General features: G+C 43.8%; 3 protein-coding genes across 15 annotated transcripts; all 3 read right to left on the minus strand.

Moving 5' to 3' along the window:
* Positions 1–735: 735 nt before the first annotated feature.
* tmem184ba (transmembrane protein 184ba) lies at positions 736–10,285 on the minus strand. 4 transcript variants are annotated; one of them, XM_031835315.1, is made up of 9 exons: positions 9,884–10,285; positions 6,229–6,444; positions 4,224–4,389; positions 3,191–3,281; positions 2,853–3,020; positions 2,492–2,661; positions 2,125–2,319; positions 1,707–1,733; positions 736–1,416 (listed from the first exon to the last, which is right to left on the minus strand). In XM_031835315.1, the coding sequence occupies exons 2-9, from the start codon at positions 6,442–6,444 to the stop codon at positions 1,187–1,189; spliced, it is 1,263 nt and encodes a 420-aa protein (XP_031691175.1). In that variant the 5' UTR covers positions 9,884–10,285; the 3' UTR covers positions 736–1,186. The 4 variants fall into 4 exon arrangements, with proteins under 4 accessions (XP_031691175.1, XP_031691173.1, XP_031691176.1 ...); XM_031835313.1 differs by having other exon boundaries at positions 6,229–6,480; XM_031835316.1 differs by lacking the exon at positions 1,707–1,733 and having other exon boundaries at positions 9,884–10,283.
* A 241-nt stretch (positions 10,286–10,526) lies between these two features.
* On the minus strand, positions 10,527–27,207 carry LOC109900002 (casein kinase I). Of its 7 annotated transcripts, XR_004211566.1 has the most exons (14): positions 26,785–27,206; positions 25,491–25,697; positions 25,090–25,190; positions 24,745–24,855; positions 20,263–20,411; positions 19,221–19,449; positions 17,551–17,721; positions 16,470–16,618; positions 14,218–14,404; positions 13,422–13,561; positions 13,177–13,240; positions 11,902–12,265; positions 11,646–11,714; positions 10,527–11,484 (listed from the first exon to the last, which is right to left on the minus strand). XR_004211566.1 is itself a non-coding variant. In XM_031835320.1 (12 exons), exons 3-11 carry the CDS (start codon positions 25,163–25,165, stop codon positions 13,208–13,210), a joined length of 1,245 nt encoding a protein of 414 aa, XP_031691180.1. In that variant the 5' UTR covers positions 25,166–25,190; positions 25,491–25,697; positions 26,785–27,207; the 3' UTR covers positions 10,527–11,714; positions 13,177–13,207. The 7 variants fall into 7 exon arrangements, 4 of the variants coding, with proteins under 4 accessions (XP_031691180.1, XP_031691178.1, XP_031691177.1 ...); XR_004211567.1 differs by lacking the exon at positions 11,902–12,265 and having other exon boundaries at positions 26,785–27,207; XR_004211565.1 differs by having other exon boundaries at positions 11,646–12,265.
* Positions 27,208–27,563: 356 nt separating this feature from the next.
* On the minus strand, positions 27,564–84,344 carry LOC109899998 (trinucleotide repeat-containing gene 6B protein-like). Of its 4 annotated transcripts, none has more exons than XM_020495700.2 (22): positions 84,047–84,344; positions 80,334–80,421; positions 79,079–79,100; positions 72,986–73,354; positions 69,765–72,764; positions 58,881–59,039; positions 53,428–53,624; positions 53,179–53,253; positions 48,929–49,138; positions 48,497–48,604; positions 45,884–46,012; positions 45,298–45,468; positions 43,932–44,060; positions 42,591–42,771; positions 42,093–42,254; positions 41,563–41,724; positions 41,201–41,344; positions 40,629–40,721; positions 39,294–39,503; positions 38,849–38,919; positions 38,554–38,693; positions 27,564–29,614 (listed from the first exon to the last, which is right to left on the minus strand). In XM_020495700.2, the coding sequence occupies exons 2-22, from the start codon at positions 80,388–80,390 to the stop codon at positions 29,101–29,103; spliced, it is 6,303 nt and encodes a 2,100-aa protein (XP_020351289.2). In that variant the 5' UTR covers positions 80,391–80,421; positions 84,047–84,344; the 3' UTR covers positions 27,564–29,100. The 4 variants fall into 4 exon arrangements, with proteins under 4 accessions (XP_020351289.2, XP_020351291.2, XP_020351290.2 ...); XM_020495702.2 differs by having other exon boundaries at positions 27,801–29,614; positions 53,428–53,621; XM_020495701.2 differs by having other exon boundaries at positions 27,801–29,614; positions 48,497–48,601.
* Between the last annotated feature and the right edge of the window lie 30,864 nt (positions 84,345–115,208).

Raw genomic sequence — 115,208 nt, forward strand, 5'->3', positions numbered from 1 at the left:
TAAACTCAAATCTAAACTATGGATAACACAATATATTTTCTCTGTAAGCACTGAACATTCACTTCTGTGTAATGAAAACATGTATACCACACTAAAAGTGAGTCTAAAACTGACCCACACTTCATTACAAAGCTGAATATTTTATTGTATCGAGTTACACTTTGTCTGAAATTGTGCAGTGTTTGTCTAATTGGAATTGTAAGTATATAAAAATGTCCTACATTATAACCATGTAGCATGACATCTAACTTTACTTCTTAACTTCTTCCGTTGTCTGATCACACCGATCGGTTTCACTAAGGTGTTTCCCCTACATGATTTTAACCTACATTAGAGGCCAGCAGAGGTCTGGTGACAGAGTGAGCCTCGCTGGATGAAGGCCTAATCCTCACCATACAAATAATGCCCCATTTACAACAGTATAATCCAGACTACCACACTGCTCGTCTGCCCTCATCCTGCTGGTCTGCATGCTACAGCCACTAAACACTGGAGCAGTCCTCTTCATCTGGAATCCGATCAAGTGCTGTCAAACCAACCATTATCCCTCCCTTCCCTTACATCCCCTTTCCATCCCCCTCTCTCATCTGTCCCTGTCCCATACTCCAGTCCACACAGCTGGTTCTACCCTAAACCACTCCCCCACACCATCCCTTTAAAATCAACTTAAAAAATTGTCACCATGGGGAATGGTCTTAAAACTGAAATTTTTAAACCAAAACGACAAATAAAATGCCATCCATAGCCAAAGTACTTTAATATAAATATAGTATGGGCCATCATCGTCATTGGATGTTAGCTAGCTAGCAGACACATTTTGTAACGATAAAATCACTTTTATTCAAACCATAAATGTCTCTCTAATAAGTGAAGTATAATTCTCTCAGAAAATCCCTATAAGTCCTATATAAGCAACCATTGAAGTTTTTCTAGACAATGGTTTCAACCATTACATCATGTTCCCAATAAGCGTATATTCTACCAAGAGAAGAGTTCCTGTAAAGTCCTGAATTGTGTGTAGTAGAGGATATTGAAGTGATATGGTCCTGTATCCCTGTATTGAGGTCGATGCCAACCCCAAACAACACACTTTAAATCCCCTACCAATACTCCATAAGACCAGGAGGTAGTACCTCACCCCAACAGTCAGTAAAGAGGTGATTGGCTGGGGCTGGTGTGTGTTAACTTAGAACTCGTCATCCGAGCTGAGCAGCAGGGTCTTCTCGTTGTCGCGGGTGCTGATGGTGCTGATGGTGCGGGACACAGGCGGGGCAGAGTGACCCTGTTCCAGGGTGGACTGCTGGGTGTACTGCTGGTAGGCCGGGGAGAAGTTATGGATAGCATCCTGGACCATGTCTCCAGGGTTCATCGTCTCCTTCAGGCTGCTGGAGATGCTCTTCATGGGGGCACAGCGACCTGAGAATAGGGGGGTGGAGGAAAGGACAACAGGTAAGAGATAAAATATCAAAAAGGTCAAGTAGGAGTTGTATAGTAATTGTGAATAATGTAAAACCTAAACACAGTGAGAAATCACTGCTGGAAGCTTGCTGCAGTGAATGTAAAAACAGCAACAAGGACAACCACTGATTTGACAGAAAGCAACTTTTCATAGAAAGTAAGACAAAGGGAACACAACATTGAACATAGGATTGTAAAGAAGTAGAAAGAAGCGTAAAGCTGGGTAAGAGACTCAGTGGCAGACCTACCAGACTCTCCATACATAGGAACTGGGCCTTGATTACGCAGCATGGGGAAAGATAAATAAATTATATGGGAGGAAGAATAAGAAAGACAAAATGACCCAGAGTATAGGAAGAGGAGGGATGACCAATAAACCAAGATAGGAGTTTATAAAAAGAACGAAGGAAAGGAGGTATTCGAAAAACAAAGATGAATGAAAGATGATAAAGGAAAATAAAGGAGTATGTAGAGGATGAGGACACATTTGGAAACGTATGTTGACAAGGGAACAGAGAGAAAAGAGAGTGTGAGTCAGTGACAAGAGAAGACCTGACATCATGTTATAGAGAGAAGATATTACAGTACCACAGCCCAATGACCTAGACCAATGTCAAGTAGGTCGACGCCACAGTAAATAATACAACTAAAACTCAGTCTCCTTACCCTGAGAGTCCAGCCTCTTGTCCATATAGATCCTGTATGTGAATGCATGACGCAGGGCCAGGGAGGCAAAGAACATCTCGATGCAGACGATGAAGTTCTGGTAACCGGCGGCAACCGTTCCCTCTCCCACTGACACCTCGGGTGAGTTGATTTTGGGGATGGCCCCACACTTCTCTAGGATGGCCAGCAACATGCCTGATGGAAAATAAACAGAGATTAATTAACAAATATTGATAATATTGACTTGGGTATGAATATGATATCAATGACCTCATTCATAATCAATTGCCAACAGCGCTTCAATTACCTAAAAATGTCAATCTGTATTTAGATGCTTGGTGTGTATGTGTGTGTGTGTGTGTCTCACCCTGCCAGAAGGAGAGGAAGATGACAGATTTGACCATGAAGAACTTGAGCAGGGGGCTGTATGGGCTGAGCAGGTCCCGGGTGGAGAAATAGAAGAGGAAGAGGGCGTAGAGAGACAGGCTGACTGAAATGTTGTAGACGATGGACACATACAGGTACCCACTGTTCACACTGGGGGGGACAGACAGGGACATGACAGTTGATTAGATTTGAGTGTAAACCAGCATTAGGACGAACCTGTATCACTGGATTGACATCTATCCACACAGAAGCACAGTGTATTTTGGGTAATTGAAAGTCTTATTATAAAGAATTGGTATGAGATATTCTACGATTGTTTAAGAAGAAGCACAGTATCGTACTTGAAGTCTCCGTCGCGGTACTTTCCAAAGGCCTGTAGGATGACTGTGACCATGGCCATGAGGGGTTTGACCACACAGAACTGTAGCGTGGCCTGCTTACAGAACCGCAGGAACCCAATGGAGTAACTCCTCCCCAAGAGACAGCACGTACCGTAAATACAACTGGACCTGGGGACGCAGGAAAACACATTGTTAAATACAGCATCAGGTAATGAGATGTTCAACATACACACACAAATAGACTACACAAAACTACACACACACACACTGACTATACACACATACACACACAGACAGATTACACACACACACACACACGAGTGGAAGAAAAGACTCACTGAATAGGTTTTCCTCTGATCTCAGCCATGATGACGCTCTCTCCTCCCAGGTACTCATAACACAGGCTGAGGAAGTTATAGATGACAAACGCTGCACAGGAGAGACACACACATCGTCAAAAAGGGACCACTTAAGAAGTCAACAACACAAACATTTAAACTACTCAGACATGTTTAACATCATAATTGCCCTCCTAATATGGGCATGGAAAAAAATCTCAAACCCAGTACTCTTCCATTCCTCCAAGAGACAAGATAAGACCATGACTGTCATATCAAAGGAAATGGACACACACACAATCTATTCTCACCTTTGACTGAACAAATTAAAGACCACCTACAGGATGTATCCAGTGGCCTGTCTATGACCTTCTCTGTCTGTAGTGCATCAATGTGACAGATAGAGGAAAGGCCCAGCCCTGATCCCTCACTGCATATGACCAACACACTATACACCATTGTACTATCTATTAACCCCTGAAGGGGGATTCAAGTGTGTGTAACAGACAGTATGGGAGGGTGTGAGTCCGAGTGTGTGTTGGGTGTGTAACAGACAGTATGGGAGGGTGAGTGTCCGAGTGTGTGTTGGGTGTGTAACAGACAGTATGGGAGGGTGTGTGTCCGAGTGTGTAACAGACAGTATGGGAGGGTGAGTGTCAGAGTGTGTGTTGGTGAGTTAATTTCCTCCCTCACTGACTAGGAGTATTGCATAAGCCAGACCAGATAAACAGCTGACTCTCTGATAAGGGTGCAGGTTGTCTTCTTTCTCTGTGTGTGTGTGTCCCAGCAAGTTTGGGTGAGACCTCATTAGGGCTGCCCTGTAGGGTGAACAGGGTTGCTATGCAACAGGTTTTCCTACACAGCAATCTGGGCAGGCCTCAGAACAACAAGAGATAGCGCTGAGGCAGAGCAGCATTTAGCCATCTGTCCATGGGGCTGCACCATGACCTCCACACACTGGGTGAGGAAGTATCACAATACAGCTGATCTCCATGGTGAAGCCATTCAGTTCTGTTCTACGCTAGTCTCTTACCCTCATAGCAGTCCCTGACGGTGTCAAAGTAGACATAGTACTCCTCATTAGTGAAGAAGAGGAGGCTGAGCCAGGAGTCAAAGGCATAGATGGGCACAATGAAGAGGATCCGCACGATGTGTCTCTGCTCATTAGGAGAACTGTAGTACCGCAGGTGCATGTAGATCTGAGAGAGAGAGAGAGAGATATGGAGGGAGAGAGGGAGGGAGGGAGGGAGGGAGGGAGGGAGGGAGGGAGGGAGGGAGGGAGGGAGGGAGGGAGGGAGGGAGGGAGGGAGGGAGGGAGGGAGGGAGGGAGGGAGGGAGGGAAGGAAGGAGGGAGGGAAGGAAGGAAGGAAGGAGAGATGGAGGGAGAGCGAGACAGACAGACAGATGGAGGGAGAGACAGGGGGAGAGAGGGAGGGAAGGAGAGAAAGAGAGGGAGGGAGGTGGTGAGAAAGGGGGGAGGGAGGGAGAAAGATAGAGAGAGAGGGAGGGAGGGAGGTGGTGAGAAAGGGGGGAGGGAGGGAGAAAGAGAGAGAGAGAGAGAGAGAGAGAGGAAGGGAAGGAGAGAGACAGAGATGGAGGGAGGGGGGGGAGAGAGAGACAGAGAGAGATGGAGGGAGGGAAGGAGAGGGAGACAGAGAGAGAGATGGAAAGAGGGAGGGAGAGAAAGACACGGTTTGAGTGTGTCAAGCAAAGCAGCGTTGCAGTTCTTCAGTGCGCCTGGCACCTACTACCATACCCTGTTCAAAGGCACTTAAATCTGTTTTGCCCATTCACCCTCAGAACGGCACACATACACAATCCATGTTTCAATTGTCTCAAGGCTTACAAATCCTTCTTTAACCTGTCTCCTCCCCTTCATCTCACTGATTGAAGTGGATTTAACTAGTGACATCAATAAAGGATCATAGTTTTCACCTGGTCAGTCTGTCATGGTGTTCCTAATGTTGATACTCACTATTGCTCTGGACAGAAGCTTCTGCTAAATTAATTAAATGTACATTCAGTGTATATAGAGAGAGGAGGGTGGGGATAGAAATAGAGGGAGAGAGTAAGAAACAAAACTTGTAAGAAGCCAGCAGACTCTCATTCCCGACAGAAGGACAGGTAGCCTTTGACGCGGTGGGTGTGTGCAGTATGTGTTGACTTGTTCAGTTAAACAAACAGAGATTGTGTGTTGTTGCTAGGCAACCTGTGCTCTCTGAGCACTGCGCAGATGCATCTATTCCTCCAGCATCACCCCAGGTGGAACCTGTAGTTACATAACCCTCCCTTCCTCCACTGTATGACCTACAGGGACAGACAACACCTAGACACCCGAGTCGGCCACAGCCAAATGTCGACAGAAACACCAAATGGTGTTTATTTTTAGTGGATTGAGTGTTTTGTTTAGAGATGTGGGGAAGTCAAGTCAAATACAATTTTATTGGTCACATGCAGATGTTATTACGGGTGTAGCGAAATGCTTGTGTTTCTAGCGCCAACAATGCAGTAATATCTAACAAGTAATATCTAACAATACACACAAATCTAAAGTAAAGGAATTAAAAATATATAAATATTTGGACGAGCAATGATGGAGTGGCATAGACTAAAATACATTAGAATATAATACAGTATATACACATGAGATGAGGAATGCAAAATATGTAAACATTATTAAAGTGACTAGTGTTCAATTCCTTAAAGTGGCCAGTGATTTCTAGTCTATGTCTATAGGCAGCAGCCTCTAAGGTTCTAGTGATGGTTATTTAACAGTCTGATGGCCTTGAGATAGAAGCTGTTTTTCAGTCTCTCGGGCCCAGCTTTGGCACTGGCTCTCGTGGTTGTTGTCCTTGATGATCTTTATGGCCTTCCTGTGACATCGGGGGCTGTAGGTGTTCTGGAGGGCAAGTAGTTTGCCCCCCCCAGTGATGGGTCGGCAGACCACACCACCCTCTGGAGAGCCCTGCGGTTGCGGGCGGTGCAGTTGCCGTACCAGGCGGTGATACAGTGTGTGTCTGTCTGTGTGCGTGTATTACCTGGTGGCAGGTGAAGAGTAGGGCGGTCCAGACGAAGAAGCCTGACACAGCCTGGGCAGCGGGGGTCATCAGGAAGGTGGGCTGTTCTGAGGTCAGCTGGGGGGCCTCTGGGAACCAGGAGATGTTTGGGCTCGGGGGGGGCATGGTGGGACGGGGACCAGGGGGTAGTCCTAGCCGATCAGACAGGGGCATGTCACGCCTCCATAGACGACTCATCTGGATACCAGCGAACAGAGAGAACACGTCCTTTGTCTACATTAATGATAACCAGTGATAACCATCAATAATCAACCAGTTATCGGTACTGTAATTTACGTTGATGAGAGCATCTGATGAAGGAAGAAAGACACAATGAGTCAGGTGTGTTGTACTGTTTACCGAAGAGTCAGAGAAAGAGAGAGAGATGGAGAGAGACCACTGTCAAACCAGTGTTTCACCCTACTACTAAACTGTATAGACAGGGCTTTTCCCTCCTGTCTAAAATAATTTGGTTTCTATTGACAGTTTTGGGTTAAACAGGCTGATCTGAAAGCATGTACTGTATCATTCAACTTTTCTGTTAACTACAGTATTTTCCTATGGAAGACCAACTACAAGGAAAATACAAAAATTGCATTTTGTCATCATGAATTCCCATTTCAAACATAGTTTAGCATCAGATGTTTGTATTGCCAGGATCTGCAAGGCGATAACTACTAAACAGTTGGTGCTGTCATTGGCATAATCATAGAAAAATAAGAAATACAGTCCACTTCGGCGATGTCATCTACAAAATGGCTTCCAACACTCTACTCAGCAAACTGGATGCAGTCTATCACAGTGCCATCCGTTTTGTCACTAAAGCACCTTATACCACCCACCACTGCGACTTGTATGCTCTAGTCGGCTGGCCCTCGCTACATATTCGTCGCCAGACCCACTGGCTCCAGGTCATCTACAAGTCCATGCTAGGTAAAGCTCCGCCTTATCTCAGCTCACTGGTCACGATGGCAACACCCATCCGTAGCACGCGCTCCAGCAGGTGTATCTCACTGATCATCCCTAAAGCCAACACCTCATTTGGCCGCCTTTCGTTCCAGTACTCTGCTCCAGCCTGTGACTGGAACGAATTGCAAAAATCGGTGAAGTTGGAAACTTTTATCTCCCTCACCAACTTCAAACATCAGCTATCTGAGCAGCTAACCGATCGCTGCAGCTGTACATAGTCTATTGGTAAATAGCCCACCCTTTTCACCTACCTCATCCCCATACTGTTTTTATTTATTTACTTTTCTGCTCTTTTGCACACCAATATCTCTACCTGTACATGACCATCTGATCATTCATCACTCCAGTGTTAATCTGCAAAATTGTAATTATCTGCCTACCTCCTCATGCCTTTTGCACACATTGTATATAGACCCCCCCTTTGTTTCTACTGTGTTATTGACTTGTTAATTGTTTACTCCATGTGTAACTCTTTGTTGTCTGCTCACACTGCTATGCTTTATCTTGGCCAGGTCGCAGTTGCAAATGAGAACTTGTTCTCAACTAGCCTACCTGGTTAAATAAAGGTTTAATAAAAAAAATAAAAAATAACTTCAAAAGGCCACACAATAACACGTGAGACTAAAAATAGCCTGCTATGACTCATAATGCATTTCCCAAGCACAACAAAGACCTTGAGACCACAACAGTGGACAGCACATAGAGGACGTGTCTAAACTGACCTATCAGGGCTTGGCTGCCAAACCGCATAGCAACCATAAGTCACATTAACAGCAGCATAGCATGAGTCATGACAAACTGTGCCAGTATATTGTTTCCACACACACAGGCATGCAAACACACAGCTGTGTGTGTGTGTGTGTGTGTGATAGAGAGAGATATATATATAGGGGTCATTTGTATTGGTTTGCAGAGAATCAGCAGATCAGCATGCAGAAAAGGGCTGGAGTGAATGCATCAGTGGCAGACAGAGGGACACACAGCTGGGAAGTGAAGTTCTGCTGAGGCAAAGGGACATTGTGTCTCATTTGAAAGGAAAAAGGGCAGTCAGTGGAATGATGTGGCTGCCTGACAGACTGAGGAACACATGAAGCAACAGATGGAAGTGTGTGAGTGCGGTAATAATATTAGGTAATGATATGGGTCACAGCCAGCTAGTGGCTGAGAAAAGAGGAAGAAAATGGAATTCTGCAGGTAGGGAATAGATGACGCTTGGCAGCAACAAGAAAAAAAAAAGTTTCAATGGCATAAAGTCAATTGTTTTGTGTGTGGGGGGGCGGTGGTGCTGATTAGAATTAGTTTGCATGCACTACAGATGGCTAATACAGGACGAGTAAAGGTCCAGTGTCCAGTGTACTGGTCCAGTGTATTGTTCAAAATTTGGGGGTCACTTAGAAATGTCCTTGTTTTTGAAAGAAAAGCTAATTTTTTTGTCCATTAAAATAACATCAAATTTATCAGAAATACAGTGTAGACATTGTTAATGTTGTAAATGACTATTGTAGCTGGAAGCGGCTGATTTTTTAAATGGATTATCTACATAGGAGTAAGGAGGCCCATTATCAGCAACCATCACTCCTGTTTTCCAAAGGCACGTTGTGTTAGCTAATCCAAGTTTATAATTTTAAAAGGCTAATTGATCATTAGAAAACACTTTTGCAATTATGTTAGCACAGCTGAAAACTGTTGTCCTGATTAAAGAAGCAATACAACTGTCCCTCTTAAGACTAGTTGAGTATCTGGAGCATCAGAATTTGTGGGTTAGATTACAGGCTCAAAATGGCCAGAAACAAAGAACTTTCTTCCGAAACTCATCTGTCTATTCTTGTTCTGAGAAATGAAGGCTATTCTATGCGAGAACTTGCCAAGAAACCGAAGATCTCGTACAACACTGTGTACTACTCCCTTCACAGAACAGCGCAAACTGGCTGGCTCTAACCAGAATAGAAAGAGGAGTGGGAGGCCCCGGTGCACAACTGAGCAAGAGGACAAATACATTTGTGTCTAGTTTGAGAAATAGACGCCTCACAAGTCCTCAACTGGCAGCTTCATTAGATATTATCTGCAAAACACCAGTCTCAACGGGTGGCAGTGTAGCCTAGTGGTTAGAGCATTGGACTAGTAACCAAAAGGTTGCAAGTTCAAATCCCCGAGCTGAAAAGGTACAAAATCTGTTGTTCTGCCCTTGAACAGGCAGTTAACCCACTGTTCCTAGGCAGTCATTGAAAATAAGAATGTGTTCTTAACTGACTTGCCTAGTAAAATAAAGGTCAAATGTTTGTTTTTTTAAACAGTGAAGAGACGATGCTGGCCTTCTAGGCAGAGTTCCTCTGTCCGGTGTCTGTGTTCTTTCGCCCATCTTAATCTTTTATTTTTATTGGCCAGTCTGAGAAATGTATTTTTCTTTGCAACTCTGCCTAGAAGGCCAGCATCCTGGAGTCAACTCTTCACTGTTGAGTTGAATCTGGTGTTTTGCAGGGACTTTTCAGGTGGTGCCTTAAGACCGCTGCGCCACTCGGGAGGTCTATTCATGCCAAGAGGCTAAACAACTGGCAGAGAAACATTGTTTTCAGTAGAGAAACATAGTGGTAGCCACTAATGCAGTAAAACAATACATTACTTTAATCAATTTTATTTCCCTTCAAATGGGCAAGTAAAATCACTTTACCTATAATCGATAGTTGAATATAGAGCAAACCTCGGCCGGCGCAGTTTTAGTGCCAGAAAGAAGATAGAAATTGATTTAACTACACAAAGATGCCATCGTTACTCCGACATCCATGTTCATTTTCCAGTCCTGTTCAACTAGAAATCTTTCCGTTCTGATCCAAGAGTTAAATCCGTTTTTTAAAAATCTGTTTTTAAGGCTTGCATCTAATTTGAGTGTGTCTTGGTATTTTCTTCATTCTGTTATGAACAATACAGGTAACATATCAGTTTTGTCCTGCTCTGTAAAAGCCGTCATTCCTGTCTCCTACCTAGGCGTTTGCCACACAGACGGCATCCACTAGGATTAGCCACAGTAGATCAACTCCGTTCGGTTTTGTCCATTACGTAGCGTAGGTACTATAGAATGAGATGTAGCCTCCTGTTTACACCAATCACATCCAATGAACAGCTATGGCCAGGAAGTGGATTGGTCGTGATTTGTGACAACGTGCATGCGATAGGCTATATCTATTTGGAGTCGAATCACATTTACGGCCAGATCTGATCCTAGGGCTGTTAAATTTTACATTAGTTCTTAAATAATAATGAAGAAAGATCAAAATGACTTCAAAATAATTACCTAAAAACACAAACAGACAGTATTATAAGTTGTGCATATCTTTATTGACTCAAAATATAACCCCCCCTCCATTAATATAAACGGTATGAACTATAGTTTAGGCCTATCCCATGAACTGTGTCCGCAAGTGTTGATTCGTGTATTATAGCACGTGATTTACATCGTTATATCTATGTATTTATGCACTATATGTGGTGATGCTGTGCTGTTAAGTTTGAGATGCAACAAGACAACTTTACGAAAAGGGACACAAAATAATAATAATTCTACATAATATTGTTGTAATAAAGACTAAGCATGGTAAAGAACCCACACAACCACATTCCATCTTTATTATGATCTGCCCTGGCCCATGCAGGCATAGGCCTACCTTTCATCTGACTCCCTCCCTCCACCCAACCAAACCCTCCAGCAGGTCAATAAATCTCTATTACTACATTGGCATCTTAAAACAACCTAGCACATTCTGGCTTTACACAAAAACATATTTACAGAGATTAAAAAAACATGTAAATAACAGCAATTGAGCTTAACTTTGAAATCCAACCTCTTCATTTCTCCCATGCTCCTTCTCACATCTTCAGAGTAATACGGCTTGTTGACTTATTATCATAATAACCAAGACCAATACTCAACAATATTCTTGCAAAGCCTCCACCTCTTAATGATAAGGTCCTGTATTACATTGTCCACCATCATTTGAAGGGATATTATTAGCTCTCTGCTGTTGACTAATGTAAATAGAATACCTTGAGCACATACACACACAGCAAAGAGGAGTGAAACCTCAATGTAAATGTGTCAATAATGTTAATAGGAAGTGTTGTAGAACCAAAATGTCCTTGTTTAACACTTGGTTAAAATCTACTCAGAATTATTCCTAAACAGCGAAGACGTTAAGAGAAAATGGGTGACAGTCCATCTCTCTAAGTCTCCTACAATCCCCTTCCTCCTCTGACTTGCGGTCGGTCCTTGGCTTGCTGAAACCAAGAGTACGAAAAACAAACAGTAAGACAATAAGACATTGACACATACAGACTATATGCAACCCCACCTCTATAAGCAACTCTGATTCAAACACTTTCACTATTCACCCCCCCCCCCCCATTCCTGAACAATGTTGTTCCACATCTCTTCCTACCTCTCTCTGCATATCTTCCATTTCCCCCAAATTCCTCTTGACAGATCTTCTTGCCGACTACTTGACCCTCTGTAATATTCCCAGATATTATTATAAACACACACCTTAGCTCGAAATGTAGCTGTCATAAATTGGACATTCAACGTGAGACAAACGGTTTCGACTGTGTGTTTTTAACCAACACATTTGCCCATACAACACCACCTCAGCAATGAAAACAGCTAGAATAATCAGAATTTGTCCATTTTGTACTGACATCTTTTTTTGGGCATTGAGCTTCTGACAGACGTGTATGGTCCCACGGATCACATAGCCAGCATAATGAGAGTGAACCAGGACTCATTCACCAGCCGAGGCGAAGGTCTCACAAGCCTGGGAAGCAAGGCTAGGCCAAGAGTGTCTTTCACTTCTCAATCCTTCATCTTTTCATATTTTCTCCCAGTTAACTATAGTCATATTGGACAGGCGTTCCCGTCTCACATCCATTGCAACTTCCTCTCCTTTTATTCTCCTCTGTCTTCATTCTTTAATCCGTCTTCATTGTCGTTGACCCACCCATGTTTTTTAATCCAACCATTTCAAAAGTAATTGAGTAGGTATTTGATACCCTGCTACCATGGCTGCAAAAAGATAATATATTTACTGTTTTTACACACATTTGCAAAAGATTTCATTCAATTAAGCATAAGCATACTTAGGGGCAAATCCAAACTTGAGAGCTGTGTATGTGACTCACTAACATGAGTAGTGGGGCTGTCTGGAAAAGACGGTAGACTAGAGCATGGCGCTTGCAATGCCACGTGTTGTGGGTTCGATTCCTGCTGGGACCACCCAGACATAAAGTGTATGCATGCATGACTAAGTTGCTTTGTATAAAAGCATCTGCTCAATGGCATATATTATTATAATACTGTATAAAATAATTAGAAATATAAATACATAATACTGTATAAAATAATTAGAAATATAAATACATAATACTGTATAAAATAATTATATATATATATATTATACTGTATATTGCGATTATATACATTATTATTACACACACAGATAGACGGGTTGGCTAACAACGTCACGAATATGATGAGCGCATTGACGGGGCCGGAAGCCGTGCTTTGTTGTGATTCTGAACAGTCAGATGGCAGCTTCTTGTCATTGTTGCTAGCTATGTGGCAAATAATAGGGGACTTGTTTCAGATTGTTTTGAGGTGTTTTGACTGAATTGATATCTATGCTGATATCGTTAAAATTTGCTAGCTAGCTAACCAACAACCGTAACAATGTATTTGAGAGACAACAAGTGCTCATTATGCAAATGTGTTTGTTTTCAATAAACGTTGGAGATTAAATATAGTTGACATGTCTCCAATCTAAGCCAACCCTGCCTGTTTTGCCCCATATTTGCGCTCAAGTCGGTTTTGTTGCTAAACAACCAACCCGTCTATATTCTATTATATTCAATTATGCATTGATGTTACAGGTTACAGTTGGTCCATAGTTGACTGAGTGTTGTCTGGAGGGTCCTTACCTGCCAGTGTCCAGAGGGCCTGAGGAGCAGCTCACTTCCCCAGGTGTTCAAATGGCACGCTGACCTGACGAAGAGGAGAGGGGGTTAACAGACAGCATAGGGTTAGTATAAGGTGCAGTGCATTCAACAGACATACTATACATTCACATACACAGGCAGACAAACTTCAATCACTTTTAGCAAGGGAAGCAGTGGGGTTCAGGGGAGCAGAGCGAGAGAGAGCTATACAATGGTAGGTAGCTGACCTGTGATGTGGGGATGCGTGATTGGCCCATCTGTGCGGTGAGATCAGAGGAGGAGATGTTAGCGGGGGCGCCGCGGTGGAGCCTCATGGCCACCTTCCTCTCTCGCTCCGCACGGGACACAGCCTGCGGGGACCGGTTCCCTACACACAAACACACATTTGGTAAAATGGAATCTAGTGCTGGGCTGGAACAAAAGCTTGCACATCGTGGACTTTCCTCATAGTTTCCTCAGCTGAGTCCAAACACAACAGATTGTTTAAGAGACCAATGGGGAACTAGAGGGCTACAAACTGGAGTCATGAATTCAGTAAGTGGTTTAGTTTACACACCCTCCCCTCCCTCGTGTTTACACAGTCATTTCATGTCTACTTTATGAAGTAAAAAACCTTCCACACCTGTAGTATTCCTAAGTAATTGCGGCATAGACGTGTAGTAGACTCAGTAGTAGAAAAAGAGAAGGTCCAGACTCTTAGAATTAAAGTACAAATGAAAATAATGTTTTAGTCCAAATGGAATAACATTTTTCTTTGTAATTTCACCTTCATTCTAAGAATGCAGACCTTTTTCTACTACTGTCTGCCTCATGACTCACCTGACTGGGACTCCTCTGGAGGAAGGGTTACTGTCTGCCTCATGACTCACCTGACTGTGGGACTCCTCTGGAGGAAGGGTTACTGTCTGCCTCATGAATCACCTGACTGGGACTCCTCTGGAGGAAGGGTTACTGTCTGCCTCATGACTCACCTGACTGTGGGACTCCTCTGGAGGAAGGGTTACTATCTGCCTCATGACTCACCTGACTGTGGGACTCCTCTGGAGGCAGGGTTAGAAGCTGCTGCATTGGGGCCATTGCGGATCCTGTCTACTCCCCCAGGGGGGTTGCCGCCCGGGGGTAGGGCACGGGGTGCCCTAGGTCCTCCCCCGATCCTCTCATCCGCCTCTCTCCTCTCCCGCTCCCCATCCTCGGCTGTCCTGCTGGCCCCCTGAAGCAGAAAGATGAACATGCAAGTTAGGAAAGGTGGCAGGGATTCAAAATGAATCATGTTTATAATAAACTGTGTTAATGTAATATAGAACTCATGTGTAATTGCATTTAAAATGAGTGGAAATTGAATGAAAAATAAGGACAAAATAGATACAGTGCCTTGCGAAAGTATTCGGCCCCCTTGAACTTTGCGACCTTTTGCCACATTTCAGGCTTCAAACATAAAGATATAAAACTGTATTTTTTTGTGAAGAATCAACAACAAGTGGGACACAATCATGAAGTGGAACGACATTTATTGGATATTTCAAACTTTTTTAACAAATCAAAAACTGAAAAATTGGGCGTGCAAAATTATTCAGCCCCTTTACTTTCAGTGCAGCAAACTCTCTCCAGAAGTTCAGTGAGGATCTCTGAATGATCCAATGTTGACCTAAATGACTAATGATGATAAATACAATCCACCTGTGTGTAATCATGTCTCCGTATAAATGCACCTGCACTGTGATAGTCTCAGAGGTCCGTTAAAAGCGCAGAGAGCATCATGAAGAACAAGGAACACACCAGGCAGGTCCGAGATACTGTTGTGAAGAAGTTTAAAGCCGGATTTGGATACAAAAAGATTTCCCAAGCTTTAAACATCCCAAGGAGCACTGTGCAAGCGATAATATTGAAATGGAAGGAGTATCAGACCACTGCAAATCTACCAAGACCTGGCCGTCCCTCTAAACTTTCAGCTCATACAAGGAGAAGACTGATCAGAGATGCAGCCAAGAGGCCCATGATCACTCTGGATGAACTGCAGAGATCTACAGCTGAGGTGGGAGACTCTGTCCATAGGACAACAATCAGTCGTATATTGCACAAATCTGGCCTTTATGGAAGAGTGGCAAGAAGAAAGCCATTTCTTAAAGATATCCATAAAAAGTGTCGTTTAAAGTTTGCCACAAGCCACCTGGGAGACACACCAAACATGTGGAAGAAGGTGCTCTGGTCAGATGAAACCAAAATTAAACTTTTGGCAACAATGGAAAACGTTATGTTTGGCGTAAAAGCAACACAGCTCATCACCCTGAACACACTATCCCCACTGTCAAACATGGTGGTGGCAGCATCATGGTTTGGGCCTGCTTTTCTTCAGCAGGGACATGGAAGATGGTTAAAATTGATGGGAAGATGGATGGAGCCAAATACAGGACCATTCTGGAAGAAAACCTGATGGAGTCTGCAAAAGACCTGAGACTGGGATGGAGATTTGTCTTCCAACAAGACAATGATCCAAAACATAAAGCAAAATCTACAATGGAATGGTTCAAAAATAAACATATCCAGGTGTTAGAATGGCCTAGTCAAAGTCCAGACCTGAATCCAATCGAGAATCTGTGGAAAGAACTGAAAACTGCTGTTCACAAATGCTCTCCATCCAACCTCACTGAGCTCGAGCTGTTTTGCAAGGAGGAATGGGAAAACATTTCAGTCTCTCGATGTGCAAAACTGATAGAGACATAACCCCAAGCAACTTACAGCTGTAATCGCAGCAAAAGGTGGCGCTACAAAGTATTAACTTAAGGGGGATGAATAATTTTGCACGCCCAATTTTTCCGTTTTTGATTTGTTAAAAAAGTTTGAAATATCCAATAAATGTCGTTCCACTTAATGATTGTGTCCCACTTGTTGTTGATTCTTCACAAAAAATACAGTTTTATATCTTTATGTTTGAAGCCTGAAATGTGGCAAAAGGTCGCAAAGTTCAAGGGGGCCGAATACTTTCGCAAGGCACTGTAAATGGTTAATAGACATGCAATAATTGTTCATAGGATGCAGTCAGTTCTACACTGAAATAGGTGCCGGTACTTATTTTGGGTGCTGGAACTGTTTATATTTAGGTGCAGGAGCTCCACAATACTTTTATTTAATATTCTAGAAGAGGAACAGGAGCTCCACAATACTTTTATTTAATATTCTAGAAGAGGAACAGGAGCTCAAGCAGTAGAACATTTGAGGTGCCGGTACTCCACTCCAGTGAGCTCCTGCCCAAGTCACGCACTGGATACAGTACTCACAAACTTAAGCATGTTCCAGTCAAAGACGTAGTCGTAGGAGAAGCCCTGTCTGTGGAACAAGTTTCTGAACAGTTGTCTCAAGTATGAGTAGTCTGGCTTGTCATCGAACCGCAGAGAGCGACAGAAGTTCAGGTAGGTGGAGAACTCAGCTGTGGATAGAGTGGGCCACAGAGGGTCACCAAAGACTTGGGTCAAATACACATTAGCTGTGTTCAAATACCCATACTAACATACTGTATACTACATACTATTAGTTAATTTTAGTATACTGTAAACGACCGGTATGTTTTCAGTTGAGTGTAATAGCGCTTCGCCTGTCTACCGGAAGTTGATGCTGTTGCGATGCAACCTCTTGCTAGCTTGTTAGCATAACAAATGACTAGCTAGACATCAGGTGTGTTTGTAAATTCAATCTGGAGTGCCAGAGTGCGCTCTTTTTTGAAAACTTTTACTGACACCGGCCACATTCAACGGTGTTGAGCGTTAGGATATTCATCAGTTATTCTGCATTCAGCCTCTGGCAGTCAGACGAGAGTGCTCTGAAATCGGAGTAGATAGCTAGGCTTAGTTAGCTAAGCTATCTAGTCAATAAACATTGGGTAGTTATATAGCATAAAGTAAATATACTGGCAAGTTCGATGTACTAGTAGCCAACTACAGTAGGTAGCTAACATACCTGGTACATACTGCTGTAATGATATGCTATGTAGTTCGTTAGGATAGCGTAGCTAACAAATTGTTAGTCAACATAACATGTAATGTAACTTATTTGAAAATTCATTACATTGCTCAAAATGTTTCTAATTAGTTAAATCAACGAAGTTGTATCTGCTCTCGTCGCACGTCGGCTAAATATTTTCTGTCATTATTTTCAAATCTGAAATCTTTTTGAAGCCATACTATGACCGATATGTGTACTATATACTCAATTTACGTCACAAACATGGGAATTCAAACACAGCTATTGATTTAGCTTAGCAAAAGACTCCTTGAAGTGAGTTAACTAACACACTTATAGTTAGTGTTAAAAACCAAGGATAAAGAAACCCTATGTGTCAGAGATGAGACTTCAGCTACTCACAGGGGTATCCCTTGCAGAGCACCTCGATAGGGGTGGACATCTTTTTCTCACTGATGCGTTCGTACTTCTGTCTCTTGGTGGCGGCCTTGAGGCCCTGCCAGGGCAGAGAGCCCAGGTTGAAGTACATCAGGACATAACCAAGAGACTCCAGGTCATCACGACGAGACTGTTCTGCAGAGGGAGAGAGGAGACACTATACTGATCTTATTTCAAACAAAACCATATGAATGCCTGTAGAGGAGAATAGAAGAGAGAGGAGCGGCCAGGAGGACGGGAGAGTAGAATAGAGGAGTGGAGAGGACGGGAGAATAGAGGAGTGGAGAATAGAATAGAGGACGGGAGAATAGAGGGGAGAATAGAGGACGGGAGAATAGAGGAGGGGAGAATAGAGGAGGGGAGAATAGAGGAGGGGAGAATAGAGGACGGGAGAATAGAAAACGCGAGAATAGAGGACGGGAGAATAGAGGAGTGGAGAGGACGGGAGAATAGAGGACGGGAGAATAGAGGAGTGGAGAGGACGGGAGAATAGAGGAGTGGAGAGGACGGGAGAATAGAGGAGTGGAGAGGACGGGAGAATAGAGGAGTGGAGAGGACGGGAGAATAGAGGAGTGGAGAGGACGGGAGAATAGAGGAGTGGAGAGGACGGGAGAATAGAGGAGAGGACGGGAGAATAGAGGAGAGGACGGGAGAATAGAGGAGTGGAGAGGACGGGAGAATAGAGGAGTGGAGAGGACGGGAGAATAGAGGAGAGTAGAGGACGGGAGAATAGAGGAGAGTAGAGGACGGGAGAATAGAGGAGAGTAGAGGACGGGAGAATAGAGGAGAGTAGAGGACGGGAGAATAGAGGAGAGTAGAGGACGGGAGAATAGAGGAGAGGAGAGGACGGGAGAATAGAGGAGAGGAGAGGACGGGAGAATAGAGGAGAGGAGAGGACGGGAGAATAGAGGAGTGGAGAATAGAGGAGAGGACGGGAGAATAGAGGAGAGGAGAATAGAGGAGAGGACGGGAGAATAGAGGAGAGGAGAGGACGGGAGAATAGAGGAGAGGACGGGAGAATAGAGGAGAGGAGAGGACGGGAGAATAGAGGAGTGGAGAATAGAGGAGAGGACGGGAGAATAGAGGAGAGGAGAATAGAGGAGAGGACGGGAGAATAGAGGAGAGGAGAGGACGGGAGAATAGAGGAGAGGACGGGAGAATAGAGGAGAGGAGAGGACGGGAGAATAGAGGAGAGGACAGGAGAATAGAGGAGAGGAGAGGACAGGAGAATAGAATAGAGGACGGGAGAATAGAGGAGTGGAGAGGACGGGAGAATAGAGGAGAGGACGGGAGAAAAAGGACAGCAGAAGAGGAGTGGACAGGAGAATAGAGGAGTGGAGAGGACGGGAGAATAGAAGAGAGGACAGGAGAATAGAAGAGAAAGGATAATAGAGGAGACAGGAGAGGACAGGAGAATCGAGGAGGAAGAGGAGAGGACGTGAGAATAGAGGATAAAGGAAAAGAGAAAAGAAGAGGGGAGTGAGGGAGGAAGGAGGAAGAGAGAGGAGAGAGAAGGGGCAATACTGGTGAGAGTCCTACTACAGTAGTTCTGAGAATCCAGCCATGACTACACACAGCCTATGAAGGGCCAAACACACAAGCACAAACACACAATATTGCAAGTAGTACTGAACCTATCCCCAGGTGTGTGTTGATGGATGCGTAGCGCGCGGTGCCGGTCAGGTTCTTGTTCTCGCGGTAGGGGATGTGCTGATGTGTGCGGGCGTCGCGGTACTTCTTGGCCAGGCCAAAGTCGATGATGTATACCAGGTTGCCCTTCTTGCCCAGGCCCATCAGGAAGTTGTCAGGCTTCACATCTCTGTGGATGAAGTTCTTAGAGTGGATGTACTCAATCCGGCTGATCTGGAGAAGAGAGGAGGGGAGAAAGTGGGGAAGGGTAGGAGAGAGGGAATGTTGACTATCATCAGTTCCAGTTCTTGATTAAATCCACTAACGTTATACACCGAGTGTCTTTCCATGACAGACTGACCAGGTGAATCCAGGTGAACGCTATGATCCCTTATTGATGTCACCTGTTAAATCCACTTCAAATCAGTGTAGATGAAGGGGAGGAGTCAGGTTAGAGAAGGATTTTAAGCCTTCTTTTAAGATTTAGGTGTTTTTGAACGGGGTATGGTAGTAGGTACCAGGTGCACCGGTTTGAGAGGGTCAAGAACGGCAATGTTGCTGGGTTTTTGATGCTAAACAGTTTCCCGTGTGTATCAAGAAGGGTCAACCACCCAAAATACATCCAGCCAACTTGCCACAACCGTTGGAAGACATTGCATCAACATGTAGAGGCTGTTCTGAGGGCAAAAGGGGATGCAACTTAATATTAGGAATGTGTACCTAATGTGTTGTACACTCAGTGTATATAATCAAGGGCTATCCTTTGAAAATGCCATCACAATAAATCTTACAGATTAACCTATAAACCATATGATATGATAAAAAGGTGGAGGAGATGGAGGAGGAAAATGCCTTTCCTGAACTAACACTCACACTTGGCTTTTCCCCTCTAACCTTGTTGATAACTACTTAATTGAGAAATAATGTACTTACTGTGACTGCGATGTGGTTGTCCCACCTGGCTATCTGTAAGTGGCTCTGGATAAGAGCGTCTGCTAAATGACTAAAATGTAAATGTGATGATGAGGAAGGGGAGTTGTGCTGTACCATTTGGTCAGCCAGCAGCAGGACAGTCTTGAGGCTGAACTTGCGGGAGCAGAAGTTGAACAGGTCCTCCAGACTGGGGCCTAGCAGCTCCATCACCATCACGTTGTAATCTCCCTCTGCTCCACACCACTTTATGGACGGGATGCCCACTGTAGGGAAAGGAAGGAGAGAGTGATTTCTAAGGATGCCCACTGTAGGGAAAGGAAGGAGAGAGTGATTTATAAGGATGCCCACTGTAGGGAATGAAGGTGAGAGAGTGATTTACAGTGCATTCGGGAAGTATTCAGACCCCTTGACTTTTTCCACATTGTTACGTTACAGCCTTATTCTAAAATTAATTTAATTGTTTACCCCCCTCAAACTACACACAATACCACATAATGGCAATTTTTAAACATTTTTAAAGGGAAATAGTGCATACAGTTGAAGTCGTTGAAATTCATTAAAAATCCTACAATGTGATTTTCTGGATTTTTTTCCCCTCATTTTGTCTGTCATAGTTGAAGTGTACCTATGATGAAAATTACAGGCCTCATCTTTTTAAGTGGGAGAACTTGCACAATTGGTGGCTGACTAAATACTTTTTTGCCCCACTGTATTTGACCCCTCTGCAAAACATGACTTAGTACTTGGTGGCAAAACCCTTGTTGGCAATCACAGAGGTCAGACGCTTGTTGTAGTTGGCCACCAGGTTTGCACACATCTCAGGAGGGATTTTGTCCCACTCCTCTTTGCAGATCTTCTCCAAGTGATTAAGGTTCCGAGGCTGATGATTGGCAACTTGTACCTTCAGCTGCCTCCACAGATTTTCTATGGGATTAAGGTCTGGAGACTGGCTAGGCCACTCCAGGACCTTAATGTGCTTCTTCTTGAGCCACTCCTTTGTTGCCTTGGCCGTGTGTTTTGGATCATTGTCACGACGTTGGCCTGGGGGGTAGGTTTATGACAGTCATAAATACCTCTTCCCCCCTTTTTCCGCTCTCTACCCTACTGAGGTTACATTCGCAAAACCCTTGGTTAACAGAGAATCTGGGAACATCAGAAGGTGGGGGGAAATTAACTATATTCTGGTAATCCGATCAATTGAACATATGCGGTGGTACTTAATGAATATGATGTCAGTTCTGAGATTAGGAGCACTCCCTTTAAGAGTGTGCTCCTAATCTCAGCTCGATACCTGTATAAAAGACACCTGAGAGCCAGAAATCTTTCTGATTGAGAAGGGGTCATATACTTACTTCCCTCATTAAACTGCAAATCAATTTATAACATTTTTGACATGCGTTCTCCTGGATTTTCGTTGTTATTCTGTCTCTCACTGTTCAAATAAACCTACCATTAAAATGATAGACTGATCATTTCTTTGTCAGTGGGCAAACGTACAAAATCAGCAGGGGATCAAATACTTTTTTCCCTCACTGTAGGTTGGAGTCATTAAAACTCGTTTTTCAACCACTCCACAAATGTCTTGTTAACAAATTATAGTTTTGGCAAGTCGGTTAGGACACCTACTTTGTGCATGGCACAAGTCATTTTTCCAACAATTGTTTAGACAGATTATTTCACTGTATCACAAGTTTACATACACTAAGTTGACTGTGCCTTTAAACAGCTTGGAAAATTCCAGAAAATGTCATGGCTTTAGAAGCTTCTGATAGGCTAATTGACATCATTTGAGTCAATTGGAGGTGTACCTGTGGATGTATTTCAAGGGCTGCCTTCAAACTCAGTGCCTCTTTGCTTGACATCATGGGAAAATCAAAAGAAATCAGCCAAGACCTCAGAAATAAAATTGTAGACCTCCACAAGTCTGGTTCCTCCTTGGGAGCAATTTCCAAACACCTGAAGGTACCAAGTTCATCTATACAAACAATACTACGCAAGTATAGACACCATGGGACCACATAGCCGCCATACCGCTCAGGAAGGAGACGGGTTCTGTTTCCTAGAGATGAATGTACTTTGGTGCGAAAAGTGCAAATCAATCCAAAAACAACATCACAGGACCTTGTGAAGATGCTGGGGGAAACAGGTACAAAAGTATCTATATCCACAGTAAAACGAGTCCTATATCGACATAACCTGAAAGGCCGCTTAGCAAGGAAGAAGCCACTGCTCCAAAACCGCCATAAAAAAGCCAGACTACGGTTTGCAACTGCACATGGGGACAAAGATTGTACTTTTTGGAGAAATGTCCTCTGGTCTGATGAAACCTGTTTGGCCATAATGAGCATCGTTATGTTTGGAGGAAAAAGGGGGAGGCTTGCAAGGCGAAGAACACCATCCCAACCGTGAAGCCATGGGTGGCAGCATCGTGTTGTGGGGGTGCTTTGCTGCAGGAGGGACTGGTGCACTTCACAAAATAGATGGCATCACGAGGAGGAAAATTATGTGGATATATTGAAGCAACATCTCAAGATATCAGTCAGGAAGTTAAAGCTTGGTCGCAAATGGGTCTTCCAAATGGATAATGACCCCAAGGATACTTCCAAAGTTGTGGCAAAATGGCTTAAGGACAACCAAGTCAAGGTATTGGAGTGGCCATCACAAAGCCCAGTCCTCATTCCTATAGAAAATGTGTGGGCAGAACTGAAAAAGCGTGTGCGTGCAAGGAGGCCTACAAACCTGACTCAGTTACACCAGCTCTGTCAGGAGGAATGGGCTACCCGACACGTTTGACGCAAGTTAAACAATTTAAAAGGCAAAGCTACCAAATACTAATTGAGTGTATTTAAACTTCTGACCCACTTGGAATGTGATGAAAGAAAAGAAAAGCTGAAATAAATCACTCTACTATTATTCTGACATTTCACATTCTTAAAATAAAGTGGTGATTCTAACTGACCTAAGACAGGGAATTTTTACTCGGATTAAATGTCAGGAATTGTGAAAAACTGAGTTTAAATGCATTTGGCTGTGTATGTAAACTTCCGACTTCGACTAAGTATTTCAGACCTTTTACTCAGTACTTTGTTGAAGCACCTTTGGCAGCGATTACATGTTTTTTGGGGGTATGACACTACAAGCTTGGCACACCTGTATTTGGGGAGTTTCTACCATTCTTCTCTGTAGATCCTTTCAAGCTCCGTCAGATTGGATGGGGGGCGTCGTGCACAGCTATTTTCAGGTCTCTCCAGAGTTTATCGATTGGGTTCAAGTCCGGGATCTGGCTGGGCCACTCAAGGACATTCAGAGACTTGTCAGGAAGCCACTCCTGTGTTGTCTTGGCTGTGTGCTTAAGGTCATTGTCCTGTTGGAAGGTGAACCTTCCCCCCTGTCTGAGGTCTTGAGTGCTCTGGAGCAGGTTTTCATCAAGGATCTCTCTGTACTTTGCTCCGTTCATCTTTCCCTCTACCCTGACTAGTCTCCCAGTCCCTGCCGCTGAAAAACATCCCCACAGCATGATGCTGCCGCCACCCTACTTCTCTGTAGGGATGGTGCCAGGTTTCCACCAGACATGATGCTTGGCATTCAGGCCAAAGAGTTCAATCTTGGTTTCATCAGACCAGATAATCTTTTTTCTCATGGTCTGAGAGTCCTTTAGATGCCTTTTGGCAAACTTCAAGCAGGCTGTCATGTGCCTTTTACTGAGGTGTGGCTTCCGTCTGCCCACGCTACCATAAAGGCCTGATTGGTGGAGTGCTACAGAGATGGTTGTCCTTCTGGAAGGTGCTACCATCTCCACAGAGGAATTATGGAGCTCTGTCAGAGTGACAATCGAGTTCTTGGTCACCTCCCTGACCAAGGCCCTTCCATCCCGATTGCTCAGTTTGGCCGGGCAGCCAGCTCTAGGAAGAGTCTTGGTGGTTCCAAACTTCTTACATTTAAAAATGATGGAGGCCACTGTGTTCTTGGGGACCTTCAATGCTGCAGAAATGTTTGGTATCCTTCCCCAGATCTGATTGTTTTCTTTCCTGATATGCACTGTCAACTGTGGGACTTATGTAGACAGGTGTGTGCCTTTCCAAATCATGTCCAATCAATTGAATTTACCACAGGTGGACTCCAATCAGGTTGTAGAAACATCTCAAGGATGATCAATGGAAACAGAATGCGCCTGAGCTCAATTTCGAGTCTCATAGCAAAGGGTCTGAATGCTTATGCAAACAAGGTATTTCAGTTTTTTATTTGAAATAAATTAGCAACATTTCCTAAAAACCTGTTTTCGCTTTGTCATTGTGAGGTATTATGTGTAGATTGATGACGGAAAACATGTATTTAATCCATTTTAGAACAAGGCTGTAACGTAACAAAATGAGGAAAAAGTCAAGGGGTCTGAATACTTCCCAAATGCACTGTATAAGCTAATGTGACTGACCGGGGTTTGATCCCAAGTCCTACGTATCACAAAATGGAGTTAGCCCTCTAAGCTAAAGCCTAGGCATTAGCTTGAAAAACCAACACAAGTCTTCAGGTTATGATTTCCCCAACACAGTCACCCCCCACCCCTGACCACACCCTCTTGTCCTAATCGTCTCTCACCTCCTCCCTGCATCATCTTGTAGAATTTGCTCTCGATGTGGAGTTGTGGGTGTTTGGTCTTCACACATTCCAGCTTAATGGCCACCTCCTCACCCGTGGCAATGTTAACACCTGACAGAGACACAGAAAGTGACACATACCATGACCACCTTTTTGATGATGCAATCACCATGGCCTACTCTGACACAATATTTTATTTTTATGCCCAGCTTTGATGTGTTCAATGATGAAATGTGTTGGGACAGAATTTAACGTTTGTATGGAAGGCAGTCCATCCTGGAGTATGTTAATTAAGAGGTCTGTGAGAAAAGTTGTGTTAGAGCTCCATTAAAATGAAGGTCTTACCCAGGTAAATGTCTCCAAAAGAGCCACTTCCTATCTTCCTGCCGAGGCGGTACTTGTTTCCCACTCTCAGCTCCATGGTTCCTGCTTGTCTTCACAATTCACTGAGGGGGCAGACATACAGGAGGACACACAAACTGTCAAACTGTCAATCAAACTGTAGATCGATATAGCAGAAGGAAAATGTGACGCAGCCCAGTTCCACCACAATCTCAAAGGGCTCCAACTCAAATAAGATGTTACAAAAGGGAGAATTGGTTACAAAATGAGAGCTGGGACAAGAGAAGGCCCAAAATGAAGACAGAGTCAGGCATGGAAAAAGGAGAAAACATTATTTAAGCCAAAATAGTGGAGTGAAAAAAAAAGTGTGGTTAAAATGTTGATTTAAAAAAAAAGTGTCTTACTTCTTAGAAGAAAGTTGGGTGATTTACCTATGGATTTGAAGGATCATGAGTTGGGTGATTTACCTATGGATTTGAAGGATCATGAGTTGGGTGATTTACCTATGGATTTGAAGGATCATGAGTTGGGTGATTTACCTATGGATTTGAAGGATCATGAGTTGGGTGATTTACCTATGGATTTGAAGGATCATGAGTTGGGTGATTTACCTATGGATTTGAAGGATCATGAGTTGGGAGAGGGCAAATGCAGGAGAAAACTCAGTGTGAATGTGACTTCATTAATTCAGCACTATGAACAAGCCATCTCACCTCAAAGGAAACCAGTATATACACAAACAATTAGCATAGCCTAATAATCTCAGAGTCCCCAAAGAAACTAAGTGAAATACATTTTCTTCCATCACAATACAGGGAGAAGTTTACTATGGAAAATGGCTGTGGTGGTGTTTAAATGCATACATAGCGAAGGCACACTGACCAGCGGGCACTCAAGATGCCCCGCTGGTGTCTTATTTGTAAAGGTTGTGATTTGTCACAGATGAACACTAAACAGATCAATAGATTAACTAATATAGTTCCATTGTATTCTACTCTACTATTCCACAGTCATACATAATGGTGGTGGATGAGATTAATCCTAACATCGATAGAAGATGAAGCAAGGTAATGATAGATGACACAAACGTTGGATTTGAATTTGAGCCGATAGCAGGAAAATAATCCTGTAAAGGTGAATTATCATATGTATTATAATTAACGGACATGTTCGTAGGGGTTGGTGTATTTTTCGTAAAGGGAAATCAACTCTGAAATGTCAAACTTCAGAAGCCTTTTTAAACCTTAAATATACTATAAGTTCTGAATTTCCTGCAACAGTGTGATCAAATTAAGATCCTACATCTGTAGAATCTACACGCAATCCCTTAGAATCTTACCATGATCATTTTACACTGTAAAACCAACTTAATTTAAGGTCAAACTCTTGTTCATGAATGCACAAGTCAGTCAACGGTAAGTAGCCTAGCCTACAAGCCTATTACAAAATGTAGCCCCATTGTTGTTGCAAGGTTGAAGCGCTGCTCCGTAGCAAGATGCCAGAGGCAACAACGTAATTTACTGCAGATCTAACAGAGTAAACCAGACCTGGGAAGCTAGATGAAACCTATCCAAAAAGTCTAATTCATAAAATTCGGGCTACATTAGAAACATTAGCATTGAGGTTGTTTGTCAAAATTTGCACAAAGCCGCACCCTTGGCTTGGGAAAACCTCGGTCGAGAAAAACTATTAACCTACCTTCTGATTCTGACTCGCCTGTTTAGGTCCCTGTACAAACCCCAATCAGAATTCCCAGATTTAGCAGTGGACCCGTGCCATTCCTCCCCTCCTCATCCGTTTGATCAAGCTCTTCAGGGACTGCTGCCTTCCTTCCACCGAGGTGCTGATCAGGACGTTATCATTCAAACAGCACCATGGACAGAGAAGGACGACTGCGGAGCTTTACAAACCATTCCTCACCTTCCTGACCCAGATGTCAACGTCCCGCGGTATAGTCTGGTCTAGTCTGCACTGCGAATTACAGACATTTTGGTGTAAACTCAGAAATCCAGCTATCCCCCTCTCGCTCGCCTGTTATTACACCATTGACAATATCAATGATGTCATTCAGCACAAACCATAAGAAAATGCCCGGATTGCCTTAAAGACACCGCGCATCACGCAGCTGTCACCTGCACATTTGAGTAATTTAGCAGACGCTCTTATCTTACAGGAGCAATTAGGGTTAAGTGCCTTGCTGAAGGGCACATCGACAAATGTTTCACCTAGTTGGCTCGGGATTCAAACCAGGTAACTTTATGTTACTGGCTCAACTGCAGCCCTGTTGTGAATGTCGTGAGCTTGTGCACGGTCCAAGGCTGCTCATTCTACTGAAAGCGTTCTAGTTCGTCTGTGCATGGTGTTCACAGTTAATTAATTATGCAAGCCAATAGACTGCTCATGGTAAAGGTTTACTTGATGTTCAGTCTAGGACAACAGTGCTTGTGTTTTGTGGTTCAAACCAATGACAACCAGACTTTAATACAACCTTTATTGTCTTGTTCTTGTTTGCTTAAATTAAAATGTCCTCCTTTGTAAAAATCCAAAAAGAAACTAAAATAACCTGAACAGGAGTGATAAAGCCCGCCTTAATTTAAATTGATACACAAAACATTTTACAATTAGTAACTTTAACGTGTTTGCAAAACACTGCTCCAGCTCTGCTTGGTTTGGTAGGTTTTGGCATCTTAACATGGATGCCTTCAGTTGGTTGCTTCTTTTTTTTTTTTTATGGAGAAAAAAAAAGCTTATTGCAATTCAGACCAAAAAGAAATGCTGCTAAAACCACAACTTAAGAGAAATATGCATTAGTGCCTATGTTGTTGAACTTCGAGCCACACACACACACACACACACACATACACATACACACACACACACACCTGATGTAAGCAGTCACACAAACATTTGTCTCCCTGAAAGGGAAAAGCATTTCAGACACACACTTTCTCTATCACACATCACCAGCACACAATCACGCGCTTGTTAATCATGTTCTCATTGCCAAAAGGAATTCACCACGGCAACGACACACACAGGGCGCGTTCCTATGCTTAGACGTTGCTGATGCCTGACAGTTCTTACTCAAAATACCTATCCAGGCATAGTATCAGCTAACCACTTCATGTTATAACAATTTGTCAGTCAATGACGTGGCAGGCAAACATTGGTTGTTGCGTCACCTCATCTTAGCTGTGAAACGCACCCACATACTCCTCCCGTCACTCCTCTCATGCACAGTTCCACAGGCAGGCAGGAGGGCACCTTGTACAGCTAGTAACAAGTGATCAGTCATCATCAGCATGGCATTATAAGAACCAACTTGATTGAGTAAGAAAACATAACGAGGTCAGCATTTTGAAATAAAAACTAAAAAGAGAGAAAGGACATCTTGGATTTTTCCACAATTTAACCAACATACAACAAGATACATTAGACATCATAGCAGTGACATAGCAGTGTGTAACTGGTGAGAAAGAGTCAGAAAGGGTTGGGCCAGGTAGGTAGGGACTGTAGGCCCGGTGCTGTGAAAACAAGTCATCCTGTAGGTTTGTGTAGTAGAGGGGTGTTGTAATAAGGTGTTACACATCACATAGGAACAGCTCCATGTGTTGTCACGTTGTTGGTTTCTCTACAGGGCCTGAATGATAGGATCTCAGGATACTCAGTGAGTTCTGGTTAATGGGTGAAGAGTCGTCATCCAGATGAGTGAGTAACGGATTCCACCTTGGTCTGTTCAAGTCTTGCTGTTGAAGTCTTCATTTAAGGGAAAAATATGTATGTATGTTGAGTAGTGTTGGCATGTCACAGTCTATTAATGATACAATGTGTGAGAGTTAACGTCAGAGGCTCTGCATGTTTGTGACTAGTGTCATTTCATCTGTGTGTGTTTAAGTATGTATGTGTGTGAGAACATGTGTAAGTGTATGTTTATTCGGTGTACGCACACACACACACAGTATAAATACATTTATACTGTCTTCACGTGTAGGTTCATGTATTAGGTGTGGTCATTCAGATGGAATCAGCCCCTCCTAGCAGGTCTCCAGGCAGCAGAGCAGCAGGACTCCCCATCTGGTGTGGATCCTCTATGGCAGGGGACCCCCACATACTACTACTGCTGGGGTACCCACCACCCCCCATCCCTCCCCACAAACCCTGTCTGCTGGGCTCCACACCCCCAACCACCCCAGCACCGTTGCTGCTCCACTGGGCAAACATGCTCAGGCCGGGCCCCTGGGCAGGGGTAGTATCCAGGCAGCCTCCTGTACTGTCCAAACTCTGCCAGCCAGAGCTGACGGGCCCTGAGCTGCCGCCTCCTCCAGGGGCAGAGCTCTCTCCTCCTCCTCTGGTTCTGTCTCGTTCCCTCTCTCCACTCCCTCCGCTGCTATTGGCCCCCACTGCACCTGTCCCTGTGGGCCCCCCCTGGCTTCCGCTGGCCCCTCCTGCCTGGGAATGTGCAAAATAGCGAGCAACCTCTTCCTCGCTCACAAACTTGGCCAAGATGGTGGTATTGCCCAGTACACACCTGGAAAGAGAGAGGAGAGTGTAATGAGTGATTTAATGTTGTTTTGTATTCACTGGCTGTTATCGATTAGTCGTAACATTCTATTATACTAACCCCCTCATTAAGTCTATGCAGGTTTTTCCCATTTCCTATGAAATCACTGTATTCCTAGCCCACCAGACAGTCTGCATGGAATGTCTTTGATTTTCAGTCTATGGTTGGTCCATCTATTGAACCAGTGTTTTCTTTCCACCAGCACAGGAGTAGCCAGCCAGAAGGCCAGCAAGAAAGCTAATCTGAAAACAAGACTACCTAAATTCTATCAGCATATCGATTGTGCTACCAGGGCTGGTAAAACCCTGGATCATTGTTATTCTAACTTCCGTGACGCATATAAGGCCCTCCCCCACCCTCCTTTCAGAAAAGCTGACTACGACTCCATTTTGTTGCTTCCAGTCTATAGACAGAAAGTAAAAGAGGAAGCTCCCGCTCTCAGGTATGTTCAACGCTGGTCGACCAATCTGATTCCACGCTTCAAGATTGCTTCGATCACATGGATTGGGATATGTTCCGCATTGCGTCAAACAACATTGACGAATACACTGATTCAGTGAGCGAGTTCATTAGCAAGTGCATTGGCGATGTCGTACCCACAGCAACTATTAAAACATTCCCCAACCAGAAACCGTGGATTGATGGTAGCATTCACGCGAAACTGAAAGTGCGAACCACTGCTTTTAACCAGGGCAAGGTGAACGGAAACATGACCGAATACAAACAGTGTAGCTATTCCCTCCGCAAGGCAATCAAACTAGCTAAGCGTCAGTATAGACACAGTAGAGTCTCAATTCAACGGCTCAGACACAAGAGGTATGTAGCAGGGTCTACAGTCAATCACAGATTACAAAAAGAAAAATCAGCCCCGTTGCGGACCAGGATGACTAAACTTCTTTGCTCGCTTTGAGGACAATACAGTGACACTGACACGGCCCGCCACCAAAACCTGCGGACTCTCCTTCACTACAGCCGACGTGAGTAAAACATTTAAACGTGTTAACCCTCGCAAGGCTGCAGGCCCAGACGGCATCCCCAGCCGCGTCCTCAAAGCATGCGCAGACCAGCTGGCTGGCTGGTGTTTACGGACATATTCAATCAATCCTTATCCCAATCTGCTGTTCCCACATGCTTCAAGAGGGCCACCATTGTTCCTAGGAAAGCTAAGGTAACTGAGCTAAACGACTACTGCCCCGTAGCACCCACTTCCGTCATCATGAAGTGCTTTGAGAGACTAGTCAAGGACCATATCACCTCCACCCTACCTGATACCCTAGACCCACTCCAATTTGCTTACCGCCCCAATAGGTCCACAGACGATGCAATCGCAACCATACTGCCCTAACCCATCTGGACAAGAGGAATACCTATGTGAGAATGCTGTTCATCGACTACAGCTCGGCATTTAATACCATAGTACCCTCCAAACTCGTCATCAAGCTAAAGACCCTGGGTCTCGACCCCGCCCTGTGCAACTGGGTACTGGACTTCCTGACGGGCCGCCCCCAGGTGGTGAGGGAAGGTAACATCTCCACCCCGCTGATCCTCAACACTGGGTCCCCACAAGGGTGCTTTCTGAGCCCTCTCCTGTACTCCATGTTCACCCATGACTGCGTGGCCATGCACGCCTCCAACTCAATCATCAAGTTTGCAGACGACACTACAGTGGTAGGCTTGATTACCAACAACGACGAGACGGCCTACAGGGAGGAGATGAGGGCCCGTGGAGTGTGGTGTCAGGAAAATAACCTCATACTCAATGTCAACAAAACAAAGGAGATGATCGTGGACTTCAGGAAACAGCAGACGGAGAACCCCCCTATCCACATCGACGGGACAGTAGTGGAGAGGGTCGTAAGTTTGACGTTCCTCGGCGTACACATCACGGACAAATTGAATTGGTCCACCCCCACAGACAGCGTGGTGAAGGTGCAGCAGCGCCTCTTCAACCTCGGGAGGCTAAAGAAATTCGGCTTGTCACCCAAAGCACTCAAACTTTTACAGATGCAATCGAGGGCATCCTGTCATGCTGTATCGCCGCCTGGTACGGCAACTGCTCCGCCCACAACCGTAAGGCTCTCCAGAGGGTAGTGAGGTCTGCACAACACATCACCGGGGGCAAACTACCTGCCCTCCAGGACACCTTCACCACCCGATATCACAGGAAGGCCATAAAGATCATCAAGGACAACAACCACCCGAGCCACTGCCTGTTCACACCACTATCATCCAGAAGGCGAGGTCAGTAAAGGTGCATCAAAGCAGGGACCAAGAGACTGAAAAATAGCTTCTATCTCAAGGCCATCAGACTGCTAAACAGCCACCACTAACATTGAGTGGCTGCTGCCATACATGTAAAAAATGTATCACTAGCCACTTTAAACAATGCCACTTTATATAATGTTTACATACCCTACATTACTCATCTCGTATGTATATACTGTACTCGATACCATCTACTGCATCTTGCCTATGCCGTTTTGTACCATCACTCATTCATATCTTTATGTGCATATTCTTCATCCCTTTACACTTGTGTGTATAAGGTAGCTGTTGTGAAATTGTTGTGAAATTGTTAGGTTGGTTATTGGTTGGTTATTGCTGCATTGTCGGAACTAGAAGCACAAGCATTTCGCTACACTCGCATTAACATCTGCTAACCATGTGTATGTGACAAATAAAATTTGATTTGAATTGAATAAGTAGTAGGGGGGGGGGGGGGGGGGGCTAGGTTTTTTTGCAGACATACAAGCTCTATTCTAGTGGCCTCTGGTACATTCTCATGCTAGATTGCGTTTCCAACCAGCAACTATCAGGACATAATGCTGGTCACATTTGTTTTCATACTTTTAGAGGTTTCGATTCATCAGCTGTTGTACAATATGGTAAAAACCACATTGAAAGTACATTTTGACTGCACTCGGTCTTTAAAATAATCCTGTAAGTATGCAGACTTCCACAGGCTTCATTCAAGCGTCCATTTAAGAGGCATTTTTTGTAATTCTGTTGAATTAAAAAAACCTTCACCCCTTTTTAACCTCTCTGCGCACAGAACCCGCTAGCGGGCTGAACTTCCACAACATACGGTGATCGCTACATAAATAATCATATTAAACATTCATGAAAATACAAGTGTCTCACATGTATCGAAAGCCTAGAATCTTGCTAATCCAACTGCGTTGTCAGATTTAAAAAGGGATTTACTGCGAAAGAATACGATGCGATTATCTGAGCATAGAGCACCATAATTTAAAAAAACAGGCGTAACAGTTACAAAATGCATTAAAATAAATCGTTTACCTTTGACGATCTTCGTCTGTTTGCAATTCCAATGCTCATTGTTACACAATGAATGATCTTTTGTTTGATAAAATCAATTTTTATAGCCTAACACAAAACATTTTGTGAACCGCTTGTGTTGTGAATTCCGTCTCATTCCATTTGACGACACATTCCAGGTAAATAACGTCACACAGAATGTGACTTTTCCAGTCATGTTTGGTTTCACTGCAATCAACTGGTTTGTTTGTAACACAATCAAACCTGATGGGCCATTTCGCGGGACGTATTGACTGAAAGAAACCGATTTGAAGACATGACATCATTGTGCACCAAACCGCTGTTTCGTTGATTGACTGTCTTTTACCCCAATGACCACTGATCGTCTTGAAATCTAGCTGGGTAGATAGCCAATGAGCAGAGCTAAACGGCAATACGCCATGTTTATGTGTTGCAAGACCAACCCATGTAGTAAGCTCCAGCGTAACGAGAGTCATTCGCTATTGAAGTTTCATACCGGAAGGAGAAGCACATATATTATGCACTGCATTGTTTGGTGAACGCGCAGATTCAGCTGTTTATATATATCAAATCATTATGGCGACTAAGTCAGGGAAAGCTAAATCTAAGTCTAGATATACAGATGTACACACAATTTTAGAATATATTAATTGGGAAGGTGAGACAGTGTTGTAGGACGCTTCATTTAGCGATTGTGGAGGAATATTAATTTTTCAGTTTTTGATTTGTTAAAAAAGTTTGAAATATCCAATAAATGTCGTTCCACTTCATGATTGTGTCCCACTTGTTGATTCTTCACAAAAAAATACAGTTTTATATCTTTATGTTTGAAGCCTGAAATGTGGCAAAAGGTCGCAAAGTTCAAGGGGGCCGAATACTTTCACAAGGCACTGTATATATCTGCTTATTATACCTGTTGATACAGGGCTCATATGTGAAACTATTCTAACTGAACATTTTCTTTCACAGTGACACTGACTCCGAATGGGAGTCTTATCCGGTGTCCTGTGTGAATTTAAGTATGCTCTCTCTAATTCTCTCTCTCGGAGGACCTGAGCCCTGGACCATGCGTCAGGACTACCTGGCATGATGACTCCTTGCTGTCCCCAGTCCACCTGGCCTTGCCGCTGTTCCAGTTTCAACTGTTCTGCCTGCGGCTATGGAACCCTAAACTGTTCATTTTTACTCGAGGTGCTGTCCTGTTGCACCCTCTACAACCACTGATCTCCACCCGGCACAGCCAGAAGAGGACTGGCCACCCCTCAGCCTGGTTCCTCTCTAGGTTTCTGCCTTTCTAGGGAGTTTTTCCTAGCCACCGTGCTTCTACACCTGCATTGCTTGCTGTTTGGGGTTTTAGGCTGGGGCTATATAGATTTGATTTGATAGAGGACTGAAGGTCTTCCAAATATTGAAAGTGTGTAAATAGTTACCCATGTTATTTTGTATACATGTGGGTTTTTTTCTCCATATATTTTTTAAAAATCAAGAATTATTATTTTTTCAAAAAAAATAAAAAAAAATCTCCATCTATTTTTCTCCATTTGGGGAGAAACTATATTTTGTATATAGTTATTTGTTTCAAAATGTATACCTTCACCAATTTGGCCACTTGGGTACATTTGGGCTACTTGTGTGGGACACCTGGGTGACTTCATGATAAATGTCATGTAAGCACACTCATTTTGGAAGTTATCATTCTGAAACTTTGCACAAGTACTGTTGCCCTCTTATATTTTTCACTGAAATTGTCCCCATCATCCTATCTGAATGTTTGTTTTATCTTGTTCATTTTAAAGATGATACAAAAATAAAAAAACATGTTTTTTAAAATCTAAACCAGATCTATTGTTATATTCTCCTACATTCAATTCACATTTCCACAAACTTCAGTGTTTTCTGTCAAATGGTACCAAGAATATGCATATCCTTGGTTCTGTGCCTGAGCTACAGGCTGTTAGATTTGGGTATGTCTTCAGGCGGAAATTGCACAAAGTAGGGGGAGCTGTAAGAGGCATCACTGCCGGCCAAACTCTACCCTAGCCCGGACGATGCTGGGCCAATTGTGCACCATCCCATGGGTCTCCCGGTCGCGGCCGGCTGCGACAGAGGCTGGACTCGAACCAGGATCTCTAGTGACACAGCTAGCAATTGTGAAGCAGTGTAAGGAGCTTAGAAAATGCCATCTCCAATACAGATATGACTGAAAAATTAAGCAAGTGTTAATCATGGGCTTTGCTATACAGAAAGCAGCAGTCAACACTGATTAAATCAGTAGGCCTATGCTAATATATCTTTTAAAATACCATCTAAGTATCATTAGCTTATAAAACAATTAAATCAGTTCTCCTTTATCATATTTTGGACCAGTGAGGCTCTTTCTAGTCTACTAATGGTTCCTGCAGTGAGGAGGATTCACAATCCTCATTGAATTGTTTTAATATATTTGCGGATAATCCAAAAAACAAAAAAAAGCTGGTATGCAAATTAAGGGGGCCAAATGAACAGCTCTCTTAACGATGCTCTTACCTACTGACAAGTCACTCACTTTAACGTCACTGTCTGGCAAGTCCTGACAAACAAGATCTTAAGTTTACTTGTCCGAACAAGATACCATGGACGTATACTGTGCAATTGGAAAGTATTCAGACCCCTTGGCTTTTTCCACATTTTGTAACGTTAGCCTTACTCTAAAATGGATTAAATCAAATTTTCCCTCTTGAATCTACACACAACACCCCCATAATGACAAAGCGAAAACAGGTTTTTAGAAATACCTTATTTACATAAGTACTCTGACACTTTGCTATGGGAATTGAAATTGAGCTCAGGTGCATCCTGTTTCCATTGATCATTGTTAAGATGTTTCTACAACCCTGAGTCCACCTGTGATAAATTCCATTGATTAGACATGATTTGGAAAGGTACACACCTGTCTACATAAAGCCCCACAGTTGACAGTGCATGTCAGAGCAAAAACCAAGCCATCAGGTCGAAGGAATTGACCTGAAAATAGCTGTGCAGCGATGCTTCTCATCCAACCTAACAGAGCTTGAGGATCTGCAGAGAATGGGAGAAACTCCCCAAATACAGGTGTGCCAAGCTTATTGCATCATACCCAAGAAGACTACAGGCTATAATCGCTGGCAAAGGTGCTTCAACAAAGTTCTAAGTAAAGGGTCTGAATACTTTTGTAAATGTGTTTTCCATTTTACATAAAAATTCCAACAAATCTCTTTGTTTCATCATTATGGGGTATTGTGTAGAGATTGAGGGGGAAAAACTATTTAATCAATTTTACAATAAGGGTATTTACCTTTATTTAACTAGGCAAGTCAGTTAAGAACCAATTCTTATTTTCAATGACGGCCTAGGAACACTGGGTTAACTGCCTGTTCAGGGGCAGAACGACAGATTTGTACCTTGTCAGTTCGGGGATTTGAACTTGCAACCTTTCGGTTACTAGTCCAACACTAACCACTAGGCTACCCTGCCGCCCCGTAACAAAATGTGGAAAAATCAAGGGGTCTTAATACTTTCCGAATGCACTGTATGAAAGACTTTATTCAGTCAATTCGACACCTTTTATAAACTAATCAAGCTTGCTGTTTGTAAATCAAAGCACAGTAAATAGCCTACGCACCACCAATCCGTGGCAGGGCCAGTTGGCCAAAAATCTAATGGCCCGGAACATCATTTCTAGGTCATGCAGGGCCTATAGCAGCGCTTCCAAAACTCGGTCCTCGGGACCCCAAGTTTTGGTGTTTGCCCTAGCACTACACAGCTGATTCAAATAGGGCCTGTTTGGCCCTGTCCGGGGGCGGGACTGGCCACCCCACATAGCCTGGTTCCTCTCTAGGTTTCTTCCTAGGTATTGGCCTTTCTAGGGAGTTTTTCCTAGCCACCGTGCTTCTACACCTGCATTGCTTGCTGTTTGGGGTTTTAGGCTGGGTTTCTGTACAGCACTTTGAGATATCAGCTGATGTACGAAGGGCTATATAAATAAATTTGATTTGATTTGATTTGAAATAATCATCCAGCTTTGACCAATAAAAATAGCTGTGTGGTGCTAGGTCACAAACCAAAACGTGCACACCCCTTGGGGTGTAGAGGGCAGAGTTTGGGAAAACGCTCACCTATAGTTTGGCATACTTTATATTAATAGGCTACATTTGGTTATGATGTGTATTAAAGCTGTGTAATATAATTAAGTCATTACTATATTCTTCAGGACTACAATGTATTCATTCATTGTATTAATTTATTTTTGTTTCTAAAATGTCACTTAGAGAAGATAAGAAAATGGGATGTTGGGTTGTAGTTTGAAATACTTGCTACACCAGAAGTGAATGGTTACATATATGAGGAATGTATATGATGGGGTCAATTAAGGGTGGATATGAGCCATGGGCTTTGAGAGTTACAAAGTAAGGGAAAAGGCAATCACATTGTTGCGGTCACTGATAAAGTTGGATAGCTATGGATTAGTGAGGAATGTGGACTCAGGTCGGATGAAGGGAGAAGGAACAGTTTATTACACACATCACTTAGCCTGCCTAGCAACAAAGATGTAATGTTTTGAGAAAAGGAGGAGATTTCGCCTAAAGTTGGGTATAAATATTTGTGCTGATGGGAACATTTCAGCTGTCTGACCCATTGGGTGAATAAACTTGGTTTGCACTTTTCCTAGTTGTCCGTTAGGTTCTAAATAAACAGAGTAAAAACGAACGCCCTTTAAGACCAATGTTCCAAAAGAGATAGACATGATGACAGTAGGCTAGCCAAGAATGCTAGCTGTTTATTTGTAGCATTCTTTTTGCAGACTATCAACAGTAGCCAGCATATTGCTAGTATGTTCACTACTGAATGTTAACTTTTGTAAATCACTTCCATTAAAAATAAATCAACTGAGTAGATTGATGGGTGTTTCTTTTAGCTCTGGACAGCTGTGACTAACGGAAGTGTGGTGGTGCTTGAATGAACGGCCAATCATATTGATCAACTACAAATAGCATGACATTTACGAGTGTAGTCTTCAATGGTAGACTGTGAAAGACCAGGTAAATATTTTACAAGAATGCAAAAATGAGCTAAAATGTTACTGGCCACTGAAGAGATCCACTGGCCCGAAGGGTTTTTACTGGCCCCGGAGGGCCATCGTTAATGTTGGACCCTGCACTCTAAAGAAAATAAATGACTGTCCTAGAAAACAATAGGTAAGTGGATTTCGACTATATGGGACGTGCAAATTCATCCTCTCTCCAGAAACTCGACTGCAATCACAACACAAACCCAGGTACCGAGAGGCGGGACAGACAGCACTGTCAAACCAGCAGTGTTTCTCTGTTGTCGCTCAATTTGTGACCGACAGGCGCACTTCCTATCAAAATATGGCTAGAAGATGCATGACGTTCATTCTAGCGGGAGAGGGCTCAGCAGACATTTTCTAACTAGAAAAATTAACTATGCTACTTTTCAGTTAAGTGGATAAAGTATCTGTCTGAAAAGGAGTCTGTAATCGTCTGTAAAGCCGGCAGTAAAACACAGTGGAACTGCTGCCTGTTCATCTACAGAACTACACCATGATTGACAGGCTAAGAGGAGCTTACATGTGTAGTGCGCTCTGGGCCTTCGCAGCTTCCTGTGGGGTGCTGTAGCGAATCAGAGCACTGCCCTGGGTCAGGCCAAGGTGAAAGGTCAGCAGGGGGCCATGCTGCATACAGATGGTACGGAGGGTGGAGCCGTCGATCTGCAGGAGTGGACACCATGGAGGGACTGGGGTTAGGGATGACTTGTGCGGTAGAGGTGATATGTGCAAGAGAAGTGATGCTGTATGTGTGCACATGCGTGTGTGTTGTCCCGAGGAATGGTGTGTAGTCTTTATGAGGGATGATGTGTGTGTACCTGTGGAGTGAGATTGCAGAGCACCAGCCAGCAGCTTCCTCTGGAGGTCCCCCCATCACTCCAAGCAGAGCCTATTAGCACCAAACCACACACGAGGATCAGTTCCACATAGTAGACAACCCCTACCTCTGTACCTGCAGCAGCCAGATCTGGACCAATGAATGACAAATAAGCCCTACTGTACTTCAAGCTTGGTGAATAAAATATAAGTGGGCTCTGAGGCCTAACCACCTAGCTATGCAATTTCTATGGGGCTCTGTCCCAAATGGCACCCTATTCCCTTTATAGTGCACTACTATTGACCAGGGCCAATAGGGAATAGGATGCCATTAGGGATGTGGAATCAGAGCAAGGCAACAGACATCTGGGTACATTTAATACTTCACCAGGTAGCAGGCAGGACAGACCAGGGTGGAAAGACTCAAACACCCTGTTATGATATTACCAGGGCCATATCTGGTTTCCTGGCTCCCGCTCGAGCTGCCCCAGCCACGGGCCTGCCACGGGCCACGGGACGGCGAGGCCTGCTTCTGATTGGTGAGTCCCGGGGGTGGGCGTGGCAGCTGCTGGGACTGTTGGTTGCGATTGGTCTTCCACATCTTGTTGTGTCCAATGGGCTCAGGGGGCCAGCTGGTCTTGTACTCTGTGTACTTTGCTAAGGGCAACAGGGAATTAACTAGTCAGACCAGACCAGCAGGATAAACTCAGACAGTTGAAACTTGACGACATTTGAGTGTAAATAAAAGGAAAAGCAGAGTATATATTTCAAACTAGAGGTCAACTGATTAATAGGGCCGATTTCAAGTTTTCATAACAATCGGAAATCTGTATTTTTGGGCGCCGATTTCCGATTATACATTTTATTTTTATTTTTTATACCTTTTATTTAACTAGGCAAGTCAGTTGAGAACACCTTATTTTCAATGACTGCCTAGGAACTGTGGGTTAACTGCCTTGTTCAGGGGCAGAACGACAGATTTTCACCGTGTCAGCTCAGGGGTTCCAATCTTGCAACCGCACAGTTAACTAGTCCAGTTTAGCAGGCAATATTAACCAGGTGAAATTGTGTCATTTCTCTTGTGTTCATTGCACGCAGAGTCAGGGAATATGCAACAGTTTGGGCTGACTGGCTCATTGCGAACTAGTTTGCCAGAATTTGCAATGTAAAAAGAATATTTAGACTTAGGGATACCACCCGTTAGATAAAATACCGAACGGTTCCGTATTTCACTGAATAAATAATTTGCAAATAAATAAAAAAAATTGATTTTCTGGATTTTCTTTTCTCATTTTGTCTGTCATAGTTGAAGTGTACCTATGATGAAAATGACAGGCCTCTCATCTTTTTAAGTGGGAGAACTTGCACAATTGGTGGCTGACTAAATACTTTTTTGCCCCACTGTACTTCCAGAGAAAAACGAGGGAACAGATCACTGACCTTTTTTACTCGCCCGAGCAGAGCAGGTTAGGCTGTTTTCATGTTATCCAGAGCGTTGGTGACTAACGGTGCTGCTGGCAACAATTTAATTACGAGTTTTTTCCTACGTTTACTGACACATTCAACGGGTGTTGAGTGTTCGTAAATGAATTAGTTATTCTGCGCGCTGGCATATTCAGAAGAGAATGCTCTGAAATCAGAGTAGATAGCCAGAGTGAATTTGCGGACGGACCCTAAGTGAACGTGATAGCTCTTTTGGTGAAAGGCACCTTAGGACTTCATAGCACATCCATAAAGCATACATAGCACATTCATAGTGTTACTGCGTTTTCAGTCTGTTACCTGAGTTGTGTGCGTTGTTGAGGGGGCTGTCTGAGGCACTGTAGGGCCAGGCACCAGGTGAAGGCAGCAAGGTGTTCAGGGAGGGGTTGGCTTCTAGAACACAAACACAACAAGCTTAACTCATGGGGGCCACGGTGGCTCTGCGTACCCACATCCATACCCCCCACCGTGTGAGTAAAACATTTTAGCGGCCCCCCACGTGACAGCGAAGATTAACATCAACAGCAAAATTTTCCACAAGGCATAGAAACAATTTAGCAGTTTTAAAGCAAATTTGTAAGTTGGACTAAGTTCCAAAAAAAATGTAATCTGAAATTGGTCCACGGACCACCAGTTGCCCATCTCTGATATAGTAAGAGAGAGTGTATTATTTACACAACTTAATGTTTAACTGGTGCATGCATTGATGGATATGATTTCAGTGGTATACTAGTTTCTTTGACTTTGTGAGGACGAGGGCTGATGACAGCATACTTATGTAATATGTCAGGTCAGCTGGTCTCTTATCAACAGGTGCTCGGAAAGTGGACTTAGTCATACAGTTGCAACTCTGCTTGTGTCTCGGTAGGTACCTGTGTTGTCTCTTAGCAACTGGTGCTCGGTGTCATTGAGGCTGGACGGCCCAGGGATTCCCATCATGCTCCCTGGGGTCATGTAGGGGTCAGACTCGGGGTCGATGCTCTGGATCCCCTTCCAGGGCACGCCAGGCTGGAACTCTGACAAACAGAAATTCTTGATTTTTATTTTGAAAACAAAAAGATGAAGCCACCTCACCGACTTAACCCTGGTCCCAGAGAGCTACAGGGTGTTTGTTGCAGGCTTTTGTTCCAGCCCAACACTAGCTGATTCAGGGGATTTGGTCAAATCAGGTGTGTTAGTGGTTGGATAGATCAAAATCCTGCAGATTCAGTTGGTATTTAGAATGGCCACGCACCAGGAGGCCAGCTGGACGTGCCCTGGGGCTTGGAGCCCATCTTGTTCCCAGGAGTACGGTGCCAGTTGTCCCTCTGGAGGGGCATGCCTAGCCCCTCCCCTCCCATCATGTCATACTGGGAGTATGGAGAGCCCCCCCTTCTCATAGGGGTGGACATAGGACCTGAGAGGAAGAGGGGGATTGAAAGAGGGAGAAGAGAAGACAATAAGAGAGCGATACAGAGGAGAGAGAGATGAAGAAAGACGACAAATAAAGCCAGATGAAAAAGCAGAAGATGGGTCAACAATCAACATATAGATGCTGGCATTTACATTTTAGTCATTTAGCTGACGCTCTTGTCCAGAACGACTGACATGAGCAATTGGAGCTAAGTGCCTTGATCAAGGGCACATCGGCATATTTTCAGCTTGGGGATTCAAACCAGCGACCTTTCGGTTACTGGCACAACGCTCTTAACCACTAGTCTACCTGCTGCCCCATGTCATACTATAATTCATTCCGTAAACTCACTACAGTGTTAGGACTCTCACCGTTTTTGTTGAGGCTCTCAGGAGGGGAGGGGGCAGGAGAGTGACCCTCCATCATCCATTTGAAGCGGGACTGCTGCCCCCCCATGTCCTTCATCCCCCCTGGGCCTCCCATCACCGAGCCACCCATGTCCAGACCAGACAGGTTCACTCCTCCACCATAGCCTGAGAAGGAGGGGGACAGGTAGGGGTTAGCGCTGATGGCAGGGGGCCTGTATGACTCAATTACATGCAGAGAATCCGTCAGTATGCAATGAAAATCCCCAAGACGGTTTACACTGACAGTAAGCATTTGGTTGGACGGTGTGTACCATGTGTATCCTGTACATACGACAAATAAAACTAACATTGTTAGTGGTTTGTATTGAAAATAAGATGTATAACACAGTTGTCAAAATGAGTTGGACGATCTCTCGGGTAAAATGGAAAATCAAGCATTTTTCAAAAATAAATTATCATCTATCCTTTACGTCCATTCATGTCATTATTTACAGCGCTCACCAGAGTAGCCCTGTGTTTTCTGGTGCAGGTCCACAGAGCCACCCATGCCTGGATGGGGCAGGGAGTCAGTCATAGGCAGTTTGGGGCCTCCTCCTCCCAGGTCAGAGGGTGATAGTTTGGAGCCCCCTCCGACACCCTGTTGCTGCCTCTGCTGCTGGAGAACAGCCACGATCCTGGCCAGCTGAGGAGAGAGATGAGGGATGGGTGGAATTGGGAACCCTGTGAGCAGACATGGCAACATGGGTGCAACACCAGCCTATGACTATTCATGTGAAAAGTCATACAAATCAGAATTCAACGTTTGTGTTCAAAACATATAGTATTTCCTCATGTACAGAGTTTCACCTGATTCATAGCGGGCACGTTTCGTTTAAGGTTGAAATAACTAGGGTTATGTCATTTCCAGTTGAAATAACTAGGGTTTCGTTCAATGTTCATTCTAAAATGTTGCGGCACTAAGAAAATTTTAGGTTCTTGTGAGCGGAAACTTGAACAGTGTGAGAATTTCATGCAACTTCCGGTGCGCATTCACTGAGGCTGTACCCTTACAGTTTGACAGTAGCCAATAGGCTATTTGATCATTAAATGTAGGCCTACCAACAAAACCAATGGAGCAAATCCCATAACAATTTCACATCGAAATAGCTTTTGAATTATATGATCTGGCCTATATGTGGTGTTCAATGCATGAGACTTACATTATGAAGGTTTGACATTAATTAATGATTTTTACTTGGCCTGTAACACCATGGACCAAATAGGTGACTGTAAATTGCATTGTATGATGCAAGAAACCCCTTTATAAAATTAAAATGTATTATTATTGCCATACAGAGAATTAGATAATGTAGGCTACCCCTCTGCCTATTGGCTTATTCATGCCTGTCTCAAAATACAACACTGCCCCCTTTGATTAAGACAAGCTTTTTACCTTAAGACTGGCTTTTCAAAGAAATGTAGCCTACATGTTTTGTGCTCTTGTAGGAAGCAGTAACTCCCCATTGCTGACCTATACTTATGTATAACTGGGATAATAACTCGTTAACCTGCAAAGAACTGATCTGAAAAGTGCCTTCACTCGCAGCTGATTAAAAGTCCGCTTGTGGGCCACCCCTGCCAATAGAATTCTACTCTGTTGCGTTCTGGCTCTGCCTACCACAAAATCAGACTCAATCTTGCTAAGTTAGATGTGTTTTGGTTTGTTGCATTGAAAAGGGACTGATATGTTGATTAGATCACAGAAGAAGGGCCACACATGCTCACTGCTTAGAGGGAACATTGGTTGTGTTGTTTCCAGTGCAATAGTATTAGTAGCAGCTGTAATAGTAATAGCAGTTTGACCTGTTGGGGGTCGGCCTGCTGGCGTAGGTTCTGGGGGAACTTTCTCTGGTTCTGTAGGAGCTGTTGTAGCTGCTGTGGTGAGGTGAGCTGCTGGGGGTTCTGCTGCTGCTGGAGGAGGAGCTGGCAGGCCTGGGGGAGAGACCACTGTAAACACCTGCCCCAAGAGGAAGGCAGTCTCAACACAGTGCAGTGTTTCTGCTGCGGCGCTGCTCCACGGCAAACTCATTGGTGCCACACCCCCAAAAGTATGGAACATGAACAAATATTTCTGGCGAAGTGCACATTTAAGACACTAGAAGAGTCCACATTTACTTTTTCTCTGCAAACAAAATGAGCAATGAGCAGAAAAATCTGACAACCTAATAGTATAATAGTTCATCTGTTTAGCTAGTCAGCTTCTTGTCATGTTCTATGGGAGAGAAATATTCCCTGAGGCGCATTCAAGTTACGAGTGCCATATGGGAGGGAAACATGCATTTGACTACCTCAAAATAATTTTGGGGAGTGACTTTAATTGTGCTGACAGGTGAAATGTTTTGTTGAGCAGGAGTAGTGGTAACCAGGGAAATTTTTAGGGGGAGAAAATGGTGACATGAAGTGGTCTCTGCGAGAAGTACAGGCATGTTACCCCGAGTTTCCTTAACAGGAAGGCCCACATATTTACTGTGTTTATCCAAGTTTTTTGGGACATAAAATACATCAATAGGATGCTAACTAGATAAAAGATGACATTTGGTATCTAACTAATGATTAGCCCAATAGGCAACCCCATGTTTCAGCCTATTTATAGCCAGCCACTATGCTGAATAAATTGGGCTGCAGGTAATATGCTTATTGCTAATGGCATACCCGATAATATGGACCATGTATATGGTCTAATATGTTAAAATAATTTTAACAAATAATTGTACCAATATGTTATTGGGCTCAGTTCTGGAGGCGGAAATAATTTTAAAATGGTATCAGCGTAATTTTATTTTCATTCATTTTGGAGTAGAATATTATTTTAAAAAGTCCCCACAACTAAGCTTCTCAGTCCTTCAACATAAAATGTATTTGGGGAGGGACCCCCAAAACAATCCCCCCACTGCTATTTCTCTCTCCAGAGGAAACATTGAGTGGCTAGAAGAAGGGGTATGAACAGAGGTATATGTCTGATAGAGCTGTACGGTCTCTAATTTGTCAAACAAATTGGTACTTTTACTGACTTGTCATAGGCTTATATAGGTATATAAAAACATTGACGTGTCAGCCAACAAGGCTTTAATCAGAATAAATCTAAGGTTAGTTTTGGTGTTCCTCAAGGCTATGTTCTCTGGCCACTACGGTTTTCATTCTAGAGTTGTATAGGAGTACAGCTACTCACCAGCTGGAACTGAATATGGGGGGGGTAGATGCCGCTCAACATGGCGATGTGCTGGGGGGACAGCTGAGGGGGGAACACACCCCCTCCTACACCCGCCACCCCACTCACACCCCCGACTCCACCCACGCCGGCACTGGGAGGTGCCACCTGCTTCAGCATGGAACCTGGCACCTGGAACATCGGTGTTACCATGGGAACGTGGAACATAAACACAAAGCACCTTCTGTCTAGCACATTCCCTCTAATAAACAGAAAATCAGTGGTGTACTACTCATTGATTTGGTGAGGTTTTCTTCCTCCATCGAGTGAATTCACCTAATCACTCACATTAGGTAATGATCCAGAGCAGGCTGGCAAAATAAAATCACATCCTTGGAAACAACATGTTGCACATAAAGTTCTGACTAAAAAGCCAACGGACCAAAAAATCTATTGTTCCTGAGCAGAGGTTGGGGCATATAGTAGACTGATTTGCACAAGGGATATTGATCAGCAAGTATTGTGAAAAAAGCTGTGAAAATATGAACATTAAAACAGCTGATTACTTTTACAGTCTGATCAAAAACAACAAAAACAACAATGGTACCTGAGGCGACAGGTACTGATGAGGCACTTGCGCTCGTATCCCAGCGGACGTGTTGATAGGTGGCACACCGGGCTGGTGTCTGGACTGGGGCATTCCACCACCGCAGCCGCCAAACATGTTATGACCACCCTGACAGGGGAACAGAGAGGGAGAGGGTTACAAACATGGCTGACTCTTAGACATTAAGACAGGGGAGATGAAGTAGGAAATTACAGATTAAGAGAATGGTACAACAATAAACATGTCTCCATCCAAACTTTTTATGAGAGTAAAGTACATGTCGGATAAAAAAATCTTTTTTACGGCAGGACTGATGAAAACAGAACATTTGTCGGTAAAACACATTTTGCGAGAAATGGCTGTGAAAATACATTTTTATTATAATAACTATCATATTGAAGTAAACTTGGAGTCACCTCATGATATGTTGTGTGGTCCTCCCACTACGACTCAGGAAAGCATGCAATTTGTTAGGCTACAGATTAAATAAAATGATGAACTTCACAGGATGGTGACAGTGGAAGGCGATGAGCTTGATGCTACTTTCCAATAAATATTGAGGGACTTATTCTGGTGACATGATGATCGATGCTTGGCTGCTGTTTGACAAACTCGCTCTTATCCATAATAATCTCAGACAGTGCCTTTGGAAAGTATTCAGACCCCTTGACCCCACATGACATATCAAAAACATTTTTACAAAAATCTTTGCTAATATATTATAAATAAAAACTTGAAATAGTCCATTTACATATGTATTCAGATCCTTTGCTATGAGACTCGAAATTGAACTCCGGTGCATCCTGTTTCCATTGATTATCCTGAAAATGTTTCAAAAACTTGGGAGTCCACCGGTGGTAAATTCAATTGATTGGACATGATTTGGAAAGGCACACACCTGTCTATATAAGGTCTCACAGTTGACACTGCATGTCAGAGCAAAAACCAATCCATTAGGTCGAAGGAATTGTCCGTAGAGCTCCGAGACAGGAATGTCGAGGCACAGATCTGGGGAAGGGTAGCAAAAAATATCTGCAGCATTGAGGGTCCCCAAGAACACGGTTGCCTCCATCTTTCTTAAAATGGAAAAAGTTTGGAACCACCGAGACTCTTCCTAGAGCTGGCCGCCCAACCAAACTGAGCAATCGGGGGGAGAAGGGCATTGGTCAGGGAGGTGACCGAGAACCCGATGATCACTGACAGAGCTCTAGAGATCCTCTGTGGAGATGGGAAAACCTTCCAGAAGGACAACCATCTCCGCAGCACTCCATCAATCAGGCCTTTATTGGTAGAGAGGCCGGACAGAAGCCACTCCTCAGTAAAAAAAAGCACATGGCAGCCCGCCTGGAGTTTGCCAAAAGGCACCTAAAGAATCTCAGACCATGAGAAACAAGATTCTCTCATCTGAAAAACCAAGATTGAACTCTTTGGCCTGAATGCCAAGATCACGTCTGGAGGAAACTTGGCACCATCCCTTCGGTGAAGTATGGTGGTGGCAGCATCATGCTGTGGGGATGTTTTTCAGCGACAGGGACTGGGAGACTAGTCAGAATTGAGGGAAAGATGAACGGAGAGATCCTTGTTGATAACCTGCTCCAGAGTGCTCAGGACCTCAGATTGGAAGGTGAACCTTCTCCCCAAACACAGCCAAGACAACGCAGGTATGGCTTCAGGAAAAGTCTCTCAATGTCCTTGGGGCAGAGCCCGGACTTGAACCTGATCTAACATCTCTGGAGAGACGTGAAAATAGTTGTGCAGCAAGCTGCCAAGCTGGTAGTGTCATACCCAAGAAGACCAGGATGTAATCGCTGCAAAAGATGCTTCAACAAAGTACTGATTAAAAGGGTCTGAATACTTTTCACAATTACATTGTTTTAAAAAATATATAAATTAGCAAAAATGTAAAAATAATACAAGTTTTTGCTTTGTCATTTTGGGGTATTGTGTGTAGATTGGTGAGGATAAAAATAAATACATTTTTTAGAATAAGGCTATAACGTAACAAAATGTGGGAAAAGTCAAGGGGTCTGAGTACTTTCCTAAGGCACTGTAGGTACCATTATATGAGCTGTGAGCTGTTGGCGAGAGTGCACGTGCCAAAACCAAAGTAGGCACATTCACTAAACAAACCATATTTGTTTTGACAAAACCCATCAGTAGAATTGAAAATGCGATGGAAACCCATTTAACACAACTTGTACTTTATTCAGTACATGGGAATTTAACCGCAAAAGTTATTTTATGTGCACTGTCATCACGCACAGTCTTTAATCCACAACAAGTCTGTCTGATGGAAACGTTTCTGGTGGGAAAATGTGTTTTGTTTGAATACAGATTTTAGAATATTTGCATGAAAACCTGTCACCAATCGGTTGGAAACCTAGCTATTGACACAAAATTACATTAGGATACTTTGTACTTGATGTTTAAAAGGAATAATCTGCAATTGGTACATCCATTTTATTTTTATTAATGATATGTACTCAGATTTTTGACGAACACAATTTATGAGGGATGTACAGTACTCAAGAGTTGGCTAAAGCAGAACCTGTTTCGGGGACCAGGTTAGCAGTGAAGCAATGAGCTGATGGAGACAGAGGGACACAGCCTTACTTGTCTAGGGGGGATAGTGTGGCTGTAGAGGGGGGAGGGTTTGTAGACAGTGGGTGGAGAGTACTCCTCCCCAAGGCACCCATCCTGATTGGTGAACGGCAAGGACTGCTGATCGCAGTGACAGCCAATCGAAGTAGTTGCCCAATTTGGGGGAAGAAGTAGGCAAGACAGGAAGAAGGATACCAAATGATGGGGCAGGAAGAAGGATACCAAAAGAAGACGGGAAAGAAAGAAATACAGAGAAGAAAATGTTAACGGGACAAGAGGGACTTGGAGAAGTCAGTCAGTCAGTCAGAGGTTTGCACCCCTTTATAGTGCACTACTTTTGGCCAAGGCTTATAAGGCTCGGATCAAAACTAATGTACTATACAGGGAATAGGGTGAAATTTGGGACATATCCAGAGAGGTTTGTGATGTGTCTGAGGTACCAACCTTGTCATAAGGCCCAGGGTCGCCAGGCCCAATCTCTTTGGAACCAGGTGAACGGTAGACCATGCCTCCTCCTCCAACTCCTCTCTGCCCTCCTTTACGCATCTCTCCATTGTAGTCATTCAGGCCCATCCCTCGCTTCTCTCCCTCCATTTTCTTATCCTGAGAAGGACCAGGGGCCAGGTCCAGAGGTCGCCCGCTAGGATCGTCACCCTACAAACAGAGCACATATCTTCACTACCACCATCAACCCCAACATAGCTATCATGTGCCATCAGGGGGCTTAAAATTAACAGCTGTCAAATGAGGGTGAATTGAGGTATTGGAGAGTAAAAATATATATTTCACAAGCCACGTAGGCGGGTGGTCGATTTGCAGGGCTCTACAGTGCGAGCATTACATTCACATTTGCGAATAGAAATAGGAGTAAAAAGTAAAGGATGAGCACACGTGTACGATCTTGTCTCATCGCTGCAACGTTGGGGCTCTGGTGGCGAAGGTCGGGTCATGCGTCCTACGAAACATGACCCGCCAAACCTCACCTCTTAACACCTGCCCCCTTAACCTGAAAGCCAGCCGCACCAATGTGTTGGAAGAAACACTGTTCAACTGATAAGTCTTCGCTAGAGCGCGATGAGCCAAGTAAAGCACCCCTGGCCAAACCCTCCCCTAACCCGGACAACGCTGGGCCAATTGTGCGCCGCCCTATGGCACTCCAAATCAAGGCCGGTTGGGATCGAACCTGGGCCTGTAGTGGCGCGTCTACTTAGAACGCTGCGCCACTCAGGAGGCCCTACAGTAGCTTGTTTTGAGAGTATTTCTGCGGTTATGTTGCATAGCTGCTAATCGCACAAAGAAAAACTAATATATAAACCAAATCGCGCAGCAACACTGCCTGGCTAGGGAGCTTTGTGCAGTGTGCTGATAGATTCATTTTTGGAGGCACAGGCATAAAAGCTGGTCTAATTTACTCAAATCTACAAAGTGAGACTTTGTCCGTGTGTTTCTTGGCCATTTAGATTGCTTTGATCACAAGGTCTGTTGTTTTTCAATGTTAGTTTGAGTCTGCTGCTTCAACTGATAGCGGAGAGATGCTGTCTACTACTAGTCAGATCCAAAATCTGACAGACAGACACACTTGAGACTCCAGTGACACCAATACCAAGGTAACCTCTCGCCCTTTAACTCATCTGATATTTTGATTGAAAGACTCACGTCACAAACATTGTAATGAAATTGAGCAATGTATCACATTACTTCTTACTAATACATTTTTTAAAATAAATATTAGGCATAGTCAGTTTGTTTTCTCCATAATAAAAAAAAACGAACTCAGCAAAAAAAAGAAACATCCTCACTGTCAACTGTGTTCATTTTCAAACTTAACATGTGTAAATATTTGTATGAACATAAGATTCAACAAATGAGACAAACTGAGCAAGCTCCACAGAAATGTGACTAACAGAAAGGGAATAATGTGTCCCTGAACAAGGGGGGGGGGGGGGGGGGGGTCAAAATCTAAAGTAGTAGTCAGATTCTGGTGTGGCCACCAGCTGCATTAAGTACTGTAGTGCATCTCCTCCTCATGGTCTGCACCAGATTTACCAGTTCTTGCTGTGAGATGTTACCCCACTCTTTCACCAAGGCACCTGCAAGTTCACAGACATTTTTTTTGGGGGGGGGGGCCTAGCCCTCACCCTCCGACACAACAGGTCCCAGACGTGCTCAATGGGATTGAGATCCAGGATCTTCGCTGGCCATGGCAGAACACTGACATTCCTGTCTTGCAGGAAATCACACGCAGAACAAGTAGGTGGTGAGGGTAGGTAACATCTCCACTCTGCTGATCCTCAACACTTGGGCCCCACAAGGGTGCGTTCTGAGCCCTCTCCTGTACTCCCTGTTCACCACGACTGCGTGGCCATGCACGCCTCCAACTCAATCAAGTTTGCAGACGACACTACAGTGGTAGGCTTGATTACCAACAACAACGAGACAGCATACAGGGAGGTGGTGAGGGCCCGCGGAGTATGGTGTCAGGAAAATAACCTCACACTCAACAAAACAAAGGAAATGATCGTGGACTTCAGGAAACAGCAGAGGGAGCACCCCCCCTATCCACATCGACGGGACAGTAGTGGAGAGGGTAGTAAGTTTGACGTTCCTCGGCGTACACATCACGGACAAATTGAATTGGTCCACCCACACAGACAGCGTGGTGAAGGTGCAGCAGCGCCTCTTCAACCTCAGGAGGTTGAACATACTGCCAACATACTGACTCAACTCCAGCCACTTTAATAATAAAAAAATGTTATGAAAAATGTATCATTAGCCACTTTAAACAATGCCCCTTTTATATATGTTTACATACCCTACATTACTCATCTCGTATGTATATACTGTACTCTATACCATCTACTGCATCTTTCCTATGCTGTTCTGTGCCATCACTCATTCATATATTTTTATGTACATATTCTTCATTCCTTTACACGTGTGTGTATAAGGTAGTTGTGAAATTGTTAGATTACTCGTTGGTTATTACTGCATTGTCAGAACTGCAAGCAGAAGCATTTCGCTACACTCGCAGTAACATCTGCTAACCATGTGTATGTGACAAATAAAGTTTGGTATGGCTGGTGGCATTGTCATGCTGGAGGGTCATGTCAGGATGAGCCTGCAGGAAGGGTACCACATGAGGAGGATGTCTTCCCTGTAACACACAGCGTTGAGATTGCCTGCAATGACAACAAGCTCAGTCCGATGATGCTGTGACACACCGCCCCAGACGACAGACCCTCCATATTGATCCCACTCCAGAGTACAGGCCTCGGTGTAACGCTCATTCCTTCAACAATAAATGTGAATCCAACCATCACCCCTGGGGAGACAAAACCACAACTCGTCAGTGAAGAGCACTTTAGCCAGTCCCCTCTGGTCCAGCGACGGTGGGTTCGTGCCCATAGGCGATGTTGCTAGCGAGGACCTGCCTTACAACAGGTCTACAAGCACACAGTCCAGCCTCTCTCATCCTATTGTGGACAGTCTGAGCACTGATGGAGAGATTGTGCGTTCCTGGTGTAACTCGGGCAGTTGTTGCCGTCCTGTACCTGTCCCGCAGGTGTGATGTTAGGATGTACCGATCCTGTGCAGGTGTTGTTACAAGTGGTCTGCCACTGCAAGGATGATCAGCTGTCTGTCCCGTCTCCCTGTAGCGCTATCCTAGGCATCTCACAATACGGAAATGTATTGCCCCGGCCACATCTGCAGTCCTCATGCCTCCTTGCAGCATGCCTAAGGCACGTTCAAACATATGAGCAGGGGCCCTGGGCATCTTTCTTTTGGTGGTTTCAGAGTCAGTAGAAAAGCCTCTTTAGTGTCCTAAGTTTTCATAACTGTGACCTTAATTGCTTACCGGCTGTAAGCTGTTAATGTCTTAACCTTTTAGGGATAGGGGGCAGCATTTTCACTTTGGATGAATTGCATGCCCATAGTGAACTGCCTCCTACTCTGTTCCAGATGCTAATATATGCATATTATTATTACTATTGGATAGAAAACACTGAAGTTTCTAAAACTGTTTGAATTATGTCTGAGTATAACAGAACTCATAGGGCAGGCAAACTTCCAAACAGGAAGTGGAAATTCTGGGGCTGGTTGATTTTCAACTCATCACCTATTCACATCCAAATAAGATATGGATCTGTTTGCACTTCCTACGCCTTCCACTAGATATCAGTAGAACGTGGAATGAAGCCTCTAGTGTGATGTGAGACCGGATGGCAGCTATTTGAGTCACTGGTCTGGCAGAATGCCAGTTCCTGGTTACGTGCAGTATTCATTAGATCGCCTTGCGTTCCATTACTCTGTAGACAAAAACAAATGCTCCGGTTGGAACGTTATTGGATATATATGATAATAACATCCTGAAGATTGATTCTCTACTTAGTTCGAGGGGTTAATTGAACAAGCATGGGAAACAGTGTTTAAACCCTTTATAATGAAGATCTCTGAAGTTATTTGGATTTTTAAGAACTATCTTTGAAAGACAGGATCGTGTCTTTTTTTTGCTGAGTATATTTCGCCATCTACCTGCCGGGTTTATGGACCAAAAAGTACATTTTAGGCCCTGCTTGGCATGACATCGTCATTGTAATAGCTACAACAAAACATCTCCCACTATGTCCAGTATCTCAAAACACAACCTATGCCTGCCCATGGATCCTAAATCTTGTATTTGCTTTGAAACTTACCAGGAGCCCCATGTTGGAGAACTGTTTATTCATGGGGTTCATCCAGGAGTCTCCTCCTCCACTCTTCAGTGGAGCCTGAGACAAAAACATACAGATATAACATTTATGGCAGTAGTTTGTTCTGGCACAAACATTGTCAAACAAATAGTAATCTTCAAACCAAAAGACCTCATCAAAAATCCAACTCCTATCAAGTATTTGAATGAGGCAACAACCAAACAAACCTCCCCACTTTGAATGCTTTTCTACCTTGTTGGGCTTCTTGCCCCCGTGACCTTGGCCCCAGCCCCCACTGTTGTAGGAAGAGCTGCTACCCTGGGACCCAGCGCTGCTCCACACCCCTCCACCTCCCTCCTCCTCTTCCTCCCAGCTGGAGTGACGAGAGGCCGCCACAGAGCCTTGGTCACCCTCACCCCAGCTTCCTTCTTGCATAGACTTTGAACCTGCTAGGGATATAACAATGAGTAGCATTATTACACCATAAGAACATAATGCCATATTAACAAAATGCTGTGTTATGATGACAATGCAAATCTTTGACTGTCTGGATATTTTGGGAGACAAAACCATGTCACTCTGCAAGGGTGACTCGTCACACAGCTACGCTTATGATATACAGAGCACTTGGAAAGTATTCAGACCTTCCCTTTTCCACGAGCCGAATACAATAAGTGTAGACCTTACAGTGAAATGCTTACTTACAAGCTCTTAACTCTTGAACTGCACTGCCGGATAAGAACATTTACCAAATAAACTAAAGTTTAAAAAAAATAGTCAAAAGTAAACAAAAACATACAGGGGATACAGAGTCAGTGTGCGGGGGTGCAGGTTAGGTCATTTGTAAATGTATGTAGGGAAGAAGTGACTACGCATAGATAATAACAGTGAGTAGCAGCAGTGTACAAAACAAATGCAAGGGGGAGGGGTCAATAGTCCAGTGGCCATTTGATTAATTGTTCAGCAGTCTTATGGCAGTGATGCAACCGGTCAGGATGCTCTCGATGGTGCAGCTGTAGAATTATTTGAGGATCTGGGGACCCTTTGCAAAATCGTTTCAGTCTCCTGAAGGGGAAAAGGTGTTGTCGTGCCCTCTTCACGACTGTCTTGGTGTGTTTGGACTAGAGGTCGATTAATTATGGCAGATTTTAAGTTCTCATAACAGGTAATCGGCCTTTTTGGATGCCGATTATGGCTGATTACATGGTCTCCACAAGGAGACTGCGTGGCAGGCTGAACACCTGTTACGCGAGTGCAGTGTCAAAAGGACCTTGTGGCTGCAAGGAGACAAGTTGCTAGCTAGCATTAAACTCATATTATACACACAAAAAAATCTTCACATAATCACAAGTTAACCTAGTAATATCAACCATTTGTAGTTAACTAGCTTGTTCTGCGTTGCATATAATCAATGCGGTGCCTGTTAAATTTATCATCAATCACAGCCTACTTCAAATTCGCCAAACGGGTTATTTAACAAAAGCACATTTCAAAAAGACAATCGTACAATCGTTGCAATAATGTACACAAGTATATATTTTTAAACCTGCATATGTAGTTAAAATAAATTCATGTTAGCAGGCAATATTAACTAGGGAAATTGTGTCACTTCTCTTGCGTTCAGTGCAAGCAGAAACAGGGTATATGTAACAGTTTGGGCCGCATGGCTCGTTGCGAACTGTTGAAAGGCCATTTATTCCTAACGAAGACTGTACTTAACTTACCAGAATTTTACATAATTATGACATAACATTTAAGGTTGGGCAATGTAACAGTAATATTTAGACTTAGGGTTGCCACCCGTTCGATAGAACGTTTCCGTATTTCACTGAAAAATGTTTTGTTTTCGAAATGATAGTTTCCGGATTTGACCATATTGTGTTAATTTTATTATAATTAAGTCTATGGTTTGATATTTGTTAGAGCGGTCTGAGCGGGGGTAGGCAGCAGCAGGCTCGTAAGCGTTCATTCAAACAGCAGCTCTTAGCAATGCTTGATACACAGCTCTGTTTATGACTTCAAGCCTATCAACTCCCGAGATTAGGCTGGCAATACTAAAGTGCCTATAAGAACATCCAATAGTCAAAGGTATATGAAATACAAATGGTAGAGAGAGAAAGTCCTATAATTCCTACAACCTAAAACTTCTTAAGTGGGAATATTGAAGACATGTTAAAAAGGAACCACCAGCTTTCATATGTTCTCATGTTCTGAGCAAGGAACTTAAACGTTAGCTTTTTTACATGGCACATCTTGCCCTTGACTTTTCTCCAACACTGTTTTTGCATTATTTAAACCAAATTGAACATGTTTCATTATTTATTTTAGACTAAATTGATTTTATGTACTATATTAAGTAAAAAAATAAATTTAAAAAGTGTTGATTGTTCATTCAGTATTGTTGTAATTGTCATTTATTACAACACACACACACGATAAAATAATAAAATTTGCCAATTAAATCGGTATCGGCATTTTTTTGGTCCTCCAATAATCCGTATCGGCATTGAAAAATCATCGCTTGACCTCTAGTTTGGACCATGATAGAGCAATGGTGACGTGGACACGAAATAACTTGAAACACTAGACCCGCTCCACTACAGACCCGTTGATGTTAATGAGGCCTGTTCGGCCCGCCTTTGCCTGTAGTCCACGATCAGCTCCTTCGTCTTGCTCACATTGAGGGAGATGTTGTCCTGGCCTCACACCACCAGTTCTCTGACCTCCTCCCTACAGGCTCTCTCACCGTTGTCGGTGATCAGGCCTACCACTGTTCTGTCATCAGCAAACTTGGTGTTGGAGTCGTGTTTGGCCATGCAGTCGTGGGTGAACAGGGAGTAAAGGAGCAGACTAAGTACACACCCCTGAGGGGCCCCAGTGTTGAGGATCAGAGTGGCTGACGTGTGGTTGCCTACCCTTAACACCTGGGGGAGGCCCATCAGGAAGTCAAGGATCGAGTTGCAGAGGGAGGTATTTAGTCCCAGGGTCCTTAGCTAAGTGATGAGCTTTGTGGGCACTATGGTGTTGAACGCTGAGCTGTAGTCAATAAACAGCATTCTCATAGGTGTTCCTTTTGTCCAGGTGGGAAAGGGCAGTATAGAGTACGATTGAGATTGCATCACTGTGGATCTGTTGGGGCGGTATGCAAATTGGGTCTAGGGTATCCGGGAGGATGTTGTTGATGTGAGCTATGATCAGCCTTTCATGGCTTCCTACGTGAGTACAACGGGGCGGTAATCATTTAGGAAGGTTAACGTTGCTTCCTTGGGCACAAGGACTATGGTGGTCTGCTTGAAACATGTTGGTATTACAGACTCAGTCAGGGAGAGGTTGAAAATGTCAGTGAAAACACTTGCCAGTTGATCCACACATGCTTCGAGTACACGTCCTGGTAATCCACCTGGCCCCGTGGCTTTGTGAATAATCTTGCTCACATCGGCGTACGAGAGCGTTATCACAGTCTTCCGGAATAGCGGGTGCTCTCATGCATGCTTCAGTGTTGCTTAACTCAAAGCAAGCATAAAAGGCATTTAGCTCATCAGGTAGGCTCGCGTCACTGGGCAGCTCGCATCCGGGTTTCCTTTTGTAGTCTAATAGTTTTCAAGCCCTACCACATCCGATGAGCATCAGAGCCGGTGTAGTAGAATTACATTTTAATCCTGTACATCCTTGAAGGTACTCAAGAACAAAGTGGCTTCCCTCATTCTTAAATGGAAGAAGTTTGGAACCACCAAGACTCTTAATAGAGCTGGCCACCCGGCCAAAATGAGCAATCGGTGGAGAAGGACCTTGGTCAGGGAGGTGACCCAGAACCTGATGGTCACTGACAGAGTTAAAGAATTCTTCTGGAGATGGGAGAACATACCAGAAGGACAACGATCTCTTCAGCACTCCACCAATCAAGCCGTTATGGTAGAGTGGCCAAACCACACTCTTCAGTAAAAGGCACATGACAGCCCACCTGGAGTTTGCCAAAAGGCACCTAATGGTCTCAGACCATGAGAAACAAGATTCTCTGGTCTGATAAAACCAAGATGAACGAAGCAAAGTACAGAGAGATCCTTGATGAAAACCTGCTCCAGAGTGCTCAGGATCTGAGACTGGGGTGAAGGTTCACCTTCCAACAGGACAACGACCCTAAGCACACAGCCAAGACAAAGCAGGAGTGGCTTCAGGACAAGTCTCTGAATGTCCTTGAGTGACCGAACATCTCTAGGGAGACCTGAAAATAGCTGTGCACTTCCCTTCCAACCTGACAGAGAAAGAGAGGATCTGCAGAGAGGAATGGGAGAAATTCCCCAAATACAGGTACACACACACACACACACACACACACACATTCAAACATTTCTAAAAAAATGTTTTTGCTTTGTCATTATGGGGTATCGTGTGTAGATTGATGTGGGGGAAAAACTAATTTGAACATTTTAGAGCAAGGCTGCAACGTAACAAAATTTGGAAAAAGTTAAAGGGTCTGAATACTTTCCGAATGCACTGTACTAGAGGTCGACCGATTATGATTTTTCAACGCCGATGCCGATTATTGGAGGACCAAAAAAAGCCGAAACCGAGAAAGAAAGTAAAAGTGCAATATGTGCTATGTAAGAAAGCTAACGTTCCTTGCTCAGAACATAAGATACGAAAGCTTGTGGTTCCTTTTAACATGAGTCTTCAATAATCCCAGGTACAAAGTTTTAGGTTGTAGTTATTATATAACTATTTCCCTCTACCATTTGTATTTCATTAACCTTTGACGATTGGATGTTCTTATAGGCACTTTAGTATTGCCAGTGTAACAGTATAGCTTCCGTCCCTCTCCTCGCTCCTACCTGGGCTCGAACCAGGAACACAACGACAACAGCCACCCTCAAAGCATCGTTACCCATGCAGACCAAGGGTAACAACCACTCCAAGTCTCAGAGCGAGTGACGTTTGAAACGGTATTAGCGCGCACCCCGCTAACTAGCTATCCATTTCACATCGGTTAGGCTTGAGTTGATAGGAGTTGATAGGCTTGAGGTCATAAACAGTGCAATGCTTGACGCACAATGAAGAGCTGCTGGCAAAACGCACGAAAGTGTTTGAATGACTGCTTAGAGCCTGCTGCTGCCTACCACCGCCCAGTCAGATTATATGCAATGCAGGACACGCTAGATAAACTAGTAATATCATCAAACATGTGTAGTTAACTATTGATTATGATTGATTGATTGTTTTTTTATAAGATAGGTTTAATGCTAGCTAGCAACTTACCTTGGCTTACTGCATTCGCGTAACAGGCAGTCTCCTTGTGGAGTGCAACAAGGGGTGTTGTAGGGGTGTTAACCCCAGTGTCCTGGCTAAACTCCCAATCTGGCCCTCAAACCATCACGGTCACCTAATAATCCACAGTTTACAATTGGCTCAGTCACCCCCCCTCCTCTCCCCTGTAACTATTCCCCAGGTCGTTGCTGCAAATGAGAACGTGTTCAGTCAACTTACCTGGTAAAATAACAGATAAAATAAAAAATGAGAGGCAGGTGGTTATAGCGTTGGACTAGTTAACTGTAAGGTTGCAAGATTGTTTCCCCCGAGCTGACAAGGTGAAAATCTGTCGCCCTAATTAAATCGGCCATTCCGATTAATCGGTCGACCTCTACACTGTACCTATAGTTAGACAATCAGCCATCATATCTTTGAGGATTTACAGTAGTTAGCTCCCTTACCAGATTTGATGGGGTTGGGTGAGGGGTTTCCCCAGCCAGAGGTGGTCTTCCCAGGTTCTTCCCAGCCGGTGGGGGTCTCAGTAGGTTTCCCCCAGGCTGCAGTGCCGTTGTCCACCGGGGGGTCCGAGGGAGAGCCACCGTCCCAGCCGGACGATGGAGCTACACAGGAAAACAACGGAATCAATCAATCAGTGAGTGGTTTGTTTGATATGTACTCTATAGGTTTATGAAAAATTGTAACGTTCCATTTGTAAAGTGTTAATATTTACGTTAATGGTTAGTCATATGTAAATGCATTATAAAACATTAATAAATGGGTTATAGTAGTGCTATAGCCAGTTAGTGCTTGCCAAATAGTGAGCCACTATTTACCTCCAGCTATTAACCATTTATAAAAGCACTTACAAATGCGTATAATATTGAACCCTTATGTATCATAATGGAACAGTATTATGTTCCTTTTTTGTATTTTACCCCTTTTTCATGATTGCGATCCAATTACGATCTTGTCTCATCGCTGCAACTCCCCAACAGGCTCCCCAACATGACGCGACATGAACCGCCAAACCGAGTTTAACACCCGCCCGCTTAACCGGGAAGCCAGCTGCACCAATGTGTCGGAGAAAACAGTTCAACTGACGACCGAAGTCAACCTGCACAAGGAATCACCCGGCCCGCCACAAGGAGTCGCTAGAGCGCAAAGAGCTGAGTAAAGCCCCCGACCCAAACCCTCCGCTAACCCGGACAGCGGCCAATTGTGCACCACCCTATGGGACTTCTGGTCACAGCCTGGGATCGCACCAGAGTCTGTAGTGACGCCTCAAGCACTGCGATGCTGTGCCACTCAGGAGGTCCTATGCAACCTTATTTTCAATGGTTGCAGATACACCATTTTTATTTTCTCACTTAGGTGTGATACATTGTTTCTCTTTCCCAGAAACAGAAATGGTTGGTTTTCAGATCAACGGTCAACTACAATGTCTGGCTCCACGTTTAAAACCCTGATGATTTGTGGTCAATTTAGCTATTTATTCCAGGAATGAAGGCCTCATCTGAATATCTCAAGCCATATTATTGGCGTGTTTGACTGGTTTCTGAGAAATTACCTACTTTGTGATACAGCATCTGCACGAATATTGCGCTTGAAATAAATACCTGGGACGTGCTCAGAATTTTGTGTTTTTGGGATTCATGAAGAATCAGAATGGACGTGGCTATGAGAAGTGTGCAAAGGCCAGACAGAAGAGATGACGCAAAATAAACATTCACAAGATAAAAATGCAATTTTTCACTTTCGGATACAGAATTTCTGATGGGTGATTTAGCTTGCTGTCCAGCTAGCTACGTAGCATCTGTCCTACCTAGGAAACATCTAGCTAGCATTAGGTGAAACCTAAAATGGCTTTTTAAATATAAAATTCAGCTAGATGATTTAGCATGAGATAATCTTGGGCATGATAATGTTAACTAGATAAATTGTTCACGTTTGCTGGCTAGTTAGCTTCACTAGCTAGCAAACGATAGCAGCCAGCTAGCGAACATCGACATGATAGAAATTCCATGCAATTTGTTTTGCTAGCTTTTTTTAGATTAGCATGTTCATTATCTAACATCAGAATTCAGGTATGTCTAGCTAGGTACCTGGTAAGTGAACTAACTAGCATCCTGTCAGCACACTAGTGGTTCCAATTGTAAGAATCTAGCTAGCTAGTGTATTAGCAAAAATTTTGATAACTAGGTAACCCCTTTAAAATCGGTGGTCGCTAGAGATGTGTTAACAAGTAATGTTAAACACTATTATTATTAGTAAGCTGTCAATAAGATTACTAGCTAAGCCTTAATGGTATAAATCATGACAATAGTAAAGTTGTGTAGATAGTGTCTATGCTAAATTGTAATACATTTCTCTTCTCTCCCAAAGATTCCCATAGGGTTTCTGATTCCAGGATGGGAAAATACTTAAGAAACAGATGAAGGACATACAGTTGAAGTCAGAAGTTGACATACACTTAGGTTGGAGTCATTTTTCAACCACTCCACAAATTTCTTGTTAACCTCTTTCAGCTAGGGGGCACTATTTTTATGTTTGGAAAAATAACGTTCCCAATGTAAACGGCCTATTTCTAAGGCCTATATGCTAGAATATACATATAATTGTCAGATTAGGATAGAAAACTCTAAAATTTCCAAAACGGTCAAAATATTGTCTGTGAGTATAACAGAACTGATATTGCAGGCGAAAAACTGAGCAAAATCAAACCAGGAAGTGGCTTCTATTTTGAAAGCTCCATGTTCCATAGCCTGCCTTCGCTCCATTTAAAGGGATATCAAACAGATTCATTTCCTATCGCTTCCTCAATGTGTCAGTCTTTAGACAGTTTCAAGCTTTTATTTTGAAAAATTAGCAGAGCTTGGGCAGCCATCGTCTCTCCCTCTCCTACTGAAAAAGTGCCTGTTGATATACAGTGGGGCAAAAAAGTATTTAGTCAGCCACTTCTCATAGCCACGTCCATTCTGATTCTTCATGAATCCCAAAAACACAAAATTCTCCCACTTAAAAAGATGAGGCCTGTAATTTTTATCATAGGTACACTTCAACTATGACAGACAAAATGAGAAAAAAAATCCTGAAAATCACATTGTAGGATTTTTAATTTATTTATTTGCACATTATGGTGGAACATAAGTATTTGGTCAAAAACAAAAGTTTCTCATTACTTTGTTATATACCCTTTGTTGGTAATGACAGAGGTCAAACATTTTCTGTAAGTCTTCACAAGGTTTTCACACGCTGTTGCTGGTATTTTGGCCCATTCCTCCATGCAGATCTCCCCTAGAGCAGTGATGTTTTGGGGCTGTTGCTGGGCAACACGGACTTTCAACTCCCTCCAAAGATTTTCTATGGGGTTGAGATCTGGAGACTGGCTAGGCCACTCCAGGACCTTCAAATGCTTCTTACGAAGCCACTCCTTCGTTGCCCGGGCGGTGTGTTTGGGATCATTGTCATGCTGATAGACCCAGCCACGTTTCATCTTCAATGCCCTTGCTGATGGAAGGAGGTTTTCACTCAAAATCTCACTATACATGGCCCCATTCATTCTTTCCTTTACACGGATCAGTCGTCCTGGTCCCTTTGCAGAAAAACAGCCCCAAAGCATGATGTTTCCACCCCCATGCTTCACAGTAGGTATTGTGTTTGGATGCAACTCAGCATTCTTTGTCCTCCAAACACGACGAGCTGAGTTTTTACCAAAAAGTTATATTTTGGTTTGATCTGACCATATGACATTCTCCCAATCTTCCTCTGGATCATCCAAATGCTCTCTAGCAAACTTCAGACGGAACTGGACATGTACTGGCTTAAGCAGGGGGACACGTCTGGCACTGCAGGATTTGAGTCCCTGGCGGCGTAGTGTGTTACTGATGGTAGGCTTTGTTACTTTGGTCCCAGCTCTCTGCAGGTCATTCACTAGGTCCCCCCGTGTTGTTCTGGGATTTTTTTGCTCACCGTTCTTGTGATCATTTTGATCCCACGGGGTGAGATCTTGCGTGGAGCCCCATATCGAGGGAGATTATCAGTGGTCTTGTATGTCTTCCATTTCCTAATAATTGCTCCCACAGTCAATTTCTTCAAACCAAGCTGCTTACCTATTGCAGATTAATTCTTCCCAGCCTGGTGCAGGTCTACAATTTTGTTTCTGGTGTCCTTTGACAGCTCTTTGGTCTTGGCCATAGTGGAGTTTGGAGTGTGACTGTTTGAGGTTGTGGACAGGTGTCTTTTATACTGATAACAAGTTCAAACAGGTGCCATTAATACAGGTTACAGGTAGAGGACAGAGGAGCATCTTAACAAACTATAGTTTTGGCAAGTCGGTTAGGACATCTACTTTGTGCATGACACGTCATTTTTCCAACAATTGTTTACAGACAGATTATTTCACTTATAATTCATTGTATCACAATTCCAGTGGGTCAGAAGATTACATACACTAAGTTCACTGTGCCTTTAAACAGCTTGGAAAATTCCAGAAAATTATGCCATGGCTTTAGAAGCTTCTGATAGGCTAATTGACATCATTGAGTCAATTGGAGGTGTATCTGTGGATGTATTTCAAGGCCTACTTTCAAACTCAGTGCCTCTTTGCTTGACATCACAGGAAAATCAAAAGAAATCAGTCAAGACCTCAAAAGAAAAAAAATGGTAGACCTCCACAAGTCTGGTTCATCCTTAGGAGAAATTTCCAAACGCCTGAAGGTACCACTTTCCTCTGTACAAACAATAGTACGCAGGTATAAACACCATGGGACCACGTAGCGGTCATACCGCTCAGGAAGGAGACGCGTTCTGTCTCCTAGAGATGAACATACTTTGGTGCGAAAAGTGCAAATCAATCCCAGAACAGCAGCAAAACCCTGTGAAGATGCTGGACGAAACGGGTACAAAAGTATCTATATCCACAGTAAAATTAGTCCTATAATCGACAAAACCTGAAAGTCAGCTCAGCAAGGAAGAAGCCACGGCTCCAAAACAGCCATAAAAAAGCCAGACTAGGGTTTGCAACTGCACATGGGGACAAAGATTGTACTTTTTGGAGAAATGTCCTCTGGTCTGATGAAACAAAATAGAACTGTTTGGCCATAATGACCATCGTTATGTTTGGAGGAAAAAGGGGTAGGCTTGCAAACCGTAGAATTACCATCCCAACCGTGAAGCATGGGGGTGGCAGCATCATGTTGTGGGGGTGCTTTGCTGCAGAAAGGACTGGTGCACGTCACAAAATAGATGGCATCATGAGGAGGAAAATTATGTGGATATATCGAAGCAACATCTCAAGACATCAGTCAGGAAGTTAAAGCTTGGTCGCAAAAGGGGCTTCCAAATGGATAATGACCCCAAGCATACTTCCAAAGTTGTGGCAAAATGGCTTAAGGACAACAAAGTCAAGGTATTGGAGAGGCCATCACAAAGCCATGACCTAAATCCTATAGAAAGTCTGTGGGCAGAACTGAAAAAGCAAGTGCGAGCAAGGAGGCCTACAAACCTGACTCAGTTACACCAGCTCTGTCAGGAGGAATGGGCCAAAATTTGCCCAAGTTATTGTGGGAAGCTTGTGGAAGGCTACCCGAAACATTCGACCCAAGTTTAACAATTTAAAGGCAATGCTACCAAATACTAATTGAGTGTATGTAAACCTCTGACCCACTGGGAATGTGATTAAAGAAAGCTGAAATAAATCATTCTCGCTACTATTATTCTAACATTTCACATTCTTAAAATAAAGTGGTGATCTTAACTGACCGAAGACAGAATATTTACTAGGATTAAATGTCAGGAAATGTGAAAAACTGGGTTTAAATGTATTTGGCTAAGGTGTATGTAAACTTCTGACTTCAACTGTAGAAGGGGACCATGAGACCCAATGTTGTATTTTAAATAGTTAATATCTTGTCAATTTCTAAGCTGACTTGTAAAAGTAAAGTGGAGAAAGACCCCACCTGTTTATCTGAATTAGTTAGGCTACTCACTGTATCAATGATAGGCTACATGAGTCACTGCCATTATCTCCCACCCCAATGTATCCTATTTAAAAAAATATCTTACTATGTATTGCATGTTTAAGATTATATACTGTTATGTTTCCAACTCACTAATAAATGGCCACAAGGTTTCCACATTTTTTGATGTAAGCGCCTAGTCACAGAAAACCAGCCATTTTCCAGCCAAGGAGAGGGCTCACAAAAGTCAGAAAAACCGATTAAATTAATCACTTACCTTTGATGATCTTCATCAGATGGCAATCATAGGACTTCATGTAACACAATGCATGTTTGTTTTGTTCGATAAAGTTCATATTTATATCCAAAAATCTCAGTTTACATTGGCGTGTTATGTTCAGAAATGCATCTCCGGAGAAAGTGCAGAGAGCCACATCAAATTACAGAAATTACGTGATTATGTTAGTTCTGCGCTTAGCCACAAAAACCACAGCCATTTTCCAGCCAAGGAGAGGGCTCACAAAAGTCAGAAATAGCATTAAAATGAATCACTCACCTTTGATGATCTTCATCTGGTGGCACTCCCAGGTCTCCAGCTTAGACAAATGTTCATTTTGTTCGATAATGTCCCTCTTTATGTCCAAAAACCTCTGTTTTGTTGGTGCGTTTAGTTCAGAAATCCAAAGGCAATGCGCACTCTCAACATCAAGATGAAAAGTCAAAAAAGTACAATAAAAGTTGGTAGAAACATGTCAAACGATGTTTAAAATCGATCCACAGGTTGTTTTTGTCATAAATAATCAATAATATTTCAACCGGGCAAAAGCTTTGTCAATAGAAAATTAGAAACAAGAAATGCACGCTCCTGATCACACGCAGGACTCATGGCTGGAAATTTCCACTGGGATCATTGAAAGTGCTTTATCTCCCTAATTTTTCAGAGTAAAAGCCTGAAACAATGCCTAAAGACTGGCCACATGTAGAGGAAGCCATAGATATCGTGAACTGGGTCCTTAGTCTTTGCATGGTGGGGATAGGCTTTCAATGGAAAAACAGCGTTTCAAAATAAGACTTGAAAACCTACAAACCTCAGATTTCCCACTTCCTGGTTGGATTTTCCTCTGGTTTTTGCCTGCCATATCAGTTCTGTTATACTCACAGATATTATTTTGACAGTTCTGGAAGCTTTAGAGTGTTTTCTATCCAAATCCACTAATGATATGCATATCCTAGCTTCTGGGCCTAAGTAGCAGACAGTTTAATTTGGGCACGCTTTTCATCCAAAATTCTGAATCCTGCCCGCTACCCTAGTGAAGTTAGCCAACAACGCAATTAAGAAAAACAACAATAACGAGGCTATATACAGGGGGTACTGGTACCGAGTCACTTTGCGGGGGTACAGGTTAGTCGAGGTAATATGGACATGTATGAAGGGGTAAAGTGACTATGCACAGAGACAGCGAGTAGCAGCAGCTACTTTGCAAATAGTCTGGGTAACCATTTGATTAACTGTTCAGTCTTATGGCTGTTAAGGATCCTTTTGGACATAGACTTGGCCCTCCGTTACACTCGCTGTGCGGTAGCAGAGAACACCGCATGGTATAGGGCCATACGCACTACCCTCTGTAGTGCCTTGCAGCCGGATGACGAACAATAGCCATACCAGGCAGTGATTGTGCAGCTGTAGAACTTTGAGGATCTAAAGACCCATGCCAAATATTTTCAGTCTCCTGAGGGGGAATAGACGTGAGAGAAGTGGTAAGTGTGTTAATATAACCTGGTAAACGGTAATATGTTAGGAATGATGATTGAATAACATCCTGGATGTAAATTTGGATAGGGATCAGGGTTTCAAAGGTGGGTCAAGACACATCATGATTGACAACCTCTTCTGTTACTGGGACAGAGCAACAACGCATCACACCCAATAGTGGTAAAAAAAAGTATTGGTCAAATGTGCAACTATTGAAAATAAGGTCTTATAAGTGTTTGTAAGTGCATTTATAAAATGGCTCATAACTAGAGGTAAATATTGGCTCACCATTTGGCAAACACTGAACAGTTATTGCACTATTTTAACCAATGCGATGTGACCGTTTATTAAATGGTTTATAATTAGGGATGTTAACAGTTAACCATTAACTTCTTTGGGGTAGGGGGCAGTATTTTCACACCCGGATGAAAAGTAAACTGCCTGCTACTCAGGCCCAGATGCAAGGATATGCATATCATTAGTAGATTTGGATAGAAAACACTTACATTTCTAAAACGATGTCGGAGTATAACAGAACTCATATGGCAGGCAAAAACCTGAGAAAAAAATCCAACCAGAAAGTGGGAAATCTGAGGTTTGTAGTTTTTCCAAGTCTTAGCCTATCCAATATACAGTGTCTGTGGGGTTATATTGCACTTCCTAAGGCTTCCACTACATGTCAACAGTCTTTAGAACCTTGTTTCAAGCTTCTACTGTGAAGTGGGAGAGAATGAGAGCTGATTGAGCCATGGGTCTGCCAGAAGGCCATGTGCTCAGTCAGGCGTGTGCCGTGAGAGTTAGCTCCGTTCCCTTTCATTTCTAAAGACAAAGGAATTCTCCGGTTGAAACATTGAAGACTTATGATAAAAACATACTAAAGATTGATTACATACATTGTTTGACATGTTTATATGAACTGTAATATAACTGTTTTACTTTGTCTGGACCTAGAGCCTGCTCATTTGGATTACTGTCCTAAATACGAACAAAAAGGAGGTATTTGGACATAAATGGACTTTATCAAACAAAACTAACATTTGTGGAACTTGGATTCCTGTGAGTGCATTCTGATGAAGATCATCAAAGGTAAGTGAATATTTCTAATGCTATTTCTGACTTTTGTTGACACCATAACATGGCAGGTATCTGTATGGCTTGTTTTGGTCTCTGAGCGCTGTACTCACATTATTCCATGGTGTGCTTTTTCCATAAAGCTTTTTCTGACACAGCGGTTGCATTAAGGAGAAGTATATCTTTAATTCCATGCATAACAGTTGTATTTATCAACATTTATGAGGAGTATTTCTGTAAATTGAGATGGCTCTCTGCACTTTCACTGGATGTTTTAGAGGCAAAACATAACACGCCAATGTAAACAGAGATTTTTGGATATAAATATGAACTCTATCGAACAAAACATGAAGTCCAATGAGTGCCATCTGATGAAGATCACCAAAGGTTAGTGATTAATTTTATCTCCATTTCTGCTTTTTGTGACTCCTCTCTTTGGCTGGAAAAATGGCTGTGTTTTTTTGTGACTAGGTACTGACCTAACATAATCGCATGGTATGCTTTTGTTGTAAAGTCTTTTTGAAAATCGGACACTGTGGTGGGATTAAAATGGTGTATAGGGCCTCCCGGGTGGCGCAGTGGTTGAGGGCGCTGTACTGCAGCGCCAGCTGTGCCACCAGAGACATGGGTTCGCGCCCAGGCTCTGTCGTAACCGGTCGCGACCGGGAGGTCCGTGGGGCGACGCACCATAGGCCTAGCGTTGTCCGGATTTGGCCGGTAGGGATATCCTTGTCTCATCGCGCACCAGCGACTCCTGTGGCGGGGCGGGCATAGTGGGCGCTAACCTTCGTCTATCCCGAGCCCGTATGGGAGTTGTAGCGACGAGACAAGATAGTAGTTACTAATACAATTGGATACCATGAAATTGGGGTGAAAAAGGGGTAAATTCAACAAAAAAAATATATATATATTTAAAAATGGTGTATAATACATGTTTGAGGAATTTTAATTATGAGATATGTTTGAATTTGGCGCCCTGCACTTTCACTGGATGTTGGTCAGGTCCCACTTACCCTTGAGGTTAATAGGCAAGCCGCCGAAAATACATTTGACCGGTCATGCGTATCAGATAGGTGGCAATTGAATTATGCAAATTAACCTGTGTATTTCCATTAGTCATCTTATTTATCACATGCATACAGAGCCTAGTTTGAGGAGCAGCGTAGCCTACCACCTGTCAGACAGCACATAGTGCCATGTTTGAGGAGCGGCGCAGCCTACAACCTGTCAGACAGCTTACAGTGCCTAGTTTGAGGAGCGGCATAGCCTACCACGTCAGACAGCATACAGAGCCTAGTTTGAGGAGCAGAATAGCCTATCACCTGTCAGACAGCGCTAGAGCAGCTCCTCATTGGGGTACAACCTGCTTTTGTAAGCCCAGTCATTGCACAACAAATAACAATTCTAAATGCAATTGTGTTAAAAACATTGTCGAACACGATTAAAAAGGTAGCCATTTCTATTTCTCAATCTCAACTCTCAATTAAAGCGCGCCTCTCATTTGGCATTTGAGTATATAGGCTATAGTCAACAGTAGGCATGCCACCAGTGCGTCACCCACCGCTTTGCAATGTGAGCTTGAGGCAGTTATTTGAAAGCTGAACATTTTTACTTTACTTCAAATAATGAGGCATGTCTTACCTTGCTTCAAAGTTGCCTTGCAAAAATCCATCCATAGAAACATGGAGGCAATTATTTTAGAAAGACTTCCTGATGCCATTAACCAGCACTTCTAAACGGTTCTATTGGTTTTTAATCAACTTTCTTTCATTGTCCAGAAGTCAAAGGCACAATCCTTGTCATATTGGCAACACATCCTAGTTGTTGTTACAGATTCCCCATCTTGCTACATTTCTAACACAGATTTTCATGTCTGTCACATATGGAACAGCTTACATTAGGTACGGTGTTTCTAAATTGCGGGAAATGACTTTTTATTAGCAGCTTCATTACAGGAGTTGCATGTTCAATCATAGGCTGTAGCATTTTGCCTGTAAGACCATATGCTTGCTATTGTTGAATGATCCATTAAGCTCTTAATGAAAAATGTGAAGGGAGAGGTTTCACTCACGGCAAAATCTGTCTAAAACAAGCGAAATGCGTTTCTGTGTCACCTGCCTTCCAGCCTTGGGACGACTACCATTGTCAGGGCTGTGAAATAAACCTCTCAACATTATACACATACCGCTTGATAGTATTTTCTGTTGGTCACGCCATTTTACTGTTTGAAGAAAATGTAACCGTTTGTTAACCAGTCCGGTCCATTAGTCGGCAGCAAAATTGACCAAAATTTGAATCCCTATTTCTGATGCATTTACAAATGATTAAATAATGATTCATAACAATTACAACCCCTTTACAAATGGAACCTTATGGTAAAGTGCTACCAAAAAATGTAAAGGAAAATAGATTTAAAGGTTTATCAATTATGGATTTAACATCAATCCTTCCTTCCGCTCCACATGTCTATAAGATAATAGGCTCCATCTCATATTCACACATCAATACGAACAGCTCAGATTCATCATAAAGTATAGCACATTAGCCAACAGCTAGGCTCTTACCCATCCCTGGAGCTTTCCCGGGGTTGATGTCCCTGCCTCCCATCCCAGTGGGCTGCCTCCCAGGCCCAGGGTTGATGTCCCTGCCTCCCATCCCAGTTGGCTGCCTTCCAGGCCCAGGGTTGATGTCCCTGCCTCCCATCCCAGTGGGCTGCCTCCCAGGTCCAGGCTGCTGTAGAGCTGGTAGCCCCTGCTGCTGTTGGGTCGGTGGTCCTCCTCCCTGGCCCTGCATTTCCGGCTGATGACCAGCAGGAGAGCCATTCTTCTCCCACAGGTTGACAGTCTTCTTATTAAACTGGCTGGGGTCTCCCCAAGCCGATGTCCCATCGTCAATGTCCATCTTCCGGCTAATGAATTGCGGTGAAGGTTCCTCCCACCCGCTGGACTCTGGTCCTTCCCCTCCCCCAGGGCCACTGGGGATGGGTCCGGCAATCCAGCCCGAACTGCTTTGGTTCTGGTGCTGGGCACCCGGTTGTCTCACCCAGCCCCCTCCTCCCGGTTCCAGCACTTGTTGCGGTGGGGGCTGCTGGGGCTGCGAATGTTGCTGCAGTGCCATGACGCCTTTCACAGAAGCCGTCTGGCTGTTTGGCATCGGTGACGGGTGCATCTTCCCACCTCCACCCCAACGCCCCTGGTGGGGTTTGGTGCATCCCATGTCCCCCCCCACCCCTCCTCCGCCCCCCCCACCCGTACCTCCTGCCCCCCAGGATCTCCTCGGGGCTCCCTCGTCCCAGCTACCCCACGTACCGACTTCTGAGTCTCCCCCACCGGAGTTACCTCCACCTTTCCTATCCTCTCCCCATCCTCCACCACTGGATTTAGGTTCTCTCTCCCCCCAGTCTCCCCCACCCCTGTCCCTCTGCCCACCCCACCCTCCATCCCGCCCCATCTCCTTCCATCCTCCTCCTGTCCCCTTCTCCTCCTGGCCGCCTCCCCAGCCACCAACTCCTCCTCCACCTTGGTTACCCTGTTGTCCATTATCTCCCCAACCTCCTCCACCTCTACTGCGTTCCCTCCCACAACCCCACTCAGACCCTTCGTTCCCCCATCCTTTTCCTTGACTCTCCCCTGGTCCAACCCCACCCCAGCCTCCTGTAGGCTTCCCCTGGCCTGGTCCAAGGCCGCCACCTATACCTGCTCCAGTGGTCATTGACCCAGATTGAGTGACGCCAGGAGGGTTTCTCATGTTGGAGCCTAGGGGAGGTGGCCCTTGGTTGGGCATGGAGTTGCTGCCACTACTGCTGCCGTTGTTACCAACCTCCCAGCCCTCCCCGGAGCCACCAGGGGTCCCCAGGGAAGGGTTGGAGTTCAGGTTGGGAGCTGAGCCAGGGAGAGGGGTAGGAGCCATTGGATCAGTAGTTGTAGCAGAGCCAGTGGAGTATTGAGAAGCTGGACCCATAGGAGGTGAAGCGTTTTGGGATGAAGCAGAAGAACCAGACCCTCCTTTTCCTGGTTCTAGGTCCCAGGCCACGTTCTGTCTGATCTGGGTCTGGCCCCAGCCCGTGTTGGAGAGGACGCGTGGGTCCAGGTCACTGCGGCTGAGCATTGCCTGTAAGGCCACGTCAGGGTTGGGCGGTGGGGGGTGGGAATACCGGTGGTGACCGTACCCGTGGTGCTGATTGCCGCTGCCTCTGGAGTTTCCCCCAACGCTGGATGAATTACCTCCTCCTCTACCACCCTTGCCCCCCCCCCACTCCCCTGTGTCCCCCCCTGCCACTCCATCCCCCTTCTGATTGTCCCAAGCTCTTGTCGTAGTGGTGGATGTTGTCGGAGAGGAAGAGGCAGCAGGGGGGTTGCTGCCCCCACTGCTGCTGCTGCTACTGCTGCGGCCTCCGACACCACCAGCCTCCCCTCCTGGATTTCCACCTCCACCCATCCCACCTGAATTACCTCCCCAGTCTCCAACTGAAGACCCTCGCTCTCCTCCTGCACCCCCTCCCTGAGATACCCCGGGGGTTTGAGTGCTACCCCCACTTCCAGCACCCCAGGATTTCCCTCCATTACCCCCCTGAGCGCTGTACTTCCACCCCGAACCTCCACCACCCTCAGCAGCTCCCCCTTCCCAACCATCAGTCCTTGAGGCACCCGTTTTGGAGTTAGCAGCAGGGAAAGGCTGGCCTCCCCAAGAGGAGGATGAGGTTTGGGAGGCAGCGAGGTTCTCTCTACCATTGCCTCCTCCCCCACAGTCTGTATCGGCTCCCGCCCCTGTCCCCTCGTTTTTTGGTCCTGCTCCGGTCTCCAGTGCCGCTCCACCCCAACCCCCATCCGACGTGTGCTCTCTGTCTCTGGATTGCATTTGGTGAAGTTGGTGCTGATGAGGGGATTGATTCACAGCTAGAGGTGGGTTCCCCAGGCCCGGGGCAGACAGAGACCCCGCCAGGTTCTGGAGAAGGGAAGGGGGGGGGCCACCCTCAGAGGACGCTACCCCAGCCCCATCCTGCTGCACCAGAGCAGGCCAGGCGGAAGGGTTGGCATTTGGGTTGAAGTTGGCACCAGGGATCACCCCACTGCCACCAAGGGATCCATCAGGGCCCATTGGCAGAGGGGAGGCTTTGGGAATGGAGGGCACCGATGCCCCTGGAGGACCCTGTGAGGCAGCAGATCCCCACACCACACTGACGGACAGCATACATTCATTGGGCATTGAGAACGAGGAAGTGGGTGATGGGGGACTGCCAGGATCGCCACCTTTCCGCGAGGCACTGCTGTTCGGCACTCCACCACCGCCCTCACCCGACGAAGCACTACCACTTCCTGTCCCCGAAGCTTCACCTCCTCCTGCTCCATTCCCGTCGCCAACGGCAATGCTAGGCCATTCCTCCAGGTCTGAGCCGTCCACGATGACCTTCTCCCTGCCCTGAGAGGAGGGCAGGCTGCCAGAGCCAACCCCCCACGTGGAATTTGCATAATTGGAAGAAGTAGTAGAAGAAGCAGCGATTGATGAGGAGGATGAGGTGAGGGGCAGTGAGGGTGCAGCTGGACCCACATAGCCTGGACTAGAATCTGGACGGGAAACAACATAAAGGCACATTATTAAAATGGAAGGTTAAATAAACATCTACTGTTGCCCAATTGTATAAGTCTTGGACACAGAAATAACTTTTTTTTAACCAAAACGTTATATCAAGAATCAAATAGGAAGGTATAGGATTCACTTTTAAAGTATTTGAACAGAGTCTAAACTTGCATGATGCTCCATGTCGGGACTCGTTCCAGACACCTACCTGAGGCAGCAGCCATGGTTGCATTGGGGCAGTCTCCCCCTCCTCCCCCTGGCCCGGTGCCTCCCCCCAGTAGCATGGAGGACAGCGGCGGCTGGCCCCTCTTCAGTAGCACTTTGTGGTCTTGCTGGCAGCGGAATCGCGGGGGCACTTCGCGGGGCATGTAGCGCTGGGAGGCCTGGGTGCCTGCTGCGGGGGGCTGTCCGTTGGCCACCGCCGGCCGCTTCGCATTGTTCCCACCCTGGGGGGGGGCGACGCCTGCAGCCGCGGTGGCAGGGGAGGGGGACGCCGAGGGGGTGGGTCCAGGGCTGGGGGAAGCAGAGCTGGGGGCGGCAGGAGACTGGGTGGACGAGGGCTTGGTCAATTCTGGCACTGCATGGCGAAGGGGAAGAGAGTTATAGAAGTCATTAAGTTGCATAGAGAAAATAAATAGTGGTGTGAAATTCAAAGGAAAATGTCCTAACGGATAATAAACAGTGTACAAAACATTTAAAACACCTGCTCTTTCCATGACAGACTGACCAGGCGAATCCAGGTGAAAGCTATGATCCCTTATCACTTGTTAAATCCACTTCATAAATCAGTGTAGATGAAGGGGAGGAGACAGGTTAAAAAGAAGGATTTTTAAGCCTCGAGACAATTGAGAAATGAATTGTGTATGCGTGTCATTCAGTGTGTGAATGGGCAAGACAAAAGATGTAAGGGCCTTTGAACCGGGTATTGTAGTAGGCGTCAGGAGAAACGGTTTATGTCAAGAACAGCAACACTGCTGGGTTTTTCCATGCACAACAATTTGTGTGCATCAAGAATGGTCCACCACACAAAAGGACATCCAGCCAATTTGAGGAAAGCATTGGAGTCAACATGGGCCAGCATCCCTGTGGAACGCTTGACACCTTGTAGAGTTCATGCCCTGACGAATTGAGGCTGTTCAGAGGGCAAAAGAGGGTGCAACTAAATATTAGAAAGGGGTTCTTAATGTTTTGTACACAGTGTACAGCATTGCATGTAGCCATCATCTTCATTTGAAATAAGGGCAGCAGGTAGCCTAGTGGTTAGACTGTTGGGACAGTAATGAAAAGGTTGCTTGTTTGAAACCGCGAGGTGAACAAAAAAAAAAATCTGCCGTTCTGACCTTGAACATGGCAGTTAACCGCCACCAACAACAACGGCAGCCCCCCGCACCTCTCTGGGGGGTTGGGTTAAATTCAGAAGACAACGGGCCAGAACGGGGTTCAAATAAATGCATATTTCAAATAATGTGGCCGAATATAGTGCCGTGAATAAGTATTTCCCCCTTTCTGATTTTCTCTAGTTTGTATATTTTTGATTTTAAATGTTAGATCTTCAACCAAAACCTAATATTAGATAAAGGGAACTGGAGTCTACAAATATCAAAAAATATTTTATTTATTTATTTAACAAAGTTCCGCAACACCCCTGTGTGAAAAAGTAATTGCTAACCATTAATTGGTTGTGCCACCTTTAGCTGAAATTACTGCAACAAAATGCTTTGTGTATTTGTTGAGCCGTCTCTCACATCGCTGTGGAGGAATTTTGGCCTACTCTTTCATGCAGAACTGCTTTAACTCAGCGACATTTGAGGGTTTTCAAGCAGATAGCATTGTTGATTTCACCAGTCACATTATGAAGCTTGCTGGTAGTCCCCAGTCACATGCTGCTTGTTTACAAGCACACTCACTTCACTGTTGTGCAGCACACACCAGGTTATCTAGTTTCAGTATGGAAATTACAACTAAATGTTTGCCAGCTAGATACAGTATCTTATAACTATTAAGTTAACTGTCTAAAATGTGCTAAATGTACTGCAGATGTGCATATGGTTTGCTAATGTAGTGGTTAGCTTTTTGTTAAATCAATCTTCTCTTGGTAACCGCAGAGAATACCCTCCTGGATCAAGAGCCTTGCTATCTAATATTTGTTTTGGGTGTGCAGCAAACCGAGTAGCATTTTTTTTGTTACTTGTATAACTTTATGCGATGGGATGTCTGTCCTGCAAATGGTTTGTCAGAGACTGTTTAAAATGTTTGCAATGGGCCCGTTAGCATTTAACTAATATCCTTTATAGGATTTTACAAGTACTTGTTAGCAATGCCTAACTTCAAATAGAAAAAAAAAAAGAGGCCATTGTGTTCATCCCGAGATATTACCAAATATCTCGGGATGGCACAAGGTCGGTATGAAGGTATGACCATCTGGATCGCGCCCAAGCCTAATTTGAAACTATTTTCTACTTATTTCCCATAGGGCCATACAGAGCTGGGTTCAAATACATGGGAGTATTTCAACATTTGTATTTGGGGGAAAAACACTTGTCTGTGCAGGTGAGAAATTTTCGAATACAGTACCAGTCAAAAGTTTGGACACACCTACTCATTCAAGGATTTCTTGATTTTGACTCATTTCTATTGTAGAATAATAGTGAGGACATCAAAACTATGAAATAACACATGAAATGTACTAACTACAAAAAGGTGTAAAACAAATCAAAAAATATTTTAGATTCTTCCAAGTAGCCACCCCTTGCACACTCTTGGTATTCTCTCAACCAGCTTCACCTGGATTGCCTTTCCAACCGTCTTGAAGGAGTTCCCACATATGCTGAGCAATTGTTGGCTGCTTTTCCTTCACTCCGCGGTCCAACTCATCCCAAACCATCTCAATTGGGTTGAGGTCAGGTGATTGTGGAGGCCAGGTCATCTGATGCAGCACTCCCATCACGCTGCTTCTTGGTCAAATAGCCCTTACACAGCCTGGAGGTGTGTTTTGGGTTATTGTCCTGTTGAAAAACAAATGAGTCCCACTAAGCTCAAACCAGATTGGATGGTGTAACGCTGTAGAATGCTGTGATCCCATGCTGGTTAAGTGTGCCTTGAATTCTAAATAAAACACAGACAGTGTCACCAGCAAAGCACCCCCACGCCTCCTCCATGCTTCACGGAGGGAACCACACATGCAGAGATCATCCGTTCACCTACTCCGCGTCTCACAAAGACGCAGAGTAGGCGGTTGGAACCAAAAATCTTTCATTTGGATTCACCAGACCAATGGACAGTTTTCCACCAGAGTTTCCCAACAAAATGTTAATACATACAGCATTTAACAAAGTATTTTTTTTGGAACTGAAGTCTCTTAAGTTAGGAGTCAATTGCTCGTGTTTCTTGGCCCAAGCAAGTCTCTTCTTATTGTGGTCCTTTAGAAGCGGTTTCATTACAGCAATTCGACCATGAAGGCCTGATTCGTGCAGTCTCCTCTGAACAGTAAATGTTGAGATGTGTCTGTTACTAAAACTCTGTGAAACATTAATTTAGGCTGCAATCGGAGGTGCAGTTAACTCCAATGAACTTATCCTCTGCAGCAGTGATAACTCTGGGTCTTCCTTTCCTGTGGCAGTCCACATGAGCCAGTTTCATCATAGCACCTGGTTTTTGCGACGGCACTTGAAGAAACGTTCAAAGTTCTTGACATTTTCCGGATTAACTGACCTTCATATCTTAAACTAATGATGGACTGTCATTTCTCTTTGCTTGGTTGAGCTGTTCTTGCCATAATATGGACTTGGTCTTTTACTAAATAGGGCTATCTTCTGTATACCACCCCTACCTTGTCACAACACAACTGATTGGCTCAAGCGCATTGAGGAAAGAAATTCCACAAATTAACTTTGAACAAGGCACACCTGTCAATTGAAATGCATTCCAGGTGACTACCCCATGAAGCTGGTTGAGAGAATGCCAAGAGTGTGCAAAGCTGTCATCAAGGCAAAGGGTGGCTACTTTGAAGAATCTCAAATATGATTTGTTTAACACGTTTTTGGTTCCTACATGACTCCATGTGTTATTTCATTGTTTTGATGTCTTCAATAATATTTTACAAAGTAGAAAATACACTGCTCAAAAAAATAAAGGGAACACTTAAACAACACAATGTAACTCCAAGTCAATCACACTTCTGTGAAATCAAACTGTCCACTTAGGAAGCAACACTGATTGACAATAAATTTCACATGCTGTTGTGCAAATGGAATAGACAGGAAATTACAGGCATTTAGCAAGACACCCCCAATAAAGGAGTGGTTGTGCAGGTGGGGACCACAGACCACTTCTCAGTTCCTATGCTTCCTGGCTGATGTTTTGGTCACTTTTGAATGCTGGCGGTGCTTTTACTCTAGTGGTAGCATGAGATGGAGTCTACAACCCACACAAGTGGCTCAGGTAGTGCAGCTCATCCAGGATGGCACATCAATGCAAGATGTGGCAAGAAGGTTTTCTGTGTCTGTCAGCGTAGTGTCCAGAGCATGGAGGAACTACCAGGAGACAGGCCAGTACATCAGGAGACGTGGAAGAGGCCGTAGGAGGGCAACAACCCAGCAGCAGGACCGCTACCTCCGCCTTTGTGAAAGGAGGAGCACTGCCAGAGCCCTGCAAAATGACCTCCAGCAGGCCACAAATGTGCATGTGTCTGCTCAAATGGTCAGAAACAGACTCCATGAGGGTGGTATGAGGGCCTGACGTCCACAGGTGGGGGTTGTGCTTACAGCCCAACACCGTACAGGACGTTTGGCATTTGCCAGAGAACACCAAGATTGGCAAATTCGCCACTGGCGCCCTGTGCTCTTCACAGATGAAAGCAGGTTCACACTGAGCACGTGACAGACGTGACAGTCTGGAGACGCCGTGGAGAACGTTCTGCTGCCTGCAACATCCTCCAGCATGACCGGTTTGGCGGTGGGTCAGACCGGCTGGCATTTCTTTGGGGGGCCGCACAGCCCTCCATGTGCTCGCCAGAGGTAGCCTGACTGCCATTAGGTGCCGAGATCCTCAAACCCCTTGTGAGACCATATGCTGGTGTGGTTGGCCCTGGGTTCCTCCTAATGCAAGACCTCATGTGGCTGGAGTGTGTCAGCAGTTCCTGCAAGTGGAAGGCATTGATGCTATGGACTGGCCCGCCCGTTCCCCAGACCTGAATCCAATTGAGCACATCTGGGACGTCATGTCTCGCTCCATCCACCAACGCCACGTTGCACCACAGACTGTCCAGGAGTTGGTGGATGCTTTAGTCCAGGTCTGGGAGGAGATCCCTCAGGAGACCATCCGCCACCTCATCAGGAGCATGCCCAGGCGTTGTAGGGAGGTCATACAGGCACGTGGAGGCCACACACACTACTGAGCCTCATTTTGACTTGTTTTAAGGACATTACATCAAAGTTGGATCAGCCTGTAGTGTGGTTTTCCACTTTGATTTTGAGTGTGACTCCAAATCCAGACCTCCATGGGTTGATAAATTTGATTTCCATTGATAATTTGTGTGATTTTGTTGGTAACACATTCAACTATGTAAAGAAGAAAGTATTTAATAAGAATATTTATTTCATTCAGATCTAGGATGTGTTATTTTAGTGTTCCCTTTAGTGTAGTAAAGAATAAAGAAATACCCTGGAAAGAGTAGGTGTGTCCAAACTTGACTGGTACATGCCAATACTTTCCAAATGTATTCCAATATTCAACTACTTGTGAGAATGACGGAAGAGGGAAAGAAACTGTTGTTTATCTGCTGGATAGTGTGTCACTGCAGTGACAAAGCACAAAACCAACAGCATAAACAAATAGTCTAGGTCACCCAGAACTAAAATCTTTCATAACTGTGTCAGATGCTTGATGAAGTTCTGGGGAGATGTACATGTTAGAAAATGTACTTTAGAGATTAGCAAGGTCTCCACCCCTCTGAACGGAAACTCAGACAGTTTCGGGCCAATCTACCCTCCCCTTGCAAAATTCAAAAGAAGCGAGCACCTGCGAAATCGTGATTTGTCCAAACAACCAGTAATGAAAAATCTGCATACTGGAACAAATTTCCTCATTAGTAGTCTTATCCCAAAGTTTGTCGACAGATGTTACCATTTATGTGACGTGCATCTGTCTACGAGAACTTATCAACAAACTGAAGGAATAAGACTCAAACAAAAATTGCTAGCGTTGAGAATGACAAGACCGGCATAAGCTGACAGAAACAGGTGGGACCTTGTGAACATAGCAACCAGGTGAATCTAGCAGAGGATACAAAGACACTGCTCACCTTTGTTTTTTTGCTCTGCAACCTGAAACAAGATAAACGTACATCAGTTGCCAAATATGGAAATATTACAATAAACGCAAGAAAACATGAATGTGCATATACTTATTCATTAATCACAAACAGCACTGTTTGAACAGCACAGGGGTAGGCACGGTTATTTGTGTACTCAAATATCCAAATGGATGATAGTGCTAGATTACTTGGGAGAGTATAATTTATTTGAAAGGCTTTGCCTAAAATTCAATATGACATTGCTACATAGCCTATAAGGATAGAGCTTTACATTTAAAATGTTATGAGTTGATGAGTGTGGCCCATAAAAATAAAATAAGTCACCAGTAGCCTTCACACGTGTAGCTTGTTGTTACTGTCGGTCAATCAAAACGGCGCTACAGTCAGAGGCTTCATGTGTAGCAAGTGAAGACGGAGATTTCTAACCAATGCAAAACAAAATTACATTTACGGAATTAAGTTGGCTAAACGAAAAGGAGTTTACTACAATGATCAACCAACAGGTAGGCTGTCATGTGAATGGAGTTATTGTAGACATTGGACAGAGTGCAGCAAAAGAGCCTCAAATAGCCTTGCCACTGTAGCTTGATAGCTGGCTAACAGCTGGTTCTTTACAACGATTTGATGAAGTCAAGACAGGCACTACCAGATGGTACGATAGATAACCTATGGCAGCAACAAGTTGGTCTAACTATCGCGAGTCGATTTGGCTGCCCCCCCCTCCCCTCTCTCCATGCAGCACAGCGGCCCTCTCGATTCGCGTAAGCACGTCTCCATTCAAGTAAAAAAATATACAATATACAATTTCTTTTTACATCTCCTTAAAACACATGGATTTCCAAAGTAAAGATATCTGAAAAAATGACGATATTAATCCAACTTAAATCATTTTAAATGCCCATCCCTACACAGGTGGGCGATGAAAACCAGTAAAATGTGTGGCAGTGGCATTGACTCGTTAAGAGTACTGTGGTCTGGACAGAGTGCCAGGCATAACAAGACTAATCGACGATCTAGTCATTAAATGTAATTTGTTGAGACTTGTGTGTATTGCATACAACTTTGAAATACTGAATGTGCCCCAGCTGGCCAGGCCATCACAACTAGGCGAGATCATGTAGCAAATAATCTGGGTCATCCGAGTACTTGTGTGCAAACTTCAGTTCTAAGAAAATGGTAAGACTGCAACAAATTTAAGCATCATTCAGTGCAAAGTTGGATGTTGGCATGGAAACATCTTTACCTTCTGAGAGGCTTCCCTTTTCCTTTTGTCTTCTTTCTTCCTTTTTTTGTCTTCCATGAACTACTGTTCCCTTTCCTGATACTCCTTTCTGGGGGAGAGAAGAAAAACACATGGCTAACCACAAACCAGTGCAACAGTCCTTAGTACAATCAGTGTTCCTTGTGCCGCCACAATTGCTAAATGATTCATGACCTAGGTCTCAGAAGATTACTGGACACGTGCTGTACTGTTCATACAGTAATTATCCACATAATTAACCCGCAGGAAATTCCAGGCTTATCCTCCCCACAAAGCCTTGTTAGCCAATGTAATAAGGAAGGGGTTTTCAGGTCTTGTCATAAGCTTCAAAGGCTAAAGGCCCAGTCCTGTTGAAAAGGCAGGGTCACACTTGCTCTTATTTGTTTTAATAAAATGTGCATCTTTATTTATTTTTTACTCCAGATACAAACTTCTACATACAAACAACTTACAGACAAACAATGACTACATCTCCTCTGCCCAGACCAGCATGTTCACACCCCTACCTCAGACCAGCATGTTCACACCCCCAGTGCCTGCATGCTCACAACCTTGTCCCAGACCAGCATGTTCACAACCTTGCCCCAGACCAGCATGTTCACAACCTTGCCCCAGACCAGCATGTTCACAACCTTGCCCCAGACCAGCATGTTCACAACCTTGCCCCAGACCAGCATGTTCACAACTTTGCCCCCAGACCAGCATGTTCACAACCTTGCCCCAGAACAGCATGTTTACACCCCCATCCCTAGTGCCTGCATGCTCACAACCTTACCCCAGCATGCTCACACCCCTACCCCATCCATAGTGCCTGCTCACACCCCTAACCCAGCATGCTCACACTCCCATCCCTTGTGCCTGCATGTTCACACCCCCATCCCTTGTGCCTGCCTGCATGTTCACACCCCATCCCCACACCCCTACCCCAGCATGTACACACCCCCATCCCTAGTGCCTGCATGCTCACACCCCATACCCTGGCCCAGCATGTTCACAACCTTACCCCAGACCAGCATTTTCACACCATCATCCCTAGTGCCTGCATGCTCACACCCCTACCCCAGGCCAGCATGTTAACAGCCCCATCCCTAGTACCAGCATGCTCACACCCCTACCCCAGCATGTTAACACCCCCATTCCTAGTGCCTGCATTATAGTTGGCCACTTGTCCTTAAATTGCACCAATGTGTTTCTCAGTTGCCCATGCTATTTTAACAGTAAGTAATTTAGATTTGTGTGTTAAAGGGGGGGGGGGGGTTTAAATGTTTTTTGTATGTTTTTTTTTCTAGGTGAGTGATACCCAATGGGCTGGATGATTGTTCTCACTACACCCCATATACCATGTCTTGAAATATACAGAAAGAGAAATGTTCTTGCTACGCCAATAACTTTGGACTTAGCATTCCCAGAAAACATGGATTATTGAGTCACTATTAGTTTTATACTTAGGACATTACTGCTGTTGTGCTGTAGAATGTGAATTTTCTCTTGCATAATACATTTTACACATTAGTTATGCTCCAACTTGCCACACCATCTTGTGCCAACATCAGTACTTTAAGTCTTGTTTCCAATAGCTTATATTTTTTTTCAAAGAGAATGACAGTTAGATATGCTCTCTGCAAGGTTTTGTATTTCTTCTTAATCATATGAACATCCTTTTGTGACTCAAATAGGATTACCTGAAGGTTGCTCTGATGTCCAAAATATTCTCTAAATCCATTTTTTAAACTTATGTGTTAATGTTTGTTAGCCTATACCACGGTTTCCCAAACCCGGTCTTGGGTGCACCTTTTAGGTTTTGCCCTAGCACTACACAGCTGATCTAAATCAAAAATCAAATCGAATTTATTTGTCACATACACATGGTTAGCAGATGTTAATGCGAGTGTAGCGAAATGCTTGTGCTTCTAGTTCCGACAATGCAGTAATAACCAACGAGTAATCTAACCTAACAATTCCAAAACTACTACCTTATACACACACAAGTGTAAAGGGATAAAGAATATGTACATAAAGATATATGAATGAGTGATGGTACAGAACGGCATAGGCAAGATGCAGTATATGGTATCGAGTACAGTATATACATATGAGATGAGTAATGTAGGGTTTGTAAAGAAAAGTGGCATAGTTTAAAGTGGCTAGTGATACATGTATTACATAAAGATGCAGTAGATGATATAGAGTACAGTATATACATATGAAATGAATAATGTAGGGTATGTAAACATTATATTAAGTAGCATCGTTTAAAGTGGCTAGTGATATATTTTACATCAATTCCCATTATTAAAGTGGCTGGAGTTGAGTCAGTGTGTTGTCAGCAGCCACTCAATGTTAGTGGTGGCTGTTTAACAGTCTGATGGCCTTGAGATAGAAGCTGTTTTTCAGTCTCTCGGGCCCTACTTTAATGCACCTGTACTGCTTGATGATGACCTGGTTATTTGAATCAGCTGTGTAGTGCTAGGGGGGGGACTAAACATGCTCCCATGGGTGGACCCAGGAAACCATGGCCTATACCATAGCCCTGGTGACAGCATTGTAAGGGATCTGAAGTCTGGCTGCATTGACACATCTATTAGAATTTAGGTACTGTTTCTGAAAGGCCAGACATGCTAAATAAGGTTGCTATGTAGCTAAAGGAATCCATAACCATGCATGTCAACCAAAAACAGTGTTTGCACATCACAAAGACATGACCTGACACCACACTATTGATAAGAGTTAAGTGGACATAAAGGACAATGCTTTGCAAATGACCTGTAACGGAAAACGAAACTGATAATGATTAGTGTGCAGCTGTTTGTGGCCCTTCTTTCTCAGTGACATAGCTAAAGCCACGGGCCACAGTTGTCATGATTTCGGAGGCTCTGGTCAGAGGAAGGCTTATGTAACTAGTTAGCTGCAACAGCTATCCTTCACGCGTGTACATATATGTCAACCTTTCGTGCATGGGGATAAACGACATAGCTAGCTAGCTAACTATACAAGTATGAAGGTGCAACAATATAGCTAGCTAATTTATCGAACATCGCAGCTTGCTAATGCTAAACCCTGGTGTTGGCCATTCAGCAACCGTGGCTAGCAACAAAAATGCTGCATGTCGATGGTTGTTGGCTATCGTTATGAAGGTATGGCGGGCTAAAAATTGACATGACACGGACGACGGGCTCAGATCAAGAAACCAAGTAGCTAATTAACTATCCGCATAATACTGGTAGATAGCTAGATAACGTTAGCTTAGCTTGCTAATGGAAAATGAACCAATATTCACATTTTAGTGTACGCGGGGTCTTGCACCGACCAAGCAAAGTAAATAAAATAAGACGTAGCTATTTAGTTAGCTATATCGACCAGCTAGGTAGACATATTGTAACGGCTAACGTTAATTGCTAAACTGAGCTAACTACCAAGACAACAACGTCTTCATTTTTTTTTTAAACAAGTATACCAACATAATTTACTGCAAGATTACGACCCAGACTCCGGAGTTATCTAACTAGCTACATTGCTTTGATTCCGCTCGCGAATTAAGTAATCTATCCAAAGGCAAGAGAACTTCTCTAGATGCTCACTCGAGCAACGACATCCATTCGGTTGCATAGCAAACTAGCTAACGTTGGTCATATTTTAGCACATTTGTCGACAGACAGCTAACGAACAACTTTAGACATGAACTAAATGATACTCACCTCAGGAATTACATATAAAACATAGCTGGCGTGCTAGCTAAAGAAGCTAATATTATTTCCCCTTTCATCTGCGGTGGCTAAAGTGCTTCAGTGAAAAACAACAACCTAAACGAATAACGAAGTATGTGGCTAACAAAGAAAAATACTCGTTGGTGCTTTTGATTTGTAAATACTATGATAACGTAAACCTAGCTAATGTGCAGAATAATTCGTTTTTAAAGCTCTGGAAAGTCGGTTGGTTGACGGTCGGCCATTTTGCTGCTCTGTATGAATCGAATGTTTCGCCCACAAGAGTTCTAGCACATATATAAAATGAGCCAGATATTTCACCGGATGAACAAATGTGAAGCATCCGGTTGGCGTTTCCAAACACTACCAAATTTGATGATGAGAGGAAGCCCAGTGGCCGGCAGTGGGAGAAGATGGAGCGAAATGGATTTGGGCCGACATTCTGCACATTTCCTCATCGATTAAACATTTGATCTCAATACAGTTTTCTGTTTCCAAAACTACAATCCGCTACGAAAAGATTGGACTAATTTTACTAGATAAAAAAAAAAATTGCGTTCTTTAGAAGGAGTGCAAAGGCGAATTGAGTTATTGCACACGCCTACTTCACTGAGTAGAAGTTCCCTAACTCAAATATGCAAATATATGTTAGAACGAGGTTCTCGCTAGCTCGTGCTTGGCTCTGCCCACCTCCTTGCTTGTTCTGCCTACTATGATTCATTTGCTCCCATTGGAAACGACAGGCTCTCGTCTATCTTGGGTTAGTTATAAAAATCTTTGCTTCTATGGTTTCGGCGGCGGCGGCAGCAGCAAGCTCTCTCTCTCTCTCTCTCTCTCTCTCTCTCTCTCTCTCTCTCTGACCGGAGTATAAGGGCTTGTGGTGAGGCCGATTTTTGTCCTTCATTTAAACAACGTTGGAGTTAGTTTCTTTCATATTTTATTACCATTAGACAATACCCTACAGTCAAATAAAAAAAACTTACAGTCAAATGAAATACCTATTTCAATAATTTTCATTTGGGTTGAAGTATGGACAGTGGACTGGCAACAACTCACATGTGCTGCTGAGGGCTGTTTCGTAATGACGTCATATTTAAAATTTCGGCCATAAAAATGCACCAAAAGTTGTTTTTTTTTCCCGCCCTCCCTATTATTTAGAGGCATTGATTGGAGTAAAAAGTCCTGAGAGTGGCACAAGACTTCACTACACATTTCCTGCTTTTCTCTCCTGAATAATCCTTTCCCTTGGAGCTCATGTCACCATATCAGGTTGGTAACTGGGCATTTCCTTGTAAAACGCCCCATTAGGACTAACATGTGAAGTTCATTGGAGCATAATAAAATATTTGTCAAATGAAAGCTAACAGTCTATATTTCTGGGAAAAGTAAAGGCTTTTATTTCTGGTAAAACAGTCGGAAAAGGGGTCTTAGAAAAAGTCTTAAAATATATTAGAAATACATCATCAAAACACATTAATGTTGAAGTAAAGACCCCTGCCAAATGATATCAACATGTATTTAGTTTTGGATAAATGATTTGCCTTCTGTAAAAAACATTGCCCTGGGCCTTGTAATTCTGCCCCAATATCTTTAAGATATTTTCTAATCTCCCTCATTTTTTTTCACCTTTATTTAACCAGGTAGGCAAGTTGAGAACAAGTTCTCATTTACAACTGCGACCTGGCCAAGATAAAGCAAAGAAGTTCGACACATATAACAACACAGAGTTACACATGGAGTAAAACAAACATACAGTCAATAATACAGTAGAAAATAAATAAGTCTATATACAATGTGAGCAAATGAGGTGAGATAAGGGAGGTAAAGGCAAAAAAAAGGCCATGGTGGCGAAGTAAATACAATATAGCAAGTAAAACACTGGAATGGTAGATTTGACAGTAGATGCATACTCATGCAAAGTAATACTCATACTCATGAGGAGGGAGGAAAATGAAAGTTAACAGAAGTAACAAGTAAAGGTAGACCTACCAATTAGTTATAGTGCTTTTTCTGATATCAAGTTTGTTTATGAATTATTAGGTGATTGTCAAATCGGTAACGGAATTACCGCAATTGAATTTTCTACAATGGGAAATCATAGTAGTCACAAACCACAATCGGGTCACCTGCTACTGTCCTACCTTCCACTGGCATACTATTGTGTTCAGTTTATAACTGTTTTCTTAATTTTTCTGTCATCTGGTGGTCAACGCAAGACTGTGAAAACAGTCTAGACAACCCCTCACTCTCCCCCTCTCTCTGTTGCCCTCTCTCTCTTCTCTCTGTCCAGTTAAGGCTTTAAGTTAAGCATCCTCACCCACTGAGCACACACCGACACCGGACGTCCATGGATATTGAAAAGTAGTTGACATTTGGTCATTCCGCCCTGGCCTTCTGGCCTTGATTTCAATGTCCACAGAGGTCGTTTTTTGGCCTGGACCAGCCTTAATTTAAACCTCCACAGACATGGATTTATGGTCCGGTCCTGACCGGCCTTGATTTGGCCCAAACATAGACGTCCATCAGATTTGGTCTGAATATTTCAGTTTGGACAGTACAGCACAGTACTGTGCGGTACAGTAGAGCACAGAATAGTACAGTAACGTAAAGAAAGGTAGAGTATATTAGTTCAGTTCAGTAGAGTTCAGTACAATACAGTACAGTTCAGTACATTACAGAGTTCATTTCAGTACAGTACCGTAGAGTTCAGTTCAGTACAAAATAGTTCAGTTAGTTACAGTACAGTAGAGTTCAGTACAGTATAGTATAGTTCATTACAGCACAGTGCAGTAGAGTTCAGTACAGTAGAGTTCAGTAAAGCACAGTAGAGTACAGTGCAGTAGAGTAGAGTTCAGTGCAGTAGAGTAGAGTTCAGTACAGTAGAGTTCAGTACAGTAGAGTGCAGTAGACTTCAGTACAGCACAGTAGAGTAGAGTACAGGAGAGTTCAGCACAGTACAGTAGAGGACCCTAGAGTTCAATACACTACAGTAGAGTTTAGTTCAGTACAGTAGAGTTCAGTAGAATTCAGTACAGCAGCGTTTAGTACTGTACAGTAGAGTTCAGTTCGGCACAGTACAGTAGTGTTTAGTACAATACAGTGGAGTTCAGTACAGAACAGTAGAGTTCAGTACAGCACAGTAAAGTTCAGTAGCGTACAGTACAGTAGAGTTCAGTACAGCACAGTAGAGTACAGTACAGTAGAGTACAGTAGAGTTCAGCACAGTTTAGTTCAGTACAGTAGAGTTCAGTAGAATTCAGTACAGCAGCGTTTAGTACTGTACAGTAGAGTTCAGTTCGGCACAGTACAGTAGTGTTTAGTACAATACAGTGGAGTTCAGTACAGAACAGTAGAGTTCAGTACAGCACAGTAAAGTTCAGTAGCGTACAGTAGAGTTCAGTACAGCACAGTAGAGTACAGTACAGTAGAGTACAGTAGAGTTCAGCACAGTACAGTAGAGTTCCGTACAGTCGAGTTCAGTACAGTCGAGTTCAGTACAGTACAGTGGAGTAGAGTACAGTAGAGTACAGTGCAGTAGAGTTCAGTACAGTATAGTTCAGTAGTATTCAGTACAGCACAGCACAGTAGAATTCAGTACAGTACAGTAGAGTTCAGTAAAGCACAGTAGAATACAGTAGAGTTCAGTACAGCACAGTACAGTAGAGTTCAGTACAGTACAGTAGAGTGCAGTAGAGTTCAGTACAGCACAGTAGAGTTCAGTAGAGTTCAGTACAGTAAAGTACAGCACAGTACGGTACAATAGAGCACAGAAGAGTACAGTAAGGTAAAGTAAATACAAGTAGAGTACAATAGTTCAGTACAGTAGAGTTCAGTACAGCACAGTACAGTAGAGTTCAGTACAGCACAGTTCGGTACAGTACCTTTCAGTATAGTACAGTAGAGTTCAGTACAGTAGCATTCAGTACAGTAGAGTTTAGTAGACTTCAGTACAGTATAGTTCAGTACAAAACATTAGAGTTCAGTACAGTAGAGTTCAGTAAAGCACAGTAGAGTACAGTACAGTACAGTTCAGTACAGTTCAGTACAGTACAGTCGAGTTCAGTACAGTACAGTACAGTGGAGTAGAGTACAGTAGAGTTCAGTAGAGTACAGTGCATTACAGTATAGTAGAGTTCATTACAGCACAGTACAGTAGAGTTCAGTAGAGTTTAGTTCAGTACAGTAGAGTTCAGTAGAAAATCAGTACAGCACAGCACAGTAGAGTTCAGTACAGTACAGTAGAGTTCAGTAAAGCACAGTAGAATACAGTAGAGTTCAGTACAGTACAGTAGAGTTCAGTACAGTACAGTAGAGTGCAGTTCAGTAGAGTACAGTAGAGTTCAGTACAGCACAGTGGAGTACAACAGAGTACAGTAGAGTTCAGCACAGTACAGTAGAGTTCAGTACAGTAGAGTACAGTGCAGTAGAGTTCAGTACAGCACAGTAGAGTTCAGTACAGTACAGTAGAGTTCAGTAAAGCACAGTAGAGTAGAGTAGAGTTCAGTACAGTACAGTAGAGTTCAGTAGAGTGCAGTAGAGTTCAGTACAGCACAGTAGAGTACAGTACAGTACAGTTCAGTAGAGTGCAGTAGAGTTCAGCACAGTAGAGTTCAGTAGAGTTCAGTACAGCACAGTGGAGTACAGTACAGTACAGTAGAGTTCAGTAGAGTCCAGTAGAGTTCAGTACAGCACAGTACAGTACAGTAGAGTTCAGTAGAGTACAGTAGAGTTCAGTACAGCACAGCGGAGTACAGTAGAGTTCAGCACAGTACAGTAGAGTTCAGTACAGCACAGTACAGTAGAGGACCCTAGAGTTCAGTACAGTACAGTAGAGTTCAGTACAGTAGAGTACAGTCCAGTAGAGTTCAGTACAGTATAGTATAGGTCATTGCTCTACAGTAGAGTAGAGTTCAGTACATTACAGTAGAGTTCAATTCAGTACAGTAGAGTTCAGTAGAATTCAATACAGCAGAATTTAGTACTGTATAGTAGAGTTCAGTTCGGCAAAGTACAGTAGTGTTCAGTACAATACAGTGGAGTTCAGTACAGTACAGTAGAGTTCAGTAAAGCAGAGTACAGTACAGTAGAGTTCAGTACAGCACAGTACAGTAGAGTTCAGTACAGTACAGTACATGACAGTAGAGTTCAGTAGAGTTCTGCACAACACATTAGAGAACAGTGCAGTACAGTACAGCACAGTAGAGTACAGTGCAGTACAGTAGAGCTCAGTTGAGTACAGTAGAGTTCAGTTCAGTACAGAACAGTAGAGTAGAGTTCAATAGAGTGCAGTAGAGTTCAGCACAGTACAGTAGAGTTCAGTACAGCACATTAGAAAACAGTACAGTACAGTCGAGTTCAGTACAGTACAGTGGAGTAGAATACAGAGTTCAGTACAGTAGAATACAGTAGAGCATATTAGAGTACAGTAGTAGATTGTAAAGTACTGTTCTGAACTCTACTGCACTCTACTGTACTAAACTCTACTGTACTATAATGAAGTGTGCTGTACTGTGCTGTACCATACATACATTAGAATAATAGCCAGTTTGTAACATAGTACCCAAACATGCATAGGTGGATATTGCATATTTCTATCTTTGTGTACCTATTCAGGATACATCACCATGAAGAGAATGACATTCATATTTATAAATATAAATTTATGTAACTCTAACTCCTCTAGCTCCACAATGAAATAGGGTGCAGGCCAGGCAGCAGGCTGTTAGCCAGCCTGCCAGCATAGTGGAGTCTGCCATTAGCACAGTCAGTGTAGTCAGCTCAGCTATCACCATTGAGACCGTGTCTGTGCCTCGACTTAGGTTGGGCAAAACTAAACATGGCGGTGTTCGCCTTAGCAATCTCACTAGGATAAAGACCACCTCCATTCCTGTCATTACTGAAAGAGATCATGATACCTCACATCTCAAAATAGGGCTACTTAATGTTAGATCCCTTACTTCAAAGGCAATTATAGTCAATGAACTAATCACTGATCATAATCTTGATGTGATTGGCCTGACTGAAACATGGCTTAAGCCTGATGAATTTACTGTTTTAAATGAGGCCTCACCTCCTGGCTACACTAGTGACCATATCCCCCGTGCATCCCGCAAAGGCGGAGGTGTTGCTAACATTTACGATAGCAAATTTCAATTTACAAAAAAGAAAAATGACATTTTCGTCTTTTGAGCTTCTAGTCATGAAATCTATGCAGCCTACTCAATCACTTTTTATAGCTACTGTTTACAGGCCTCCTGGGCCATATACAGCGTTTCTCACTGAGTTCCCTGAATTCCTATCGGACCTTGTAGTCATAGCAGATAATATTCTAATCTTTGGTGACTTTAATATTCACATGGAAAAGTCCACAGACCCACTCCAAAAGGCTTTCGGAGCCATCATCGACTCAGTGGGTTTTGTCCAACATGTCTCTGGACCCACTCACTGTCACAGTCATACGCTGGACCTAGTTTTGTCCCATGGAATAAATGTGGTGTTTCCTCATAATCCTGGACTATCGGACCACCATTTTATTACGTTTGCAATTGCAACAAATAATCTGCTTAGACCCCAACCAAGGAACATCAAAAGTCGTGCTATAAATTCACAGACAACACAAAGATTCCTTGATGCCCTTCCAGACTCCCTCTGCCTACCCAAGGACGCCAGAGGACAAAAATCAGTTAACCACCTAACTGAGGATCTCAATTTAACCTTGCGCAATACCCTAGATGCAGTTGCACCCCTAAAAACTAAAAAAATGTCTCATAAGAAACTAGCTCCCTGGTACACAGAAAATACCCGAGCTCTGAAGCAAGCTTCCAGAAAATTGGAACGGAAATGGCGCCACACCAAACTGGAAGTCTTCCGACTAGCTTGGAAGGACGGTACCGCGCAGTACCGTAGAGCCCTTACTGCTGCTCGATCATCCTATTTTTCTAACTTAATTGAGGAAAATAAGAACAATCCGAAATTCCTTTTTAATACTGTCGCAAAGCTAACTAAAAAGCAGCATTCCCCAAGAGAGGATGACTTTCACTTTAGCAGTGATAAATTCATGAACTTCTTTGAGGAAAAGATTATGATTATTAGAAAGCAAATTACGGACTCCTCTTTAAACCTGCGTATTCCTCCAAACCTCAGTTGTCCTGAGTCTGCACAACTCTGCCAGGACCTAGGATCAAGAGAGACGCTCAAGTGTTTTAGTACTATATCTCTTGACACAATGATGAAAATAATCATGGCCTCTAAACCTTCAAGCTGCATACTGGACCCTATTCCAACTAAACTACTGAAAGAGCTGCTTCCTGTGCTTGGCCCTCCTATGTTGAACATAATAAACGGCTCTCTATCCACTGGATGTGTACCAAACTCACTAAAAGTGGCAGTAATAAAGCCTCTCTTGAAAAAGCCAAACCTTGACCCAGAAAATATAAAAAACTATCGGCCTATATCGAATCTTCCATTCCTCTCAAAAATTTTAGAGAAGGCTGTTGCGCAGCAACTCACTGCCTTCCTGAAGACAAACAATGTATAAGAAATGCTTCAGTCTGGTTTTAGACCCCATCATAGCACTGAGACGGCACTTGTGAAGGTGGTAAATGACATTTTAATGGCATCGGACCGAGGCTCTGCATCTGTCCTCGTGCTCCTAGACCTTAGTGCTGCTTTTGATACCATCGATCACCACATTCTTTTGGAGAGATTGGAAACCCAAATTGGTCTACACGGACATGTTCTGGCCTGGTTTAGATCTTATCTGTCGGAAAGATATCAGTTTGTCTCTGTGAATGGTTTGTCCTCCGACAAATCAACTGTAAATTTCGGTGTTCCTCAAGGTTCCGTTTTAGGACCACTATTGTTTTCACTATATATTTTACCTCTTGGGGATGTTATTCGAAAACATAATGTAAACTTTCACTGCTATGCGGATGACACACAGCTGTACATTTCAATGAAACATGGTGAAGCCCCAAAATTGCCCTCGCTAGAAGCATGTGTTTCAGACACAAGGAAGTGGATGGCTGCAAACTTTCTACTATTAAACTCGGACAAAACAGAGATGCTTGTTCTAGGTCCCAAGAAACAAAGAGATCTTCTGTTGAATCTGACAATTAATCTTAATGGTTGTACAGTCGTCTCAAATAAAACTGTGAAGGACCTCGGCGTTACTCTGGACCCTGATCTCTCTTTTGAAGAACATATCAAGACCATTTCGAGGACAGCTTTTTTCCATCTACGTAACATTGCAAAAATCAGAAACTTTCTGTCCAAAAATGATGCAGAAAAATTAATCCATGCTTTTGTCACTTCTAGGTTAGACTACTGCAATGCTCTATTTTCCGGCTACCCGGATAAAGCACTAAATAAACTTCAGTTAGTGCTAAATACGGCTGCTAGAATCCTGACTAGAACCAAAAAATGAGATCATATTACTCCAGTGCTAGCCTCTCTACACTGGCTTCCTGTCAAAGCAAGGGCTGATTTCAAGGTTTTACTGCTAACCTACAAAGCATTACATGGGCTTGCTCCTACCTATCTCTCTGATTTGGTCCTGCCGTACATACCTACACGTACGCTACGGTCACAAGACGCAGGCCTCCTAATTGTCCCTAGAATTTCTAAGCAAACAGCTGGAGGCAGGGCTTTCTCCTATAGAGCTCCATTTTTATGGAACGGTCTGCCTACCCATGTCAGAGACGCAAACTCGGTCTCAACCTTTAAGTCTTTACTGAAGACTCATCTCTTCAGTGGGTCATATGATTGAGTGTAGTCTGGCCCAGGAGTGGGAAGGTGAACGGAAAGGCTCTGGAGCAACGAACCGCCCTTGCTGTCTCTGCCTGGCCGGTTCCCCTCTTTCCACTGGGATTCTCTGCCTCTAACCCTATTACAGGGGCTGAGTCACTGGCTTGCTGGGGCTCTCTCATGCCGTCCCTGGAGGGGGTGCGTCACCTGAGTGGGTTGATTCACTGTTGTGGTCATCCTGTCTCGGTTGGCGCCCCCCCCCCCTTGGGTTGTGCCGTGGCGGAGATCTTTGTGGGCTATACTCAGCCTTGTCTCAGGATGGTAAGTTGGTGGTTGAAGATATCCCTCTAGTGGTGTGGGGGCTGTGCTTTGGCAAAGTGGGTGGGGTTATATCCTTCCTGTTTGGCCCTGTCCGGGGGTGTCCTCGGATGGGGCCACAGTGTCTCCTGACCCCTCCTGTCTCAGCCTCCAGTATTTATGCTGCAGTAGTTTATGTGTCGGGGGGCTGGGGTCAGTTTGTTATATCTGGAGTACTTCTCCTGTCCTATTCGGTGTCCTGTGTGAATCTAAGTGTGCGTTCTCTAATTCTCTCCTTCTCTCTTTCTTTCTCTCTCTCAGAGGACCTGAGCCCTAGGACCATGCCCCAGGACTACCTGACATGATGACTCCTTGCTGTCCCCAGTCCACCTGGCCATGCTGCTGTTCCAGTTTCAACTGACCTGAGCCCTAGGACCATGCCCCAGGACTACCTGACATGATGACTCCTTGCTGTCCCCAGTCCACCTGGCCATGCTGCTGCTCCAGTTTCAACTTCCACCTGACTGTGCTGCTGCTCCAGTTTCAACTGTTCTGCCTTATTATTATTCGACCATGCTGGTCATTTATGAACATTTGAACATCTTGGCCATGTTCTGTTATAATCTCCACCCGGCACAGCCAGAAGAGGACTGGCCACCCCACATAGCCTGGTTCCTCTCTAGGTTTCTTCCTAGGTATTGGCATTTCTAGGGAGTTTTTCCTAGCCACCGTGCTTCTACACCTGCATTGCTTGCTGTTTGGGGTTTTAGGCTGGGTTTCTGTACAGCACTTTGAGATATCAGCTGATGTACGAAGGGCTATATAAATAAATTTGATTTGATTTGATTTGATGTATAGTAAAGATCAGGGACCCATGCTGCTATTCCTATAATTATGTTACTTGGTGTAAATCCACTTCACTTACTGTAGTTCAATAACTAAAATAGCATTTTTTTCAAACTCAAGGTTTCATGTCATAGCTGACACCCATTTTTTATGCAGACATCTTTGAATCTCAGAGCAGATATATAACAGAGTTTTTGGAAAAAATGTACGAATAAAAAAACGGAGGTTTTACTTTTCTTCTGTTATGAAACTCAGCATCTGCACAGTTCTTCCAGTAAATGTGTTTTTGTAAAATTTTCTGTAAAAATTGTAAAAATTTGTCCTTGTGAATAGAGTTTGGTTTGCTAAACTTAGAAATCAATGGTTTTTGAGTTTCAGCATAATTTTTTCCATGGAATTGCCCAACTGCTATAGAGCCCCAGAGTGGAGGTGTCGTAATACCCATAAAACCTAGCAGTCAAACAGGGAAATGGTTCCGAGAATTTTTCCACCATAAATTTTTCCCATAGGAAAAACACTTAAAATAAGGGCTGTGTTTCATGTAAGCCTACCTTGGCGTGACGTTTTGATAACCATGTAAATCTCTCTCAGACAAGGTGACTTTTATCAGTATATTCGGCTCTATTTACTCTCAGATTCGAAAATGCTAATTAGCATCAAAGTAGACATCATGCAAAACTACAAATTGCTGCAAGCTCCTGCACATCATCTCTAGCTGACACCTTTGCTAACAGTTATTGTGTCAATTTAAAACGTACACAAGACAGTTCACAGAATTGTCCATTTAAAGAAATGTAGCCAATTTATTCATTAGTACATTTAGCTAACATTAGATAGTTAATCCAGAGATTCTTGCCTTTGCCTTGATTTGGCAGTCTCATCCAGATCATCATGGCATTTGTAGTTCTTTATGATAGCCACATTAGCAGCTGTTGTGGGCGTTAAATTCTTTGGGGGTAAATATAGGCAAATATATTGATAAAAGTCACCTTGTCTTCGAGAGATTTACACAGTTACCAGAATGTCACGCCAGGCGAAGCCTACACAAAACACAGCCCTTATTTTCAGTGTTTCTAAAATGCCCTATGGGAAAAATGAATAGTGGAAAAAAATATTGGAACTATTTCCCTGTTTGACCACTAGGTTTTACGAGTATTATGACTCATACTGTGGTACTCTATTGTGCATCAAGAAGGCACAATATGGATTTATCCTTCACTTGCCACCTCAAGGTGGAATCTGGAAAGCAGTTGGGGCGAGTACAGATATGGGAGGCTGCAGTTTTTCGTTGTTCCTGGCGTCTCAGAGTTCCTGGAAGAACACGGCTCCGGAACTCTCTGCAGCAGCCCAGTTCCGGGAAGAGTGTGCCCAACAGGAAGATGAAAAGTGTGCCACACAGTGCTCTAGGCCTGAACCTGAAAACTTCCACCCTGGCTCCTCCCTGGGTTGTATCACCACACAGCATTATTTGGAGAATATCACCCAGGCCATCAACCATGCCTTACCAGCAAACACCTGCTGTTGTCACCATTAAATGTACCACATTATCTCATATCTGTCTTCCAATCTCCATTTCCCCTTGTTTATCTATTCTCTCTCTCTCTCTCTCTCTCTCTCTCTCTCTCTCTCTCTCTCTCTCTCTCTCTCTCTCTCTCTCTCTCTCTCTCTCTCTGTTAGAGAATATGAGTAGTCAGGGCAGCATAGTGGACGGTTAGTTCAGTGAGCCGAGGTAAGAGACCAGAATAGGGGTGTTTCTGGACACCTGCTGGTCAGGGCAGCACAGTGGGCAGTTAGTTCAGTGAGCTGAGGTAAGAGACCAGAATAGGGGTGTGTCTGGACACTTGCTGGTCAGGGCAGCACAGTGGGCGGTTAGTTCAGTGAGCTGAGCTAAGAGATCAGAATAGGGGTGTGTCTGGACACTTGCTGGTCAGGGCAGCACAGTGGACGGTTAGTTCAGTGAGCTGAGGTAAGAGACCAGAATAGGGGTGTGTCTGGACACTTGCTGGTCAGGGCAGCACAGTGGGCGGTTAGTTCAGTGAGCTGAGGTAAGAGACCAGATTAGGGGTGTATCTGGACACTTGCTGGTCAGGGCAGCACAGTGGGCGGTTAGTTCAGTGAGCCGAGGTAAGAGACCAGACCTGATTAGGGGTGTATCTGGACACTTTCTGATCTGACTTTCTTTTAGTTTTTTCTTATATTTCTCAAAAATTGTTATCAAACACCTGATAAATCTGCTAAATATATATAAAATACAATTACTGAAAACATTAACAATATAGTGTGATCAAATAGATTTTTTCTCCATGAATGACAAACTCATAATCATCATGTCATCACATCCTACACCACCTCTTTCTCCCCCAGGTTACGACCTGTCTGCAGAGGGAGGGGTGAAGTCGATGCTGGAGGAGTTTGACCAGACAGTTGGACTAGATTACCTCAGAGCTATCCACTTCAATGATTCTTAAGGTCTGCCATCTTATTTTTCTGATGCATATCAAAACCAAATACAGCAATATAGTCTTGTCAGAATGACAATACCAATATCATACCTAAACTATCATGGTATTTATTGTGGATATAAATAATGTTGATACTGTATAAAGTGAGTTGTAATGTTAAGTGCTCATCTTGGGTGTGCCTCTGGATGGTTGATTGACAGGTAAGCTGGGTTGTCACCTGGACCGCCTTGAGGACATTAGACAGGGATATCAGCATTCCGTGACATTGTGAACGAGCTAACACTGGACAACCTCCCCCTGATCCTGGTGACCTCAGGATGGTGAGAAGAACAGGGAAGAGGGTTCGGGACTGGGGAGGACAGGACAGGGTGGCAGGGGTTTTATACCAAGTCTTTGGAATGTGGATTGAAAGCACTTGGTGGCGATAAAGAAAAAATATAATCAATTGAGTTTTACCATGCTGCCCTATCATGATTTGTTCATGTTCCACCTTAGTCCACAGCCCAGGATTTGAATATTCTGAGCAGATTGAGCTGCTCTATTCCCTTTGTGAGAAGACCTCCTAGAAGATAAAACACAGTGAAAGCTGAACACAACCCTCATACCACCTCTGATCAACCATTATACAACCTCTGAATAATGGACAAAGATTTTTTTATTAATGAGTCCGACGCAAAGAATATACTGCTTCTCCGAGACCAGGCCCAAATCCCTGTCATTCGCGTGAAGAAATTATGGAAATACAGGGGGCGGAGATCGGGGTGCCTTGTGAGAATTTGTCGGCGAGTGGGTAAACCGACCTCTACCATCTGTTCTATTGGCCAACGTGCAATCACTGGAGAATAAACTGGAGGATCTCCGTTTGAGACTATCCTACCAACATTACATTAAAAAAATGTATATCTTATGTTTCATAGAGTCGTGGCTGAACGTGGACACGGATAATATACAGTTGGCAGGGTATCGTGCATCGACAGGACAGAACAGCTACGTCTGGTAAGACGAGGGGTGGGTGTTTATTTGTCAATAACAGCTGGTGCGCAATGTCTAATATTAAGGAAGTCTTGCTCGTCTGAGGTAGAGTACCTCATGACAAACTGTACATGTTTCAAGCAGACCATTATAGTCCCTGCACCCAAAAAAGCAAAGGTAACCTGCCTAAATGACTACGCCCCGTAGCACTCATGTTGGTAGCCATGAAGTGCTTTGAAAGGCTGGTCATGGCTCACATCAACACCATCATCCTGGAAACCCTAGACCCACTCCAATTTGCATACTGACCCAACAGATCCACAGATGAAACAATATATATTGCATTCCACACTGCTCTTATGTGAGAATGCTTTTTATTGACTATAGCTCAGCACCATAGTGCCCACAAAGCTAATCACTTAGCTAAGGACTCTGAGACTAAACACCTCCCTCTGCGACTGGATCCTGGACTTCCTGACGTGCCACACCCAGGTGGTAAGGGTGGGCTACAACACATCTGCCATGCTAATCATCAACACGAGGGCACCTCAGGGGTGCGTGCTTAGTCCCCTCCTGTACTCCCTGTTCACCCATGACTGCGTGACCAAGCACGACTCCAACACCATCATTAAGTTTGCTGATGACACAACAGTGGTAGGCCTGATCACTGACAATGATGAGACAGCCTATAGGGAGGAGGTCAGAGACCTGGCGGTGTGGTGCCAGAACAGCAACCTCTCCCTCAACTTGAGCAAGACAAAGGAAATGATCATGGACTACAGGCAAAGGAGGGCCGAATACGCCCCCATTCACATTGATGGGGCTGTAGTGGAGTGGGTTGAGAGTTTCAAGCTCCTTGGTGTCTACATCACCAACAAACTATCATGGTCCAAACACACTAAGACAGTCGTGAAGAGGGCACGACAACACCTTTTTCCTTCAGCAGACTGAAAAGATTTGGCATGGGTACCCAGATCCTCAAAAGGTTCTACAGCAGCACCATCAAAAGCATCCTGACCGGTTGCATCACGACCTATTATGGAAACTGCTTGGCATCCGACCATAAGGCGCTACAGAGGGTACAGCGTACGGCCCAGTATATCACTGGTATATCATTTGATTTGATTTTGATCTCTGAATAACCATTACACCACCATCTCTGAGATTTCTATTTTGGACCAAAACTTGGAATGATTCAATCTTCTTTGTTCCATTTGTTTTTGTTCTTATCGATTTGTTCCAGTATGTCTATTTTCTAAGGGAATTGATTTAGCTTCAGTTGATTAAAATGAGATGATAGAAGTTAACAAATGGTCAGTTGTTCCTTCACCTTTCCAGCAGAGGGTACTATGGACGCAGAAATGCAACATTAAGACAGTCTAATGGCCATTGAATTGTTCAGTTACTGTAACATGAGTGTTAGCAAAGGAGGAAATACTCATTATTTAGCATAGGAACTATTATATCAGGGACCATTCTCTAACAGGGCAAAATATTTGTCCATTAATAAATGGGTTGCAATTTTGAACCTGTTATAGGAGCCTATATAGTATCTGTTTCTTTCTCTTCCACTCACTACCCTTCTTCTCCATTCTCATCATTCTCAATGTGAAATGGGAGACCCCGGCCAACGATAGTCCTCTGTCCCCCCCCCCTCTCCTCCCCCTGGCCAGCTGTTGAATACATACCCACCCTACAGAAGATGAGTAGTCACACCAAATTACACCACACATCCCCCACGAGACATAACACTATCACACACCGTACTGGCATGGGAGGTATGTATAGACATACATCTACACATCATGGGAGACATGCCATGCAAATCATTCCTCTCTCATGTACAGTAATCACCTTAATACATTAGATTGGAACACTTTACACTTACAGCCAGTCATGGCTGTCTGCTATACTGATACTGTGTTGAGCATTGAGGGAGAGGCAGGATTCATGTCTTTCAACGGGGTGTGAACAGAGACAGGAAGCGGAGGTGCCTGGCCCAGGAATGTCTCTGCCTCTCTTCTGGCCCCGCCCACAGGAAATGCCAGTCCGCTGTGCGTCTGGTTCAACAGGCCTTTTCTGGAGGACCTCAGACAGGCGTCTGGAGTGCATCCCAAATGGCAACTTTTCCCTATATGTATTGACCAGAACCGTTTGGGCTCTGGTCAAAAGTAGTGCAATATAAAGTGAATAGAATGCCATTTTGGAGGCACCCCTGGAGTGCGCTACAGTAGGGCAGGGCAAGGGGTATGACCCAGTGAGGAAGCAGACTAGGCTGGGTTACATTCTTATAGTTTGGGTGTGATTTTCCGGGAGAGAACAGTAGTAACACAGACAACCTCATACCAGTATACCAGTTTCCGGGAGAGAACAGTAGTAAGACAGACAAATCAAATCAAATCAAATCAAATTTATTTATATAGCCCTTCGTACATCAGCTGATATCTCAAAGCGCTGTACAGAAACCCAGCCTAAAACCCCAAACAGCAAGCAATGCAGGTGTAGAAGCACGGTGGCTAGGAAAAACTCCCTAGAAAGGCCAAAACCTAGGAAGAAACCTAGAGAGGAACCAGGCTATGTGGGGTGGCCAGTCCTCTTCTGGCTGTGCCGGGTGGAGATTATAACAGAACATGGCCAAGATGTTCAAATGTTCATAAATGACCAGCATGGTCGTATAATAATAAGGCAGAACAGTTGAAACTGGAGCAGCAGCACGGTCAGATGGACTGGGGACAGCAAGGAGTCATCATGTCAGGTAGTCCTGGGGCATGGTCCTAGGGCTCAGGTCCTCCGAGAGAGAGAAAAAAAGAGAGAATTAGAGAGTGCATATGTGGGGTGGCCAGTCCTCTTCTGGCTGTGCCGGGTAGAGATTATAACAGAACATGGCCAAGATGTTCAAATGTTCATAAATGACCAGCATGTTCGAATAATAAGAAGGCAGAACAGTTGAAACTGGAGCAGCAGCACGGCCAGGTGGACTGGGGACAGCAAGGAGTCATCATGTCAGGTAATCCTGGGGCATGGTCCTAGGGCTCAGGTCCTCCGAGAGAGAGAAAGAAAGAGAGAAGGAGAGAATTAGAGAACGCACACTTAGATTCACACAGGACACCGAATAGGACAGGAGAAGTACTCCAGATATAACAAACTGACCCTAGCCCCCCGACACATAAACTACTGCAGCATAAATACTGGAGGCTGAGACAGGAGGGGTCAGGAGACACTGTGGACCCATCCGAGGACACCCCCGGACAGGGCCAAACAGGAAGGATATAACCCCACCCACTTTGCCAAAGCACAGCCCCCACACCACTAGAGGGATATCTTCAACCACCAACTTACCATCCTGAGACAGGGCCGAGTATAGCCCACAAAGATCTCCGCCATGGCACAACCCAAGGGGGGGCGCCAACCCAGACAGGATGACCACATCAGTGAATCAACCCACTCAGGTGACGCACCCCTTCCAGGGACGGCATGAGAGAGCCCCAGTAAGCCAACGGGCAACCTCATACCAGTATACCAGTTTCCGGGAGAGAACAGTAGTAACACAGACAACCTCATACCAGTATACCAGTTTCCGGGAGAGAACAGTAGTAAGACAGACAACCTCATACCAGTATACCAGTTTCCGGGAGAGAACAGTCGTAACACAGACAACCTCATACCAGTATACCAGTTTCCGGGAGAGAACAGTAGTAAGACAGACAACCTCATACCAGTATACCAGTTTCCGGGAGAGAACAGTAGTAAGACAGACAACCTCATACCAGTATACCAGTTTCCGGGAGAGAACAGTCGTAACACAGACAACCTCATACCAGTATACCAGTTTCCGGGAGAGAACAGTAGTAACACAGACAAGCTCATACCAGTATACCAGTTTCCGGGAGAGAACAGTAGTAAGACAGACATCCACATACCAGTATACCAGTTTCCGGGAGAGAACAGTAGTAACACAGACATCCACATACCTGCACCACATGAGGTTGGTGTCACCTTAATTGGTGAGGACTGGCTCGTCGTAATGGCTGGAGTGGAATAAGTGGAATGGTATCAAATACCATTCCATTCTCCCCATTCCAGCCATTATTATGAGCCGTCCTCCCCTCAGCAGCCTCCTCTGATGGTACACATCCTCTTTTGTTGTGACCCCCTGATGGTTTTAAGGTACATGTCCAAATGTGAAGTAATTCACAAGAGATACTGCATGATGTTATCCTACCTTTAGAAATCCTATTCATCCCATTCTTTCTCTGTCTAACTGGAGAGATTTGAGTTGAATGTGTCCTCCCCTACTTGGAAGTTCAAGTTCAGCTCAGTGAGTAGTCCTCCCTGAGAGTATTTCTATAGCAGCCTTAAGCCACCCATTTAATTATAAGACATTGTAAATACTTCCAGATACTCTTGGTCAGACCATGCAATGCCATGGTGGAAAACTTCACCGATACACTAAATAAAATGATTCTGAATCGTCATTGGAGAAACACTTCCAGCGCCTTCAGAAAGTATTCATACCCTTTGACTTATTCCACATTTTGTTGTGATACAAACCTGAATTCAAAATTTATTCAAATGTTTATTTTTTGCTCACCCACCTACACACAATACCCCATAATGACAAAGTGCATTTTTTGTTGTTGTTGAAATGTTAGCAAATTTATTTAAAATGAAGTACAGAAGTATATAATTTACATAAGTATTCACACCCCTATTCAAATACATAGAGTTAGAATTACCTTTGTCAGCAATTACAGCTGTCAGTCTTTCAGGGTAATTCTCTAAGAGCTTTGCACACCTGAATTGTACAATATTTGCAGTTTCGATCAGATCAGCTTTAATATTGCAGATAGATTACAGCTTCCATCAGTGTGATTGTCTGCATCATTTCCAATCCTCCATATTTAAAAATATATATTTTCCCCTAACCCTACCATCCCTCCCCTACTTGGAGTAAGCTAATGGACAACAACACTTAGGCTTCGATTTACAGCTTATACATACTATATACATTTTACGGACACAGTATTTTACATTAGTTATCTTTTGTTTGTTTTTAGTCCAATCCTTCAGCTTCCCTCAACCCCTCCCATCTGTCCCCGAACACCATCCAGTTTTGATTTCTATTTGCTATATATCTTTTTCACAAAAGTTCTGAACCTTTCTATTCGCATAGATTCTACATATTGTAAATTAAAGATAAACATTTTGCTAAGAGTGTTATTATACTATTGCTTGATTGACTATGACTTTTTAAATCACCCAGCAGTGCTATTTGCAGAGTTAGCTCCAGATAAATGTTGCAATTATTCATCCATTCCTGATCCTGCGACCAAAAACAAGCTACATATGGCTACATATGGCGGGCCAGTGCATGCTAACCAGATCACCAGGTGCACGGTGTTTCCTCCGACACATTTGTGCGCCTGGCTTCCGGGTTGGATGCGCGCTGTGTTAAGAAGCAGTGCGGCAGGACGCATGACTTTCAACCTTCGTCTCTCCCGAGCCCGTACGGGAGTTGTAGCAATGAGACAAGATAGTAGCTACTAAAAACAATTGGATACCACGAAATTGGGAAGAAAACGGGGTAAAAAATAATAATAAAAAATATATTTTTTTAAACACACAAAAAAAACACAAAAAAACAACATCTACATCTGAATGCTTTCAACTGAAATGTGTCTTCCGCATTTAACCACACTCCTCTGGACAGTACCAAAACAAATTATCTAATGATTCTGTCTCTTCGCAGAAAATTCTGCAGAGCTGGGAAGGTTGTATCCCCCACATATATAACATTCTATTTGTTGCAGGAATTTTATATTATAATTTAAATAGAAAACTTTTAAGTTTTGAATCCAGCGTTATTTTGAGTGTCAATTCATAGAGCATGTGCCATGGAATCGGTACATTGAAAATCTCTTGCCAACTATTTTGCAATCTATATGGCACAGCTGTAAATGTTTTGGTCCTTAAATTAAATTGGTATAGTTTTATTTTATCACAATTTTCTTAAGCAAATTTAGTTTTTTTTAATGCAGGACCGACAGACAAGTTCCTTACTTTCTTCTCCTTCCATTTTTGCAGTAATGCTGCAGCTAGTTGATTGTAACTTTGTGTGGAGCAGACATTTCCATATATTCCTATTTATGATATAATTTACAAAGATTAAGATGAATATATATATATATATATATATATATAAATATATATATATATATATATAAATATATATATATATATATATATATATTGCGACACAAGCCACTGATAGGCTTGAACAAACAAGACGAACGTGCCAGTTCGTCTTGTTTGTTCAAGCCTATCAGTGGCTTGTGTCGCAGTGCCTGCCTTTTCCAGTTTCTCGCCCTCCTGGTTTTGACCCTTGCCTGTCCTGACTCCGAGCCCGCCTGCCTGACCACTCTGTCTGACCCTGAGCCTGCCTGCCGTCCTGTACCTTTGCTCCTACTCTGGATTATCGACCCCTGCCTGTCTTGACCTGTTGTTTGCCTGCCCTTATTGTTACAATAAACTTTGTTACTTCACACAGTCTGTACTTGGGTCTTACCTTGATACCTGATAGTTCTGTCTTTTCTGGTGGCTTGTTTTTAAAAAGCGATATTTTGTAGATGAATTCAGATGATAGGTTATTGCCCTGCTAAAAGGTGAATTCATCTCCCAGTGTCTGGTGGGAAGCACACTGAACCAGGCTTTCTTCTAGGATTTTGTTTAGGTCCAGTCTGTTTCTTTTTTTATCCTGAAAAAGTTATTGACAATTACATGATGCAGCCACCACTACGCTTGAAAATATGGAGTGTTACTCGGTATTGTGTATTGGATTTGCCCCAAACATAAAACTTTGTATTCAGGACAAAAAGTGAATTGCTTTGCCAATTTTTGTGCTGTATTACTTTAGTGCCTTGTCGCAAACAGGATGAGTTTAAAATATATATTTTTATTCTGTACAGGCTTCCTTCTTTTCACCCTGTCAATTAGGTTAGTATTGTTGTTGATCCACCCTCAGTTTTCTCCTGGCACAGCCATTAAACTCTAACTGTTTTAAAGTCACCATTGGCCTCATGGTGAGCGGTTTCCTTCCTCACTGGCAACTGATTTAGGAAGGACGCCTGTATCTTTGCAGTGGCTGGGTGTACTGATACACCATCTAAAGTGTAATTAATAACTTATCAAAGAGATATTCAATGTCAGCTTTTTAAATTTTTTACCCATCTACCAATAGGTGTCCTTCTTTGCCAGGCATTGGAAAACCACTCTGGTCTTTGTGGTTTAATATGTGTTTGAAATTCACTGTTTGACTGAGGGACCTTACAGATAGATAATTGTATGTGTGGGGTACAGAGATGAGGTAGTCATTCAAAAATAATGTGGAACACTTATTGCACACAGAGTGACTCCGTTCAACTTATTATGTGACTTGTTAAGCACATTTTTACTCCTGACCTTCTTTAGGCTTGCCATAACAAAAGAGTTGAATACTTATTGACAACAAAAAAATTAATCTCACATATTTCCATGTTGCATTATGGGGTATGGGGTAGGCTATTGTGTGTAGGCCACTGACACACAGCAAAATGTTGATCATGTCAAAGGGAGTGAATACATTCTGAAGGCACAGTACCCATGATACTCCTATTAAAATGCAGAGGATGAAGTTATTAGAATATTTCAAACTTACTTAAACATTTACATGGACCACTATTTGTGGTACATGAGGGGCTTTACAATTGTCAATATCGCAACAGCGCCTCTTTAACCTCAAGAGGCTGAAGAAATTTGTCTTGGCCCCTAAGACCCTTACAAACTTTTACAGATGCACCATTGAGAGCATCCTATTGGACTATATCACCGCCTGGTACGGCAACTGCACCGCCCACAACCGCAGGGCTCACTGCCTGCCCTCCAGGACACCTACAGCACCCAATGTCACAGGAAGGCCAAAAAGATCATCAAGGACATCGACCACCTGAGTCACGGCCTGTTCAACCCGCTATCATACAGAAGGCGAGGACAGTACAGGTGCGTCAAAGGTTGAACTGAGAGTCTAAAAAACAGCTTGTTAAATAGCCATCACTAGCCAGCCTCCACCCTGTACCCTGCCCTGAACTTAGTCACTGTCACTAGCCGGCTACCACCCGGTTACTCAACCCTGAGTAAGGGCCCTATATACATAGACACGGAATCACTGGTCACTTTAATAACGGAACACTGGTCACTTTAATAATGTTAACATACTCTTTTACTAATTTCATATGTATATACTGTATTGATGTATATATACTATTCTAGCTATGTGTGTGTGTTTATGTGAAGGGAGGAGAGCAGGGTAGAGACAGTCTTTCACTGGTCAGTAAAGGCCCTGCATGCGTGGCTCCTCAGTAAGAGACAGGGTTTAGCACTGAGCCAAACTCCATATCCACAGTCTGACTGTTCCCCTGCCATGGACTCCCAATGGTGATACCACACACACACACACACACACATACACACATACACACACACACATACACATACACACACACACACACACACACACACACACACACACACACACACACACACACACACACACACACACACACACACACACACACACACACACACACACACACACACACACACACACACACACACACACTACAACTAAAGTTCCTCAAGGAATGGTAAATGTATAACAGGGTGGAGTCCCTCCTGCAATTTCAAAACTGTGAATTTATTCCAAACTGCCCAAGACATCATATGTCAAACTTAAGATATGGCATTCCTTCCTTTCTTGACTGTGTGTGTGTGTGCGTGCATGCTTTCCTCCCATCATGTGTTTTCAGAACATTTTTGCTGTTCAGTTGTGTAGTCAGGTGCGGCATATCTGTGTGTACAGTAACGAGCAGTGCTTTGAGTCTTAGGAGAGTAGATGTGAGCTATAAACAGAGCTGTTGAAAGGAACATTGTTAAGTAAGGACTATTAAAACTCGAGATAGGCCTGAGAGAGGCCAGAGAGAGGCCTGAGAGAGGCCAGAGAGAGGCTTGAGAGAGAGAGAGAGAGAGAGAGAGAGAGAGAGAGAGAGAGAGGCCAGAGAGAGGATCAAGAGAGGCCCGAAAGAGGCCCGAGAGAGGCTCAAGAGAGAGAGGCCCGAAGGAGGCCAGAGAGAGGATCGAGAGAGGCCCGAAGGAGGCCAGAGAGAGGCTCGAGAGAGGATTAAGGCTTATAAAAATACTTTTTAAACCTCTCCGCAGGGTCATTGTGGATTTTACATGCAGTAAACCAGCGTCTCTGTGGAGAGTGGAGAGAGTTGGGTCTCTATATAAGGAGGCCTCCTGTGCCTCGCTCTGTTTGTGTCCCAAATGTCACCCTATTCCATAGGAAGGGCCCTGATCAAATGTAGTGTACTAAATTGGGAATAGGTTACAATTTAGGATGCAGATTCTCTCTCTGGCTCCAGGGTAAGTAAGGAATGCTACCCAGAGGTGGTGGCTAGGGCTGGGCTGGGAGCCATGCAGAGACAGGCTGTCACAGCACAGCAGTAGGACTACCACAGTCTCCTCTCCAGGCTAGTCCACATCAGGCCCCGTCTCTGTGTCTGTCTGCCTCCCTGGCCTGGCATCATCCCCACAGCACCATCTGTCTCTCTGAGGATACACAGACCATTACAGAGACCAGTACAGGCTAGTGCAGAGACCAGTAGAGACCACAAAAGATACTAGCATGGATTAGTTAGAATAGCGAAGACCATCATGGATCTTCAAATACTAAGTATAGCAGATACATAGACCAGAACGGTACATTTCAGAGATCAGACCATGTCTACTGCCACAAACCCACTCTACTATGTCTACTGCCACAAACACACTCTACTATGTCTACTGCCACAAACACACTCTACTATGTCTACTGCCACAAACACACTCTACTATGTCTACTGCCACAAACACACTCTACTATGTCTACTGCCACAAACCCACTCTACTATGTCTACTGCCACAAACCCACTCTACTATGTCTACTGCCACAAACCCACTCTACTATGTCTACTGCCACAAACCCACTCTACTATTAATACGCTACTCTTCACCACATGTTGAGTACTAATTACTCTGAGTTAAAAACCAACACACACAGACCCCGAAAACAGAACAGGAGAGAGTATTATCCACATGTACAAACACACATTTCATGTCAGTATGTTACATGTCTTTTTCACACAGGGAGAAGTCAAGAGTGTGTCTGGTGTGTGTGTATGACTGTGCGTGCTTTGAGGAATGTCTGTGATCATGACCTCTATTTGGACCACTGACCTGAGAGGCTTTATGTGTCTGCTCCACCCCTGGCTTCACACACACACACACACACACACACACACACACACACACACACACACACACACACACACACACACACACACACACACACACACACACACACACACACACACACACACACACACACACACACACACACACACACACACAGCTAACCTTGTGGAGACACACAATTCAGTCCCATTCAAAATCCTATTTTACCTAACCCCTAACCCTAACCTTAACCCTAAAACCTAACCTTAAACCTAACCCTAGTTCCTAACCCTAAACCTAGCTCCTAACCCTAAACCTAACTCTAGCTCCTAACCCTAACCCTTAACATATATATCTAACCCTAACTCTAAACCCCCTAGAAATACCATTTGACCATGTGGGGACCAACAAAATGTCCCCAGTTGGTCAAAATGTTTTTGTTTACTATTCTTGTGGGGAATTATGGTCTCCACAAGAATAGTTAAATACGTCCACACACACACACAGGGCCTCAGACACACACCAAAAATGTCTCAAACTAAATAAACACATACTCTCCCCTGCTCTCTGTTACCACATGGACAGATACAGGCTAAGAGGACAAAACTGGCTTTTGCCAGCTTAGGCTCAGCTTAGTCCTGATACCTGACCACTGTGACTGACCCAAACTTAAGGAAAGCTTTGACTCTGTACAGACTTAGTAAGCATAGCCTTGCTATTGAGAAAGGCCGCCATAGGCAGACATGGCTCTCAAGAGAAGACAGGCTGGAGGTGGAAACTGAGGTGGAAACTGAGCTGGACTTCCTAACCTCCTGCCAAATGTATGACCATATTAGAGACACATACCCACATAGAATTCAAAAACAAATCACAATTTGATAAACTACCATGTTTATTGAGTGAAATACCACAGTGTGCAATCACAGCAGCAAGATTTGTGACCTGTTGCCACAAGAAAAGGGTGACCATCTATTTATTTTCCCTTTTGAACATCATTACAAAACTGTATATATACACATAATATGACAATTGAAATGTATTTATTATTTTGGAACTTTTGTGCGTGTAATGTTTTCTGTAGATTTTTTATTGTTTATTATCTATTTCACTTGCTTTGGCAATGTAAACATATGTTTCCCATGCCAATTAAGCCCCTTAAATTGAAATTGAATTGAGCGAGAGATATAGATGTGTGTGTGTGTTTCAGTTCATTTTCCTGTTTTAGACTTACATGAGCATAAACCTGGACCTTACAATAGCCCATTGTCTCTGGTTCCCGCCACATTTCCTTTCAGGTCAGAATTCACGGAAATAGGGACACAATCCAAACAAATACCAATGGCTACACCTCCACCCCTAACTCACTACTGCATTTCTGGAGGAACCATGTGTCTACAGGGGTTTTGTTCCCCAGAGAAAGCTAATCAACGTTGCACCCTGACCTGAAAAAAAGCCACGTGCAATTGTGCCTGTGTGTGGGTACATACAGATAAATGGGCGGATGAGAGTAGTAGTCCATGTAGCATGTTTGGTCCTAATCAAAGGTAAGTATTTGAGGAAGGCAAACTGATTCTAGATCTGTGCATACAGTACAGTCACCATCCACCCAGAGAGATTCCACAGCAGATCATTGGACTAAGGGATATAGCCCCCCTCCCCCTTCCCCTCCACCTCCCTTCTACCCTTCTGAAAGCAACATCTGGGACTCATAATAACCAAATCCAACTCTGCTCTCCAACTCCTAAAAGAGCTCAAATACCGCGGCTCCATGGCAAAGTGTCTCCGGGTCTATGCTCTGCTCCATTAGATAAATATTTGCTTTCTGGAAAACAAGAGAGGGAGCAAATTACCAGACAAGTTAACTGTTGATGTTCCTGCCGTTCAGAGACCAGAGAAACAGAAAGTGGATATAGAAAAGTTAATTTATGATGTGAATATAAACATATACAGTGCCTTCAGAAAGTATTCATACCCCTTGACTTGTTCCACATTTTGTTGTATTACAGCTTGAATTCAAAATTTATTCAGCAGATTTTCTTTGCACCCACCTACACACAATACCCCATAATGACAACGTGTAAACCTGTTTAGACATTTTTGCAAATTCATTGAAAATGAAGTACAGAAATGTCTAATTTACATAAGTATTCACACCCCTTTGCTATGACACTCCAAATTGAGCTCAGGTGTGTCCAATTTCCTTTCATCATCCTTGAGCTGTAACTTTAACTTGATTGGAGTCAATTAAATTGTTTGGACATGATTTAGAAATAAACACACTTGTCACGTTCTTCCTCCTCTTCAACTGAAGAGGAGAGGCGAGATGGATCGGAGGACCAAAATGCGTCGTGATATGTGTTCATGATGAATGTTTAATTAAAGAAAGAACTGAACACTGAATACAAAAATAATAAACAAATAAAGACCGTGACGCTATCATAAGGACTGTGCTGACACAAGCAACTAACATAGACAATCACCCACAAACAAACAGTGCAACTCAGGCTACCTAAGTATGATTCTCAATCAGAGACGACTAATGACACCTGCCTCTGATTGAGAACCATACTAGGCCGAAACATAGAAATCCCCAAATCATAGAAAAACAAACATAGACTGCCCAACCCAACTCACACCCTGACCATACTAAATAATGACAAAACAAAGGAAATAAAGGTCAGAACGTGACACCTGTCTATATAAGGTCCCACAGTTGACAGTTTATGTCAGAGCAGAAACTATACCATGAAGTCCAAGGAACTGTCTGTAGATCTCTGAGATAGAATTGTGATGAGTCATACATCTGGGGAAGGGTATAAATCAATTTCTGGAGTGTTCAAAGTTTCCAAGAGGACAGTGGTCTCTATCAATGGCAAATGGAAAAACATGAAACTACCCAGACTCTGCCTAGAGCTGGCCGTCCAACCAAACTGAGGAACCGGGCAAGAAGGACCTTGTTCAGGGAGGTGACCAAGAACCCAATGACCACTCTGACAGAACTACATAGTTCTTTGGCTGAGACTGGAGAACCTGCCAGAAGGACAACAGTCTCTACAGCACTTTGCCAATCTGGGCTTCATGGGAGAATTGCCAGACAGAAGCCACTCCTGAGAAAAAGGCACATGGCAGCAGACCTGAATATTGTAAAAAATCACATGAGACTCTGAGAGCATAAGGCAAAATATTCTGTGGTCTGATGAAACAACATTTTTAATGTTTAGCCTGAATGAAAAGCGCTATGTTTGAAGAAAACTAGGCACAGCACATCACCGTCTAACACCATCCCTACCATGAAGCATAGTGGTGGCAGCATCATGCTATGGGGATGCTTTTCAGCGTCAGGGACTGGGAGACTAGTAAGGATAGAGGGAACAATAAAAGCCAAATACAGGCAAATCCTTGATGAGAACCTGCTTCAGAGTGCAAACAACCTTAGACTGGGGTGAAGATTTACATTCCAACAGGACAATGACTACAAGCATAGAGCCAAAGCAATGCTGGAATGGCTTCATAACAAGAATGTGAAAGTCCTTGAGTGGCCCAGCCAACGCCTAGACTTGAATCCCATTTAAAATCCGTGGAAAGACTTGAAGATTGCTGTTCACTGCCGCTACCCATTTAACTTAACAGAGCTTGAGAAAATCTGCAAGGATGAAGGGGAGAAAATCCCCAAATCCAGATGTGCAAAGCTGATACATGTGTGCAAAGCTGTAATTGCCGCCAAAGGTGCTTCTACAAAGTATTGACTCAGGGATGTGAATACTTATGCAAATCGGATATTTCTGTATTTCATTTTCAATAAATTTGCAAATATTTCTAAAAACAGGTTTTCACTTTGTCATTATGGGGCATTGTGTGTAGTTGGGGGGGAAACATCTATTTAATCAATTTTGAATTCAGGCTGTAACACAACAAAATATGGAATATGTCAAGGGATATAAATACATGCACATACACACTCACCTTTCCACCTTTCTTCCACTAAGCCTATGGCATCATAGGAAAGGAAAGTGTAGGTCAGGAAACAAGATGTTTGGTATTTTTCATCTGGCCATGACTTCCATGTGACTGCTATCAGTCCAAAACATATCAAAAGTGCATTTGTGTCTACAGCTCCCTTCAGACTTCTCCCTCAGGTGGCTGAAAAACAGTAGCTGCAGGTACTTTAGGAGTCAAATTAGTCTGGGCCTCAACATGGCCATTGGGCCTCAACATAGCAGCTCATTGCAGCTTTAAAAATAGATCCAAGATCTCCCACAAATGGCACATTGAGTTTTAGGTCTTTGTTTCTGGCCATTTTGAGCCTTTAATCGAACCCACAAATGGTGATGTTCCAGATACTCAACTAGTCTAAAGAAGGCCAGTTTATTTGCTTCTTTAATCAGAACAACAGTTTTCAGCTGTGCTAACATAGTTGCAAAATGGTTTTCTAATGATCAATTAGCCTTTTAAAATTATAAACTTGGATTAGCTAACACAACGTGCAATTGGAACACAGGAGTGATGGTTGCTGATAATGGGCCTCTACGCCTATGTAGATATTCCATAAAAAATCTGCAGTTTCCAGCTACAATGGTCATTTACAACATTAACAAGGTCTTATCTGTATTTCTGATCAATTTTATGTTATTTTAAAGGACAAAAAATAGCTTTTGTTTCAAAAACAAGGACATTTCTAAGTTACCCCAAACTTCTGAACGATAGTGTAAATTTGTCAGGTATGTGCTTATTTTCCAACCACTTGAAATTATACAGTAAGATAAGCATCCTGCTAGATGCTGAAGTAAATCATGAAATACATTGAGTAACAAATGTGACGAGGAGTTTGGTAAACAAGTTCAACATAGCTGGCTGACCTTCTACTCTGTGTGAAAGTCATTTCCTGGAAAGACATCCTTGTCTGGGAAATATGAACCATGTTTTACTGCCCCCCTTTCCTTCCTTAACTCTCCCCTTCCCTACTTCCTCTCCTCACCTTCTCCATTTCTTTCTACCTTCAGTATATCCCTTTCTCAACTGATTTCCCCCTCTGCCCATCTCTCTATTCTTCAAGTGTCATCTTTTCTCTCTCTTGAAATGACATTTTTTCGTCAGTCACGCTCTCTGAAATCTGATGCAATGACCAACTCCAATTATGTTTGTGTATCTGGAAGAATATCAACACTGTTTTTCTGTCCATTTACATTTACACAAAGTCAAGACACGAACCACAAGCAAAGGCTTGGAGCAGATTGACACTTCCAGACACAGATCTCAGGAGACAACAGGAGACAACAGTACAAAACACGCAGCCAGACAGATCTCAGGAGACAACAGTAGACAACAGGAGACAACAGTAAGTACAAAACACACAGCCAGACAGATCTCAGGAGACAACAGTAGACAACAGGAGACAACAGTAAGTACAAAACACGCAGCCAGACAGATCTCAGGAGACAACAGTAGACAACAGGAGACAACAGTAAGTACAAAACACGCAGCCAGACAGATCTCAGGAGACAACAGTAGACAACAGGAGACAACAGTAAGTACAAAACACGCAGCCAGACAGATCTCAGGAGACAACAGTAGACAACAGGAGACAACAGTACGAAACACGCAGCCAGACAGATCTCAGGAGACAACAGTAGACAACAGGAGACAACAGTAAGTACAAAACACACAGCCAGACACAGATGTGTCATCTTACATCCACTTAAAAGTCACAGGGGGGTAATACTATGAAATGAAAACCTGAGCCCTGAGAGGCCTCTCTCTCTCTCTCTCTCTCTCTCTCTCTCTCTCTCTCTCTCTCTCTCTCTCTCTGTGTGTTGTTGTTGCCCTGGTTATGGTGTAATTACACCCTCATCATGCTCAGGAAGCCAATCTGTATCTCTATGTAGGAATGGTGGCCCAGTCTAAACACAGTTTGGAGGGGGGGGGGGGTAGCTCGTCTCACCTCGCTGGCTGATCACTGCGCATGGAGGAGGAAGGTTGCTGTCTTCGCACCCTATTGCACAGCTGACACACAGCGCTGATGGGCTGTAACACAAGGAGGGAGAGAGGACAGAGAGGCAGCCCAAGGGACAGAGATGTAGACACAGAGAGTAGAGAGAGAGGACAGAGAGGCAGCCCAAGGGACAGAGATGTAGACACAGAGAGTAGAGAGAGAGGACAGAGAGGCAGCCCAAGGGACAGAGATGTAGACACAGAGAGTAAAGAGAGAGGACAGAGAGGCAGCCCAAGGGACAGAGATGTAGACACAGAGAGTAGAGAGAGAGGACAGAGAGGCAGCCCAAGGGACAGAGATGTAGACACAGAGCGTAGAGAGAGAGGACAGAGAGAGGCAGCCCAAGGGACAGAGATGTAGACACAGAGAGTAGAGAGAGGACAGAGAGAGGCAGCCCAAGGGAAAGAGATGTAGACACAGAGAGTAGAGAGAGAGGACAGAGAGAGGCAGCCCAAGGGACAGAGATATAGACACAGAGAGTAGAGTGAGAGGACAGAGAGGCAGCCCAAGGGACAGAGATGTACACACAGAGAGTAGAGAGAGAGAGGACAGAGAGAGGCAGCCCAAGGGAAAGAGATGTAGACACAGAGAGTAGAGAGAAAGGACAGAGAGGCAGCCCAAGGGACAGAGATGTAGACACAGAGAGTAGAGAGAGAGGACAGAGAGGCAGCCCAAGGGACAGAGATGTAGACACAGAGAGTAGAGAGAAAGGACAGAGAGGCAGCCCAAGGGACAGAGATGTAGACACAGAGAGTAGAGAGAGAGGACAGAGAGGCAGCCCAAGGGACAAGGATGCAGACACAGAGAGTAGAGAGAGAGGACAGAGAGAGGCAGCCCAAGGGACAGAGATGTAGACACAGAGAGTACAGAGAGAGGACAGAGAGGCAGCCCAAGGGACAAGGATGTAGACACAGAGAGTAGAGAGAGAGGACAGAGAGAGGCAGCCCAAGGGAAAGAGATGTAGACACAGAGAGTATATATTATCTACCTCACTTGCTTTGGCAATGTTAACACATGTTTCCCATGCCAATAAAGCCCTTGAATTGAATTGAATTGAGTAGAGAGAGAGGACAGAGAAAGGCAGCCCAAGGGAAAGAGATGTAGAGAGAGAGGACAGAGAGAGGCAGCCCAAGGGACAGAGATGTAGACACAGAGAGTAGAGAGAGGACAGAGAGAGGCAGCCCAAGGGAAAGAGATGTAGACACAGAGAGTAGAGAGAGAGGACAGAGAGAGGCAGCCCAAGGGACAGAGATGTAGACACAGAGAGTAGAGAGAGAGGACAGAGAGAGGCAGCCCAAGGGACAGAGATGTAGACACAGAGAGTAGAGTGAGAGGGCCAAGAGAGGCAGCCCAAGGGACAGAGATGTACACACAGAGAGTAGAGAGAGAGAGGACAGAGAGAGGCAGCCCAAGGGAAAGAGATGTAGACACAGAGAGTAGAGAGAAAGGACAGAGAGGCAGCCCAAGGGACAGAGATGTAGACACAGAGAGTAGAGAGAGAGGACAGAGAGGCAGCCCAAGGGACAGAGATGTACAC

Source organism: Oncorhynchus kisutch, linkage group LG11, assembly GCF_002021735.2.
Source record: "Oncorhynchus kisutch isolate 150728-3 linkage group LG11, Okis_V2, whole genome shotgun sequence".
Lineage (NCBI taxonomy): Eukaryota > Metazoa > Chordata > Actinopteri > Salmoniformes > Salmonidae > Oncorhynchus > Oncorhynchus kisutch.

Bases quoted from the DNA above. Each gene is read 5' to 3' on its own strand.
- tmem184ba (XM_031835315.1), bottom strand. From the start codon at position 6,444: ATGAGTCGTCTATGGAGGCGTGACATGCCCCTGTCTGATCGGCTAGGA. The intron at 2,662-2,852 runs GTACGATACTGT...TGTCCCCCCCAG, and splicing joins TACCGCGACGGAGACTTCAA to TGTGAACAGTGGGTACCTGT. The intron at 2,320-2,491 runs GTGAGACACACA...ATTTTCCATCAG, and splicing joins CTTCCTCTCCTTCTGGCAGG to GCATGTTGCTGGCCATCCTA.
- LOC109900002 (XM_031835320.1), bottom strand. From the start codon at position 25,165: ATGGAGCTGAGAGTGGGAAACAAGTACCGCCTCGGCAGGAAGATAGGA. The intron at 17,722-19,220 runs GTTCAGTACTAC...CTCCCTCTGCAG, and splicing joins CAACACACACCTGGGGATAG to AACAGTCTCGTCGTGATGAC. The intron at 14,405-16,469 runs GTGAGTACTGTA...TTTCTGCTTCAG, and splicing joins ACTGGAACATGCTTAAGTTT to GGGGCCAGCAGGACAGCCGA.
- LOC109899998 (XM_020495700.2), bottom strand. From the start codon at position 80,390: ATGGAAGACAAAAAAAGGAAGAAAGAAGACAAAAGGAAAAGGGAAGCC. The intron at 73,355-79,078 runs GTGAGCAGTGTC...TTCGCCATGCAG, and splicing joins TGCAGAGCAAAAAAACAAAG to TGCCAGAATTGACCAAGCCC. The intron at 29,615-38,553 runs GTAAGCTCCTCT...CTCTCTTTCCAG, and splicing joins GCCCAGAGCGCACTACACAT to GTGTGTACTGGGCAATACCA.